The 121,896-nt window shown below is 36.4% G+C and overlaps 1 protein-coding gene across 1 annotated transcript; it reads right to left on the bottom strand.

The window, feature by feature from the left end:
- Positions 1 to 4,500: 4,500 nt before the first annotated feature.
- On the bottom strand, positions 4,501 to 119,479 carry EPC2 (enhancer of polycomb homolog 2). The gene is made up of 14 exons (XM_080798733.1): positions 119,041 to 119,479; positions 73,454 to 73,613; positions 41,835 to 41,980; positions 36,032 to 36,238; positions 28,576 to 28,724; positions 27,485 to 27,617; positions 25,109 to 25,300; positions 21,428 to 21,517; positions 19,747 to 19,892; positions 19,294 to 19,637; positions 9,768 to 9,904; positions 8,028 to 8,187; positions 6,762 to 7,095; positions 4,501 to 5,767 (listed from the first exon to the last, which is right to left on the bottom strand). Exons 1-14 carry the CDS (start codon positions 119,191 to 119,193, stop codon positions 5,695 to 5,697), a joined length of 2,424 nt encoding a protein of 807 aa, XP_080654859.1. The 5' UTR covers positions 119,194 to 119,479; the 3' UTR covers positions 4,501 to 5,694.
- Positions 119,480 to 121,896: the final 2,417 nt, after the last annotated feature.

Raw genomic sequence — 121,896 nt, 5'->3', positions numbered from 1 at the left:
ATCCAAGTTACTGAGGTGGGGGAAGGCAGGGAGAGAGCAATCAGTGGGCCAGGGCTAATCCAATTACACCAGTGGGACAGGTATGCCTGCGGGTGGCCCTGTAATTCCCCTCTCCTAGTATTTCTGTGTAATTCCCTCCTCCTGAGTGTGAGCAAGGCCTATGACTTGCTTCTAACAGAGCAGAGCAAGTGAAAGAATTATACAAATGTGATTAAGATCCTTAATCAGTTGACTAAGTTAAAGCAGATCAGGCTGCATGAGCCTGAGCTAATCAGACGAGCCTGTCAAGAAGGTCTAGTCTTCTCTGAAGCAGGGACTTCACACAGCACTCTTCCATTGCTATCTTCCAAGAAGCAAATCGCTATGAGTTCTATAGCCACAAGGAGGTGAATTCTGTCTACAACCTTAGGGAGCTTAGAAGCGGATTCTTCCCTACTTGAGCTTCCAGATGTGAACAAAGAGCAGTTCCACCTTCATTTTAGCTTGCTCCTAACTCACATATAATATATGGTTTGTAGTAGTTTATTCCTCAGCAGATCACATAGATGCCATGTTGAAAGCTGAGATCCTGCATCTTGGTTAACCCTGCTCTGGGCTCATGTGGCCCCTGGCCAAAAGCTACTTGTGGCAGTGAGAACAGCACAGGAGACAGGCATCAGTAAAACAGAAACTGTGTGTGCATGCCATGACCTCCAGTGCCTCTGGCACTGAGCAGAGGAAGAACACATTGTTCTTCTATGCACCAATGGTTAAAGGTTTTCAACATTAGCAAAAAGAAAATGTGATTGTTGTAGAATATGCTGTTGACTAAATCAATAGTTTGTATACTGAAGGTGGAATAATTTTCTTTTTGTGATTGGAATCAACCTCTTTTGTTCTAGCAATAAAGGTAATTGCAGAATCGTAGGCTTTCCTGAGGATAATGTTCACTCTGAGGAAGGGTCAATGTTCAGAGATATTTTGTCACCTTGACTTGCAATAGTATTTTAATCAGTTAGCCAGTCCAGTAGGGTTTTTTTTTTCAAATACACAATGATACTACAAGGGAGAGTTCATGAACATAACATCTGAAGTACGCAAATACTTAAGTACATACAGAACTCTTAATCTTAGTATGACACAGAAGACCTCATTTAGAGAAAGCCCAAGCCTAAAATTTGGTACCAAGTCAGTCATTGCTGGAGAAATATGTGGCTTAGTGTTAACCTCCTTCTTCTCTGTTTCAATTTCAAGCTTTGCAGTAAGCCACAGCTAAAAAGTTCAAAGCCCATTTGAAATTAAACGTTTCCCCTTCAGATAATGGGAATGGAAAAGGCATGGTAGGAAGGTATATAAAGTCTGATTTGTTAACTGATTCTTTTGAATACTGCTGCTAAATTAATGGATAGTGAAAGTAACAGGGACGGTGATTTTTCTGGAAAGTAAGGGAACCACCTGGGGAAGTGGGAGATTTGATCCCTGTAGTATCAGAGGTGGTGGAGATGTTACAGATAACCTAATTCTATCCATTCATCTCCTGATCCAAGTTCAGAGATATGAAGATATTAAAATCACCTGCCAATTAAATGGTAGAGAAAGGATTAAAACCATGCTCATTAAATTCTGTTCTGATAAATTCCGATATTCTACTGTACTGTGTTCTGTCTTATTTTCTTTACTGAAAACTTGTTTTCTTCATGGTCTCGTTTTCTTCACTGACACCTCTGAAAAACAATAGATTCCTTGTGACTTTTGGAGACCCGTAGTCACTGAAACTAGCTAGAATTATTGGTTCCACACAAACTCAGCTGCTTTACCTTTTGGAATACAATTGTCCATATGCTAGTCTGCCTTGATGACATTAATGACTTAAAAAAAGCAGCTCTGGAGTAACTGTATGCTCAGCCTTAGCTCCCACATCATTTAGCTCCTTGGGGAGAAAACAATGGGACATGGGCCATACTTAGTCCTTCACCAAGTCCGTTAGTGGCCTCCTTTCTGGAATTTTGGGAACTTGCTTGTCTTAAAGATTTTTGTTTATTTTACAGAGAGAGAGATCACAAGTAGGCAGAGAGGCAGGCAGAGAGAGAGGGGGAAGCAGGCTCCCTGCTGAGCAGGAAGCCCAATTCGGGGCTCAATCCCAGGACCCTGAGATCATGACCTGAGCCAAAGGCAGAGGCTTAACCCACTGAGCTACCCAGGCGTCCCAGGAACTTGCTCATCTTTCAGATGAGGAAACCAAGGTCCAAAAGAGGCTAAAATTCAGCCAAGTCCTTGCCCAGATCTAGCTCCCAAGGCCCTGTGCTGATTGAGAGCTGTAAGCACTTACTGGCTAAGTCTGGCTGACGGAGGATAAACGGATTTGGGGTTGCTTGGTGGATGGCTAGAAGCCAAAGTTGGATCTAATGCACTCAGTCTTGGAAACACAAAACAGAACATTGATTGCCTGGTGGTGTAAGAGTGGGGGAGGCTGTTTTCTAAATAAGGTTGAGGCTCTCCGTACGGTAAGTACTTCCTTGAAGAGAACGTCTTCCACTTTAAAGATGGGAAGCAGTAGTTGGAAGTGTGGTGACTACCTAAATTTAATTTCTGGCCCAGTAACTTACCAGCTATGTGACATAGGGCAAGTCATTTGATTTCTCCAAGCTTCACTTCCCTGATCTGTAAAATGGGGATATTCCTGGTACTTACATAATTGTTAGAACAAAATGAAAAAAAATCACTAAGAGAAAACTACATGCTCCACGATGTTAGACATGAGTATATTCCAATTAATAATGAAAAAAACCTCTTGTCTTACATAATAGTAAATTTCTTGAAATACACTTAACTTTTTGAAATTTAATAGTTTGCCAAGTTAGTTAAGGAATGAGACATTTCTGTCAGAAGTATATTATTGATCAAAAAAATCTTCAAAATATAACATTACATTCGAATATAGCAGTATATACTAGGGGTAAGTCTCTAAAATGTTAATCTTCCTTACTGTTCTTCTTCCCACAGAAAAACCAACCTTGGTAATAAACACTAAACACTAAGCGCAGGTGGAAATACTGTACCTATTTTTAAAAAAGAATATGTGTGTGTGATGTATGTAATTTTGTAAATGTGTCCTCCAGATATTATTTTTCCTTTGTTCTTTTGCCAAAAAAAAGGTATGTAAAACATCCTCAAATATACTTACAGCCACATCATAGTAACTGGTCATAATGATTACCTTGTAAGTTTATATAAATATTTCTATCTATATCAAATTATAAGATACCCCAGGACATGAGAGTCATCCTTTTGTTTAAAAACAAAAAGCCCAAAAAACCCAACCAACCAACCTATTGATCCCAGCAAAAACAAAAAACCCACTCTCCAAGGTCTCTAGAAGGTTACTGAACCACAAGTACCAATACTAGTTTCCTCAGAAAACCAAGGTATGGTGGTATTGCCCAGTGGAGGGCCAGTGCAAAGACAAACAGTTCTTTAATAAGGTGAAAGTAAGTATTTTTTCACTTAAAAGTTTTTGAAAAGAACTGGAAAAATGTGTGTGCAAGTAACTGAAATGCCATCTGTGAAACAGTTACAACCACCAAAATAAGGAAGGCTTATTTTTCTATTTTACTTCAAAAGGAACAAATAAATTGGTCACCAGTCTTTGATAAGTTCTGGATTTGCCACATTTCCAGAAACTGTACAAATGGATAGTTCTTTTGTTTTACTTCAATTATTTATAACATGTATATCACATAAGGCAAATTCACTTCATGCTTTACTTAGTAAAATGGAAAAAAAAGCTTTCTCCAAAATTGGCACTAAAGTTGTTAAGTTCTTAATAGCAAGGAGATACATCCAACTAAAAGCAGAATGAACACAGTCATAATACAAATCAAATCAAAATTATTTCCTTTATAGCATCAGCAATGAGTAACTCCAGAGGTAGTATGGCAGAAACGAGCATGGATCCTATCAGGTCACAACCAATGAAGAAATTAAATTTATTTTTTTCTGTGGTTTTGACCATAAATTGCTTTACACATTTAGGACCTGAATAAAAACCACTCTCAGCAGAAATCTTGGCCCATTAATTCAACTGACATATCAATTTACAACTTTCAGGACTGCAGATATAAAAAATGTAAAGTATAAAATTATGTAAGTTTGAAATGGTTTTAATCATATTCATTAAAAATATTTACATTTCCCAGTACTTACTTGACAAAACCCCCTTGCAATATAATTCTACTCTAAACTTTTATTTATAAAATGAGGCTCATTTATGAGAGTTCAATGAATGTTATACTGCAAATTGCTTACATTCCGTAAAATATTTTAAGAACTTTTCATATCAAAGGTAGTTTATATTGGATTATCTGAAACCCAATAGTGCCCACAGATGAGCTTCTTATAATTCTTTTCATTAATGCTTGGAAAGCACTGTGAAAATGAAAAGTGCTGTTAAGTGCTATCATCTCCCTTAAGTTTTCACTTATATTGTGTGCACATTGTGAAATAAACACATATGCAGCATGTCCATGTTTTGATATGTATTTTTATTTCCCTGCAGTTTTCACTTATCAAGAACAAGTAACAGGGAAAGTTGTCTGAACTAGTGCATAAACAAACATTCTGAAACACCACTACACGTATCTAATTTACAAGAACCGTATAAAAAAAGTCACTAAAACACTACACTATGAAGGTGTCCAACGCTTACAGTCAGACTTTTTCCAACCCGTTACTTGCCTTGTAGCCACAGGAAAACTCTCCAAAATTGAAAAGACAATCTTGCCACAACCCTCCCCCCCTCCCAACACCTGGGATGGCTCGATATCTAGACTTCCAATAATTATTGCAATGATATGATGCAATACATACCTGGTAAAATATCCTTTATGTGGTGTGTTACAGTTTTAAAGCCAGTTAAAATATGCAGTCTTCAGATAAAATGTAATCCTTGAAAAATTTTCTTATCTGCACAGTTTAAATGTGCTAGATGCATAATTTTTCCTAGTCCATTTTTCCTGTGTAATTATTTTTTATAAACTGGTATTATAAATAGAAATATACATTCAAAATATATGGAAAAGTGAGTTACTACATTAAATTTGCATGTATCGATCCATCCCTTTCCCCTGCACAGTAATAGAAAATACTATTTTGCCTTGAACTTCATATTTGACAGTGAAATGCCACTAGTATTTACCAAAAAGTCCATCTAGTCAAATTGTGAAACAAAATGAACCAAGTGAAAACTTTACAGTTCCTTTAGAAAAAAATTACAAGAATTTCATTTCCTAGCTATGAATCTTTAACTTTTTAGACACAAAGTTGGATTTATTTTTACAAGATACAAAATGTAAACATGGCAAAATAAATAGTTAAAACAAGTGATGCAGGATCCCATTTCATGCTCATGATCCCATTAAAGAATTATTTTTTAAAATCCATTCAGTTGCAAATTCAAGTGCAAAAGCATGATGATGAATATCTACTATTCAAGTAACAGAAATAATATTGATGATACAAATAAACTATTTTACAAGGTAGTGATTTTCCCAATTTTACAAAATATACATCATATATCGATTTAATATCCGATATATTGTAGTCCATTTAGGTCCATTGTTACACTCTGTGATCCACAGAGTGTGTCGCCTTTTGCATTCAGCTGGAATATGAATGACTGCACACCATCAGCACAGGTCAAAAGCCACATGTTTTAGGTTATGTCACTTCCATAGCTACTGTTGTCTCTGCTATTCCATTTAAGCCCAATCTTTCAGGTTCATGGTTCTCTCTAAAAAAAGGCCAAGAGTAAAATAAACATTAGTGCTCTCTAGAATATATTAGCAGCATTTACAGACACTTTTTATGTAACTACAACTGAACACATACTTCACAAGAGTATTTCCCATTTTTATCATTTCTATACAGGAATGAGGGCCAAGTTTTTTTTCAGCTAAGAAATCCTATTAATTTGTAATTACTTGATTTTAACTGTTTACTTAGGAAACACAGTAATTTAACATAGTATTTTAGTAGAAGCCAATGACAAACTACTCATGAAATGTAACACAGGACCATCCAAGTTTTTTACAATAGATGAAGCATATAATGCTCAAAAAGAATAATCATTAGAAGCACAGTATTACTTACTTTACATTATACTTTGATTTTATAGGTTTAAGGTCATGTAGTTATTAATTCATGCACCTCAACTGTTTTGATGCACTGTTCTCATGTATTAGTATCAGAGAGAAATATAAAAACATATCCTGAAATATATTATCACAGATTTAGCTAATCTCAGAATATTCTCAATTTTATTATATAGAAAGAATAACTTACTTTCCCTTTGTGTGTAATACTGAAGGGAACACAAATGTTGATTTGAAAATAAAAGCTCTTACATGGAAGTAATAACAACTCCTCTAACCTTCCCAACTGTCTATGCTACAAAAATGTAACTGAAGACTGAAGCTTCTAAAATATTTTTTGATGTATTTCTTGGGGGTTTATTGTTTTTAATTAGATGTGTTTTTCCCCCTTGTTTTTAATACTTTTATATGACAGTCATTTAAGCATCCTACTAGTGACCTCAAACAAAAGAATCTAAGTCAAAGAACTCGACACTAAGCAGATCTCAGTATCTGTTTAAAAAGCAAGTCAATCAATAAACATCTATTGCTTGGGCAGTTAAAAAAAAAAAGTCTTTTTCCTCCTACAGGATAGCCAGCAGAGAAGGATAGACAGTACTGGAAACACACACACACACACACACACACACACACCTTGCTATGCTGCTAATGGCACTGCTAGGAGTAACCTTTGGCACTCTGTCCATACTGGCAGCAACTGTGGCAAGTTTTAAGGCTGTTGGCGATGGTGCTGAAGTCCGTGTATTGATATGCACATTGACTGGAGAAACAACACTGACATTATTGAGGTGCACTGCATTTGTCAGGCAGGAATTGTTCATGGGAAGTGTTTGAGGACTGCTTGTGCACAATGCTGGGATTAAGTGGTTTGTAGTGGTGTGGCCAACTGTCCTTACAAGTTGTACAGCGGAAATCCCTGGGCTGGATGATAAAGCCATATTGGTGGAGTATAATGTTTTAGAGGTTCCTGAAGGAGGAAAAGAAAATCATTCAATTTGTATCATGAGACATTAAACTCTCAAAAAATCAGGAGTTTAATAAAAAGTACAAACATCAATATTCTAATTAAATACCATATTAATTTTCCACATAATAACCTCTTCAAAGAGAGCTCCTAATCACAACATACTTACCTGTTACAACCCCAAAGACAGATCTTTCTACTGGCCGGCATAAAAGGATTTTACGAAGTATTCTGTTGCATCCCTATTTGGAAAATAGGAAATAGCGGGCCAGAGAGGTCCTCTCTGGAGGTTGAGAGCACATGGAGATGATAGTTGAACTGCATCAGAATTTATACATGCAAGAAGAAATCAGTAAGGAAGGGGCAATGGGTATATCTAAAAGCAAGTGGAAAAGCCTAGGGTCTGAGTAGTAGTTGAAGGCTGATAAGAACAGCAAGTCTTTGAGGACTCAAGGGGTACTAAGAAGCAGACAAGGATCCAGGGTATTACTGTATTTCAAGAAGAGGAGACAGAGAAAGCAGTTTGATGGGCTGGTAGGATGGTAAACCCAGTTTCAAACTTACTGAGAGATCACCGTGGATTGTATTTTGCCTTTTTATCACTGCATGGATTAATTCCATGGTGATGGTCAGCAATTAGCTCAATATGTTTCCTCACATATGAGGGAACTGATAGTACATGGATAAAACTAGGCAGGGTGGAAAAGTTACACAGAAGGTATCTAGTGGGTGCAGGAGGAAACAGGGAGCAGGTGCTATGTGAATTCTAGAAAATATTCGGCTATTCCACCACACATATCCAAAGAAATTCTGAAGAGTCCTGACTGACTTCTTGTACAATGCTTTCACCTTGCATTTAAATAATAAAAACCATATCTCAAACCAGTGAGTTACAACTTTGAGCTAATAAGTACTACACGAAACCACAGGCTTACCTGAAGGCTGGACAACACCGTTTATGTTGTTGTGGCCAGTGTTCTGTTCCTTGGCTACCTCACCACGACTTGGAACAGGTGCACTGACCACTGCGGATGCAGCAAAGTGGGCGCTGGCTGAGTCAAGTGTTTTAGACATACAGTCAGAGGTGCTTGAGCCCTGTAAGATCAACAAAATTACACTTTCAATTTTTCAGATGTGATTAAGAAATGGGTGAATCAAAAGACAGCTGCCTTTTTCATCTTGAAGTGTTTAGATTAAGAGATCTAGGACTCCAGACTATTTTTGGCATATGAAGCAGGGAAATGACTAAAAACTGAGAAGCAACTATTCTGGAGACAGAACTAGGGAATTAAAAACCTCAAACCTTTAATACTCTATTAATTTTTCCAGTGGAATTTTTCCAAATTCCTTTAAAAATACTCGATAATCAGATACTATGGACAAAATGAAATCATAGGAACTAACCATTACTTTTATCACAATGTAAAAACATACATGGTCTAACCCTGCAGGAGGCTAGTTACCCAAGAGATTCAGAAAAAGCAAAGTTTAATGGCTATTACTCTTGATTCTGTATGATACTGGTTGGCTGTTAGTAACAGTCAATAGCTCTAGAATAGTGGCCAGTCCCAAATCCAACTGGATGCTAGAGGAATGCTGAGGGGTCCTGATGTCACTGACATTTTCATGTTGTTGGATTCAGGATTTGCAAGGTTAGCGTATCTAGTGATCCCGAGGCTGCACTGAACTTCCATCAGCAGATGCTGACCTGAGAGCTCACAGAATACAACAAAGACTAAGCTCATCTCAGTTATTCCTTCAGAATTACTTTTGGAATTATGAAGCAACAGAACTTAAGGCCTAAAATGCTAGATGTCTTTCTTTCAGATGGCTCAAATTTGAAACACACTTTTCAATTACAGCTTTATTTTTAGTGGCTTAAACAATAGAACCTTATTCTCATACAGTTCTGGAGGCCACAAATTCAAAATAAGTCTTACAGGGCTTATATCAAGGTGCTTGCAGGGTGACTTTCTTCTGGCAATTACAATTTCATAAGTTATTTTTATTCTTATCTCTACCGTATTCATTTAATCATGCCTACGGAAAACAACTTCACCTGGCGACAATTTTTTTCTTCAGGGGAATGTGATTCAAAGAGACAAGGCGCTATGTTGTTTAGATTTACTGTACAATTCAAGAGAATTCTCTCTCAGCACACTGGGCACATCCAAATGGCACTTAAACACACAGTTTAGGAAGGGGGTAGAAAAGTTATATTCGTGGGGGAAAAAATATAGGGCGCTTAGGTGGCTCAGTCGGGTTAAGTGTCTGTCTTTGGCTCAGGTCATGAACCTAGGGTCCTGGGATCAAGTCCTACATTGTGCTCCTTGCTTGGCGGGGGGGTCTGCTTTTCCCTCTTCCTCTGCCCCTCCCCCAAACTCATGCTCTCTAATATATAAAAAAAAGAAAAAAGAAGTTTTGGGGGCTGTAGGGGTGGTGATGATAGTTCTAACAGTATATAATTTCTTCTACAAATTCTCAATAACGCTTTAAAACAAAGTAGCTTCTTTCCTAAATTCCAAATACCATATTTGATTCTAGTACTTCCCTCATTAAATAGAAAACTATCAAGGTTATCCTCTGTGAACTGACTAAAATTGAACAAAATTATGTAATTATGAAAGGGGAGGAAAAAAAAAAGAAATACAACCATGATTGAAAGACAAGTTTACCTGTGCTTTTGGATGTGTCTGTTGCGAGGAATGCTGAGATTGCTGTTTCTGCTGAAGCTGAGCAAGCTGCTGCCTTTGCATTTGAACTAACTGCTGTTGATGTGTCTGAAACTGCTCTTCTGTGATACCCCCTGTTACTGGTAAAGGACATTCATTTCAGAAATAAGTATGTTTTAAAGTACTTTTAACAACACAAGCAGAATACAATATAAAATGATTGCACAAGATGAAAAGCAACTGCAAATCATACATCTGCAAAAACCCAATAAAAAGCAAAAGTGGTTTATGCTAACATCCACGATCTTCTAATGTCACATGCTAAAAAAGTTCCTATATGTATTTACTGTATAACATAGTTCTAACATGAAGAGTCTAACCATTTATTCAGACTCTGGGTCTTTGAGATCACGCTTAGTTCACTATATCTTGGTAACTATATTAATGAGAAAAACTTTGATTTATTAATGCAAACAATTACAATGACTAAGTGATGGCCTTAGTAAGAAAGCAGGACCATCTACAAGACTGTAAACGATCCTTATTGCTGGTTTCCATTTAGGGCATTTTCTCTGATTACAAATCAGAGTAGAGGACAAAGATGTTCATCTAGTATAATCATTAGTTTTAAGCCAATATAGATCTTTTGCTAAAGTAAGTCTTAAGTTAAACCTAAAATATAAAAATAAAAATCTTAAGATAAACCCAAATATAAATATGGGCTAGAAATCAGAGAATTATTCAGAAAATTAAAGGTAGAATGCATCCTCCGATATAATGCTATACAGTGTTATAAAAGTTAGATTTCAAGTAAAAATAAGACATCTAAGGGGTGCCTAGGTAGCTCAGTGGGTTAAAGCCTCTGCCTTTGGCTCAGGTCATGATCCCAGGGTCCTGGGATCGATCCCCACATTGGGCTCGCTGCTCAGAGAGAAGCCTGTTTCCCCCTCTCTCTGTCTCTGCCTGCCTCTCTGCCTATTTGCGATCTCTGTCATATAAATAAATAAGATCTTCAAAAAAAAAAAAAAAAGACACCTAAAACTTTCATTTACAAGATTAGCTAAGAAAAAGTTGTAATAGGCAACATTTTTCTACATTTTCATTCACTGGTTTTCAAGTAGATCACTCATGAACTGAGTTGAGGACACAAAGCTATTTCCAGAGAAGTTAGTACATTATCAAAATCAAGAAATTCTAAGTCCCATCAGAACACATCTACTACTAGAGTAATTTTCCTCTATTTTTCATTGCTTTCTTTCCTCTCTCCCAACTATTTCTTTGAATCAGCAAGTATTTACTATCCATGATGATGCAGACTGCTACATTAAGAGTTAGGTGAATACAGGGCAAAATAAACTACAAGTGTCCCTGTGATAAAGTCCTGTGGTGGTGTTGGAAAGAAAAGATACATAAAAAATACCAACTAAAATATCAACTAATGAGTCAACCTTTAAATGCAATTGAGCAATCAAATCAAAAGGACCTAAAGGGGTTTAGCTAGAAGACTACACCCTCAACCTAGGTTACTTAACTACCCCCCTACCCCCAAGTTTTCCATTTGGTACAATTACAAATGAGAAATTTTTAAAAATGTGATGGTATAATATATGTTATGAATAATAGTCTATTTTCTATGAAAAGGGAGTTAGGCCCCAGAGATGGACAAAGCATTAGACAGGATTTCATTTCTGTTCTGCAGTATTATCATTAAAATCTGTACTGGACTATGAAGGAAAACAGTTCTTAGATAGCAATTTTATTTTTAGAAGATTAAAAGACCTGGGGCTATGAAAGTGCTCACTGTAAAATTTTAATATTACCTGTGTTTTTGAAGTACACATTAGTTATCTTACTGAATTACCAACAAAATCAAATTTTTTCTTTGTCTGCACATGTTAAATTCACTGCAAGTGTTCTATTTTTAAATGAAAAAAGTATTTTTAATTCTAAATTTACAATCTTCAAAATCAAATGAAAATGTGAAGTATTCATGAATTTCCAGCTGTTTGAAAACCTTGGGAAAGAGATGAAAAATAGTTTATTAGATAAAAGGCAGAAAGGAAAAATCTTAAGTTAACCCCAAATAAATCTGTTTAAGTGTGCCAATTCAAATGAAATGGACTTGGAATCTGGTGTTAGCACGGTCTACTCCCTCAGCATCATGTTCACCTAGAGCTGAGTTTTTTTGTTGTGGTGAAAGATGGGAGGTTACAGTGATAATGTGAGGAACAAACCAAATTAAGTGAATATACTTTTAAGGCTATTTCAAAACAGAGAGAAAGGAGAACACTGAGAATCTTCTTCTCCAAAATCTTTTAATTCAGAAAATCATGACACAGAAATCTCACTAATTCAGAATAACCATGAACCTAAATTAGTACAAAGAACAAAAAGCACTTTTTAATTAAAATATATATATATATTACTTGGTTGGTAGTCTATGACTAGCAAAGTACTGCCAACTATAGGTGTTCTACTTGCTTTTTATGAACGGATGATCATTTACATATATATTAAAAAGGGGAAGACAGGATATGTCTACTTATTGCCCTTTTCTGTTGAGACCATAAATCTGCTCAGGAACACCATCCTTTTCCTCATAGAAAACTCATTAAAATTTCAACAAGACTCAATCCAAATTATTCAAATTAATGATCAGTGTTTCCTAACCTTTATAAACCTAGGCTAACTCTGATGCCAAAAATTTCATCCCTGATCCCACTACTGGTTGAGAATCACTGATATAAACTCAATTTAATTCTAAGATTATACTTTAAAAAATGACATTTTTTTCTCTTCTTCTCAAGCTTAGCATGTTACATTCATTTTTGACATCTCATTCTTTACTATCAAGTTTTGTGCTTGAAAACAAGCTGATGTTCCTCATTCAGAATCTTCTGGAGCATTGTTCAGTATTATTTCAGCTCTTTAGACAAAAAGAGCAATTACTAACTGTGGCACAGAATTGGAACACATACAAAAAACCCTTTCATTTTGTTAGGGTGAACGGAAAGTGGTAAAAAATGTATGATTTTAGGGGCGCCTGGGTGGCTCAGTGGGTTAAAGCCTCTGCCTTCGGCTCAGGTCACGATCCCAGGGTCCTGGGATCGAGCCCCGCATCGGGCTCTCTGTTCAGCGGGGAGCCTGCTTCCCTTCCTCTCTCTCTGCCTGCCTCTGCCTGTCAAATAAATAAATAAGGTCTTTAAAAAAAAAAAAAAAGAAATGTATGATTTTAATGGTACAGGCACCATACTGAATTTTCATTGTTACAGCTGACTTAATGGTAGGTAGACTTGGTAGGTGGTTTGACTGAAAGCACCATCTCTACTGATTATTCTTCCTTTCATAAGTTACTCAGATACTTTCACAGGAATTTTATTTTGTACACTGACTTGCAGTCATCAAAAGGCAAACATTAAAACACGCCGGAAAAGGTTGCAGTTATAGTGTGAAGAAATCTGTTTAGAAATGAGATAGATATTAAGGGGGACCAGCCTTGGGCGAGGGGAGGGGGTTGTAGCAGCAAAAAAGGGAACTGGGAATGAAAAACAACAAAAAACCTATCTGCTTCTATTGCTTAGGGCCAAGCCAAGTTCTTTCTACTAGTTGCTCGTAAGTTGCTAGCTTAAAACTGAAATTTATGCTGGTCATAAATCTAAGCTACCCCACCCGTACAAGTCCTGTCAGTTTAAAAGTAACCACAAATCTGTTTTGTGAAGGGAGCACTATTTCATTAATCTAGATAGATGGGAAGTGTCCTTTTATTGGAGTAAGAGGTTTTCCAAATCTCTACGGTTAATACATGCTGAAAGATAGGTATACATATTATAAAACTTTCTTCTTTATATATGCAAATAAATCATTCTATACACATCAGTGGTGTACTTGCATTTCTAAATATTTTGTGTATATAATCAATAGTCTGTTTTTCACTAAAGCCCCTAAGCTTTCTGGCTTTTTTTTTTTTTTTTAATTTTTGGTATCTGGCTCATTACTCATCTTAGATTTATCATTTGCTTTGCTCACTAGATGAATCTACGTAGTATTTTTTGTTAGAATATTTGTCACCATCGGGGCACCTGGGTGGCTCAGTGGATTAAGCCACTGCCTTCGGCTCAGGTCATGATCTCAGGGTCCTGGGATTGAGCCCCGCATCGGGGTCTCTGCTCAGCGGGGAGCCTGCTTCTCCCTTTCTCTCTCTGTCTGCCTCTGCCTACTTGTGATCTCTCTCTCTGTCAAATAAATAAATAAAAAATCTTAAAAAAAAAAAAAAAAGAATATTTGTCACCATCCTTGGAATGTTGATTTTGTTTTCAAAAGTCCTAGGCATTCTCATTTCATCTTTCACTTTTCAGGTATGCGGTTTCTGTATGGTGGTCTGCTAGGCTGACCCCTTATTAGCTTTCCCTCCAATATTCTGACAGTGATCCATCAAAAATATACTCAAGGTATCTTCACTATATTTTACACTGGTTTAATAATTCTAAAGTCCAAGATCACTGCTTCTTAAACTTGGGCCCACAGAAGTATTCTTATGTGGGAAGTCTTCTTGAGTATTTGCTAGCAGAAGAAAAATCTAATGGAAACACATTCTGGATCTTCTGGATGATCATCTCACAACAGAATATGAACATATGATTTTTGTGCTTGTGTGTACCTTTTTAAAATTATTTTTAATGCAGCATTTCTCTAAGTGGGCTAATTAAATGTGTATTCTTGGGAAGCTATGGATTTTTTTAAACACTAGCACAGACCAAGTTTTCATAGTTTAATGAAGAATATCTAATATGGTAGTAAAGGTTATCTAAAAGTCAAAATGAATATATTATTATGCAGTATTTCTTCATCTACAGGGTAGGTCTTTGTTACAAAAGTCTTAACATACGCTTTATTGAAGCAATGCTGACTATATGCACTTTTGTTTTAATAAGAGAGTTGCTCTCTCTTTTTTTTTTTTTTTTTTTTTAAAGATTTTATTTATTTATTTGACAGACAGAGATCACAAGTAGGCAGAGAGGCAGGCAGAGAGAGAGGGAGGAAGCAGGCTCCCTGCTGAGCAGAGAGCCCGATGTGGGGCTCGATCCCAGGACCCTGGGATCATGACCTGAGCCGAAGGCAGAGGCTTTAACCCACTGAGCCACCCAGGCGCCCCTGCACTTTTGTTTTAAAAGAGAGATCTGGGGCTGACGGGGGTGGGGAAGAGAGACAACCTATTTTAATCCTTGTAGTTCTTAGCAAAAGTGAAAGTTCACGTAAACCACCAGAGCTACTGCGAGGATAAATCTTTCAATCCTTCAAAGTTGACATTATTTGTCTAGGACTACACACATCTTTATAACGTAACTCTCACAGTTAAAGGCAAACTAATGAACAGACTGCAAAACTGTGGGGGTACAAAGGGTGAGGATGGGAGGTAGGGTCAGGGGTGAAGGGTGAGGGGATGAAGAATGAGGAACAAATCAAATGTAAGAATAAAGAAAATAAAGACCCATTTAAGGGGTGTCTGGTTGGCTCAGTTGGTAGAGTGTGTGATTCCTGATCTGAGGGTTATAGGTTTGAGTTCCACATTGGGTGTAGAGATTGCTTAAAAAATAAAATAAAATCTTTAAAGACCCATTTTAACTTCTGATACCCAACCTAAATAGTTACAACTGAAATTTTAGTATTATTTCCTTGAGCAGTCTAATAAAATCTTTTAATTCATGAAATCTGAATTTATTTCTCCCACCTCTGGAAGCAACCATAAGTCAAAAACGAAATCTTGTGAGTACCTTGGCTAGTTGTGAAAATGTAGTTTTACCTATTCAAAGACTTTCACACTTGCAAACATTTCATAGCAATTTAAGAATGAAAAAGAAACAGAAAAAAATTAAAAAAATCAAGAATTTCTCCTGGAAAACTGCCCATAATACTGATGTTCTTACAAATTGGTAATGTTAAGATATTTGCAGCTGTTCAAAGGCTACGAATATCTATTCAATATATGAAGACAAATGGGAGGAAAAAAATGCTCAAAACCAAGGTTAAATGTAAGTTAATCCAGCTCTTCAAGTCTGAAACAGCAAAGATTCATTCATTCATTCAAAAGTAGTCTCTACACCCAACATGGGGCTTGAACTCACAACCCTGAGATCAAGAGTCACGTTTTCTACCAACTGAAACTGCCAGGTGCCCCAGGCAAAACTACTTTAAGATGTGGAATACATTTTCTTAAGTTTTGGATTTAAGAACAATATCTCAAACGAATAGTTAAATACTGCAGTTTTAAATGACTAAAAACTTTATCTATTATATAAAGAATGTAATACTTGCCATGTGCTGTAAGCTCCTTGAAAGGATTATTGTCTTGTAAAACTACAACTCTTAAACACTTAACATAGTGCTTTGTATATTAACAATTCCAAATAATTATGTGTGAAATTAGTTTTCCTTGGTTACTCACTTGCCATGTTCAGCACAATCTATCTTTCCTTTCTGTCCTGCTATTCTGTGAGAAGACTTTTTCAACTAAGAAAACAGGTCTTTATTAATAGTTAATAAGACATGTGTCTTTGCTTTAAAATGAAGTCTTCAGTTTTAGTTCTTCTCATACTTAGGGCATACATTTCAATTTGTTTTAAGTCCTTTAAGTATGATATCACAAATAACAATCAGAATATATTTAGGACATAGGAAATATTAACTGGGTTATTAGCAAAATAAAATTCTTTGCCACTAACCTTCAAGTTTTTTTTAAGAACTAAAAAACTTGTGATATAAATATTACTGACAAGTGTATGAGATTTCTATTTCTGATTAAATTCTTTATTTGTTGCGATTTCCCACCCGTGAAACAGAAAATTCAGTTCTTGTCATTTGTCTAGCTCAGTGATACACTCTGTAAGGTAAAAATATGGTCCGGTGTTAGTCTTTTTACTCTTAAAGACAAACACCCTCTCATGACCAAGTCCACCAAGAATATGCAGAAGGCAACAGTATTAATAAAGGCCTAAAGATTAAAAGAATTAAAAGAAATAAAATAGACGAGTGTTCAATTCTTTCGTCTATGTCCATCAAACATAAAATTACCAACTTTCTAAAAACTCGTACATCCTTCTCTTTAAGTTGATAAAGAAATTCTATTAGTATTTACTGAACTGTAGTGGAATCCACTTAAATTACCTAACCAGAACTGAAAGGACTATATAATGAACAGAACTGGTACAAATGGATACTTAAAATTGTTACGGCTTTTCAATTGTTTAGAAAATGCTGTGCCATCATGCATTTATGTACCTGTGTCTAGTGTTTCGAAACAAATGTGTGTGTGTGTGTGTATATATACATATATATATGTATATATATATAAAACTTGTGGCCTCAATAACTAGAGGATCACAGCTAAGAAGGAAAACTTCAAACAAACTTCCTTTACTCTAGCAACAGAATTAAATATATACCTGAAAATTTCTATTTAAAAACTAATTCTAGTGGCGCCTGAGTGGCTCAGTAGGTTGAGCGACCTTTGGCTCAGGTCATGATCCCAGAGTCCTGGGATTGAGTACTACGCTGGGCTCCTTGTTCAGCAGGGAGCCTGCTTCCCTCTTTGCCTGCACTCCCGGATTGTGCTCTCTGTCAAGTAAGTAAATAAAATCTTTAACAAAACAAAACAAAACAAAAAAACAGAACACCAATTCTAATGCAGCTTAGTTTTTGCATAAGTCTTGAAATTTGTCAAGAAGGAAATGGTACTGTTGAGAATACTAAAAAATTAAGACAGAAAATATTATACAGACCAAAAAGACTATTTTTTTTAATGGTAGGGGAAAGGCAAAAATTAAAAAAATTTACTGTCTATGACGTTAACATCACATATTTGTCACTTAAGTTACCTGAAAGGTGCATGCGTGCCTAAGATACTTTAAATGCTTATATTATGCTGATGTATTATGACAGTGTGATAAAATTCTAGAGGCAATTATTATGGAATTATTTAAGTTACAGTAAGTTATATTCCGGATCTATATAGAGAGAGTAATGATGATACAGTAACATACACAACCTATGCATATTTTCTGGGAAAGAGTCAAGTCAAATCCTTCTGGAGTTTACTGGCAATGTACAATAGAAAGCTGCAAACATCTGGTCATACTCAAGTTGAGATGAAAAGTAAAATCTTTTTTTGGTATGGTACACATTGTTAGAGAAGAAACTCAATCTACTATCAAATCTAATTATAAATGCCTGTATTGAGATATTTTTAAACTCCACTTTTGGCAAAAATTATTTTGAGTAATTTTTGGTACAGGAATTCTGGTTCAGTTAAATAATTTGAACACTGTCATGGGGCTGGCGGAAAAAATAATCTGACCTAGTATTCGTCAACTTCCTATTACCTTTAGATTTCTAAGAAGCTTACCACCACAAATCATATTCGGTATTTATCTATTTCAGTTTCAAAACCTCATTAAACTTCACAGATCAATGAACCTTATATAATGGGATACCATTTTCCTTGCCTAAGTTTGCTTAGAGAAAAGTAACTAACTAATTTGGAGGAACAACATGTAAACCTCTAATCACTCAACAAATTCAATTTCCTATTATAATCTTTAAACAGATAAATGTCTAGGTCAAATTTAAAAATAAGCAGTCCAGTAACAGAAAAAGACTGAACATGACTGAGACCAAATTTAAAAACCAAAACGATTTAAAACCACTTTAAAGAGGCTTAACATAATTTCACATAGTAAAATGAACCATCCAGGAAGTAATTTAGAAATATGTATGTTTTCTGGAAAGAAAGGATATCATCAGTGTAAATCAAGTCACATCTAGTTTTGTCTCTGGATACCATGCACTGTTTGTATATATCATAAGGATATTAAAAATTATATCAACTTGTATAAATGAGATAAAGAAGAAAACAAATCAAAATTATGTTTTAGATTGTCTAGATATTATACATTATTTACAACATACATGTCATAAAAATATTAAATTAATTTGGGCACAGTGTTTGTTAAAGTAAAAAATGCTCTCAATCAGAGGTAAACTACCAAATAAAATTACAACTATTCATGGGGAGCTTCTTAAAAAAAATCATTTTTCAGAAACAAAGAATTCAGTGGTACTCCTAGGAGCAATGCCTACATTTGAGCAAAGCTAATATACATAAAAGGGAAACTTTCTTTAACAAGTGCACACTATGGCTATGAAAATCTGGTAGCAGCTTATAACCCTTTTGCCCATAGGGAACTTCTTATGCATCTGCCTATGCATTTACCATACCAGGCACACATGATCAAAATATAAGTCAGGGTTTTATAGGTTTTAGGACACTGTTTAAAATGTGAAGCACAGTAATAGAGTTTAGCTTCTTAGACTGGGAAAAAACTGTAGTAGGTTAAGGTAAAAAATTCCTTTCTTCAGTGGGATTATGAAAATAAACCTTCAAAATTTACCCTGAGCACTTGGCACTTATTTAGTGGATAATGAAAATTAAGGAGAAAAAAAGAGCAGGATACATTTTAACAAAATGAGAGCTTACCTGATATGCCATTCTTGCTGGTGTTCAATAAAGCTACAGATGCTGCAGAAACTCTTTTATTGTTCACAGTCTGCCCTGATTTTCTTGAGGTACATTCTTCACTATCACTGTCCTGTAAATTTAGTAGCCTTGGCTGGAAACACTGTAGTCGACATGATCTGATATTGCTTAGTATTTCAGAAAGGGACAGTCTATTTTCACAATGTTTACTGGAAGCATTGGTCCGAGTGAAATTAGAAGAAAAGTCTATAGTTTGGGAAGAGCTTGAAAAACCATTCAGCATTTCAGGGTCTATCTGTTTCAGGACTGGGTCATGTTCTGTGGATATTCGGTCCATAATGACCCTGAAAGACAATACAAAACCAAATATTATCTGGAAGAACTTAATAACATTTTCTCTATATCTTCCCTTCCAGCTTACAAACAAAAACCAGGCCAAAACAAATAGTTTACCTTCCACCTCTGCCAATTCGCCTCCTTGCAAATCCTATACATCTTCTTGGGACTGTGAGTGTTGTAAGGCAATGCCTGTATCTCAACTTATCCAAATCTGCCAATTCTGAATTTTCAAATGAGTGGTTAGCTTGGTCCAAACGAGGCTGAAAAGAAAAAAAAAATTAAAACTCACGAAGTAACTCTGAAATGAAGAGAAATCAAATCATGCTAAAAATAAAGTACAGCATTAGCAGATCAATTAAAATTTAGTTATGAAACTGTAAAATTAGGGCTTAAATGATATTAACAAGATAAAATTTTATAAAACTGATGAAAAGTTCACTCACCAAAATGACTCAAATTGAATTTAATATTTTAGGGTAGAATATATTTTAGAAGAAATATGTCTTTAAAGAAAAATATGCTTTTAATATCTATGTAGAAAAATAGAGATCGGGGGCAGCTGGGTGGCTCAGTGGATTAAGTCTCTGCCTTCCACTCAGGTCATGATCTCAGGGTCCCCACAGTGGGCTCTCTGCTCAGCAGGGAGCCTGCTTCCCCCCTACCTCTCTCTCTGCCTGCCTCTCTGCCTACTTGGGATCTTTGTCCATCAAATAAATAAAATCTTTAAAAAAAAAAAGTAGAGATAGTAAAGTTTGTAATTCATAGGCTTCCTATTGAGAGAAGTCAGAAGGAAAATTTTTTTGAACCAAAAATTGTACTTTAAGCATGTATGGGTCAGGCTGACACTTCTTTATTTTTCTGGGCCTTAACATTTCTCTACCTTTTAATAATAATTTTCTCGCTCTCTCATTAGTGTAACTTGCAAATAACTTTCTACCTCTTCTACACTAAACACACACACGCACACACTCTGAAAGGCTGGAAGTGTAGATGTTACCATAAATGAAGCAAGACAAATGGGCTCTGCAAGTCATATCTGAAAGCTATCCATGTAACTCTATAATTAGCTATACCTTATCTGTAAACCTGAGCATTTGGGAGTGAGGGTCATTCCTGACATAATGCTGTACCAAAACTTGACTTACTAGCACAAAGCAATTTCTAAGTGTGTCAAAATGTTTGAATATAATTATTATATAAGATATTGCTATGAGGAAAGTCTAAAAACGATTCTTTTATGTTTGATCTTTACTTGGTATATATGCACAAGATGGACTTGCCTAAAATAAATTTTAATAAGCAGCAACAATCAAAATTTTGGGTCATCTGCGTGGCTCAGTTGGTTAAATGGCCAACTCTTGATTTTGGCTCAGGTCACGATCTTAGGGTCATGGGATCGAGGCCCTCATCGGGCTCCGTGCTGAGCAGGGAGTCTGCTTCAGGATTCTCTCTCCCTTTGCCCCTCCCTGACTGCCCGCAGGGGCACACACACACTTTTTCTTTCAAATAAATAAATAAATCTTAAAACGAAGCTACAATTAAAGCCCAAAAGTAAAACTAAATCTCTAAAATTTGGAATTTTAAATTATTAATTTCCAAGTAAAGGATTCTGCTATTTTTAATATCTTCTGAAAGGACTCAGTACCTCTGAGCATCTTTTACTGGTATGTGTATAGGGGACAGTAAATAAAAAATGCTGATGGACTTCCTGTTTTCACATTAAGACTAAATTACCTTGACAAGAGTTACCTATTAATTCCAGTCCACAAAAACACTATAAAAACAAAGTTCTTACAGCATAATACTGGCATCCTGCTCGCCTCCTGAAAGCACAGGGACCATCAGGATCATTTTCTTCTTCAGGTTCTGATACTGGGGATGGTACCTAGAAAAAAGAGGCATGATACATTCCATTTAGGAATTCAAAAGCCAACAACAGATCAATCTTTGTAATGGTCTAAAATCAGAATCTGACCACAAACATTGAATCACTCCTGTAGTTCATACAGCAGGCAGTAAATTCTCCCAAATAAAGACTAGCACAGATTTTCTATGGTTAAACATGATTACTTGGGATGGATTAGCTCTTGCAGGAAAGTCAGCACGGTATTGGGTAATTGCTTCTGAACATGTAAGTACCTAAGAATTAGTAGTTTTTAACATATTCCATTTATATTTTTTAAATAATATGCGGCCATACATACTTTATTTTTGACAGTTATGCTTCACCCACAGGTAGATGTATTTTTATGCAGTAACTTTCTCTCTCTGTAATAAAGCCAAAAACTAGGAAGCAAAAAATGGCTTATGAATAGTGCTCCCCTCAAAGACACTACAGGTCATATATTTTTTCTCAAAGGGAATTCCTTATTTCCCTACTCATTAAAAAAAAAAATCACTTCTTAAAAAAGTTTTTATTTGAATTCCAGTTAGTTAACATATAGTGTAATATTAGTGTCACGCACACAGTTTAGTAAAATCACTTTTTAAACTTGGCAGATCAGAAGCAGAAAATTAGAAGAGGAAAGGAGACTTCCCTCTTGCAGACTAGCTGCAGAGAGAAGTGATAAGCCCACAACCTGACAGCAAAAGAAAAAATAAAGACTTCCAAAAAGCTGTCATATAATTAAAAGGTATTCTGCCTAGAACCTTGTGATCTTAGATTAAATATCCCTATATAATGTGAGTGGACCCCTGGGGCAACACTGATCCATTAGAACAAACTTTATAAATGTCATAAAAATGGATTAAATGATATACAAATATACTCTGATACAGCAGAGAAATAATATGGTTTAGATAAACTTCTACCCATGATGGTTAAAATAAAAAAAAAAAAAGTTTTGGTACTTAAGTTTCAGCAGTCTCGTAATTTCACTTTGGAGTACATCTCTTTTTCTGACAACGCTGGCTCAACCATATTTACTTGCAAATTTTGAACCTCACAAATCCCTCTCTTCCTATTTTGAGAGGAAAAATGTGTCTCCACATTATTTCCAAACTGTGGTAATTACCACTGAGCAGGGTCATCCAGGGGAGAAAGGCATTTGTTTGAGGTTCCAATATACCTCCACCAACCCTAAGGGGGAGACATAGAAACAGTAAGCTGGGGCTGATTCTTCTTCACAGGGGAAAAAGCCCCAAACCTGAAATTTGAAAGGAAATTTCAAATATGAATTTTATATTTTGGCTTCCTTTGCAGATCATCTACCTCTTCTAAACTACACACAGAGAAGGGTTACAAAGTCTTAAAAATTCTTTGCATAAAGCATACCACCCCTTTGTCCCGACCACCATCCCCCAGGACTGGATTCCAGAATTTGGTCTGAGACATAGGAAGAGAGAGTTGCTATTTGGAGAATCAGAAGTGTGACTAAGAAAAGATAGGATTTTTAATTCTGCTCTGCTGCAAATCAGTTGGGTAAGTCTTAAGCTAAAATGTTTGTTCTCTTAAGGCTCCCTATTCCTTTCTTCCTTGTTTACTGGGCAAAGAAGAAAACATATGATTATTTTAATGATCTTTTTAGAAATAAAATCCTGGCTTTATAAGAGCTACATCCTAAATAGCTGCTCACTGAATGATGTCCAATTATGTAGGTAAATACTTACTTTTTAGTAACAAGAGGATATCATTATAAAAATTAATGAGGGTTTTTAAAGATCTAGTAAAAGGACAGAGAGGAACCTAAAAGTTGCAAAATATAATCGAAATTTTGAAATTTTCATGTGGGTCTGAGGGCTGGGTACGATATGAATAAACACAAGAATTCAGAACAGAAACAAAGGTCCCTTAAATGCATGAGGAATGTACGATTAGCATGTGAGTGTGCCCTACCATTAACGTGATGGACTTATTACAGCAAGAAAGGAAAAGTTTCTAGAGGTCATAATATCACATGTGTCATTTTTAAAGGGCTGGGTGTCTAAAGCAAAACTATGTAAGCTCTTCTGAGTACTACCAACATAAGGCTATTACTGATATATAATAAACCATGTCATATTCTTATTTAAAATTCTTTAATAATGTACCAGTATATTTAATGTAGTAGAAGCCATTTGCCACCCGGCTACTACTCCAAGCATCCTTCTGTTCAAACTCTCTTCTCCTTTGCGTTTTATGCTTCAGTAATGTTTTCACTCATATGCTGTTCCCCCTCCCTAGAGCCCCTCCCTACTCTTTCCATATGGAAAACCACTATTTGTTAGGACATTACTTCCTCATTCCTTCAAAATGGCTATGTCCTATGGCTCTTCAAAGCACTGAGTCTAACTGGATGATCCTTTGACAAAAGTAACGAATTATTTCCTTAAGTGCTTTTCAAGAGTGTACTAAATTAAACATACCTTTGTGCATTTGTTACAATCCAGATAAATACTAAAATATTATCTATAAATTAGTGATAGAAGAATAAAAAAAATACATAATCTACTCAAAGGGGACATATTTTACACTTTCATGTAAACTCCAGATTTTAAATAGTTACAACCATAAACTGTTTTATAGACAATCTTGCTTCCAGACATATATGTAATGTTGGTTTAAAAGTTTTTTTCTTTTAGAGCAGTGAAGCAAAAGTGTTAAAATACAACAGTATGTATTTGTTATACAGCATTCTCTTTAGGTTGCCTATACCATATAGAAAAGAAAAAAGAAAAGGGTATTTATTGCTAGACAAGGTGCTAAACTATAAATATATGTTTATCTTTTAAAATTGATCTTTTAATATACAAAGGTCTTGTTTTAAAAATAGCACTTGTGAAAGTAAAATTAAGATTTTTAAAATATATAGCAAACACTTTGCTATAAACTGTTGCAATATAAACCAAAGAACTGTCTTCACAATTTACAACTTGAATCAGTTCTTCTTAATCTTTAAATTAAATGGTTATCGCCAAACAAAGCAGCAAAATTTACATTAGAAGTTATAAAATAAAATGCTGGTGGAATATAGTTTAAAAAAAAGGGAATTATTATTGGTGAACATTTACAATTATGTATTAACTATCTTAAAATATTGATAATCCATTTCTAACAGTTTTTTTTTTTTTTAAGATTTTGTTTATTTTTTTGACAGAGAGAGACACAGTGAGGGAGGGAACACAACAGAGGGAGTGGGACTCTGGGATCATGACTTGAGCCGAAGGCAGATGCTTAATGACTGAGCCACCCAAGGCGCCCCTCTAATAGTCTACTTTTAAATATAGGGGGAAAGAATAGTAATGTTCACTTTTATAAAAGGTAAAATTGAAAACCACCTAAATGCTCCATAGAGAATAAATTCTACCCAACTGATAGAAAATAATGGAAAGTAAATATCATTTCAGTGGCCACATAAATAATGTGGAAAATGTATATATGCTATATAACATTAGGTAAAGAAAAGAAAATCAAAACTAAGAGGTCAATCATGTTTTAAAATATAGCAATATAAAAGACTAAAAGGAAATGTCTTTAAAATAGTTTTAAAACAAGCACCTGTGGAAATTCATCTTCATCTGAGCTGTGAAAGTCATATTGCTTAATATCACTCTTATTGATCACAGGCAATGTCTCAGGAGTGGGTTGCTGAGATGTTATCAAAGCCTCTGCTTTAGGCTTCTTTGGGTACTTCTTCTTTTGACGAACCACATCAGAAGCCTCTTCTTTCAAAGACAAATGATGAGGGTGCTGTTTACATGACGATTTTTCCCCCAAAAGGAAGAAATGAAAATCATTTTAGAAATCATGAAAAACTATACTGCTCTTTGAAAAACATACATTTTTACCCAGGAGGTGACTTTATTTACTGTTTTTAGTATGCAAAAATTATGTGGTCATAAATTGAAAAATGTTTTACTTTTTGCAAGTTGTAATTAAAAATCATAATGGTACTTAATTTGTTTTTTATATTGTTATTTATACTTAAACTAAGATGTTAGTGATTTTTAATAATTGCTCTATTATTATGCAAGCATTTAAAAGTACTTAAATTCAATTTTACTTAAATCCACTGTATTAATGATAATGAACTTTATTTTTCAAATAACTTGAATTAGATTATAAATTCATTAATTTATTTCTACACTTATTTCCAATCTACGGCTAGTAATTTTTTTGAGGAAAAATAAGTTTATTAACTAGAAAAAAACTTTTACTTTTTTAGAATGCATAATTACTGCCTTCACTGGACAATAATCAAACTGTTCTCAAGTACCCCAGAATTCTGTGACAGCACTTGAGAGGCTATCTGGCAAGAAACTGACTGATGGGGTAGGTTTCCAGCCCCCCTTGCTCTCCACTCCTCAGCGGAGAAGTTCTGTTTCTATGCATTTTAACATAACAGTATTCTGTTTAATAAGTAGGGATTCACTACTTAAAAAGTTTGAAAATGATTATTCTAAGCACCAAAATACAAGCAATATGAAAGTGAAAAAATATTTAGGAAGTTCTACATTTTCCATGTAGTCCACATTTTTGTTAAAACTACTGCAGGGTCAAAAATGGTATACACAATGAAAGTGCTGCTTAAATAGCAAATTATTTAGTGATATAGCTAAGTCTCATACAATGGATATAGCTATGACATCAAAAAGAAAACTCCTACCTCTTAGAAACTGCCTATATTTTAAGGTAGGATGTGCAACCAAGCAAATACAGTTATCTCTGTATAATGAGGTAGAGGAACAATGGATGCAACCATATCTCTAACACTAGTAAACAGGGTGAGTGTTTATTCTCACAGATAATCTAAAATAGGAATCGATATATAATAAAAGCTGATTCTGTCAGTAATTTCAGGTTGAGATTTCATATTCTATGCCTATCAATCATATACCTGAAAAAAGCATTAGTTTATATAAAATGGATTTAAAGAAATAACTTAGAAAATTACATTTATTGCACTGGTAAATTTTTGGCTATAGAGGCAAGTGTGATTGAAAAAGAATCAGGTAGGTGGGCTAGATGCCTGTGATGAATAAGAAAGAACTTTGGTGTTTAAATTGACATCAGTTGAATAAAAGGAGGAGTATTCCTGCTCCACATTCTTCTTTGACCTTTAAGAATGAACCCATGAAAAATAAGAATTGTGTACATTTTTTAAAAGATGAATTTTCCACAAACACCCTATGTCGCTTTTTAAATCCTGCTACATAAAGCTCTATCTAAATAAATACTCAGTCAATACTTTTTTCTTATTTAAAACTAAACTCCTTAAAGTTTTATTAATTTTTATTATTTCTCAATTGAATACTTTAATTAATGTACCACATGAATCCTGAATAAATAAAATTCCTCAAAGTCTAAGAGACTAAAATAATCATGGAGTCTAGATCTTTCTATTAGGAAGAAAACAGGATTTGGATGTTATAGGACTTCTTCAAATCACTCCAACTAGATAGCAGTTGATAAATGCTGGTTCTGGAAGTGACGATGAAAATAAGAGTAACTTTCGATAGTCTCAAGGAAGAAAGCGTTAATCTTAAGATTTTGATGCCTGCCACTCCAACACAGGATTTGTTAAGGCTAGTGATAAAAAGTAGACTTTCATTTACCCATATTCTGTAGGGAAGCTGATGGCATAGTGAAAAGCACACGGTTTTTTGTTGTTAGACCTGGACCTAAACCTTGAATCAGCCCCTTTTCAGCTATACGACCTAGAAGTCATACTGGGTTAAAATCTGTGTCAAAGGCTGCTGTAAGGATTAATGAGTTAATCTGTATGTAAAAATTCCTAGCAAGTGCTTGGCAAATAGTAAAAACAACGCATGTTAATTATGTTTTTCCTTAACCAAAGTATACTAAGACAACTGATGAAACCAGTAATTGTCTGATCAATATTACCATATGGGCTTCTCCCCAGAGGATATTCACCTTAGTTTTACATTCTTGGACTTTGTGATGATTTCCATTATGAAGAGTTGCTGGAGTGGCATATAACTCTTTGTCTGATCTATTGATTTTCACTTCATTAAGGATTTCACCACCATAGTCTCCCAAATGGTATCTTGGAAAGGTAACAAAATATAAGAAAATGTTTTATAATTTAAAAATAAAAACAATGATATTGCAATGAACTGGAACACAACTAATCAAATAAAATCAACAATTAATCAGATTATTCTTAAAAGAGAAAACTTACAGGAATAAAGCAGCTCATATTTGGGATTTAGCAAAAACCAACCAACCAAAAAAACCCAAAGAATCTCTGAAGGAACACAAAGACAAATTTCTCACATATTTAATATTTTCAAACACTGGGAAATGATGTTTAGAATGCTTACCTCAGGAATCACATAAAACGGTTAGGTTTAATATAGTTTATTTAACTATATAGGAAAATGACTATTATACTAGAGACACATTTTTTTTTAAAGATTTATTCATTCTAAAGATAGAGTGCATGCAGGAAGGGGGAGCACAGAGGCAAAAGCAGAGAGAGAATCTCCAGCAGACTCCCTGTTGAACATGGAGTCCTCTGCTGAGTGGGGCTTGATCCCAGGACCCTGAGATTATGACCTGAGCTGAAATTAAGAGCTGGATGCCTGAGCCACCCAGGTGCTCCATGGAGAACACATTGTTAAAATGCACTGAAACAAAAAATGCTTACTACCTAGTCAGAAAATAAAATCATCTAAACATTCATTTCCCTCAAATTTTAAAGGAAACAAATAAAAAGAAAGGTCAAAATGACCTCCAGGTTCTTTTCTAAATAAAATTCAATGAATTAAAAAAAAAATAAGTGTCTTAGAGGAGCTATACATATTACATACAAATTTGAAATCCAAACTGATAATCTAGTTTTTTAAAAAAAAGAGTAACACATGAATTCTTAAAAAAATGTAGAATTTGAGAATCTATTCCAATTGTTTTAAAGCAGAAACAAAACAAAACATACCATTTAGTTATATTTTACCCAACATCTGGCCAAAGCTGTGATTAGTATATAACAGTAGCAATGTTACCTTTTTTCCACAACTTCTAAGGTTAAGTGCAATAGTTCTCGTTTTGTTTTCTCTCTTCTCTTAATCATTTCCAAAATTGTTATGGCTCTACTAAACTCTCGTCTCAACTTCAACATCTTTTCATAAGAGGCTTCATCATTCTTACGATTCTATTGAAAATAAATTTTAGAAGAATAAACAATTAATCCAATTACCCACATTTCCATTTTCATTCAACAAAATCTTATGAGATCCAAATATGTTCCATAAAAGCAAAATGTTAAAAATGTTAAATGTAAAAAATCATCTTAAACAGCAACTACATAAGAGAACCTATCTATTTAACTCTGAAAATAGAAGTATAAGCAAATAGCTCTCAAATATTTAAAAAAAAAATGTTGCCCATTGTTGAAAAGATGGAATAACAGAAGGGATCATTTTAAGGGATCAAAATTTTAAGTCTGCCTGAAACAAAACCTAGTGTACCAGAAAATGTAGTCCATTCAAATTGATGCAAGGTATTTTCCAGTGACAGAGAGAAACAGTTCTGTCAAATCAAGGTTACCTAAAAATAGCCAAAATGGGTCCCAATCCATCCATCCAGCTCTGTAATTGTGGGCTGGAAGGTTCAATATACCACAATATAAACACTTGCCTTGACAAGCAAAACCACTCAGAAACTCACAATATAAAACTGAAAGTCGGATATAAAGCATCTCAAGGAATGTAATTATTATGTTTCAAAGTAATTAACACCTCTCATTGCAGGGCAAAAACCAAGTGAAAACTCTGAATTTTGGAGTATTGTTAAGAAGTTCCTACTTCTTAAGAAGATTTAATTAACAACTCAGAGTGAAAGTCCTGCTTAGTAATTAGACAAGTCTCAGCTGTAATTAGCAGCATCTATCTGCCTATGAAAGTTATGGTTAATATATTTTGTTTAATCAAATAACCACAGAATATTTATATTAGGCATGGAACTATTTGCTTAAAAACAGACCTTATTCTATGTATCTTATTATTCTATGTATCTTATTCTATGTATCTGGACAGACTGCACTTACACAATCTTTCCACCCTTGAGTTAATAACTCAATATGACATTATGACCCAGCAATTGCACTACTAGGTATTTACCCAGGGGATACAAAAATAGTGATCTGAAGGGGCACATGTAACCTCAATGTTTGTAAGAGCACTATCCACAATAGACAAAATATGGAAAAAGCCCACATGTCTGTAGACTGATGAATGATAAAGGATGTGTGTGTGTGTGTGCATGTGTGTGTCTCTCTTTCTATATATACATATATAAAATGAAATATTACTCAGCCATAAAAAAGAATGAAATCTTGCCACTTGCAATGGCATGGATGGAACTAGAGTGTATTATGCTAAGTGAAATTAGTCAGTGAGATAAAGATAAATACCCTATGATTTCACTCATACGTTGAACCGAAGAAACAAAATAGATGAACATGGGGGAAGGGAAGGAAAAATAAAATAACAGAGAAGGAGTCAAACCATAAGAGACTCTTAACTACAGAGAACAAACTGAGGGTTCCTGGAAGGAAGGTGGGTGGGATACGGGATAACTGGGTGATGGGGATTAAGGAGGGCACTTGATGTAATGACCACTGGGTGTTATATATAAGCGATGAATCACTAAATTCTACCCCTGAAACTAATACTACACTATATGTTAACTAACTAGAATTTAAATAAAACCTTGAAAGAAAAAAACCCCCAACATATTAAAGAGATGACTACTAGGGACACAAACTCTGCAGGAGTAAAAGCTGTTGTCACTTCATCAAGCAAAGATCACAAATATTTAGTGTGCTTGCTAAGAGCAAAGCAGATATGGAATATATTCTGGAAGAAAGAATTTATAAATACCTGTTATGACAATTTGAACAGTTTAAGAAATCAGGATTTATGAGCATATCCTAATGATTTGATGTGAAAAATTACTTGTAAATACTAACCAAATCTTTTGTATTGCTCCTCTCTTCTATTGTCAAGATCAAGTATGTTAAGAGTGGTTAAAAAAGAATGCAATATGACATTACAATGAACCTGAAGCCAGGTTTCATACTAGAGGATTATAAAGGAGAAAATAAAACTTGAGAAAGACTCAAAGTTTTACTCTCTTTTATGTGTTTCTTGTATTTGAAAATTAATCATTACCTATAAATCATAACTTAAACTAAGTCCTATTAAGGTACTACCTACTTGTATTTTAAAATGCTATGTTAATAAGTCAGTCTTTTACCTTATCAAAAGGAAATTGATCTTCTCCCCTCCTTCTAGTACTATGTAAGAAAAGGCAAAATCTAAAGTACAGTTTTGAGCAAAAATTTTTGGCAAGCAGGCAGCAATAATACCTTCCAACTGAAATAAAATTTACATGACCAAGAGCAAATATTAAAGTGTCCCCCTGTATAGAGTACTGCACAGGTCCCCTACCCTCGAAAGGCTTAAAGTCTAATAATAATGAGACACACAGATTCAAAAATGAATAATAATACAAGGCCACATCCCACCTGAACAATATTCAAAAGTGTACAAGAACCTTTTAAGATTACCCTCCTCTTCACTAAGTGTTCCTTGTGGCCTACATGCTTCTGCCCTGTCTTAACCAGTCATTTCCCACTCTCTTTAGATCCAAATAACTACCCTTTCTAATTTTTCCTTTCTCTAGCCCTGTCTTTTCTTTCTTTTATTTTGAAATGATTTCAGATTTACAGTTACAAAACAGTATCAAGAATTTCTATATATCTTCATCCAGATTGCCTAAATGTTATTATTTTAATTTGCTTTATCTCTATGTATATATGTATGCATATTATTTAATCTATACTATTATGGACTAAACGTTTGCGTCCCCTGAAAATTCATGTTGAAACTCCAAGCCCTAAATGTGATGTTATTCAGAGGAAGGGCTTTTGGGAGGTGATTAGGTCATGAGGGGCGAGTCCTCACAAATGGATTTGTATGCTTATAAAAGAGATCCCAGAAAGCTTTCTTCCCCTTCCACCACGTGAAGACCCAGCAAGATGACTTCTGAACCAGGAGGTAGGCCCTCACCACACACTGAATCTGCTGGTACCTGTATCTCAGACCTCCTAGCCTCTAGGCCTATGACAAAGAAATATTTGTTGTTTAAAAAACTCAGTCTCTGGGGGCGCCTGGGTGACTCAGTGGGTTAAAGCCTCTGCCTTAGGCTCAGGTCATGATCCCAGGGTCCTGGGATCGAGCCCCACGGCGGGCTCTCTGCTCAGCAGGGAGCCTGCTTCCCTTCCTCTCCCTCTGCCTGTCTCTCTGCCTACTTGTGATCTCTGTCTTTCAAATAAATACATAAAATCTTTAAAAAAAAAAACAAAAAAAACCCCCTCAGTCTCTGGTATTTTTGTTACAATAGCCTAAATGGACTAAGACATACACACACACACACACACATATATGTATATATGTACATAAACACGTACATAAATATGTAAAATTAGTAGTCATATTTAAAAAAATTTTTGAGACTAGTTGAATATATACTGCCCTTTCATCCCTAAGCACTTTAATATAGACTTTACAGAAACAGTGATACTCTTATATAACCAATACTAGTTTCAAAATCAGGAAATTAACATTGACTTTATTCATATTTCACTAATTATCCCACTAATGTCCTTTTTGACAACAAATATAATTGTTAAATACATTTTTAATATGTCTACATAATTGTTGCTGTGAAGGACATTAGCGGGACAACTTTTATTATTAAATTCACTCATAACATCAAATTTTTTCTTGGTCTAGGATTTGATTCAGGATTACAAATGTACTAGCTGTCATGTCACTTTAATTTCCTATGATTTGTAATAGTTCTTTTTACAGTGATCATGACCTTGACATTTTTAAAAAAGATTTATTTATTTATGTGGGGGGGAGGAGTTTTAAGCAGACTCCACACTGAGTGTAGAGCCTGACGCAAGGCTCCATCCTACGACCCTAAGATCACAATCTGAGCTGAAACCTAGAGGTGGCTGCTTAACTGACCATGCCATCCAGGCACCCCATGATCTTGACATTTTTAAAGAATAGAAGCCACTCATTTTTGTAGGGATGTTCCTCAATATGGGTTTCTTTGATGTTTTTCCATAATTTAATTCAGGTTATATTTTCTTAATAGGATTATCACGTAAGTGGTATTGTATCCCTCTCCTATATCAGGAGTTAAATGATAGTTATTTGTCTCCTTACTGCTGATGGTTAACTTTGTTCACTTGATTAAGATGGTGTCTGTCAGCTTTCTTCAAATAACTGTTTTTTTTCTTTTTTAATTAAAAAGTATGCTGTACGACTATGTACCTTGTTTCTCATCAAATTTCCTCCCAATACTTTATTATTATTATTATTATTATTACTATCATGGTTGCCAAATGGCTATTTTCAAACTTCCTCATTCCACTGACACTCAAAGGTAAAATTCTACTGTTAAGGAAAAGTGTTCCCTTCTCTTTTATCAATCAATCCATCTACCAATCATCCATCCATCCATCCATTTATATCAGTATGAACTCATGGGTTACTTATACTCTATGGGTTATTCATTACTCTATTTATATTGACACTTAGAACTGTCCCACATCTGGTTACTAGAGTTCCCCTTCAAGCTGGCTCTTCAGGCTGTCTGAGATTGGTCCAACATTCCTTAATTTTCAATCAACAGTCTTACTTTCTGGCATAGCAGAATGTTCCAAGCTTATCCTTATACTTTCCTAGCCCTTGGCCAGGAAACACCATTTTCCTAAGAAAATGGAAAATGGTATTTAAAAATCATGATCTACGTAGTAGGCATGCTCACTGCTACTCAGCATCATTGCTTCTAGACCCTCTCAGCAAACAGAACTTAAGGAATAACACCTGTAATATGTATAGGTACATATACATGCACAGATCCACATCTATTTCTGACTCTCTCTCTGTAAAAACAGTGAGTTCATACTGACATTTTCTCCATGCTTTTAAGATGGCCCTAACTCTGTTTTCAAATCCACTCATTTTCTTTATTCATCCTCACAATGGTCTCTGCTCTGGACTGACTCTTTTCTCCCTGTTCCCAGTTACATATTATAGTTGTGACCTACTGCCAAATCTCTAGAAGTGGTTCTCAAACTGCTGCACTTTTTCACTTTTAAATTGTTGCACTTTAGAATTAACTACAGATCTTTTTATAACCAACGATAATTCACAGGAGACTGTCATATGCAGCCAGACTGAGAACAACTACTCTGAGTTTCCTTTCCTGTCTATCTTGTTTATTCTGGGCCACACAGAGGGAGGAGAGAAAGTGCAGTTGTTAACAGTTGTATCTATGGGGTTAAACATTTTAAACACACATGCTGATTCAAGACTTTCCAATCAGTGCTTTCAGACATGCTGGTGCCTTAAGACTGTCTCATTTAAGAATGTCCTTAAGTACTTAAGCACTCGCAAATTAAATATTAGTTTAGTGAATTAAAATTAAATTCTAAACTGCCAAGAAAATATTTCAGAAGTCCTTTATCTTAGAACCTTTATATCTAGCTATATACACATTTTCAATTTTGTGGAAACAGAAAAGAAAGGAGAGAACCATTGTTAGCTGTATTCATTTTTGTATATCCCATGCTTGCCCAGCTCTGGAACACTTGGGGGTATCTACTATTGACTGCTTTCCCAACTTTCTCATTTTGAAACACATAAGTATTTCTAAGCAGTATTAGTGTGCATGAAGGGGTCTTGGTCCCACAACTGAAAACAGAGAGGAATAAAAAGACTACCAAAAAAGAAAATGGACCACTCTGCAGAGGAAGGTCAAAGTAACAGATAAAAGAAAGGATAGAAATCAGTGTCAGGAAAAAGTGGTAGTAGTTATTCACAATGGTGAAGCACCTAAACATATGAACCCAGTCTAGCAATTCTCAATATACACTGGTTAGAAAACAATGATTTAACCTATTTAAGAATTAAACAGATTTAAATATTTAGAATATTCTTTACATGTCAATAAATACTGCTAATTTTAAGTACCCACTCACTGAAAGAAGTCCAATGATACTCTTCCTTCAAAACACATTGCTAAAAGTCTATGTTTTGCAACACAGCTGAATCAATTACATTGCTTTTAAAGATTCTGCTTATTTATCTAAGAGAGAAAGCATGAGCAGGAGGAGGGACAGGGGCAGAGGGAAAAGCAGACTCCCTGCTGAGCAGGGAGATATAGGGGTTGATCCCAAGACCAGAGGAGCATGACCTGAGCTAAGGGCAGATGCTTAACCGACTGAGTCATCCAGGTGCCCCAATTACATTTTTTTAAAAAAGCAAATGGTAGTTCAGATTTTTCAATGGTTCAGATAAACCTCTCCTTCCTCATGTTCAATTGTCTATATTTATAAACTTATCTCATGTTAGTCTTTTCTAAGCAAGATGTTAAATCTTCATAAAGTATCTCAGATTTCCTTAGCTAAGAACTAAAATGCCAAATTGAAAACTTAGCCTGGGTTAGGGTATGTCATCTACACTTGGGAAATCCAAGAAAGACTTACAGAAAATGGTTGTTAACCAGTAGGAGAATTTCTCCTAAAATACACTATTCCTGGCAGCTGTTACGCTTCACAGCTGTTATATTAACAACTGACAATGACAAGCTTTTAATGTTAGGAGAAACAGGAATCCACAGAAAATGCTTTGCCTCCAAATCACAATTACTCATGGCTTTTACATTTATGTGTTCCAATTTTTTGTGGGTTAGAGAATGTATTACAATGTATGGTGTTTACTGTTAATTATGAGAAATGGAAGACAGTGAATACCCCCTCTGAAGAACAGATTCCTCTATACCATATCATTCCACAACATGAGACCTTTTTCTCTCAAAATTCCAGCTCATACTGCTTCTGAAAGGCAGACGGGGACATTCATCAATGTGAAATTTGCCACAATGGACAACTCAGAAAAGAAGAAAAACGTTCCACTGTTACTTTTGACTATTGGCAGAACAGGCTTGAAAATGAACTTTCCCTACTTCTCATGACCCCATAGTAGGTAGAGCCAGTAAAGTCCATTTTTATTTGCAAGAATTAGAATGTGGTTTCAAAGGAGATATAAGTTCTTAAGCTGCCTAAGAGGATATGTATAGAATGTAAGAACTCAAATTTCTGAGGTACATAAAGATATATAATTCCTTTTACTACTTCAATTTCAAGTCTGAAACGGTATGAACAGACCTATAAAGGGCATGGGTATTAGATATTATACCAACAGAAGATGACCGATGGAAGCTACTGAAGAGCAGGATTTCTAACATTAAGTTTAACAATGTCATTAGCTCCCCTGTATGTTCAAGGTATTCAAAATATTCAAAGTTATTAGCAGAAAAAAAATTGGTCTTAAGTACTATTAAGGCACACTCAATTAAATCTGATTTGCACATTACCTTTCGAGTTTGCATTTTCTCTGTTCTCCTCCGAAAGGCAACATAAGGGTCATTGTTGGTAGAGCCGTCTCTTTTCTCTTGTTTTATCTGAGGAATGAGGGAAGGCCCCCTGCAGTTTTTACGTTTTCTTACCCAGTAGTCATACACAGCTTTAATAAGGTAATCATCTTCATTTAGCAGCAGTTTTGCTTCCTGAAGTGTTACAAGCTAAATGAAAAATACAAATTGTCATCAACCATAAGGTTTGAAAAAGAGAAATCAAAGTTAAGCTATATATACCTATAGAAAAAAATGTCATCAGTCTAACAATTATGATCAGACATCATGATGGCAGAAAACACAATTCAATTTTGAAATTTTATAAAGGATTTATTAGTAAAAAGATTTGTCTAAAAATTGTATTTTGCTCTGAGAGATACTAAGTACCACAACTTAAAATATTTAAGAAGCCTAAATGAACAACAGCTGAGAAGATTTATGCCTCAGTTAAGTCTGTTGTTATGTCTGGAACAGTGATCCTAGGATGGTTCCTCTAGGAACTGTCACACTGGTATTTCAGGGATCCACTTCTTTATCAATGCAGTCCATATAAAGTTGACGTATCTCAAACTAAGGTTTGGAAAAATTTGCTTGGTCATATCTATTTCCTTACTGCTGGTTAAGATAAAATAGATTGATCAGCTTTAGCAGAATGGATTATGGGTTAATCATATCCATCTACAGTGAACTCTAGAAAAAGATAATGGGAGCTTTAAGACTCCAGTTTTAAGACTGGAAAACCTCAGTGAAGGGCATCCCAATCTTTTTACTTTTATCATTTTGGAGATGAAGATTTGTTTTTAAAACAAATTGAGATATCTCCTAAAAAATGTTTTCCTAAAACTTGGAAATGAAGGGGGAAATTTTCTTTCTGAAACTGTAAGATCAATATAGGAACTGATCGATGGTTATTATGAAGTCAACTGAAGATAGCATGACCCACCAAATAAATCTGATTTCTCATACTGGTATAATTTCATGGAATAAACGCAATGGTCATTGGACTTCCAGTCCTATCATGGTGATTACCAGGGCTAATTAGTTGGTTTCTTATTATAATTTGGCTGCCAAGACTGGCCACAGGAAGAGAATATACTGACAATGACAACTCAAGTATTCTAGTCCATGTAATGATTACATTTAGTGCAATAAAATTTTATGTGGCCCCAGTTTGGCTTAATCAATATCTCAGTGAAGTCATATTAAATTCATCTGAATGGCTGAGTAACTTGGGTCTTTAAAGTGGTGGGTCAGAGCCTGGAACAAGATATCAAACCGAAAGAACTAATACTTCCAAACATCAACTTTAAATGGGCACCTTTGTTAGCTGAAGTTCTCTGGAATAGTTCAAGGTCTATACGGTGCCAGTGGTAGAGTAAGAACCAAGCTTTCTGGATCTAATAAAATTCGACCTCATGCTTACAGCATCGTAACATCACTGGAAGCTTTTGTGTGCCCTGGGAACCAAGGGAAACAATGCTGTGACATCTTCAACTGTTTGGTCATTTTGCTTCTGATAAAATGTAACCTTCACTAATGATATCAAGAGCATACTTTAACTTTAGAGTGGGGAGGAGGATAAGTTTCTTCCTACCAAGCCATAGAGCAGTAGTGAGATTCTTACGTAATACTATCAGGATAACACTGCTTCCTATTCTCCCTGCAGGAGATGTAAGGGGATTAAAACACTGCCTCAGATTTCCTTCTCCGGTGCTTTTTGCTCCTTCTACAAAGGTTCTTCTGCCTGGTTGATAAGTACCCTCTTTATATCTCAGATAATAAGAATTCAATACACTGTTTACAATTAAACATCTTGACATTTCTTTCCAATGTTAACCATATTTCTCAGTTTACTGATGTTTTTATGTTGCTATACAGTAAATTTATTATTTTACTGAGTAACTGAGTTTTAATCATTCTGTTAAAATTATCTTTAGCTATTCTAAGGCAATTAGTATCACTTGTATCATTATCACCATGCTGATAGCATCAATTTGAGTGGGTAAGAACTAGTTGTAGATAAAGTAGTCCCAAATTATTAGGACACAATAAAAAATCCACAAAATCAGAATCCTACTACTTTTCTATCTTAAGAAAAAAATTCTGCCATTCAGCACTTTCTCTACTAGAAAGCAGTGGAAACCAGTATTTACTTGACAAAAAGGTCAGTGATAAAATTTACTATTTCCAAGATACCTCTGAGTTGTTTGATTTACTTACTTTGGGGGCTTGGAGATGAGATAAAAATTATTCCACTAGCTGGACTTTTCTTCTAGATTGCCACTAGCTTCATGAGGACAAGGATCACTTAGTTTGTTTACATACAGATTCATGGTTCAGCAATTTCAAGAAATACATTTATAATACATAAATGAATAAACTATATATAAAAAAGTAATGTTTTAAAAATATAGTCAGTAAAGCAATAAACAATAATCAACTACTATCAGTCTATCATTGTGTTACATAGGTTGTGGGGAAATTAGGGAAAAAATTTCAAGATAAAACTACTATCAACAGAAACTCAGAATATGACAATCAAGGCAAGACAAATATAATTTAAACAATGAGAGAACAATGTCAGAACTTTAGAACTCAATATTAGTGCATTAAGATACAGGACAGAACCACAAAATACTCCACCTGGGAGTGCTTGAGTTGGTAGCTTAAGAGACAAGTAAAATTTCTGAGGACAGATATTGAAGAAAAGAGCACCAAGAGGTAGAAGAGGAGGAGATGAAGAAAGAAGAAAAGATTCGAGAAATGTGGAGGTCAACAGCATCCACTACTATGGGGATATTTAGTAGGATCCGGGCTGAAATGAATGGATGATAATGAGAAGGCCATTGGTGACCTGGGTGCAATCAGTACACTGAAATGCACCGGAGTAGAGAAAAATGTTAAACAGCATGTCTAACCTTTTTAAAATGTAACTGACAGGAAAAAAAAAAAAAAAAGAGAGAGACAAAGGGTGGTAATTTATAGAGAAAGATGGGGTCAAATGAAAGGGTTCTCTTGGAAAAAGGGACCCTTGGCATATTTTTGGGCAAAGAGAGAATGAAGAAATGAGAGAAGAGATAATTAAAGATGAAATATGCAAGGAATATACTGGTGCACGAGGAAGAGTTAAAATTAAAATTTAGGGACTGAAGGAAAAGGGATAAAAAACACATCATTGTGAATTTTGGGAGTCACTATAGTTAACTCTCTTAAGAAAAAAAAAATAAATCAGAAAAGTAAACTTGAGAGGTCTGTGGACTACCTAGGTGGAGATGCCAGTAGGAAGCACAAAAAGAGAAAAATGTCCTGGAGTTTGAGAAGGAGGTCAAGTGTAAGGATATACGTATTATTACCCTCACAAAAATCCTTGCTAAGGGGATATTAACCCCAAACACACAGGATAAGACAACCAAGGACAGAATTTCGACAAACTCTGATGTTTGCAGAAATTAATGAAAGGACTCAGTAAAAGATAATTACGAGGAACGATCACAGAAAATAATTTAAAAAATCAGAAAAGAATAAAGTATATTCAAAAGACCAAAGGTGATGAGTTCAAAGAAATAAGGAGAGCTCAATTAAAATAAATGAATGGGGACTATATAATGACAGCATTTGGCTGTGATCAGTCTGATCAGTCTGTTTTTATGTCTTCTCTATCAACCTAATAAATACTGTTTTAACCACAAACTTGATTTCTTGCTTTGAGATCTGCTACTATGTCAGCTGCAAAAAAGGAAAAATAAAGAAACCCAGGAATCTATAGTTCAGGCACTTAGAATGACAACAGTCTTTGGTATCTTTAATCCTTAGTCCTAATAACAGGACCATTATCTTGTCCCCAAAATGAACCTCCACCTTTGTCTACACTGCTGAAAGCAGGTGCTATCATGCTGAGCCTACCCGGCTTTAGGGTTTAAAGCCTGTCACTGAGCAAAGAGAAGTAAAATAGGTATTTTACTGATTATACATAGATCGTTAATTGTATTGTTCACAAATGCTTTTTGTTTATCCTGTCCCCACTTAGATAATAAGCTCCCCAAGGGCAGAACTTCCGTCATCTCTCTTGTTCACCCAAGTACTAAATAATTATTACTTACAGAAAAGAAATAAAGCAAATTACAGAACAGAGAGCTGAAGGCTTCACCACCAGTAATTTCTGAGCAATCATGGAAAATAACAGAAATACCAAAATAAAGACTAAACTTAGGACTGCTAGAAAAGTTTGCATATTAAGAAGAAAAAAATCATACCTAATGCCTGTGATCAAAATCTCAGGAAAACTGCACTAATAAGAATATTTTTGATACTCAATCTGATAATTAAAACAAATTTGCAATAAAAAAGACAATCTCTCAAAAGCCAAGTTGAATTTTACAAAATTCAGTTTTCAATGTACTTCTTTTGATTGCACATCAAATATTACTTTCGACCCAAATGGGGGAAAAAGATTAGTAGAAAGGCTAAATATGTAGCAAAGTCCTCTCACAATAGAAAAGTTTTCTAAAATGTTCTGAAGAGCTGGTAATGCTTCAAGGATTTAAAGGACTTAACTTGGGAGGTAAAGGAAAATAATGAATTTGTAATGGGTAAACTAGTGAAAAGTGTTTAACAGTCTACTGTAAAACATTTATTTATTTCTGTAACTTACTACATTAATAACAATATATTAATACACCACACAGGTACACAAAGAAGTTATTTTAAAAAGTAGTTTATTTTTAAATCCAATTACAATATCTATACATGTACATTAACAGTAAATTAGCGAAAGAACATATAAATCACCAATAATTCTATCACCTAAATAGAATCATTACTGGTATTTTGTTGGGCTTTCTTCATCTTTTATTTCAATAAAGAACATCTTTTATTTCAATAAAGAACATATAAATCACCAATAATTCTATCACCTAAATAGAATCATTACTGGTATTTTGTTGGGCTTTCTTCATCTTTTATTCAATGCACACATATAAATGTAAATGCTTTAAATGAATCTCAGAGATTTGTACTTAAACAATTCTGTATCCTTTTTTTGAACTCTAACATTATATAATGAGCAATTTCCACTGATATTCAAAATGGTTTTTAATGGCGGTGTGATATTCCACCCTACAGACAACTTAAGTTATTGTGAACATCCTTGTTCAAAAATCTTTGACATTTTTGCTAATTTTTTTGAGAATGATTCCTAGAGGCAGGATTACTAAACCAAAAGGTACAAACATTTTAAGGTTCCTGACATATGTTGTCTAATTGCTTTCCAAAAAGACCATACCATTTTCAGTTCTCTATATCATATTTAGATAGTCCACTAAAGAAAATCATCTCCTTGTGAAAATTTTTTTTGTTCACTTAAAAATTTTAAATAATATGTAAGTAAAATTAAAAATACATCTAAAATGATAATGAGTACCTTAATAAATGTGAGCAACTAAGAAGGATTTGGTATGAGTTATCTGCCTTAGAGATACAACCAAGCAAATTCAGCCTTTGAAAAGGATCAAGAAGATGCTGTATAGCATTGCAGCTAGTATTATTTTTATATCCAAACAAGAAGAAAGGTCAGAATAGTACTCTTCATACTCCTATTCAAAGAAATTATGCTTAAGTATTCAGTTCAAGGAATACTGTATATAGAAATTCTAGGAAAATTCAAAAGGCAGTATAATACAAAACACTCAGGTCAAAAGAAAATGCAAAATAAAGTTGCTAACTGGGTTAATTTTAAGACAGGAGACATTTTTACAAGGTACAGTACCTGATTAGAACTGGCTTTTTCAAGTCTGTCAATCATAATTTCAAATTGCAAAGGCTTAATTTCCATCTTTCTGTTAAGTCTATTTAATAAGGTCTCATCTTCTGAATCCATATCATAATCTGGTTGCTCGTTGTCTAGATTAAAGGCTAGAAAAGAAAAGAAAAGAAAAATTCTTCAAACTGAGGAGAAATTATGGAGTTGTATAGTGTTTATATTTGACCACAGAATACTTCCAAATTACAATGCACTGACCAAAGAGTTGCTCATGAGTTGACATCTAAAAACTGGTTCCAGAGCACACGGGAAACTAATGTAACATACACTCTGCACCAACTATTATGTAAAAAAAAAATAATAATAAATTTAAATTGGTTTCAGAGACTAAAAGCACAGTGGAAGAAAAAATCTTAATTCATATGTGACTTAAAGTATAATAGAATAGTAAAAGCAATAACTAAGATTAATTTATTTTAAAAATATAGAATCACAACAACTACTAAATGGGAAAAAGTATTTGCAAATGACATATCTGATAAAGGGTTAGTATTCAAAAGATATAAAGAACTTATACAACTCAACACCAAAAAAACAAATAATCCAACTAAAAAACAGGCAGCAGGGTGCCTGGGTGGCTCAATGGGTTAAAGCCTCTGCCTTCGGCTCAGGTCAGGATCCCAGCGTCCTGGGATCGAGTCTCACATCAGGCTCTCTGCTCAGCAGGGAGCCTGCTTCTCCGTCTCTCTCTATCTGCCTCTCTGCCTACTTGTGATCTCTGTCAAATAAATAAATAAAATCTTAAAAAAAAAACAGGCAGAAGATATGAATAGACATTTTTTAAAAGGCAAACAGACACATGAAAAGATGCTCAACATCACGCATCACCTCGCAAATGCAAGTCAAAACTATAAAGATATCATTTCACACCTGTCAGAATGGCTAAAATCAAAAACTCAAACAATAAGTGCTGGCGAGGATGTGGGAAAAAAGGGACCATCTTGCACTTGGTGGGAATGCAAACTGCTGCAGCCACTGTGGAAAACAGTATGGAGGTTTCTTAAAAAGTTAAAAACAGAACCACCCTATACTACTATCCACTACTGGGTATCTATACAAAAAATAAAAAAACACTAATTCATAGGGATATATGCACACCTATGTTATTGCGGCATTATTTAAAACAGCCAAACTATGGAAGCAGCCCAAGTATTCATCAATAGATGAATGGATAAAGAAAATACGGTACACATACAATGGAATATTATTCAGTCATAAAAAGAAATCTTGTCATTTGTAATTACATGCATGGAGCTAGAGAGTAAAATGCTAAGTGCAATAAACCAGTCAAAGAAAGACAAATACCATACGACTTTATGCATACATAGAATTTAAGAAAGAAAACAAATGAAAAAAGAAAAGAGAAAGACAAACCAGAAACCAGACTCTTAACTATAGAGAACAGATTACCAGAGGGGCAATAGGGGGAAGGAGGGGAAGATGTGTAATAGGTGAAGGGGATTAATTGTACACTTACTCTGATGAAAAGTGAGCAATGTACCCAATTGCTGAATCACTGAATTATGCACCTGAAACTAATATAATGCTATATATTAACTAAACTGGAATTAAAACAAAAAAAAATACTTTTCACTAATAGAAAAAAATAAAGCATCACAAATTATATGCCCAAATAGTAGTAATTATTAAAAAAAAAAAAAAAAAGAAAAGAAAAGGGACTCCTGGGTGGCTCAGTGGGTTAAAGCCTCTGCCTTCAGCTCGGGTCATGATCCCAGGGTTTTGGGATGGAGCCCTGCATCAGGCTCTCTGCTCAGCAGGGAGCCCACTTCCCCCTCTCTCTCTGCCTGCCTCTCTGCCTACTTGTGATCTCTGTCTGACTTGTGGTCTCTGTCTGTGAAAAAAAAAATAAATAAAATCTTAAAAAAAAAAAAGGATGATATGGATTTGTCAACATGGTAGTTTGGTAACGTAATGAGAAGCTACAGAAGAAAATTAAATCTAAATAGAAAAAAGGGCACCTGGCTGGTTCAGTCAGAAAAGTATGAGACTCTTGATCTTAGGGTCATGAGTTCTAGCCCCATGCTCGTATAGAGATTACTTAAACCAAATCTTAAAAAAAAAAAAAAAAAAAAGAAAAGAAAAGAAAGAAAGAAAAAAGAATCTAGAAATAAACTCAAGTACAAAGAATGGAATGGCATTTCAAAACACTGAGGATAAAGTAGATTATTAAAAAAGGGTCCTACTTACTAGTTATCTTTAAAAAACTTAACCTTAACTTTAAACTTTAACTTTAAAAACTTCTACCTTATTCCTAATACCAATAAATGATATATTTAACAAAATTTCATAGTAAAAAATAAAAAAAAATGCTAGAAGAAAATGCAAGGGGAAAATGTATGGGTGGGTACAAGCTCAGAAGCCATAAAACTGATTAAATACATGGAAACACAAAAACAAGATATGCTTCACTTATCAAATAGACTAAAATCTAAAACTTGGTGATATACTATTTTGGAGTGAATAGGGGACTGAAGAGGAAATTAAAGCTATTTTTTTGTTCAATTAAAAACACACACTCTTGGACTTGTCAATTCTATTTCTAGGAATTTATCCTCTACACACACATAGAGAAAAAGATAAAATATACAAGAGTGTAAGATGTGACACTGCAAGAAGTAAAAAATATAAAACAAGCAATGTATGTGGGAACAGAAAAACATATGATGATTTGTACATACATGCAGTAGATGGAAGCCCTAAAAATGAATGACAACAATGTATGTATACTAATATGGGAGGAAACCAATCTTAACAGGCAAAAAAAGCTAAGGTACAGAATAGTGTACATGTGCGCTTACACATATTTTAAAAATATAGAGTATGTATGTATACATAGATACATACTCTTATAAATGCACAGCGTTTTTTAAAGGATTTATAAATTTATTTGAGAGAGAGAGCAAGCATGAATGGTAGAGGCAGAGAGAGAGAATCTCAGGCAGATTCCATGCTGAGTGCAGAATTTGAAGCAGTGCTTGATCTCACAATCCTGGAGGTCAGGACCCCAGTGGGAAGCAGGAATCTGATGCTCAACCAACTGGACCACCCATATGTGCCCAGAATATATTTTTTTAAAGATATTATTTATTTATTGGACACAGAGAGAGAGAAAGCACAAGCAGGGGAGAGGGGAAGAGGGAGAAGGAGAAGCAGGCTCCCCACAGAGCAGGGAGCCTGATGTGCAGCTTGATCCCAGGACCCTGCGATCACGACCTGAGCTGAAGGCGGATGCTTAACCAACTTAGCCACCCAGGCACCCCAGAATGTATTTTTTATATACTAAACAAAAATATGTTTTTAAAAGGGTAAGGAGAACACACACATACACACATATGCTCTCTTATAATCACACAGAGTATTTTTGGAAGGATACACAAGCAAGTAGTAATAGCTTTCCACTTCTGGGAGGGAGATTGTGTAGGTAGGGAAGTGCGTGTAACCTGCTGTTTGAATATACAAGGCATTTACAAGGTGACTGGTTATAGCTTAGAGAATTTATAAAACAGAGGTGGTCTAAAATTAGCTGATAAAGCACATATTACTTCTTGCTAAAGGTACCTTTCTAAGTCCCTTATATTACCTTTCACTTGGATATATTCATATTCAAGTATCCAACAGGCATAGCTATGCAGTGGAATGAAAATACAAAGAACCCAGAAGAAGATATAATGCAAGAAAACTTCCCAGAGCCAAAAAATGAAAAGTTTTCAGATTAAAAAGGTTTACTGCTTATGGCAGTGTTATCAACAAAAGCTAAACTATGGAAAGAGCCCAAATGCCCACTGACTGATGAATAGATAAAGATGATGTATATGTAACACATATATGTGTATATATATGCACACATATATGTGCACAATGAAATACTACTCAGCCATCAAAAAGAATGGTATCTTGCCATTTGTAATGACATGGAAAGAGCTAGAGTGTATTACACCAAGCAAAATAAGTCAATCAGAAAAAGAAAAATACCATATGATTTCACTCATGTGGAATTTAAAAAACAAAACTGATGAATATACGGGAGAGTGAAAAAAAGGGAGAGAGAGGGAAACATATCATGAAAGCCTCATAACTATAAGAACAAACTGATGGGGCACCTGGGTGGCTCAGTTGGTTAAGTGACTGCCTTTGATCCCAGGGTCTTGGGACTGAGTCCTGAATGGGGCTCTCTGCTCAGTGGTGAGTCTGCTTCCCTCTGACCACCCCCCATGCTTTCTCTCTTTCTCTCTCATAAACAGAATCTTTAAAAAAAAAAAAAAAAAGGGAACAAACCGAGTGCTGATGGAGGGAGGTGAGTGGAGGATGGGATAGATGGGTGATGGGTATTAAGGAGGGCACTTGTTATGATAAGCACTGGGTATTATAAGTAAATGATGAACCGAATTCTACTCCTGAAACCAATACTGAACTGTAGGTCAACTAACTAGAATATAAGCTAAAAAAAAAGGGGGGTGGGGGCGCCTGGGTGGCTCAGCGGGTTAAGCCTCTGCCTTTTGTTCCAATCATGATCTCGGGGTCCTGGGATGGAGCCCCACATTGGGTCCTCTGCTCAAAGTGGAGCCTGCTTCCCCCTCTCTCTCTGCCTGCCTCTCTGCCTGCTTGTGATCTCTCTGTCAAAAAGTAAAAATCTAAAAAGAAAAATGGGTTTACTGATCATGGTTCAAAATGAGTGGTATGCAATTAAATGTGGCACAATGATGGGCTAGTTACTGCCCATTACTTATTATGAATATAAATATTATTACTACATAATATTATGCCTATTATATGCTATGTGTTAAGGGGAAATAAAGGATCCCCACATTTCCACTCAAATCTTCAGCAGGGAAAAGTACAGGAGGAATACTTTCAGCTTCTCTCCATCCCTTCACTCTCTCCTCAGCTAAGAAAGGAGTGACTTAAACTGAATGGTGAACTTTGGATGCATAGTATCTTATGGTTTTTCCTTCTTTTGAAGATGTGCATGCTAATCAGCCCTCTACTACGTGGCAAGCATGGAGGCTGATTCTGCCCTTGTTTGGGGGAGACCTGCTTTGTCCCAAACCAGTGCCCAGCCAGTGGTGGGGTAAGCTTCCCTAATTCAGGAGTTAAGTATGAGAAACTCCACTGGGGTCACATATCTGTGTCTTGTCTTCCCACACCATTTTTATTAGTAACAAAACTGAAATTTTATGTGTCTATGTCTGTTTCTCAATTAGTTCCAAAACAGAAAAGAAAAAAGGATGTTACATTTTGCCCTCCTAAGCAAAATTTACAGGCTACAGTCAACACTGTAGGCTATACTCAATAATTTATTTTACAAGTCGTTATGCTTTCTTTGACTTCAGAACATTCTACCTTCTATACTTTAGTCTCCATCAGACGGTACCTAAGATTATACATACTCTATGCTCAGAATTTATTCTATTCACCCTATTCTCACTGGTTATTTACATAAGTAGTATGCACTAGCACATGTGGCGTAAGCACTCTCTAACACAATGAATGTAAGCCAAATGAGAGGGTTTTAAATTCCAGGCTTTGTAAAAACAAAGTAAAACAAACATGGATCATTTCCCTACCTTAATTCTGTGAATTCAGAACTCTTCACATAGACCTATCATTGTAATTATAGATGTTAATCAGTGTATCTACCTGTGAACCCTCCTATGCCATGTTTGATACCATGTAACATTTCATTCCACAGGCAACCATACCACAGATGAGTAACTGACCCTTGAACGCCTAACCATAGGTAATCAGTGACCTATGAAATAGAACAAGGTTTAAAGCATACCTGGGTCAGATTTCCTCTAACTGAAGTGTGAACATGAAGACTGCTTCTGATTAAATAGGGCAGAATGAACACATAAATATGTGTCTTGAAATTCCAAAATAAAAGCAGAATAATTTTTTTTTTTTTTCAAATGGCATTTACAGAGGTGATGAGAATGAGCAGGTAACAATTATCAAATTTTGAGACTTAAAAAGTACAAGCTTAGCAGACAGGAGAACACTGACACATAAAACAGTCTGGCTGGGGAAGGGAGGTGGAAGGAACACAACTAGAAGCAGGAAAACTCCCCCTATCCATCTAAAGACTTATGGAGAGCTGAAATCAACCATTACTCTCTGAAAGAGCAGGTCGGGCCCTTCTGAAAATAGGAAGATTAGTTAAAAATCTTTATATGGGTAATTAGATCTTTTCCTCCTCCAGTGTAGCTAAGCAGCTACTTTTCCTCCCAAATGGCAGAGACTAATGGCTTAATCTGCAAAGGCTGATTCAGAGAGTCTGTGGATTCTGGAGCACCAGGCATACTGAGGGAAAGTACAAGGCTCCATACCAAAGAAGAAATATTAAGCAAAAGTCTACATGTTGAATAGTGAATTCTCCTAGCACTCCTATCCACTGCCATCTCACCCTGCCATCCCTACCCCCCAACTGAGCTAATAAAAACAAAAACAGTGTCAGCCACCCAGGAAAAAGCCTTAAGAATTCTTTTATGGAAAAACTGATTACTCCCCTAAAAAACAGCATCCGATAAATGATCTCACTCAAATATAAATGGACAGTCAAGTAATGCAGAAATTTGAGCAGCAAAGCATAAAAAAAAAAAAAAAAAAGGAACTCAGGAAACAAAGACAATGCAAGAGAAAGAAGAAGAAGAAAAAAAGAATCCTCACAGAGATATTACTGCATCCATGAAACAAGAACAGAAACAGGATACTATATAAAAGGAACACTTAGAGAACAGAAAATTTAAAGCTATAATAGCAAAAAATAAATAACATCAGATTTCTCAACACTGGATGTTAGAAGACCACACCAGTGTTCAAAATTCCTAAGGTTGACCATTTCCAACCCAATATAAAACCCTCTCTACCCAGCCAAACTATCAATCAAGTATGAGGCTACAATAAAAATATCAGACATGCAAGAACCCCCCAAACTGCACCTTTCCACACATCCTGTCTTAGAAAGCCACTGGAAGGTATACTCCATTAGGATGGAGTAAATCTAAAAGTAAAGTATGGAATCCAGGAAAGAGGGAAGTGAACCCGAGAGAAGCAAAGAAATTGCCAAGATGACAGATGATAGATAACCATGTGGCAAGCCTAAGAGCAAGCAGTCTAGAATAAAAGAGCAAAATTAATGGTTCCTGGAAAAAATGTCCATGGAAGGAATAAAACTGACAGATTATTCAACTGCTTGAACATTTAAAAGAGTCATACTTCCATAAGAGAATGTGCATTGAATTAATGAAAGGCACAAAGAAAAAGAAATAGGAACAAAGATAACTTGTCTCCTTTGAAAATAAAAACCTAACCAAGAAAGGAAATGTAATCATTAAATACTTGTTTCATCTGTTAATATTTGCAGAATAATACTGTATATACGGAATACTGATTTAACAATGTAACTGCAGCCAAAAAATGGGACAGGGAAAGTGTGATAAGTAGAGAAGAGAAGTGAGAGAATTTTAAATAGAAGAGAGAATGTACTAAAAAAACTTTTAAAGATAGTTACATAAGCCCACTATTTAGAAATATAAAGGTAAATAACCAAAGAAACAAGTAAAGGATTTGAAGGTAACTATCTCTCAGAATGGAGAAAAGACTGCCCTTATAAGGAGGAAAATTTTTCAACTAATCCTAATGATAAGTGTATTAATCTGACAAAAATATGTAATTAAAAACACTTAAAAACCCAAGCCCCCCAAAACCAAACAAACACAGTAAAAGTGTTAACGATGGGAGCAAAGAGGTCGAAAGGTACCATTTACAACATGGGCCACAAAAGACCAAAGCTGTGAGGAAAAAGGAATGGGAAGGAAACGAGTAAAAGAACTCCAGTTCTAGTTTACAAGCATTAAGAATCCTTACCCTAATTCCCCCTTTTTTGCTTCAGTTGTATGAATAATCATAACCAACCTTACAGTTAAAAGTGCCCATTTAATACACTTTAACCCTTTGTAAAAAAATGTTTCCATGAAGGTCAATACACAGTTTATTTCAAGGTTTTAAGTTTTTTTTTTTTTTTAACTATTTTATTTATTTATTTGACAGAGTGAGATCACAAGTAGGCAGAGAAAGAGAGGAGGAAGCAGGCTCCCTGCCGAGCAGAGAGCCCGATGCGGGGCTCGATCCCAGGACCACTGAGATCATGACCTGAGCCGAAGGCAGAGGCTTAACCCACTGAGCCACCCAGGCGCCCCTCAAGGTTTTAAGTTTTAAGCAGAACTTTATTTTTCCTTTGTGTATAGCCCTAAACATTTCCAGTTAGTTTTCACTCGTTTGTTTAACAAAACCCTAATTCAGCTGTTGCTTTTAAGTACTGTGAATTACAATGACACATAACAATGATTACCACCGATAGAATTCCTATTACCTCTAAATGAAGGCTTCTGATACATTTTCTTTAATGTTCACAACGCTGGGAAAGGTATGGTATTTGTACCTTCATTGCAAAATGAAATTAAGATTTCAGAGGTGTTTTAATTAGTTTGTACCTTGTCACACAGAATTTGAACGCAAGTGTGTTGAATTCATGTGCATACTGTATGTTTCCCCTTTACTACAATCTGCCTAAAAGGAGGGCATTTATATACTCTCCTAGTCTGTGGGTTGTTCTTATGATTCTTTTGTTGTATAGAAATCTTAAATTTTAGGGGCACCTGGGTGGCTCAGTGAGTTGAGCATCTGCCTTTGGCTCGGGTGGTGATCCTGGGGTCCTAGGATTGAACCCCATGTCTCTGGGCTCTCTGCTCAGCAGGGAGCCTACTTCTCCCTTGCCCCCTCCCCCCATCTCAAATAAACAAAAAACAAAAAAAGAAATTTTAAATTTTAATTCACTACAATTTATCCATTTCCCTTTATGGTTTCTGTGTTTTGTCTTAAGAATCCTGTATCTTTAGGTCATAAAGTTATCCTCACTTTTTTCCCCCCCCAAAATGCTAACATTTTGTTTTCCATATTTATTCCCTATTTTTATTTTTTTATATGGATAACCACTGTCCCAGCACTACTTATCAAATATTTTCATCCTTTATCCACTGATTTGTAATGCCTCTTTGATCATAAATCAAATTTGCATATATGTGTGGGTGGGTATGTTTCTTAACCTTTTTACCTTCCACGAGTCTACTTATTAGTCATTGAGTAAAAGATTAATATTCCAAATGACAAAATTTTAAGAAAGCATTAACTATCAGGAGTAAAGAAAGAATCAAATTGGGACAAGGGAAGCAGATGTGGGATAGTAGCAACTAGACTTCTTTGAAAATCGCTTTATAGATATGACTTTTAGAACCAATTTTACGTAGTACGAAACAAAATAAAATCTTGGAACAAAATCCCTAAGAATAAAATTAAATGGAACAAATAAAGCCAACTGTCGTTTGGGTTCTGTTACAAGTATCTTTACAATACAGTGAAGTTACATTTCTAGTGGGAAATACTCTTAAGACCAAAAGCAAAAATGAAGCAACCAACAAACCAAAAAACTTCAAACTACTTTCGATAATTATATTGTTGGTGCACACACTGGCATTACTATTCTGAGACTATTGTGGTGTAAAGTGGGATAAAACATGGTAATTATGCAGACATCCTTAGATGTGAAAGAAAGCTGTAAGTGTGTAAAATTAAAGTGTGTAAGACTATGCCTGTAGTCTTGAATTAAAAGAAATATTAGTATAAACTCGAAGTGTATTTTATGTTTCAAATTTAAAATACCTATTTCCTTGTGAGGACCATTAAAATGTTTGAAAAGACAATGGCCAACCCGGCCAACCCAGTAGCAATGAATACCCCTAAGGCCTAGATTTCCCACTAAAAAGAACATAGTCTTCCTGGAGATAGGGATTCTTTCAGATCTGAGCCAGGAAATACAAAGGTGAGCCTATGACATCTTAGTTTTCTTGCCTTCTGGTATGGTACAGCCATGTCAAAAGGATTTAAAAAGCTAACCTGAATGTTTTTTCTACTGGCCAAAAATAGATGAATATGAGTATCAATAAAGATAATACAATGAGTTGAATCATAATAAAAATATGTTTAAGTCCATGATACATGATGATTCTAAAAACAATAAACATCCTCACTGTCACTTCTGGAATAAACCAAGCTGCATCAGGAAGTATAGAATTTTTGGTTCTCTCACTCCTTTCATCTTTTTTTGAGGATATAGAGACTCTCCCACCCCAGCTCCCAGCACATGCATAGGGTTGTCCATGCAATGGAGGCACATAAGCTGGAGGCTCAGTGAGGGATTAAGGGTGGTGAGTGGTGCCCCATCAGTCCCTGGACTTTGGTGTGAAGTGACTCCTTCCCAGGGCGGGGGAAGGAGATGGCAATACAGAAGGAACAATGTGGGGAGGAGACCTGAAATGTGATTTTTCTTCATTGTTTGAGCCTCTTGGTGACAAGCAAAGGCTGGCCAACAGTCTAACTCAGGCCTTTCCTCATACCTGCAAGTGATATGGACAAGTTGTTCTGCTGTGGAAGCCCATGCCAGGCCAGGGAACTGCTTCATCCCAGAATATTTATGAGCACAGGGCCTATGCCAGAGACTTTTCCCTAAGTGACTCCGACTGTGGAGGGAGATGCTCATTTTGGTGCCTCTGCAGACCAAGAAGAATATAGTCTATTTTTGTTTTTCTTTTTTTTCTCCATATCATATGATTTTATTTATGTGAAAGGTTCAAAAAAGACAGAAAGATCAGTGTTTGGATAGGGCTGGGGGTGGGACAAGAAAGTGACTTGTAAAGTAATGGGCATGTAAAGTAAGTAAATGGGCATGAGGTTTCCTTTTAGGGTGATGGAAATTAAATTACAACAGGAGGCAGGAGTGAAGGGGAACCCAGGAATCAGGATGTGATGAGTCAGGTTAGCAAGAGGGTAAGGAACTTTGGTCTGGGTTCTAAGGGAAAGGATGAAGAGAGGACACAGTTTTCAGTTTGACCAAAACACAGTAGAATAGCATCATCAGAAAAGTTCTCACAAGTGAGTGTGCTCTGCCCTTTCTACACTAAACCTAGACACTAGGTTTCACTACATTTATACGCTTTGTCATTTTGTGAACTCAAATCAATTCACAAAAGACCTGTGCCCACTTTAAAGGGGAGCATCTATTAGAGATCTGGGCCAGTGAGTTTTTGTGTTTATGTTTCTTTCTTTTTCTTTTAACACCTTTGTCAGGATATCATCTATATACCATAAAATTCACATATTTAAGTGACCGTTCAACATATTTATAAAGGATTTAGTGTTATTATATCACTATCACATATCAGCCTGATTGTAATGTCTCTCCCTCTGTGATGTTGTCACCCATTAATGATCATTGCCTTGATCCATCAATTCCTTGGGGGCTGCAAAATGGTGATATGCTATCATTCCTTCTTGTTCTGCATTAGCTGGAATACTTCTACAAAGAGAAACATCCCCTCTTCAACTACTTAGAGATCCTGAGACACGGTTCACAGAAAAAGGCGAGATAAATGCTCAAGTCTCAATTACATTAAGAAAATGCTGTGGGTTTTTTTTTTTTTGTTAAAAGATTTTATTTATTTATTTGTCAGAGAGATACAGAGAGTACAGGCAGCCAGAGTGGCAGGCAAGGCAGAGGGAGAAGCAAGCTCCCCGCAAAGCAAGGAAACCCATATGGGACTCGATCCCAGGACAATGGGATCATGACCTGAGCCGAAGGCAGCCGCTTAACCAACTGGGCCACCCAGGCATCCCAAGAAAATGCTGTTTTTAAGGAGTGGTAGGAGAAAGATACTGTGCTGCTTATGTTTAGAAATTCCCAGATGAGGGGTGCCTGGGTGGTTCAGTTGGTTAAGCAACTGCCTTCAGATGAGGTCATGATCCCAGGGTTCTTCTCCTTCTCCCTCTGCTGCTCCCCCTGCTTGTGCTCTGTGTCAAGTAAGTACATAAAATCTTAAAAAAAAAAAGAAAAGAAAAGTAAAACTTGAAGACAAGGTCATTTAAAAAAAAATTCCCAGATGACATGACATTGCATTAGCTATATAAAATCATGGGGTGGGGAGAAATGGTGTAGAGGAACAACATTACAATGTTGAGTGATGAGTTCATGATAGTTCATTGTACTACTCTTTTCTACTTTTGGGTATGTTGGAAACTTCTTCATAATAAAAGCTTTTTAAAAGGTAAGTATCTAAAATATATAAAGAATCTCTAAAAAAATCAGTTAATGACCCAGAGAAAAATGGACCCAAAGACATGAAGAGGTAATTCATGTACTAAATGCTTAACATCACTGTAACTGGGGAAAGGTAAATTTAAATCAGTAAATACCATTTCATATCCAACAGATTGCGAGAAATTATAGAGTTTAGCAATAATACGTGTTGGTAAAAATATGAAAAAACAAGAATTCATGTATTACTGGTGAAAATATAAAATAGTAGAACCAGTTTGGAGGGCAATTCTGCAATATCTAACAAAGTCACACATGCACATTCTTTAAGACCCAGCAATTCCACTTTGTAGGTCTATATCCCACAGATGTACTCATAAATATGGACAAGACATGTGTAAGGGGCCATTCATTGCTGCATTTCATAAGAGCAAAAAATTAGAAAAAAACTAAACGTCCACCAACAGAACAGATAAAGTGATATATTTACACAAAATTATATTTATAAAATGAAAACTTATGGTGACATGAAACATTCATAAGCAACTTTATTCAAAATAGCCAAAAACTGGAAACAACCCAAATGATGTTGAATAGAAGGGTTAAACAAACTGAGAAACATCCATACCATGGAATTATAATTAGCGAAAAAGAGGATCAAACTAATGAGACATGCAACAACTTGGATAAATCTCAAGGAAATTACTCTGAGTGAAAAAAAGTTAAGTATTATAGATTCCATTTATATAATGTTCTTGAAATGACAAAATTACAGAGATGGAAAACAGATTGGTGGTAGTAAAGCAAGGCCAAGAAACATACCTATTTCATGAGATTCTTAGTTAGGACTAGATGAAATAATTTGTGCATATCATAGACCCCAGTACAAAAGAATAGTGTTCCATATTGGTAGGCTGCTATTATTACTCAATTCCACTCCATCTGTAGATAGATCAAGACTATCCAATAATTTAGCAAAATGGAATTAAAGTACAACTTTATGGGTAGGTCTTTTTAGTGCCCTTAATAATCAGAATATACAGAAATCATGGGTTTTAAATACTTTAAAGAAGTCTCAACTACGAATAACTGAAAACTGTAATAGTCTATTGCCAAAAAGTACTTTTTTCTATTTCTTTGAAGGGTAAGACCTCCTGTTTAATAGTCACTACTTCTATTTCTCTGGGTTATTTTCTTACGACTACAATTTGTACACAATATGCTTTTGATTTATAAAACTTAAAGTCACAAATGCTTTGACAGAATCTGAAGAAACTTTTCAAATTAACTCGTAATTTAACCATGTAACCAGTCATGATTATACTTGGGACTTTTTTTTTTTTTAAATTCTGTGAATACACACATGTGAAATTCTAACTTAAAGCAAAGAAGAAATAATAAAATACCCAGGGATGGGGGCTGCTTAAATGACTGACAGTAATGTCACAAAGGATTTATTCTCCTATCAGTTTTACCTTTGGGGGGGTGGAGTGGATTTAGGCACGTTACCAGTGGATTTTAATTAGTATTTTAGTTAAGGCAGTCTAAATCAGGGGATGGCAATTATGACCTATGATTTATATCTGGCCAGCAGCTTGTTTTTGGTAAGGCTGTGAATGTGTGAAAAGATTCTCACCTTTTTTTTGGGGGGGGGGGGTGTTGTGGGCAGCAAAGCGAAGTTTACTAAGCAACAGGAAAGTTAACTGGATGGAATACGAACCTCCCAAAGAGGGAGGGGACCCAAGAGGATTACTTAATTCTTACATTTTTATAAAGAAATTTTAAAAAATTTTTAAAGAGAAGAAGGAAGAAGTAAAATATGTGGTAGAGACATATGTGACACCCAAACCCCAAAACATTTACTTACTATCCAGCCCTTTACAAAAAAAACAAACTTGCTTACCAAGGTCTAGCTTAGTAAAGAAAAATGTATTGTTTCTGAAACACTGGAGTATACACATAACATAACATACACATAAAATACACATAACATAAAGATAAGCAAAGATTTATTAGGGAAGTAGTTTTCAAAATTTTACTCTTTCAAGTAGTTTCTTCTCTCCTGGGTATCTCTCGGGCTCATGACCCATTAACAGAGAGAACAATCAATAATGATAAGTTATCAGGAGAAACTCTCTGAAATGCTCTTAGGAATGTGAACAGCAAAAAAGCTGTCATTTAAAAAATGAAATCATCCTTAAGGATGTCTAAGCCCCGAAAAGTTGAGATTTGAATTTGGCCAGAAACTTCTTTCTGGGGCGGTGAAGTCACCTGCTTCTTTTTATGAACTTAGGAAAGTCAGCAAGAGCTATTCACTAATATTCAGAATGGGCCACTATAATTTGATTTATTAACATTATGAAAAGTATAGGCATTTCTGTTAAAACACATAATTCCTTTAAAAATCCCTTATATGTAAAATTATACACTAAAAATGACAGGCTTCCAAAAAAATCTATGTAACTTAATCAGAGACCATACAGACTGTAATACAGACTGTAACTGTTCCATTAGACAGTATACATGCCATTCAGAGTGGCTGGCTACTATCTCTAAGGGATACTAAAAATGTACAAAAATAACAAAATGGAATTGCCAGCTTGTGGGTGTGGAGAAAACACAGACTGTAATGGACTTCTGTATTGGGGATACAAGGAAATGCAACCTGCGACTAGCTAAGAGCTACGCAAGGCTGGGATGTACCTCTCTTGGAAAAATGAAGCCTAGGCAGAGGCACTCATTTTTAATTTTCTTAATATGGAGTTGAAAGGGCCCTTGCATGTGGAACGCGAAGCTAAAGCCTTTGTGCCTCCCTATTGAAGATTTTTAAATTTATTTTCTCACTATTCCAGTCCTCTTTGGCAAGGAAAAATTAAAAAAGAATCCAGACAACTTCCATGTAGTACTGACATCATTCCCGGCATGAGCAATCATTGCTGAGCTAACTGGTATTAAAGAAACATGCACAGCATAAGAGACTGTACAACAAAACTGTATTACTGAGGACAGAAGAAATAATTTTATCTAGATTACCTGTCCTGATTTTTCTTTTAAGATTCTGATACAGATTCTCTATGCCATAGCTCTTTTTGTAAAAAATTTTATGAATCTTACCAATCAATAAAGAGAGAAATGTACATGAAAGCCTTCCACAAGCACTCATCTACATAATTTAGACATCTGTGTTACTATTCATGTCCAATTTGCACCCAAAGGGGATTTTTTTTTTGAGGTAGGGGTTATAAAACAAAGTTTGAATTTATTTTTTAATATGGTAAAAATACACATAACATAAATTTATGTTATATTGGCTCAACAAAGCTATCTGGATTAAAGGAACATGGTATCCTACCATATTTGGGTATGTTTGTTAAGAAAATATCCCTAATACAAAGGTTTGCCAAGGAAGCTCTACACATAGGTCACCTACATACGTATCCTCACTTTTAAAACTTGCAGAGGGACAGGATAGCAGTTTACAAGCAGTGGGGCTTTGCATTTCTTCTTTCTACCCGGCATACAGTAATGAGCATCTTTCAAAACAATGGGCAAACTAAGGTCATCTGGGCAGTCTACAATGCATTTAGTAATGAAATGGTGTGCACCAAGACCCAAGAGAAACTGCACTGTGCTCATCACCAGCACATAATACTGAGGAATGGCATGATCTTCACTTGCACTGTCACTGAACCATAACCTAACGTTGCTTATCTTCTGGAGAGTAATCAAAGAAAATAAATTCAAGAGGCTATAAATATTAAAGGCGGTGAGGATGGAGGCTATTCTTTCAGAGTCCTTTCCTTACAAGCTGATTTTTCTCTGAATTGAATATGCATTTTTGAGGGTCAATAATCTCCTAGGTACTAACAACAGAAAAGAAGAATATGGATGCCCAGATTAAGTGCCTCATGAGTCTTAATTTTTTTAAATCTGTGTGGAACCTGTCAAGTTGTAAACTAGACTAAACAGAGATATGCTGGGAGATCCAGACTCCAATTACCTCTACCCAAATTATAAAGTAGTTACTCTTTTCTAGTAAACAGAGAAGTAAAAGTCTTAAAAATTAACAGTTCCTAGAACTGAACCCAGAACAGAACCCAGCTGTTCAATTAATCACATAATTCTTTTTCTTCATTTTGGTGGAAAAACACCAGCTGTGGGGGAAAATTATATAACTAAATATGGCTACTCAAGCAATATTTTAATAAAGTAAACATCTCACCGTCATAAAGTAAAATCTGGATAGTTTTCATCTTTAGAAAGTTTTTTCTCATTCGTGAAATCTATTTTGAATTTTCTCCCTCTTTCAACTCTTCCTTTCTCCTCTTCCCTGTCACCATTCTCTCTAATACATTACTGCTGGAGCCGTATTAAAAAACAATACAAAACAAAAAAGTAAGTTGAAGATCAGACATAGCAGTTATTTACATGTTAATATAAGTTTTTAAAAGTTTCGTAATTTAAAGCTGAAAACACCTTATCTTACAGATCAGAACACTGTGAGAGGTTAAGAACCTTGGTGAGTTGAGCACAGATTTTAGGGTTTTGATTCATACAGCTAAAAATTTACCCCTTTACACCACACAGACACTATTGAGCCCTTCTGATCCTAACAGCAGTAACGAAAAAATTCTTTGAATTTCAAAGGGAGCAAAAATATATAGGTAAATCAAAAGACTGTTTATGTTCCACTTTGGACTTATATGTTTAAGTTTATAAATCACATTTAATGAGCAAAGGCAATGCACACACACACAGAAAACCCCAAGCTATTGTGAACCAAACGTATTAGGAATTTAAAGATTTCTAAAAAAAAACAAAGTTAAAAATTAAAAAGAACTCTAATAGAGTTTTTAACTTAAAGGTATTTCAAGACAAGAACATTTCCAACATTTAGCTATGAATTATCAATGGTAATTTTTTTTTTAATGTAAGAAGAAGCAAACGTCATCTGTATAAACTAAGCCCTTACTGTCATGTATCTTTAAGTTTCCCAACTGTTTAACTTCTGGAAACTATCTGCTAATATCCAATCCTTTTAATTTAATAAGACTGAGGAACAAGTACACCTTGTTTGTAAAGGCTCTTCTTTCAAAGTGTTAACAACAGGATTTTCTAAGAATGCCATTTACTTACAAACTCACTGGTGTTATCTCTTCTTCTAACTCTGCGTTTCCTTTCTTGTACAACTTTCCAAAATTATGTTTATTAACCCAATGAATCCAAAAACAACCAATATTGACTGTACCTCAAGTATACACGTATGATAGAATAGATACTATTAGAACAGATATCAATATAATAGATATCTTCTAAATAATAATAGATATGAACGCCATACGGCATACATAAAGTAGACGTGAGGGCATCCCAGACAGAGAGAGGAGCAAGAATACAGACACGGAGTGTGTTTAACTCTAAGAAATATAAATTATCAATAATGAGTCTGGATAGACTTCAACCAGCAGATAAGGATTCAGAACTATAAAGCCCTGGAAGTTGTATGCACATATATAAAGTGTGTATTATTATTATTATTATTTTTTAAACAGACTCAAATAGTTTTACAAGTCTTATATCAGCAATGCTGTTGTATATCTAAATCTCAGTTAAATGGGAGCCAGTATACATTAAAGTGAACTCTGACTAGGTAGACCTATGAACTAGGAAGCAATTCAAATAAAACATCTTCCTAGAATCCCATATATACTTCCTAATCCTAAGGAAGTCCAGGGATCTGTCAAGGGCTCAGAAGTCTCTCCTTTACATAAGTATCATCAAAGCGTTTAAACCAGTGTTTCTCAAACTTTTGCATTCACCAGAATCTTCTGGATGGCTTCTTAAAACACAGAATACTAAGCTTGACCACCAGTTTTTGACCCAGTAGATCCAGAGAAGGGCTTGCTAATTTGCATTTTTAACAAGTTCAATGATAAACAATATTTTGAAAACCTCTAATCTAAACCTAAATCTTTGCTCTTAAATATCATAAACTTTACTTATGCCTAATTTGAAATATGCTAAATTTTTCCAATTTGTAAATTTTTCGGGTCCTCAGGCTTCAAATAAATTTCAAAGGGAGCCGAGGACCACTTCCATCATCTAAAGCATCTCCGCCTCTGCTTGGAGCTCTCCAAGGTTCTGACAGCCTCCAAGCCTAGCAGTTCTCAATTGTGTACCTAGAGATCACAGATGCAGATATAACTAGGACTCTCTCTCTCTCTTTTTATTTTTACTTTTAAAAGATTTTATTTATTTATTTATTTGACACAGAGAGAAAGAGATCACAAGTAGGCAGAGAGGCAGGCAGAGAGAGAGGAGGAAACAGGCTCCCCACTGAGCAGGGAGCCCGAGACAGGGCTCGATCCCAGGACCCTGAGATCATGACCTGAGCCGAAGGCAGAGGCTTAACCCACTGAGCCACCCAGGCGTCCCTTTCTCTCTCTTTTAAAAAGATTTGTTTTACATAGAGAGAGAGAAGAGAGCACGTGCACAAGATTGGGGAGGACAGGCAGAGTGAGAAGAAGAGAAAGAGAAGCAGACTCCCTGCTAAGCACAGAGCCCAATGCAGTGGCTCAAACTTAGGACCTGGAGATCATGACCTGAGCTGAAACCAAGAGTCAGAAGCCCAACAGACTGAGCCACCCAGGTGCCACTAGCCAGGACTCTTGCCTTCCATATGCCAAGATTTCCTATAATTATAAAGCTTGGCCAGACTTTACTTATATTCCCTACCCATATACAAAAAAAGTAAAGTGCAGAAGAGTCCAGGACCACTTCTACAAGATCACATACTGATCCAAGTCTTTCTACTAAAACAAACAAACAAACAAACAAAAAACAAAACCCTCCAGGTTTATACTGTAATAAGGATTATTAAACAAACAAACAAGCAAAAAGGATTATTTTTAGTCTTTTGGCTAACTAGCCAACTAACTACATCCCTCTTCCACTCTGAAGAATTCACATTTTATGTAAATGACAAGTATTACTGGCCAAAATTAGTAGCAAGGATGACAACTATGGGAACCTCAAAAACATGAGAATGGATAAGTGGATTCTTTGAATCCTTCAGGGAGAGATTTGTATCATTAGGGAGGGGCTATAGCCTAACAATATTAGATAGGACCTAAAGGATGTAACAGTGATGTTAAAAAAAAATAATAAAATCAAGTGTATAAAGATAATCATCCTTTTATTCAACCTCTAATTATGTTTTTTTCTTAGTTTTCTCTCTTCTCCTCCATCAGATTCTTCCTCCCTTGTTTTCTAACAGTAACTGGGCAAAGGACGGTAACAATTCAAGAGATAAAAATGTTAATGGCTCCTAAGTGAGTAAAAAAATGACTTAACCTCATTCATAATAAGAATTCCAATTTAAAAACTATACTAAGAGAAATTAAAGTCTGGGTTTTGGTAAATAATGATGTGCCAATATTGGTTTCTTAGGTTTGACACAGAAAAGTGTAATGTAATTATTAGAGAAAACTGAAACCTGACAAGAGGTATAAAGAAATACTCCACTATCTTTCCAACTTTTCTATAAATCTAAAATTTTTCCAAAATGAAAGTTTTATTTAAAAGAATAATATGATGAAGTCCATTATCTCTCACCTACCAGACTGGAAAAATTTAAAAATTCAAAAGTAGTTTTTCATCAGGCTGTGAGGAACTAAGCACTATCATACCTTGTTAGTGTAAGTGCAAAATGGTGCAACTCCTATAGACAGCAATTTGGCAATTTCTGTAAGAAACATAGAGTTTTACCTTTATGAAATTCTGTATATTCACAGTTATTCACTTAAACCCTATCTGTAATAACAAAGGACTGGAAACAATCCAAGTTCCCTTCTATAGGAAACTGGTTAACAATCTGGCACATCCAAACACAAAGGACTATTATGCACCAGTAAAAAAGAAATGAGAACACATTTTACATGCTAATACAGGATAATTTCCAGACTATACTCCTACCCCCCACAAAAGGCAAAGTGCCAGAAAGTACATATAGTATACTAGCTTCTGTGTAAAAGGGGGTATAAAAATATAAATTCCTATGTGTTTGAATTCGCACAACAAAACCCTAAAAGAACACATACCCTAATAAAAGTGGTTTCTTATAAGGAGAGGGTAACTGAAGGCTATTTTTCATATACTTTTTTATTCTGAAATCATCTGAATGCATTATCTACTAGAAATAAAATTATATTAATTTGTAAAAAGAATTTTGTGTCTTAAAAAAATTCTGGGTCAGTGATCTCTATGTACCACCTGAGATTCTTCTCTACCGTCTGTTCAGACTGCATATCTTTCTCATTTACTTTCAATGAATCATTCAATAAATACAGAATGAGGGCAAAAGCCTCACTTAGACATCTGGGTACAGGCAGTATCTGAGTTTAACCAATACAAACTAATTCTACAATTTCATATTACATGTGCAAAAATATATGTTATTAGTATTTTATAGTATAAAATAATAAGTCACAAAATGGAATGGCTAGGTGGCTCAGTTGGTTAAGCATCTGATTTGGGCTGTCATGATCTCAGGGTCCTGAGATCAACCCTGCATCGGGCTCCCTGCAGGGCGTTTGCTTGTCCCTCTCCCTCTGGACCTCCCCTGACCCCTGCTCATGTGCATGTTCTCCTTCTCAAATAAATAAAATCTTTGAAAAGAATATATCTCCACGGCCCACTAAAAAGCAGCATGAGAAATTAAATAGCAGTATTTTTACAATAATTTTAATATTAGCAAAGCACTGAATGCAGTAGGAAATAAACTCAGTACAGTTATCAGAAAGTTCTGAAATAGGAATTTTAATAGTCCTAAAAAATTCCAAACATATAAAACATAAATTGGAGGGCAACGAATAATTTCCTTTACTAGAAAGACCCTTTACTAGAAAGACTCTTTACTGAAGACTTCACCAAATGTTCTTTTCAAAAACCAGCCCTACTAGAGATAGATTTCACTTAAAAACATACACTTCAGATTTCAAAACATATTAGAAAACTAATAATCTAATCAGCATACAGGCATGAAGATAGATATACAGACCAAAGGGAGCAGAGAGACACAAAATAAACCCTATGCAGATGATCAAAAAGGGTGCCACGAGAAAGGATAGTCTCTTCAACAAATGGTGCTGGGAAAACTGGAAATTCATATGCAAAAAAAAATTAAGATGAAAACAGGAAAGCCTTCACGATGCTAGGTTTAGCTATGACTTCTTGCAGATGATACCAAAAGCAGGAGCAACAAAAGCAAGAATAGACAAATGGGACTGCATCAAACTTAAAAACTTCTGTACAGCAAAAGAAACAACCAACAGTGAAAATGCAACCAATGGAATGGGAGAAAATACTTGTAAACCATATATCTGATAAGGAGTTAAAACCCAGAATACATCAAGAACTCCTAAACTCAAGAACAAAAACCCAATTTAAAAAAATTGCAAAGGACCTGAAGAGACCTTTTCCTGAAGAAGATATATAAATAGCCAACATGCATATGAAAAGATGTTCAACATCACTAGTCACCAGGGAATTACAAACCAAAACCATAATGAGATACCACCTCACCATCATTAGGATGGCCACTAAACTGCCCACCCCCATCACACTTATTGGTGTGAATGTGGAGAAACTGGAACTTTATACATTGTTGGTAAGATAACAAAACAGTGCAGCTGCTGTGTAAAATGCGGGGGGGGGGGGGTCTTCAAAAATTGAAAATACAATTACTAAGTGACCCAGCAATCACTCTTCCAGGTATATACCCAAAAAAAGGGAAAACAGCATCTCAAAGTGATATGTAAAGACCTATGTTCACTGCAATATTATTTACAACAGCCAAGAGGCAGAAGCAAACTAAATGTCCATCAACAGATGAATGGATAAGCAAAGGTTGATACATACATACAATGGGATGTCACTCAGTTTTAAAAAAGAATGAAATCCTGTCATATGATACAACACTGATGAACCTGAAGGACGTTATGTCAAGTGAAATAAGCCAGTCACAAAAAGACAAATACACACATGTCCACTTAGATGAGGTAACTAAAGTAGTCAAAGTCACAGAAACGAAAACGGTGTTGCCAGGGGTTGAGGGGAGGGTGTAACAGGGAGTTGTTCAATGGGTATACTTTCAGTAAGGCAAAATGAAAAGCTTCTAAAGATTTGTTGTACAACGATGTGCACATAGTTAACAATACTGCCACACAGACTTACAAATTAATAGAAAATATTTGTTATTTTATCACAATAAAAGAACAACAATAACAGCACCCCATTTTAACTTGAATTGAGCCATAAGGAAACAGGTAAACCCAAACTGAGAAACATTCTACAAAATAAGCCACCTGTACTCAAAAATGTCAGTGGTATGAGCACAAAAAGCCTTAGGAATAGCTTGAAGAAACATGACGACTGAATGCAGTGCCCCATCTGAAGTAAATTAAGTTTTATGTAAAAAACCACTAGCTTTTGAAAAAATTAATAAACTATTACTCTTTGTAAAGCCTAAAATCCTGTTTCTTCTTGAAGTGCACATTATATTTTACTAATGAAATTACTAATTCCCTAATATTTAAACACAGAAATTAATATTTTACTAATAACAAAACCACAAATAATCTGGGTCTAAAACTCCTTGCTAATCAAAGTATAAACAGGGGCGCATGGGTGGCTCAGCTGGGTAAGAGGTTAAGCATCTGCCTTCGGTTCAGGTCACAAAATGGGCTTTCTGAGATCCTCCATAGGGGGTCTGCTTTCCCTCTCCCTCTGTCTCCTCCCCCTTGCTCATGCTCTGTTTGTACTGCTCTCTCAAATAAATAAAATCTTAAAAAAATATAAAGTGTAAACAAAAAACTTCAGTACTGGCTTGCTTCCTTAAGGGCTCCTGCTGACTACTAAGAACACAAAACAAATTCCTTGTAATATTAAACAGCTCTGAAAATTATTGAAGCTAGATAATGACTTAGAAATATGCTTATTAGTAGTAAGTAAAAAAGCAAAGCCACAAACACGTATATACACAGATACACACATAATAAAACACAAATCTGGAAAAAAGGGAAGAAGACTTTGTCTCCGTTGCTTATATCTGCAACATGGGATTCTTCTTCTTTTTTTTAAAACGATCTCCACACCCACCATGGGGCTCAAAGTCACTTACCCGAGATCAAGAGTCACACGCTCTACTGACTGAGCCAGCCAGGTGTCCTGGGATTATTATTCTTTTCTGCAATTAACATTTTATTTTTTATTTTAGAAAGTAAACCTCAACTTACCAAACCCTCACTCTATTTCCTTAGTTTCTATCAGAGAAACAAAGGAGATTCTTCTTTAAAAAAAAAAAAAAAAAAAAAAAAAAAAAGATTTATTTCAAGAGAGGGGTGGGTGCCTGGGTGGCTCAGTCAGTTAAGCATCTATCTGCCTTTGGCTGGAGTCATGAACTTGGGGTCCTAGGATGAAGCCCTGGGTGAGGCTCCCTGCTTAGTGGGGAGTCTGCTTCTCCTTCACCCTCTGCCCCTCTCTCCGCTCATGCTCTCTCTCTCTCACTCACACTCTCTCTCAAATAAATAAAATCTTAAAGGAAAAAAAAAATTCTTTCAGACAGAGAGGATGCAAGCATGAGTGGGGATAGGGCAGACGGCAAAGGAGAGAATCCCAAGCAGACTCCCTGCTGAGTGGTGAGGCCAAATATGGGGCTTAATCCCATGACCTGAACCTAAACCAAGAATGGATGCTTAACCTACTAGTCACCCAGGTGCCCCAAAAAGAGATTCTTAAGCCAGGGATGAGAAGCAAGTATTTTTGAACAAGGTCCAATTTAGGGTGAAAAGGGAGGCTTTATTTAACCTCCATGAAGGTGGGGGGGATGGGGTTCTTATACTCCTACAACTCTTAATTATTTTATCAACTAGTGAAGAATGTGGGAAAAATTATTTTAACCACTAAAATATTATCTTAGATTATTTAAAAAGTAACATCATCATGGAGGCTGTTTTTACTCTTTCATCTTTTATGTTACTTCTATTTTCCATTCTAGCCTCTTCTGAACAACCATGAAAAGTACTAGTAACTCCATTTTTTTTTCTTAAACAGATAGAAAAAAAAAAAGCCTGCATGACCCAGGTCCTATGAAGTTTAATTCATTCCACCTAAAGCAAACTTCATTGTTTGCCCACCACAGCATTTAGTTGAAGGTTAAAATCAGTAAATGCCACGTAGCCCTTTCCCAACTTGGACCTCCCTCCATGAAAATTGCAGGACTGTCTTCAGAGCTCCTCACTACCCAAAGCAAAACTGTAAAATGTGCTTTTATTACTTGTTTATAATACTCTCACGGTTCCCTTTTCTTCAAGCTTTTCTGTCTTCCTGGCATCTCCTTCATCCCCATTCTCAGTGTTCTTCCATTCATCAATCAACCCTGCCAGGCCAAACCAGAGGAAGTGTCATAACAGGTGTTTGCATCTGCCTTTCACATTCAGGATTTCCTTTTTTATCAGCAGACAACCTAGCTTCTATCCTGCAATTTAACCACCACACACACACAAAACAAATGAAAAAAGGAATCCTTTACTCCCACTGTTTATTCTATCATCAACCATATTTGAATTGATATTTATTTGTTTAATATGTATCAGTATTTGCATCTTAGAATGATGAGCCATGGCTGAAAAACAGTGTACCAGAGTTAACCAGACATGCTCTAGTGCCAGAGGGCCTGGTTCAAATTCTGACTCTTTCACTTGCTAGCTGCACTACTTTGGGCTCTTTATGCAGTATTTCTTTAAAAGGGGGGTAAAAACACTAGCTGCCTTATAAGGTTCCTTTAAGGCATAACTGACTTAATATATGTAAAACACTAACAGGACCTGGGCATGGCAATCAGTAAATGCTATTTTACTATGCCCTTTACCCATAACTGTGGAAAGAAAAGTTTAGTCTTCTATTAAAATTGTTAGGAAAAAGCATATTAACAAAATATTCTTATAGTTAGGCAGCCCATTAAGTTGTATTATGAGGGTAAGATGGGAAGGAAATTTAGTCTTTTTTTTTTTTTTAAGATTTTATTTATTTGACAGAGAGAGACACAGAGAGAGAGGGAACACAGCAGAGCGAGTGGCAGAGGGAGAAGCAAGCTCCCCGCAGAGCAGGGAGCCCAATGCAGGGCTAGGTCCCAGTACCCTGGGATCGTGACCTGAGCCAAAGGCAGACGCCTAACCACTGAGCCATCCAGGTGCCCCGGAAATTTAGTCTTTTATGGTAGATAGGGAGACATAAAAAAAGCTAAAGGTGCCATCACTCAGGGCAGTGTGGTGTCACTGAAGAATCTTCCATGGAGATGCTAGTTGCTAGGTGAATATTCTGAAAGCCTATTTCTGGTAACTCCTATTAACAAAATCAGGTATGCTGGGTTACATCACAGTATCTTCTTTGTGTGGCCCTGCAGGAGAGTTCTAAACACTTCAGTGCTGGGAAACATGCACTGAAATATGCACCTTAAAACCAATCTTCACTTTTTTGCTTCTGTCTATTAATTACATCATGCCGAAAATATGCACTATTATGCATCAGACTTACCTCTTACTGTAGTTTGTTTTCTCTTGAATTTCTTTAGCCATGGTCTTTAATTTGTGATGCTGTATTTTACTCAGTCACCCCAATTTTTAAATTTTTTACTAGTGGGCATAAATAAATGCATAAAGACCCCAAAGGGACTCTCTTTGTACTATGATTTCTTTTTCATTTCTCTAGCCAGACCATGAAATGATTATTTTGCTTTTTCCCAGAACATCTGGCATTACTTTAATACTTTCTGAGATTTGGGTTTCCTCCTTTCTGTATTAGTAGCCACCCAGGTACTGCTCTACCGTTTCAGCCTTTACACCCACACTCATAGCTTTACCTGAGAATAGGAGGCTCAGTATAATTCTGAGAACAGAGATCCTTAGAGCCAGTTGATATGAATGTGGGTTGCCCTTAGGGTCTATCTAGCCTGGCTCACTATCCCTGTTACCATGCCTCCAAGTCACCCCAAAAGAGATTTTCTAGTTTGACCTGGAATGTGTTCTCCAAGTATCTGATACACTCTGATTCTGTACTCATAGCACTTTTTCTAATAATTTAAATGTGTGATTCATTTCATGAGATCTGTGCTCAATTTAACTGCTTAATACACACCTCCTAACATTTTTACAAAAAGTGATGTTCCTAGAATGCACCCTTTTCACCAAGGAGTTTTACTGTATAAACAAAGCAATACTCTTCATTTGGGATCTTTCCCCACTCTTACCAATCAAAATATGTTTGTCCCACTAGGATAAAGGGTCAATCATCACCATTTTTGTTAATGAGAACAGCAAAGGATATTGCAAGGATAATGAGACTGAAGTCAGATGTTAGGCCACCATCTATCTCACTCCTGCTGAAAACCTAGTAGGATATACAGGTCCACTTTACACTGAATAAGTGGAATTTTTCTTTTCCCAATGTTGACAAAGGTTAGTTTTATCCGACTGAGAAGCCATGTGTACTAAGTGCATAGTAATATAACACAAAGACTGGCGCTTTCCTAGGGGCTTTATTATCTTTGCTGCAGATACAAACAGCAGAAGTCAATCTCCTTTCAGTAAGTTCCTCTCCCTGCCTGGCAGATAACAGGGAGGTGCCACTTCCCACCTATCCGTCCTCCTGAACTCTCCTTTTTTTCAGCCAAGATGCAGGTGAGATGGTAGACTGATCTGTATTTGTAGGTATAATGCGGTGAGAAGAGGAAGAGACTCTTCCTTTCAAAACAAGATAACGAGTCCTATTTTCAAGAACCATTTAGCTGAATTCAAAACTAGACGCAAATTAGCTTCAGAACACTAGGAAACAATACCAAAACAATATCTCAAGTCCCTTCATGTTCTAAAATTCTGAGATACTTAATGTTAACTGTAAAATTTTACCATATTAAATAAAAGGGATAATGAAGGTCAAAATAAAGAACTTATTACAGTGTAAACAAAGTCATCTCCTCAAGGAGGAAAGTTTGGGTTCTGAATTTGATGAAGTTCTTTTTTCTTGTTGTTAAGATTTTATTTATTTATTTGACAGATAGAGATCACAAGTAGGCAGAGAGGCAGGCAGGCAGAGAGAGAGGAGGAAGCAGGCTCCCTGCCGAGCAGAGAGCCCGATGTGGGGCTCGATCCCAGGACCCTGAGGTCATGTCCTGAGCCGAAGGCAGAGGCTTTAAACCCACTGAGCCACCCAGGCACCCCTGAATTTCATGAAGTTCTTAAGTTCCAAAAGGAATGAAGGAATTTTAACATCTGGCGTAAAGCACCTAAAGTAAATCTGTTGTAAGTTTAAGTAAAATGGAGACAGTGTCTTATGGATGTGCCATCCAACTGACCAGTATGCAGCATTAGCCAAATGAGGAACAGTTTAGAGTATCCTAGGTCATCAGACTATATGGCTTTAAGATGCTTCCAACCTGGAAAGAATAATCCAGTGTGTTCTGATTAAAGAACTTCCTCAGACTACCAATACAGGTGACTATGGAGACCTAGTACTGAAAGAGAGAGGAAGGAACAATGTTCTACCATCCATACCAAGACCGGAATCATTCCACTCCCAGCTCCTTCTTGGTATACATGTGTTCTGTCCTAAAATGTCCTAAAATAACACTGTTGTAAATAACAGAGCTCACTTTTTATTTCCAACTTGGATCTACGCAGGTCCTCGATTTCACTGTATATGCCAGTAATTTCATTGTTGTATTTGGTTCTGTGTACAATTTTGAGCCCTACAAGATCCATGTCACAAAAATGCCATGGTATATATAATCTAATCATCCATTCAATCACTCATTTATTTATTCAGCAAATATTAAATTGCATACCTAACCACATGCTTGGTACTACTGGGCAGTGAAATTAAAAGGAAAAAAGTGTCCCTGTTCTCAATGACTGTTATAGCCTAGTGAAACAATACAGGGCAAACAAGCACAACTGAAGATGGTTAATCCCAAGATGAATGTGTGTTGCACATGACACAGAAGAGCTTGAGGTAAACAGTTTACTTAGAGAAGGCTGCTAAATATAATCCTGGAGAGGAGACACAGAGAACAAGTTATATTGTACCAAGTGGAGGACAGAAGTAAAGGGGTATGCGAAGGCATTGAGGTACGAGAAAATATGGCATAAGTCAGAGTGTAAGAAGGACATTATTTTGTAGCTGAAAGTGCAAAGGGTTAGAGAAACTGGAAAAAACATGTATTGAGCCTGCATTCTGGGATTGTATGGTGAATGAAGTGAAATTCTGCTGCTGAGAAGCTTACCATCTACAGAAAGAAACAGACCTTTACTTTCAACAGCTCATTTCAGTGAGGCTGGTGTCCTAGTGGAAGAACCCACAGGGAACTGTAGCTGGAGAGGCACAAAGAAAGGCCTTAAAATACAACACTAAAATTTTATCTGATAGACAACAGATTCTCTAAAAGGCTAAGAATCACATTAGTGGCAGCGTGGACCAATAAAGAAGCTTCTGCCAAAGCCCAGGCAAACAATGTGATGGACCTGAAGTAGGCCATCCTACTGTGGCAATTATACAATGTCTTCTTCTAGCCAGGCAAATGGGGATACTTTCAAATCTATCATGTAAAAAACAAAATGAAAAAAGCCAGAGCAGTATTTTCTGGAATTCCTTATACTTAAGGACTCAGAAAGAAGTTACGTCAAAAAATGTTTAAAAGCCCTTCCTTGAGAGGTGCCTGGCTGGCTCAGCTGGAAGAGCATGTGACTCTTGATCACAGGTTTGTAAGTTCAAGCCCCACATTGGGTACAGAGATTACGAAAAACAAATAAATGAACTTTAGGGGAAAAAAGGCCTTCCTTGAAAAAAAAAAAAATCTCAATGATAACACGAATTTAAATTTTAGTTCAGACAAGTTTAAGGCCAGTAATAGGCATAGAGGTAAGCAAACTGTGGAATATCAATTTGATAGAATTAACAGGCACTGAAAATGACAATCATAAACTACACTAAAAATCTAAGAAATTTAAAATATACAAAGAAAAAACAATAAAAATTTGTATGTGCAGGAGGCTACTATATATAGTATGTGAATACATATGTTGACAGACTAAAAGAAAAAAATGAAAGTTAAAATAATGTTCGATTATTTTTTTCCATCTCCTACAGTAACAGAATGAAATGAAATTTAAAAGCCAACCCAAGATTAATATTTATTGTATCTAACGGGCCTAACCTAGGTGGGCTACACCCAATTTCTTTGTTCTTGGTTTTTTAGGATGGTTTTTACATATGGCCTTAACGTCCAGCTACACTATTACTAAATAAAAAACAACAACAAACAAATACTTTGGCTTGAAAAATCCTTAAAATTCCTATTATGAACAGCTATCTCCCTTCCAATACAAAGGAAAATGCAAATTCAAATAAAGTAAAGGGGCCAAAGAATACAGAGGAAACAAATCACATAAATAATTTCTGCATATGTCTCTTGAATGCTTCAGAGTCAGGTCTCTGGAAAATGGTTCTGATACCTAAGAGCCTTTTTAAAAGGCATTTTTTAAAAATTTAGTCAACAAACATACTATTTATTGTGTATCTATAAACCATGCACTTTACTCTAAATATAAAAGGGAAAATAAAACACTGTCCCTGCCCCCAGGAGCTCATGGTTTAAAAGGAAAGAATGGTTACAAATAATTGCAATTAAGTAGAGTGAATCCTCTAACAGAAGTATGTACAAAGATACTGAAATGAGTAAAAAACAGAGGTCAATGAGAAAAGTCAGGGTAAGCTTCTTAGGGGAGTTAGGTACTAAATGAGTTACAGGAGGGGAAAGATGACTTGAATAGCACGTGTGAGGAAGTGTGAAACATGAAACAATCAGGGAAATGTGGGTAATTTTATGTTAGTTCCTATGGTAAAGAGAGTGAGGGGAAGAACAACAGGAAATGAGGTTAATGGAGTACAAAGGGGAAAAAAATCACAAAGGGTCTTGTATTCAAAGTAGAGAATTTGGCCATTACTCAATTCTGTCAAATATAAACTGCCGTAAGTTAAAAGGTGAACCATGAATTTATGTACTATAAGAAAAAAAAAAAAAAAAGCTTTCTGCTGGCATCTCTTAAGAAGTTTAATAGAATACTCCCGCACAAAGACAGACCAACAAGTGATAACAACTTCAGCTTAAGGTAAAGAAATAAACCAGTTATGCAGAATGGAACAGCAAGGAACTTCATTTCTCAACTTGCCCGTAGGTGAAAGGAGGCAGGAAAACTCTCTCCCTGAGAACTGAACTCTAGGCAGGTCTGTAGCCTGAACTAAAGCTACTACAAGTGTGGTCTAAACAAACAAAATAAACAGCAAAGACTTTAACATGGTCTCCTGTTGAAGTGTCCCTAGATGCCTGGCAGAAACAAATACAGATTTTCTTTAGATAAATTAGACCTGAATCCAGAACAACAGCAATTTAATATGCACTCTCATTTCAAAACTGATCAATAAAAAATTTGCATCTTAGAACTGATAGAAAACAGTAGATCTTACAGTCTTAAATCTGGAGAGGTTTCATAATTACCTGAGGAACTTTTTAAAAATACTTATTACCAGGTCACATACCTCAAATAGGTAGACCTAAAGCAGAGAGCCCTGGAATCTCTATTTTAACAAGCTACCCAAGGCTTTTTCTTACACAATCAGACATCAAAACATTAGCATTTGTTTGAACCATCCCCTAAAAACTCCTACTGTAGACAATAAAGAATAGTATGATTTTAAGCCAGAGAATAATTAGATCAGAGGGACACTTTAAGAAGGCCACTGTGGTGCCAGTAGACTTTGTGGAGAAGATAACAATAGAAGAGGGTAAGGGAAGGCGATGGAGGAGTAGTAAATAAACAATAAAATTTAGTGAAATAGTTTTAAAGCAAGAGATTGTGATTAACAATGGGGAGAAAAATAAGAGAGTATCAAGGAGGCAGAAATAGAATTTTATAAAAATCAGATGAAGGTAGAGGGGTATAATTTAATGCTAAAAACTTTCTGAAGATTTGCCCCTAATCAGCATTACAGCCACTAGGCCTTTACGATAAATCTGAGTACACTAATCCAACTTTTAGATGTAAAGTAATAAGGTGTAAGTGCTACACAAAATTCTGTACTAAATATCAAATGTTCCAAATGCAACTAACACTCAAAATGATTTCCAAGTTCAGATGTTAAGCACAGAGAGAGTTTATCCTTAATGTTTTACATTTCTATGAATTAATGTATACACACTGAAAAATTAAAATCTCTTTGGGCATAAAAGAATTTTTACTGGCTGATAAATTTAAATTACAAACAGAAAACAATGAATCAACAAACTTACGCTGAATATGAATGAACTGTTTTGGCTGTTTAAACTCTCCTTTGTACAAGCGATTGTAATAGTTGACGTTGCTCTCTGCCTCAGGAACTGGAATGACCATGCTCTCTTTTTTTTCTCTAAACACTTGCTGTGCTGAAATAGCTCGCTGTAAGTGATGTTCCTGGAAAATGTAAAGTAGGCAACATAAGTTGTTTTAATAATGTTAATTCAACGCATAATTCACTTAAAATTTTTTTTGTTTAGTAACTTCAAGGCGACTTAAGAATTAATTATAAATAGTTTCTTTGCCATAGAACTATAGAAAGCACTACCATTGATAACACTTGTGCTCATCCTGGTATCATCTTAGATGTTCGTAATTTTATTAAGCAGAATTTTCTTTAAAGATTATACACATATTCACAAACTAGAATTTAACATCTCAATTAAAAGAAAATTGATTCCTTGTTTGCTAAATTAACAGAGGTGTGTGTCACCAATACCAGCATATAGGAAAATATGCAAATGACAATGTCACAGGTTTTCATTATCTCTGCAAGTACACACCTGAAACTTCAAAAGTACGAAAGATGAATAACTCAAAAAAGAAAAAATTACGTTCAACAGACATATTTCTATCACAGCAAGAAATATATATATATGTTTTTTAAAGATTTTATTTATTTATTTGACAGAGAGATACATGGTGAGAGAGGGAACACAGGTTGGAGAGTAGGAGAGGGAGAGGGAGAAGCAGGCTTCCTGCTGAGCAGGGAGCCTGATGCTGGGCTTGATCCCAGGACCCGGAGATGATGACCTGAGCCCAAGGGAGATAAGCTTAACAACTGAGCCACGGAGGCGCCCCAGCAAGAAATATTTTTGAACTAAGGTTAAACAAAAGTTCCCATAAAATACATCCTGAGTCTAGTAACTTTCCATTCTCTTCACCACTTAATACCTACTTTCTCCCTTGGCCCACAGGGGACCATGCTCAACAAAGTAGTTTTACTTTGTAGAAGGCAAATTAGGTCACATCACTCCGCAATAGATCCCCTTCATACTCAGATTAAAGATTAAAATTATCACGGACTAATAAGGCCTTATTTCTCTCTGACCTTATCTTCTACCTCTCCCTACCCGTCCTTTATTGTAGCCACACTGCCTTTCCTCCAGGTTCTTAAACATCCAAAAGGATTGCTTTTGAAATTCCTTCAAGTCTCATCAGAGAGAGGCCTTCTGTGGTTTCTTTATCTAGAAGAGTACTGGCTAAGAATTTATCAGATCATCCTTTCAATACATTTCAGAGCACCCAGTAGACACCAGATACTAAGAGTGAATGACAGACTCTGCTATTAAGAAACTTAGGTAGTAGAAGAGAGATACCAAAGCGTACTATCAGGTTTGGGCTTGACAGACTTGTCTCTTCTCACTGTCTAAGGAGGACAGAGAAAGATACCCAAAGAAAGTAAAATCTAAACTAAAACTTTCAACATCAGGGCACCTGGGCAGCTCAGCCGGTTGAGCGTCCTAATCTCAGGGTACTGGGACCTAGTCCCACATCAGGCGCTCTGTTCGGCAGCAAGTCTGCTTCTCCTTTTCTTCTGTGTCCCCTCTCCTTCTATGATCACTTTTGCTTTCTCTCAAATAAATAAAAAAAAATCTTTAAAACTTTCGGGATTGATAGAGATTTAGATGTAGCAAGGCAAAGACCAAAAAAGAAAAAAAGAATCCAGGCAGGGGCGCCTGGGTGGCTCAGTGGGTTAAGGCCTCTGCCTTCGGCTCAGGTCATGATCCCAGCGTCCTGGGATCGAGCCCCGCATCGGGCTCTCTGCTCAACAGGGAGCCTGCTTCCTCCCTTCTCTCTCTGCCTGCCTCTCTGCCTACTTGTGATCTCTCTGTCAAATAAATAAATAAAATCTTTAAAAAAAAAAAAAAAAAAAAAAAAAAAAGAATCCAGGCAGAGAAAACAGAATGTCCAAAACAGAGAAAAGCTCAGAGACATTCAAAAACGGCAAGCAACTGAGATAAAAGACAGGTGGGTGGGTGCTAGCTTATATTTGAATTTTTCTACTTTCAATACCAGGAGAAATGTTTTTCTTCACAGGATAGGGCCCCAAGTTGGAGCACTAAATACACTTCCTCATATAAATATTACTATCATTAGTAAGAGTCTTCAGTAAAAAACTTTTGAGTTAACTAAAAAATTGTGAGAGGATCAAACACACCCACAACAGCATCAAGAAATTAGGAAAGCCAGGTTCTGAAAGAGCAATTTCTAGCATTATTTAAGCTTATACTTTCCTATTACTTTGCTGACATTTCACCTCTCATGGTCAAATAAAGTGATGCAATATGAAAAGTCACCTTTTATTTTTATAATGTTTTACAATTCTTAAAGTACAACCACAATCTCAAGCTTATTAACTCCTCAAAATTTGGGGACAAGTATAGATATTATACTACATCATATATGAGACTCAAGAAACAAATGATTTGCTCTTAGTTATGGTATAAATACATGAGAAAATTTCAGGACTTTGATTTGAGTTTTTTTGGACTATTCCATCTTTACTAGAATGGGCTGTTAAACACACAAAAGAAGAAACCCGGGGGCCCCTGTATGGCTCCGTCAGTTAAGCATCTGCCTTCAGCCCAGGTTATAAACCTGGGGTCCGGGGACCCAGCCCCACATCAGGCTCCCTGCTCAGCAGGGAGTCTGCCTTCCTTCTTCCTCTGCCCCCCTCCCTCCACTTGTGCTCTCTCTCTCAAATAAAAAAATAAAATCTTTTAAAAATAAAATAAAAATAAAATAAATAAAAAACCATGTTCTTGTAATGCTAATAATCTAGAAACATGGGTGGCAAGAGGAAACTGAGCTAACTGGTAGTACATTTTTGATGTGAAGAGATTCTTTTGCTATATAATGGACTTTCTCCTAAGTACAAAACATTTTTAGGTATTAACCAATTACTGAAATACATCTTTAATAGATGAAGATTTAATATTATTTTAATTTTACATGTGAGGAAATTTAAAAATAGATCATAGATGACTCTCTTCTTGTTAACACAGCTGGCAGATGACAGAGCTGTAGCCAGAAATTAAGGAGACAGATCATGACACACTCCCCCATTTTAATTTACAGACCAAATTTAGCTCTAAAAATAAATTCTCAGCTATCATTTCCTTTCCCATATTATCAGACAGCCTCTCAACCTAAAAACTCAGAAAAAACCAACAATGATACAGTTTCTAGAGGACTGAGCTTCATACAATAACCACAGCCAGGGACAAACATGCAAACATGGAAACAGGTACCAGAGTTTTCATTTGTCTGTATTGGGGCAAAGACTGGCAGGAATAATGGTGATTCCTTGTTACATGCTGCACTGTATGTTGGTGAGGTTACTTGGTTATTAAAAGTGCTACCTGCTTTCTCTTCCATTAAGGAAGTATTCTTTTAGACTCTTAATCTCACAAAACAAACTGGGGGTTGCTGGGAGGTGGGGGAGTAGGGACAGGATGGCTGGGTTATGGACATTGGGGAGGGTATGTGCTATGGTGAGTGCTGTGAAATGTGTAAGCCTGATGATTCACAGACCTATACCCCTGGGGCAAAAAATACATTATATGGTAATAAAAATAATTTTTAAAAAACAGGTATTCTTTTGACCTACCAACTCCACTTAGGAAATTCAACAAAGGCAACATACAAAGGGGCAACAACGATTAAAAAAAATGCTTATCAGGCACTGTTTATAACACCAAAAAAAACCCCATAAAGTCTAAATGGCAACAGGAATTAGTTATATAAAATTATGTTATATACATAAAATGGAACTCTTAGGTAGTAGTAAAAACCAACATAATGCAGACCTTTACTAACCTGAAAAGATGTTAGGATACTTTTTTGAGGTAAGAGACAGGTGGGTGGGTGCTAGTTTAGATGTACAAATATAACTTGCATAAATATAATGTATATTATAACATGCTATAATATAAATAACATGTACAAATATGAATGAGTATGTGTGCAGAAAAAATAGACTAAAAGAATACAGAACAGAATACACTACAAAATATTTTTTATGTGGGCCTTATATTCTTCTGTGCATCTGCTCTCTCATATTTTCCAAATATTCTGTAATAAGTCTGTATTACTTTCCTAAGTTTAAAAAGTGCTATAAGTTTTGAATCTTAAATGAAGGGACTCACCACCAAAATACATGAAGTCACTTCTTATGACTTAGACTTCTGAAATATCCTTTTGAACCTTACTGTATTATACCTAAACATTTTTGTGTTTTCCTAGATAATTATATTCTCTGTGCCTTCTGTTTTTCCTAGTAGTATATGATAAACTGTTAAAAGCAAACTAAAAGGAACTAAATAACTCATCACTTTTAGTCATATATAATAGGTACCAATCACTATCCTACAAAATGCAGGGCAGAATTTTTGGGGGGGCTGGGGGGAGGAGTAAATTAAGGCACTATGGCCACATTGGTAGAAATCAGCAGTGCTGAAACCTGAATCCTTGTTTATATGTCTCTTTTCCATCTTGCCAACCTCATGCCCCAACTTGTTGGGTATCAGAATCCTTTAATTCAGAGAGGCTGCATAAGGGGGGGAAAAAATCAAAGATTCTTCATTGGTATTTAAAAAATTCACACGTAAAATCCCCAATTAAAGATAGCAGGCTAAATGCCTACATTTATCTACTTCACCAATTACAATAGTAAATTTACCAATAAAGGACCAAGTAACTTATAAAGCCACAATAACAAAGAGAATGAGAGATGAGCCATCAGCCCTAAACAGAGTGTAGCAAAAATCTGGGAGATCAAAATCAAAAGATGGTTTTGAATCCCTGCAGAGGGAAAAGATAAAAACTGAACCCATCTGTCCTATAGAAAACAAGATAATGGGATTTTGAAACACTAGTTAGAAACAGCTAAAATGAGACAAGCACTTCTTTGCCTATTCCTCAAAGTAGATCATTCTACACAGACAGAAGAGGGCACCATGGAATAAATAATACTGTGAACCACCCTTAACCTACGGGAGTAAAGAAAACCTAGAAGTCTACTGTTATTACTAAAATTTTTAAAAAGATCCAACCTGTAATGATACATTCTCTCCACTCTGGAGAGGGGAGCAGAAAAAACACGTCAAGAAAAATGTACCAAACAAACTTAATAAATATCTTTGAATCAAACTCAAAAACTAAGATCAGAGGAGGATTCGAAAGACTCAGGAAAAAAATGAAAACAGCTGACTAACTCAGGAAAAAAAGAAAAAAAAATTATCTCGAGATGAAGACTGAAGTTACTAGTAGCCAAGTGCAAAATACACTCTAACAAGAAAAGTGTTACATAAAGGTTGTCAAATGACCAAAAGAATGAGATAAAGTAAAATGAATAAGTAAGACAGTAAGATGTAAAACAAAGAAGGAATGACACTGATATAATTGGAGTCCCTGAAGAAGAAAAACAATGCAAAAGAATATTCAAAATAAGAATCCCCCGAAATGTCTGTAAATAATAGATCTGAATCTACATGTCAAAAAAAAGCTCACAAGGGAACAGGATGACATACAAGAACCCTCACCACCACAGGCACAATGTGACAATGCTCGGTACAGTCAGGAGAAGACACTCTGCTCATAGATTCTCTCTTGGGAAGAAAAGAGAAAAGTAGAATGCACATCCAACATTCCAGCTTTTTGGGAAACTGCCCAAGGGACTAACTTCTGACTCAGCTAACTCAAGAGCACGGACTGAAAGAGACAGCATTCTTTGGATTCCTGGGAACTGTAGAGAACAAGAGAGCACTCAGAGTATTGTTGATGCACCAAAGAAATTATAGTAGTGCACAGAGACACCAGAGGGAGCAAAAGATAACAAACTCCTGAAAATCTAGCAATACTCTGTAACCAGGAAATTATGTGCACATGCCCAGAGAAGATGCATCTCCAGAAAAGGTTTGAGGGGCTTCCAGATTCTCTGCCTGGGCTGACTGGAAAAGGTCTTCCCAGTATGAAGCCAATTCGTAAAAGACTGGGAGAGGTGACTGTTTTTGAATAATGCATAAATTAGGGGCACCTAACTGGTTCAGTTGGAAGAGTGACTCTTGATCTCGGGAGTCGTAGGTTTGAACCTCACCCTGGATACAGAGATTACTTAAAAAAAAAAAAAAAAAAAAAAAGAAAGAAAGAAAGAAAAAGGAAAAGGAAAAAAAAATAAACAAACTTAGAAAAAAAATTTTTTTTAAAGATTTTATTCATTTATTTGACAGACGGAGATTACAAGTAGGCAGAGAGGCAGGCAGAGAGGAGGAAGCAGACTCCCTGCTCAGCAGAGAGCCCGATTCAGGGCTCGATCCCAGGACCCTGTGATCATGACCTGAGCTGAAGGCAGAGGCTTTAACCCACTGAGCCAAACAGGTGCCCCTTAAAAAATTTTTTTAAGTTAAAAAACAAAATGCACAGGCTTGGGTGGCTCAGTTGATTAAGTGTCTCCCTTTGGCTCAGGCCATGATTCTGGTGTCCTGGGATCTCCTCCCACTGCCTGCTTTTCTCCCTCTGCTCTTCCCCCTCCCTCATGCTCACTGTCTCTCACTTTTCTCTCTCTTAAAATAAATAAAACCTTAAAAAGAAAAATAAAAAAAAATAAAATGCACAAATTACAGTAAAAAGAACAAGGTGCACCAAGAAATAGGAAATACACTCAAAGAAACAAAATAAACCTACCAAAAAGACCCCAAAGAAATGGAGATGTGTGAATTATTTGACAACAAAGTTTAAAATAATTATCTTAATAAAGTTCAACATGCTACAAAACCCCCCACAAACAGGCAGTTATATGAAATCAGGGGAACTGATGCATGAACAAAATGAGACTAGCAATGAAGACATAAGAAATATCAAAAAGAACCAAACAAATTCTGGAGCTGAAGATTACAGTAACCAAATTGAAAAACCCACTAGAGGGATTCAACAGCATACTTCATTAAGCAGAGGAAATAATTAGTGAACTCAAAAAGAAATCATTTGAAATTATTTAGTCAGAGGAACAAAAAGGGGGTAAAGAAATGAAGAAAGCCTAAGAGATTTATATGACACTGCTGGCAGACCAATATAAACATTATGGAAGCCCCAAAAGGAGAAAAGAGAAAGGAGCAGAGAACTTGTTTGAAAAACAATGGCTGAAAATCAAATCAGAGGAAAGAAATCCAAATCAAAAATGCTGAAATAACATCAACAAAGATGAACTCAAAGTCCACACTAAGACACATTGTAATCAAACTGCCAAAAGTCAAAGACAAAGACAGAATCTTGAAAGCAGCAAGGGAAAAGCAAATCATCATGTACAAAGGAATACCAATAAAATTATCAACAATTTCTCATCAGAAATATTACATGCCAGAAAGGAATGGGCTCATAAAGTCAAAGCACTGGAAGAAAAAACTGCCAATCAAGATATTACATCTGGAAAAACTGTCCTTCAAAAATGACAAAGGACAAATAATGACCTATCCATATAAACAAAAAATGAGGGAATTTATATCTACTAACCCTGACTGTAAGAATTGCTAAAAGGAGTCATTTCAAGTTAAAACAAAAAGACACTTAACAACACAAAAACATAAAACTCTGGTAAAGGTATATATATAGACAAATACAGAATCTTGAATACTATAATGGTGGTGCATAAGTCATTTCTGATTCTGGTATAAAACTTAAACGACAAAAGCGTAAGAGTAAGAATTAAGGGTGCCTGGGGGGCTCAGCTGGCTGAGACGCTGGCTGCCTTTGGCTTAGGTCATGATCCTGGAGTCCCAGGATGGGCTCCCTGCTCAGTGGGGAGTCTGCTTCTCCCTCTGACCCCCCCCCCTTTCGTGCTCTCTCTCTCACTCTTCCTCAAATAAAATCTTAAAAAAAAAAGTATTAAATAAAAAAATGTTAATGACACAAAATGTAGAAAGACTGAACTTGTGACAATAGCATAAAACAAGAGATATAAACAATTTGAACTTTTCTACACAAATGAGTTCATCAGTTAAAAAAAAAAACAAAAAACTGTTATACTGTGTTTTCATTTGTCTCAGTATTTTCCAAATCCCGCTGTGACTTCTTTCTTGATCCACTGATTTGTTCAGAAGTGTGTTGTTCAGTTTCCACATATTTGTGACTTTTTCAGTTTTCCTTTGCTGTTATTTCTAGTTTTATTCCATTGTGGTTGGAAAATATACTTGGTATGATTTCATACTTCTTAAATTTGATAGAAGTTGTTTTGTGGCCTAATGTGATCTATCCTGGAGAATGTTCTGTGTATACTTGAGAAAAACAGGTATTCTGCTGTTATTGTGTGGAGTGTTCTGTGTATGTCAAGCTCTTACCAAATAATTGATTTAGCGAGACCAGTACTACCCTGATAGCAGGATCAGACAAATACTATAAGAGGGAGGAGCGGGGAGTGGGTGAAAATAGTCAAAAGGTACAAACTTCCAGTTACAATTTTAATAAGTTGTGGGGATGTAATGTACAGCATGGTGGCTATAGTTAAAATTACTATACTGTATACTCCAAAAATGTTCACGGACCATAATAGTAACAGAATTACCATAGGATCTGGCAATCCCACTTTTATGTGTACATCCAAAAGAACTGAAAACAGGATTTAGAAGAGGTATTTGCATATCCATGTTCACTGCAGTGTTATTCATAATAGCCAGTGGTGGAAGGAATCCAAATGTTTACTGACAGATGAAGGGCTAAACAAAATGTGGTATATACATATAATGGAGCATTAACCTTAAAAGGAAGGCAATTCTAATACATGCTATCACATGGATGAACTCTGAGAGCATTATGCTAAGTGAAATAAGTCAGTCCTGGTCACAAAAAAGACAAATCCTATATAATTTCACTTATATGTTACATAAAGTAGTCAAATTCTTTCTTTTTTTTTTTCTTCAAGATTTTGCTTTTAAGTAATCTCTACAACCAACGTGGGGCTTGAACTCACAACCCTGAGATCAAGAGTCACCTCTTCTACCAACTGAGCCAACCAGGCATACCTAAAGTAGTCAAATTCTTAAAAATTGCAAGTATAATGGTGGTTGCTAGGGACTAGGAGAGGAGGAAAAAAGAAGTCATTTGCTCAATGGTTATAGTTGCAATTTTCCAAGATGAAAAAGTGCTACATACCTGTTAACACTGCATACAGTTAACACTACTGTATTACAAATTTAAAAACAGTTCAGGTGGCAAATTTTAGATTCTGAGTTCTTTACTACGACAATTAACAAAAAGCTTATTAAGTATTTGGCAAAAGTAATCCAAAACAACAACCAATTTTGACAAATTTCTGAATAAAACTATTTCAAAAATATTGTTTCCAAATAAACAATAATAGTAAAATAACAGTACTAATTATTATAAATACATTATTAAAGTAAAAAAAAAAGACTAAAATCAGACTAAAATCAAAATAGTACAAAATATCAATGAAGCAACATTTTGAGAAACCTCAATGAATTTGAAAAGTATGAACCAACGATTTTACATTCAGCTAAGCTCTTCTTCAAGTAGCCAGGCTACAGAAGGAACTCAGGGAATTTTATAAAGGACTTTTGACAAATCTACTAGAATAGCACTATTCAACAGAAATATAATGCAAGGGGAGCCTGGGTGGCTCAGTGGGTTAAGCCTCTGCCTTTGGCTTGGGTCATGATCTCAGGGTCCTGGGATCGAGCCCCACATCGGGCTCTCTGTTCTGCAGGAATCCTGCTTCCTCCTCTCTCTCTGCCTGCCTTTCCGCCTACTTGTGATCTCTGTCAAATAAATAAATAAAATATTTTTTTAAAAAAAGAAATATAAGGCAAGCCACACATGTCAGCCATATATTTAAATTTTCTAGCAGCCACACTTAAAAAAGAAGAGGTGAAATTAGTTTTAATAATACATTTTATTTAAGCCAATGTACACATCTATCTACAATGTTATCATTTCAATACACAATCAATTAAAAAACCTATGGAGATACTATGCATTTTTTTCTCCCATAACAAGTCTACAAAAACTGGTGTGTATTTTACCTGAATGGAACAACTAAACTCAGACTAGCCATATTTCAAGAGCGCAAAAGCCACAAGTTACTACTGGCTATGTATTGGAGAGTATAGTCCATCTTCACCTTGGTTTCATCCAACCAAGTGATAACTTATAAACTCTAGTAAAATTTTACATACACACATGGACACTCTTCATCCACCCAAGAGATAACTGGTAAACTTTTAGTTTAATAGTAAAATTTTACTTATACACATACACAAATCTCTCAAAGATGAGAAAAGGACGAAAGGCTAATGTACAAACATCTGCATGCAAAGTGAAAATAAAGCATCTAAAAACGGGAGAAGAAAAAAAATACAAACTTTTTCAAATACAAAATACAATCTTTTTAAATAAGAGCAAATAGACAGGGGCGCCTGGGTGCCTCAGTCGTTTAAGTGGCCAACTCTTGATTTCAGCTCAGGCCGTGATCTCGTGGTCCTGGGACTGAACTGTTTGGACTCTACACTCAGCAAGGAGTTTGCTTGAGGATTCTCTCCGTTTCCCTCTGCCCCTCACCCCATTTGCATGCTCTCTCTAAAATAAATAAATCTTTTTTAAAAAGAGCAAAAAAAAAGTTATTTTAAAACAAGCAAAAAAAAATTATTAAATACTATAAAAGAGTTGAGACCAAATACATTCAATCATATCAATAAATAGCAATGGACTTATCTATAAAAATGTAAAAATTTTCAACTTGTCTCATATAACCCAAGACTCAACTATATGCCATGTACAATAAACACACCACACACACACACACAAATGTGGTTCAGAAAAAGAAAATTAAAGGAATAAATGAAGTTTATCAGGTAATGGAAGATGGTAAGAAAGATGAGCAGATCCTAACTATCAGACAAGTAAAGTTCAAGTCAAAAAGCATTAAGCATGCCCCAATAAACAACATTCACAATAAAGGCTTTTACTATCTGCAGATCATTCATGAATGTCTGTATCTTTAAGTTTTGGTTATCCTATACATATTTAGGAATATCTATCCAACAAAAACCACAGCAACCTTTTTATAAAGCAAAAGCTACAGTATATGGAAGGACTGATAAAGACACACTAATAGTATTAACTAACTTTAACACACCACTCTCACTCAGCATAAGGTAAGTAGACAAAGAACAAGCAAGGACCTACTCACGGACCTAATTTAGTAAGGCAGACCTTGTAGCTATATATAAAACTTTACACCCAACGCTCCTTCTTCTCAAATACACAAGCAACTTTGATAAACATGATCATTTATTACAAAGAATATGGTATTATGAATGGCGGAGAATGGAGAAAGAGACAATTCTCTGAGCATCATCTCTTTTGTATGGTTCTGAATTTTAAAATCACGTTAATGTTTAACATGCTCTAAAAGTAATTAAAATCAACAAGGATGTGGGGAGAAACCAAAATAGTACACAAGGAGAAACAATAAACACCTCACTTACTATAAATGAATATTCATATATCCACAGTGAAGAGAACAGAAAACAAAGAAATTTTAAGTTCCTTTGGAAAATAATAATTTGAAGTTCATGTGTAAAACTTAAATAACATATCCTTCAAAGAACTGTGATGATACAGTAGTTCACAGCACACTCTAAGAGATAAAAGTTTGTTTTTATTAAAACATATCACAGAGGTACAATATTCAAAATAGTGGAATTTTAAGAACAGGATAAAAAATATTTAGGAATGTTGACAATTAAAACCCTTTTTTCAACACCCATTCATAACACAAAATTCCCTGAAAGAAATTTCCCCAAGCCGATAAAGAGCAGGCACCCGTAGAAAACCTATACCTAACAATCATACTTAGGGTCAAAGACTGAATACTTTCCTCCTGAGATGAAATTCAAGCCAAAGAAGTCTGTTACCACTTCTAGCCCACCTTTCACCTAAGATTATAGTCAGTATAATGAGGGAAGAAAAACAAAAACAGGCATGCAGACTGGGAAAGAAGACATAAAATTAATTTGTACATGATAATTTGTACATCATATGCTCATGTAGGGAAAAAATCCTAGGGAATTTCAACAGAGCTCCTAGAACTTAAGTGAACTTAACAAAGTCACAAGTCAGTATTAAACACTCAATTGTATTTCCATATATTGGCAACTAAAAAATGAAAATAAAAAGCAGTATCATTTACAACAGCATCAAAACTATTAAATACTTAAGAGACAAGCTTAACAAGTCATGTGTGAAACTAACATAGCAATGTAAATGGAAATATAACACCTTAATGGATTGGAAGGTTCAATACTTTTCCAAAAAAAATTTACTTGGATAAATTTCCCTCCAAATTTTCTAAATTTCTAATAAGTTCCAATCAAAACTCCAAGTGTTTTTTTAAAAAACAGAAATGGGGGCGCCTGGGTGGCTCAGTGGGTTAAAGCCTCTGCCTTCGGCTCAGGTCATGATCCCAGCGTCCTGGGATCGAGCCCTGCATCGGGCTCTCTGCTCAGCGGGGAGCCTGCTTCCTCCTCTCTCTGCCTGCCTCTCTGCCTACCTATGATCTCTGTCTGTCAAATAAATAAATAAAATCTTTAAAAAAATTAAAAAAAAAAACAGAAATGGACAAGTTAATTAAAAAATTCATACAGAAAGGCAAAAGAAAAATAGCCAAAATAACCTTGAAAAAGTAAATCTGAAGGACATATACAATCTGATTACAAACTAAATCATAAATCATAAAGCTAAATTATTCAACAGTGTCACTAGCATAAGATCATGTAAAACCACAGAAAACAACCATACAAAAGTCTACAAATAGGCCCACATACATAAAGATAATGAATTTTAGGAGCCAATTAATGAGGGAATTGAATGAGGGCAAGGATAGTCTTTCCCACAAATGGTCTGAACAGAGTGTGGAAAAAAATAAGGCTATGCTTTACCTCATACTTTTCATAAAAACTAACTCAAAACAGACCACAGGCCTAAATATAAAGCCTAAACTTAAAAGAATCCCTAAGAAAATATAGGAGAAAAATTTTAGTGACCCTGAGTTTGGCAAAGATTTCTGAGGTCACAAAATGCACAGATTATAAATTAAAGAACTGATAAACAGGGCTTCCTGAAAATTAAAAAAATTATGCTATTCAAAACATACTTTAGAAAATGAAAAGACATGCCAGACTGAAAAAATATTCATAATACATATGTGAGGACCTTCTATGAAGAATAAAGAACTCCTTATCCCAATAATAATAAACCAACCCAATTTTAAAAAACAAAATGAGTCAAAGATTTAAAAAGGCACTTCACAGAAGAAAATATAGTAATGACCAACAAGCACTTGAAAAGATGCTCAACAACTTTTTATGAGGAAAAATGCAAAATGAATCCACAGACGTTTTGACTACACACTCACAAAATGACTAAATTAAGAAACTGACACCACCAACTGTTGGTGGGAGTGTCAAATGATATCACCTCTTTGCAAAACTATTGGGCAGTTTCTTACAAAGTAAATACATGGCTATTATGGGGCACCTGGGTGGCTCAGTCAGTTTGGTTAAGCATCCAACTCTTGATTTTGGCTCAGGTCATGATCTCAGGATCTTAAGATGGAGCCCCAAGTTAGGTTCCCTGCTCAGCAGGGAGTCTGCTTGAGATTCTCTCTCCCTATGCCCCTCCCCGATGCATGCTCTCTGGCAAGCGCTTAAAAGAAATACATGTGTATCACATGACCCAGCAATCCCACTAAACATGTACCCCAGAAGTGAAATGCATGTTGACAGACAACTTGCACATGGATGTTAACTGTTATTCTACTTACAATAGCCAAAAACTGGAAACAATACAAATATACCATCAACAAGTAAACAGACAAAGTGGACAGATTCATTCATTGGAATGAAAAAAATTAAGAGGGGTCAAACTGATGATATGCATAACAATGATATACCTCAGAACTATACTGAGGAGAAAGGGGAACCCTCTACACTGCTGGTGGGAATGCAAACTGGTACAACCACTCCAAAAAACAGAAATGTTTAAAAACAGAGCTCCCCACCACCCTGCAACTGCACTACAAGGGATTTAACTAAAAGATACAAACATAGTAATCCGAAAGGGCACCGGCAAACCAATGTTTATAGCAGAAATGTCCACAATAGCCAAATTATGCAAAGAGCCCTTATGTGCATCAACAGATGAATGGATAAAGAAGATGTGGTGTATGTTTATACACACACACACACACACACACACACAGGAATATTAGCCATCAAAAAAATGAAAACTTACCATTTGCAACAACGTGGATGGAACTAGAAGATATTATGCTAATTGAACTAAGTCAATCAGAGAAAGACAATTATATGATTTCACTCATATGTGGAATTTGGGAAGTAAAACAGAAGAAATGGGGGAAAGGAGGGGAAAGTAGAATGGGACAAAATCAGAGAGGGAGATAAACCTCAAGAGACTCTTAACTGCAGGACGCAAACTGAGGGTTGCTGGAGGGGGGTGATGTGGGGGGATGTAGTAACTGGGTGATGGGCATTAAGGAGGGCATGAGATGTGATGAGCACTAGGTGTTGTGTGCACCTGATGAATCACTTAACTCTACCTCTGAAACTAAAAATATACTATATGTTAATTAACTGAATTTAAATAAAATAAAAAGTTTATTCCACTTTAGGGGAGGGGGCTGGAGGATGAGCAAACTAGGTGAAGGGGATACCAGTTATAAAATAAGTCAAAGAAATGAAAAGTACAGTGTGAAGAATATGATAATATTGTAATAACATTGTTTGGTGACTACACTTACCATGATGCACATTGAGTAATGTATGGGACTGAGGAATCACTATGTTGTACACCTGTGACTAATGTAACACTGTGTGTCAAAGCTACTTCAGTAATAAAAATTATTTTTAAAGTCCCCCAAAAAAGTATACTGAGAAATAACCAGACGCCAAGTGACTACGAACTATCATGGTTCCCTTTATATGACATGTGAGAACAGAGAAAACTAATACATAGTGATCAAAATCAGATCATTAGTTGACTGAAACGGGGGTGGAGGATAGGACTGCAAAAGGGTTAAAGGGGATTTTTGTGGGGAATGAAAATGTTCTTATTGTTTGGAATGGTGGTCACACAGGTATATTTGTTTATTAAAACACAGAACCACACACAAAATAAATGATTTATATTGTATATAAATCACACTTCCATAGAGATGATTTTTAAAATGAAGAAAAGGGACACCTGGCTACCTTAGTTGGTAGAACATACCACCCTTGCTCTCCGGGTCATGAGTTCAAGCCCCACACTGGGCACAAAGCCCACTTAAAATTTTAAAAAAAAGAAGAAAAAATAACAAGATAAAACAAACATTAATGTAAACAATACATGCTGGCAAGACAATATTTACAATGCTCGTGAAATTGTGATGAGTATAACAGACACTTTCAAGAATGAGTGCTAGTGAATGTGTTAAAGTATAAATTGGTATAATCTGGAAAACAGTTTGGTAAGAGGGTCCTTTTTTTAAGGTAAGTTTTATTAAAAAAATTTTTTTAAAGATTTTAATTTATTTGACAGAGAGAGAGACAGAGACAGAAAGAGAGGAAACACAAGCAGGGGGAGTGGGAGAGGGAGAGGCAGGCGTCCCCCCAAGCAGGGACCCCAACACAGGGCTCGATCCCAGGACCCTGGGATCATGACCTGAGGTGAAGGCAGACGCCCATGACTGAGCCACCCAGGCACCCTGGTAAGATGTTTCCAAGCTTTAAATCCACTGCCAAGTAAGACTTCTTGAAAAATAATGACATCTGATAATATTTATGTATTAAGTAGAAAAAGCAGGAAACAAAATCACTTACTGAAGATAATCTCAAATACGGGAAGGAAAACAGAATGTGAAGATGACAGCATGAATAAATGTAGAGTTAAAAAAAAAAAGCCAGTAAGAAATGTGCCAAAGTATTAACTAGTGAAATTATAGGTGGTCTCTATTTTCCCCTCTACATTTTCTACAATTTACTCAAATAGTACATATTACAAAAAGCAACCAGCCAATCTTTAAAACTACTAATCTGGTATCTCTTCCATAACCAAAAAAAAAAAAAAGAGAGAGAGAGAGGAAGACAAAATAAAAAAGACTCTAGATAAGTCCTTGTCCTATCCTAATTAGACCTGCCTCTCTTCTAGTACTAACTTTCTAAATCTAATTCTCAGTCCTGGCAGCATATTAAAATCACCTGGAGAGGCCAAGTATGGACTATATGGGAGAGAAAATAGTTAAAAGGATACAGCAGCTGACTTCCACTCCAACACAGATGACATACATACAGTGAAATATTATTTAGCCATAAAAAGAACAAAGTACTACAACTTTGCATGAACTTTGCATGAACTTTTAAAACATTATAAAGTGGAAGTCGTCAGATACAAAAGGCCACATGTTGTATGACTCCATTAACAGGAAATATCCAGATATAGGCAAATCCACAGAGAAAGAGGGGCACCTGGGTGCCTCAGCCATTAAGCATCTGCCTTCAGCTCAGGTCATGGTCCCAGGGTCCTGGGACTGAACCCCGTGTCAGGGTACCTGCTCAGTGGGAAGCCTGATTCTCCTTCTCCCACTCCCGCCCCCCGCTTCTGTTTCCTCTCTTGCTGTCTCTCTGTCAAATAAATAAACAAAATCTTAAAAAAAAAAAAAATCATCCAGAGAAAGAAAGTGTATTAGTGGTTGCTGGGGAGTGGAAGGGGTCATGGAATGGAAGGTGACTAATGGGTATAGGATTTCTTTTTAGGGTAATGGAAGTGTTCTGGTACAAGATAGTTATGATGTACACCACTGATTATAGTAAAAACCACTGCACACTTTAATATGGTGAATTGCATTACATGAATTTTATTACCAAAAAAATTGTAGGGGCACCTGGGTAGCTCAGCTGGGTTAAGTGTCTGGCCTTTCACTCAGGTCATGATCTCAGGGTCCTGGGATCGAGCCCTGCATCGAGCTCCCTGCTCAGCGAGGAGCCTACTTCTCCCTCTCCCTCTGCTGCTCCCCCAGTTGTGCACACGCACGCACACTCTCTCTCAAATAAATAAGAAAACTCTTTTAAAAAAATTACAAAGAAAAAAAGGTGAAGTAACAGGAAATGAATTCATCCTCCTACCAATAGCAACAAAAAAAATCTAATGAGGTGAAACAATGGTTTTCCAGACACTGGACAACAGGCAATGAAGGACAATGATACTTAAGAGAAGTAAAACAAAACAAACAGTCCTACAATTGCCTCAGCTTACTACCCTGGAAAAGCTTCTATGCCTTGGAGCAGGAAAGTGAACTAAGACAAAGCCAAAAGACTTCATGAGTTGAAGATACAGAAACAATAGTCTAAGAAGATGAAGGCACCTAAGGTTCATAAACAGAGTACCAAAAAGGAAGGCACTGTAGAGAGAGTCCAGGAGATCTGCAGAGAGTTCTCGGCAGTATTCAGCATAGTACTCACCAGCACAGGTTTGTGAATAAACTATAAGGCATTGGAGAAAGAACTATCCCAAAGGACTAGAAGGAAAAGTCCCTGTCAGGGCCAAGAGGAGCACCTGTTCCCACAAACTAGGCTGGGGAAAAAAAAAAGACATGCTACACAGAGGAACAAAGGATGACATTGAATTTCATCAGCAAGTGGGAGTGCCTGGGTGGCTCAACCTGTTAAGCATCTGGCTTTGGCTCACATCATGACCTTGGGGACCCAGAATGGCACACCATGTTGGGCTTGAGTCTGCTTCTCCCTCTTCCTCCTTGTGTCACACTCTCTCTCTCAAATAAATAAAATCTTAGGGGGGGGAAAAAAAAAGTGCAATTGAGAAGACTGGAGCACCATTGTTTAAATACTGGAAGAAAAAACTGTCAAGCTAAAATTCTGTATCCAGGAAAAATATTTTCAAAAACAAAGGTGACATTAGAGATCTGTTATACAAATGCCCATACAGTTAATAATACTATAATTTACATTTATAAATTATTAAAAGGATGTTTGTTATGTGCCTTACCACACACAAAAATGGGGAAATAACATTTTTAGACTTGCAAAAGCTGAGGTATTCGTCATCAGCAAACCCACACTACAAGAAATGTTAACAGTAATCCTCTGGGAAGAAGGAAAATGATACCTGATGGAAGTCTGGATATGAAATAAACTGATGGGAAGGAGTAATAATAATTATGAAGATAAATACCTACCTCTTTCTCTTATCATTTAAAAGTACTTGAAAAATAACTGGCTATTTAAATAAAAATAAGAAAGTGTTACAGGGTTTACTATAAGCGTAAAATGTATGGAAACAACAGCATAAGGTTCAGGCAGGGAGAAATGGAAATACACTATCATAAGGTTCTTACACTATAGGTAAGTGGTATCACTTAAAGACAGACAGTGATAAGCTATACAGCTAGTCCACGAGTTATGACAATCCAAGTGTGCAATTTTTTTCACTTTACGATGGTTTGAAAATGATATGCGCTCAGTAGAAACCATACTTCAAAAATTGAGTCGTTATCTTTTCCTGGGTTAGCAACATGTGGTACAATGCCCTCTTGTGATGCTGAGCAGTAGTAGTAAGCTGCAGCTCCTAGTCCACCACACAATCATGAGGGTAAACAACCCATACACTTGCAACTATTCTGTAACCGTACAACAATTCTGTTGTTCATTTTCAGTACAGTATTCAATAAATTACATGAAATATTCAAAACTTTACTATAAAAGACTTTCTGCTAGATGACTGCCTAATTCTAGGCTAATATAAGTGTTCTGAGTACATTTAAAGTAGGTTAGGATAAGCCATGATGTTCAGTAGGTTAGGTGCATTAAGTACACTTTGACTTATAACATATTCAACTTACAATGAGTTTGGGGGATATAACCTCATTGTAAGTCAAGAATGATCTGTATACTATAAACCCCTAAACAGAATTTCTCAACCTTGGAACTACTGACATTCTGGGCAAGGCAAGCCTTTTTGTGGGAGGTCTTGTGTACTGGAAGATGCTTAGTAGCATCCCTGACTTCTACCCATGAGATGATGGTAACATCCCCACCTCCAAAGCATGAAAATAAAAAATGTTTCCAGGCGTTATCAAGTGTCCTCTGGGAAATAAGTCAGACCTCTCTGACGACCATTTCCCATATCAATCACTTAAAGTAAAGCAAAAAGAAAAAAAAATTATAGCAAGTAAGCCAAAAACAGATAAAGTGGAATCATAAAAAAATAATCCAAAAGAAGGCAGAGAGAAAAACAAACAAACAAACAAACAAACAAGAGAAGAAACAGAAAATAGTGCTTGCTTCAGCAGTACACATACTAAAATTGGAATAATACAGAGATGATTAGCATGGCCCCTGCACAAGGATGACACACAAATCCATGAAGTGTTCAGTATTTTTTAGGGGGCCTGACTTCCTCAGTCAGGACAGCATGCAACTCTTGATCTAGGGATTGTAGTTTAAGCTGCACACTGGGCACAGAACCTACTAAAAAAGACAGGAGGGAAAGAAGTAGGGAGGAAGGGGAAATGGTAAGATGACAGAATGAAACCTAACCAGATCAAAAATCATATTAAATCTCAGTGAACTAGGAATTGAGGGGAACGTCCTCAATTTGACAAAGACTATCTACAAAACTTCTATAGCTAACATCATAGTTAATGGTGGGAAACCTGAAGCTTTCCCACTAGGATAAGTTACAAAGCAAGAATGTCCCCTCATCACTCTGTTTCAACATCATACTGAAAAGTTCTGGCTAGTGAAATAAGAAAAGGAAATAAAAGGCATACAGATAGGGAAAGAAGAAATAAAACTATCTTTACAGATATTATGATCATCTATGTAGAAAATCTGAAGGAAATGACAAAAAAAGTAGTTTATTTCATTATGCTTAAACAGATCAATCGGTCAAAAGGACTTAACAACCCTACTCATTTATGTACCCAATAACAAAACTTCCAAGATACATGAAACAAAAATCGGTGTAACTTCAAGGGTAAAGAGACAAACCCACAATTACAGAGGTTTTAATACCATATTCTCAATGAGGGAGACAAACCATAAGATACTCTTAATCTCAGGAAACAAACTGAGGGCTGCTGCGGGGCACAGGGATAGGGTGGCTGGGTTATGGACAATGGGGAGGGTATGTGCTATGGTGAGTGCTGTGAACTGATGATTCACAGATCTGTACCCATGAAGTAAATAATACATTATATGTTAATAAATAAATACGTCTTAAAAACACACACACACACACACACACACACACACAAACACACACAACTAAACAGAAAATCAGCAGACACTGCATACTGTAACACTACCAGGTAACTTAACCTGACTTTTACAAAATGCTCCACCCAACAAAGGTAGCATACACCTTCTTTCCATGTTCACAGGAATCATTTACAAAGAACATATTCTGAAAAGCATATTAAGAATTCAAACCATATGTTCTCAGACCACAATGGAATGAAGTTAGAAATTTAGAATGGGGGGGGGGGAGAAAAAGAAATTCATAACAGAAAGATCCCTGTGAAAACACTGAATACGTGGAAACTAAAAAACGCATTTCTAAATAACCACAGGGTCGAAGAAAAAATCAAATAGAAACTAGAAAGTATCTTAAAGTGAATGAAAATTTAAACAAAAAGTCACAAAATACTGCTAAAACAGCACTTATGAAGAAATGTATTGCACTCAATACCTGTATTAAAATAAAGGTCTCAAATCAATGACCTTAGCTTCCACCCTCAGAAACTAGCAAAAGAGCAATTTAAATCCAAGTAAGCAGAAGAAAGGAAATGATCAAGATCAAAGTGAAAATCAATGAAACTGAAACAAAATCAACAGGAAAAAAAAATCAGTGAAACCAAACATAAAATCAATAGAATTGATAAGTTTCTAGCCAGACTGATGAGGAAAAGAGGGAAGACACAAATGACCAATGTCAGGCACAAGAGAGGAGACATCACCTTAGAGTATTACAAACTTATCAATAAACCTGTCATTTAAGTGAAAAGGACAAATTCCTTGAAAGAAACAAATTTTACCAAAGCTCACTCCGCAAGAAATAGGTAACCTGAATGACCCTAATACAGAAACTGAACTATAGTCAAAAACCCTTCATACAAAGAAAACTCCAGGGACAGATGGCTTCATTAGTGAATTCTACAAAATATTTGAGGAGGAAATAATACAAACTCTAAACAAATTTTTCCATAATACTGAAGTGGAAGGAATACTTCCCAGCTCATCTATGAAGCCAGTATTAACCTGATACTAAAACCAGAAAAAGACATTATAGGAGAAGAAAACTACAGACAAATACCCCTTGTAAACAGATATAATCTTCCTAAATAAAAATTTAGCAAACAGAATTCAACAACACATTAAAAGAATAAAACATAACCAAATGCGGTTTATCCCAGGAATGCAACCTTGGTTTCAAAATCGATATAATTCATTGCATTAATTTTTTTAAAATGCCATGATCATTTCTATAGACAGAAAAATCACTTACAAAATCCAACACCCTTTCTAAAAATTCTCAGAAAACTAAAAATATAGAAGAGAATTTCTTCAATTTGATAAAGGGGATCTATCCAAAACAAAAATCACATCATACTTAAGTGAAATACTGAATGCTTCTCTCTTAAAATTAGGAAGATAGGGATATCTGCTCTCAACATGCTACACATCCATTCCTCTACTATTCTAAATATTGCCTTTGTAAGTAAAGTTATATGTATTTCATTAAGTCTGCCTCCCAAAGAAATACATTAGCTTTAGCTAAAAAAAAAAAAACAAACCCAAAAAACCAACCCCCCCACAATGAAGTCACATTACTAACGTTCTGCCTTTTTCTGTAAAACTGAACTTAAAGACATTTATCAACTAAACGGATAAGTGCCCATTTGCAATAAATTCCTTTTAGAATTTAATAACATGGTAAAGATTCTTCTCTTCTGAAAAACATCTGTGTTAAATTTTCAATGAATAAGAACTGAATCACCCACAGCTTCTCTATCTTAATAGCCTGTAGGGATATGAAGAAAAAAGGGGGTGAGAGGACGTTAATGACTAGAGTAACTAATATCTTAAGGCAAAATGTAAAAGTGAAAGCAATATTATTGTATAGAAACATTTTATCATACCCATTATAATTCTAAAATACCTGACTTACAAATCAACTTTTGGAAAACAACTCAATTAGAAGTTATATAACACTAATTAGTTCCACTTCACAAAGTAACAAATGTTTAATCTTTTGTTATCTAATTGTTGGTTTTATGAAACCTTGTTTTGAATTGAGAATTTCCTAATGTTGATTAAGACCATGACCTTCAACATCAACACTAATTTAGGAAGGTGACAGTAACATCAGTAGCTAGCTTGCTCTTAAATATCCAAGCAACAACAGAAATTAGTAGAGAAAATTCAAAACAATAAGCAAAATGAATCATGACACACAGCTTTAAAAACATTATTTGATATTCAGTTAATTTATCTACTGACTAACAAAGTCATCTCTGACATTATTTTGCATTTCTTAAATACTGAGAGAGAGAACTCTTACGTAAAATTTCAAGACACCTATATGTGAAAACCAAGAATCACTGGCTATACAAAGTAAAAACAAGAACATTAAAAAAAAAAAAAAAAAAGCTAGCAAATGGAATCACTCATCCAAGAAATTACACAAAAAGGAGTATCTCTCACCCAGCAAAAAAACAACAAACAAACAAACAAACAAAAACAACCCTGTGCCAGGCTACAGAGCTCTATACTTGAAAAATGCTTGGGAAGCAGTTCCTCTGGAAACTACCAAATTTGAAATGGGCAACAGATGAACACTTTACTGCCATAAGCAAAAATCAGTATAATGAAAGCAATCACTGGGGTGGGGGTGGGGCACAGAATACTCTGCATTTATCAATATCATCTATCAGACTTTTAAAATCATCCAGCATCTGATGATTCTGAGAAGTTCACAGAAACGTATCAAAACCCTCGGGTGTTACAGAAAGGAGGAAAAAGAAAGGTTGAGTACCACTGCTCTAAACCAGGGCTTCTCAAATTCTAAGGTACATCTAACCACCTAGCACTCTTTCTAAAATGCACATTCTTGATTCAAGAGGTGTAGGATAGGACTTGAAATTCAGGAATTTTATCAAACTCCCAGGTAATGCTATATTCACAAACCGAACTTTGAGTAACAAGGTTTTCAACTACGCATTTCACAAAAGGTACCTTTATGGCATAATTACTTTATGGCAAAATTACTCTGGAAAATAGTTTAACAGCTTTTTAGAAAAGTTAAACAGTTTTAATATACCCACCATACAATCGAGCCATTTCATCCCCAGGTATTTACCCAAAACAAATGAAAACAGATGTATAAAAATGCTCATAGCAGCTTTATTTGTAATAGCCAAAACCAATCAACAGATGAGTGAATAAACTGGTATATCTGTAAAATGGACTACTCTTGCAATATAAAGACATGCATTATTGATACCTGGTACAGTATGTATGAATCTCAGTTATGCTGAGTGAAAGAAACCAAAGAAGAATATATGCTTTATGAACCCATTTATATAAAAAGTCTAGAAGCAGCAAACCACTAATCTACAGTGACAGCAGATCAGTGACTGCCTGCAGAAGGACAGGGGGCTTATAAAGGAGCATGAGGAAACAACTTTTGGAGCTGACAAATATGTTCGTTAACCATGACTGTAGTAATAACGTTTTTACAGGTGTATACATACAAACATCAACAAATTGTACAAGCTAAAAGTACATGCAGTTTACTCAACAATATGCCTCAATAAATCTATTTTATTTTTTAAAAGATTTTGTTTATTCACTTAAGAGAGAGAGAGCACGCACACACTGGCACAGAGAGGGAGAAGCAGACCACCCCCCAGCCGAAAAGGGCCTGATGCGAGGCTTGATCCCGGGACCCTGAGATCATGATCTGAGCTGAAGGCAGATACTCAACCAACTGAGCCATCCAGCCACCCCAATAAATCTATTTTAGAAGCTATCTTTCAGATAAAAACTTCTGGTTAAACAAAATAATGTCACTATAGATAACTATATAAATTCTAAGTTTTGAAACTCCCTGTAATACTATGATAACAAGAAATATATAGTCAGTCTTTGTCCCCATTCCTGGCACAGAGCTCCTAAAACTCTTGGAATTTCCTAAGTGGTAAGTGTGTCTTGATATTCCTAACAAATCCCTTTCAAACACATCTGAGTTTATGTTATGAGGTCACTTTTGGAAAGCACCTAAGGATGGAGGTGGTTGCCAGGAGAACCAATCATGTGATTTAGAGGGTTGGAACTTTCAGTCCCACCCCCTAATCTCTGGGGAGAGGAGAAGGACTACAGATTGCAGATCAATCACCAATGGCTAATGATCTATCAATCATGTGTATGTAATGAAGACTCCATAAAAAATCCCAAAGGACTGGATTCAGAGAGCTTACAGGCTGATGGATACATGGAAGTGCTTGGAGAGGGGCATGCTTCAAGAGGGTATAGACACTCCGAGCCAATTTCTCTTACCCTACCCTATGCATTTCCTTCTACCTGACTGTTCCTGCTTTTTATCCTTTTATAGTAAACCAGTAACGATCAAGTAAAATGTGTCTGAGTTCTGTGAGCGAGTTTAGCAAATTAACTGAACCCAAAGAGGTGGTAATTTGTTACTCCAATCTATAACCAGTTGGTCAGATGCACCTGTGACAATCTGGACTTGTGATTGGCATCTGAAGGTGGGGGAGGGGAGCAGTATTAAAGAACTGAGCTCTTGTGGGATCTGATACTATCTCCAGATTCATCTCAATTGGATATATTCAACTGTATGCCTGTACTAAAAATAAGAGCTTCCCCCTTGGGGTGGGGTGGGCAGTGGCAGTGGAAGGGACTCAGAGAGCCCTTCAGGATCTTTCTTAACTCCAAATAACCACTGAAAACATGTCCTATAGAGTAGGTAAGAAAGCCAGTGGTGATCCAGTAATAGAATACAACGTAAGAAATCTTACTCTGTTCAGTAAAACCTGGAATTTTGCTAAACTATAAATGTGGTATTGGCAAAATACAAAATTACAATTAGACACCTTCTGATCAATCAGTCTCACTCCCACCAGTGTCCACTCTCTCAACTACCATTCTCTCCCCAGGAGTGTGTTGCCATCCACCAAACTGATAAATGATCTCCCCTTCCCCCAAAGACAGTCAACTGAATCACGCTAGATACTTTATCTGAATTAGCCCAATCATATTCCATTTTCATTTTCCAATCATATTTCATTTTCCAGGAAAGTTAGAAATGACAGTGAATCACTATTCTCAGCCAGAGCTGGTTCTTAAACAGATATAAATTTATAAGTTATGGAGTGGCCACCTTGGGCCAACAAGAAGTCAAAGCCTGATAAATTCTTTTACAGAGAAAAATGTAGTAAGACTAAACATATTTTTAAGGAAATTAATATTTCATTATAAATGGGGTTCATTCCACAAATGCTGGTTTGGTTCAATATTATAGTTCATCAATAATGAAAAGATCTGAAGGGAAAATTTCCATAAATTCCAAGAAAGCACTTAAAAATATTCAAGACTCATTCATGATAGAAACACTGAAGATTTTACATATATTTTTATTAATCACATATATTATTATATTCTATTGTAAATGCCTACTGTGCTTTTTTTTTTTTTTAAGATTTTATTTATTTATTTGACAGAGAAAGAGACAGCCAGAGAGGGAACACAAGCAGGGGCAGTGGGAGAGGGAGAAGCAGGCTTCCCGCTGAGCAGGGAGCCTGATGTGGGGCTCAATCCCAGGACCCTGGGATCATGACCTGTGCCAAAGGCAGACACTTAACAACTTAGCCACTCAAGCGCCCCTGTGTTTTCTTTCTTTAATTTTTATTTATTTATTTTGAGAGAGAGAGAGAGACGGAGGGAAAAAGCACAGGAGGGGGGGGAAGGACTGTGTGCAGAGGGAGAGACAGAATCTTAAGCAGGCTCCACGCCCAGCATCAAGCCCAACACAGGTCAGAGATCATGACCTGAGCTGAAACCAAGAGTCAGATGCTCATCCAATTGAGCCAACCAGGCGCCTCCCTATTTTGTTTTCTCCATCTGTAAATCAGTCTAGGAGAATCTACATCTTATTTAATGGAGAAACACTACAGGCAGTCACACTGAAGTAAGAAACAAAACAAAGATGCACATTATCTTCACTATTCAACGTGGAATGGAAATTTTAAATAAGGGAAGGCAATTAGAAGCAAACTACTTGGAAAAGCAGAGGTAAATTACCTCTGTAAGCAAACGATATGGTATCTGTATAATAACTCAAGAGAATCAATGCAAAAATAAGAACAATCAGGTAACTTAAAGTAGGATATAAAGTTAACATATAAAAATAGTTTTTTGAAATACAAACAATAACAAGCTATAAAGTATAATGGGAAAAAAAGGTGACATTTACAATAGTAACCAAGTGATAAAATTATCCTAGAAATAAGCTTAACCAAAAACAAGCTTAACCAAAAACAAAGCAAACGGAAGAAAAATGCTCCTGAAAAATAAATATAAGCAGACTTCAACAAATGAAGAGACAAACTATGTTCTTGAATAAGAAGTCAACATCACAAAGATGTCAATTTTCTATAAGCTAATTTATAAATGTACGGTAAATGCCAATAAAAACTCCAATATTTTCTTCCTCGAGCTAGGCAATATATATAAAGTTCATATGGAAAAATAAACAAGCAACAATAGTAAGGAAAACTCTGAAAAAGGAAAGCAGTAAAAATGGGAGAAGTAACTATCCTCACCATAAACTTTTAAAATTTATAAATATATAATGATAAAACAATGTAAGGATTAGAACAGTAAATCTTCAAAAAATTTTAAAAATAAAACAGTAAATCTTCAATGAAACAAAACAGAAAATTAAAAAAATAAATCCAAATGCCTAAGGAATTTCAAAGATGATGAAAGTGGCTACTCAAACCAGGAAGAAAATGTTTTTTTAAAAATGCTGTTTGGACAACTGGACATCCATTTAGATGAGGGAAAAAAAAAAAAAAGGACCTAGATACAGAGCCATGTGAACCAGAACAGATTACACAAGTTTTACAAGAAAACAAGGTAATAACCTGAGAGAGGAGGCAAAACACCTCAATTTCTTTTTTTTTTTTTTTTTTTTTTTGATAGACAGAGATTACAAGTAGGCAGAGAGGCAGGCAGAGAGAGAGAGGGAGAAGCAGGCTTCCCGCTGAGCAGAGAGCCCGATGCGGGGCTTGATCCCAGGATGCTGGGATCACGACCTGAGCCGAAGGCAGAGGCCTTAACCCACTGAGCCACCCAGGCACCCCTAAAACACCTCAATTTCAATTAAAAAAAATTGAAGCATTTTTTTTATTAACAACTAATAACTCTGGCTACATAACAACCAATATTCATCAAAAGGGAACTGATTAATTACCATAAACAGATACAATGAAACACAACCCAGATATAGTGTCAATAAATTAAAATCAATGCCTATCTCACCAGCATTTTTTAAACAACTGTATTTACGCTTTAAATTCCCTTGTTTTGGGGAATCACTATTCCTTCCTTCCAAACTCTCTTTACACTAATGATTAAAATGCAAACCGCAATTCTCTTATACCATCCAACTCTCAGCCTACACTGTGTAGAGCTAATCCAGTAATGGCCAAGATGATTCAGGCTGGACCAGTCTTTCCACAGATTTTTCAATCTGAAAGGGACAGGTTAAAAACCAAATGTTTCTCTCTTTCTCTCTCTCTCTCTCACACACACACACACACTCCCCTATATATATATATATATATATATATATATATATATATATATATATAAAAATATCCAAGTACAGAAGGGGAAAAGGAAGAAAGTACATCCACCTAAGGGTCAACCACGGATATCTCAGAATGGCAGAACTGGAAGAAATCTGTATTTCCCTCTTTATAAATTTTTGGTATATTCTGAATTTTTTACAAATCAGCATATAGAGGACCATTATAATGAAAAGGTTTGTATTTTCAAAAACATAAAACAAGGTGGATGTTTTGGGGTTTTACTTTTCTAATCTACAGAGACACTAGCTACCTTAAGATATGTTCAAATGGCTAAGCACATCTCCAATGATCATTCTGTACTGCTTTACCACTCAACAGAATGAATACCTTCCTGTGCCACTGTTCTAAATACAAACCGACAGTAATAAAGGCAAACAATATCTAAATATTAATTCTGTGCTTAAAATAATTTTTCTTATATTCAATATACTTACATTCCCCAGTGACATGCTCCCATGTAAAAATTCTGCATTTCACAACAATGTAAATTCAGTATAAAGCTTTTTAAATGCCTTAGAATTCTCAGAAAATTTAGAACTTTGTGATTCAAGTGCAATGAGGATTAATAATGAGAGAAATAATGTGTATTCTCTCCTAAAACATAATTCTTAACCTCCTTCAGGTCATTTACTTCATTAATAATCTGATGACGAGGGGAATAATCAAGAGACATATATATGTAACTGTGGTTAAAAAAGAAAAAAAAATCAGTAAATTCACATACCCCATTAAGTCTATCTCGATACCAGAGACTTCAATTAAGAATCCCTGATATAAAATTAAGACTTAATTGAAATCCCCTAATCCACAAAGCATCCAAATTGTCTTGTCATAAATCTGCTGAAAATATATAACTAGAAATCACATTTCCAGTTGCACTGGCTTTGTAACTAGCCTAGTCTCCACTCCGCTGCCTTTGCTGCGGCTGCTCCTGATGCCGCCACCACCACCAACTTCTGCACCCATGCGATGCCCTCCACAATCCACCCATCAGTGAGATTTTACAAATACAAACCCAATGATGTACCCTCCAAAACCACAGCTCCCTATTATCAAGATTAAACCTATATTCTCTAAATGAAGGAAATTACATATACATAGTTTATTATCACTTGCTACCTATCACTGCATAACTAGTAAATAATATATAACATATGTTGCTGAACCAGAACATTGTTTTTCACACAGTGTTTTGAATTTCTAGTGAGTCATAAAATCAGTAAGTAGCTCATTGAACAAAATAGAAATGAAGGGGGGAAACATATGTATAGCCAATCCTTATTACTCTCAAATTCTGTGTTTGCAAATTCACCTCACAAAAATCTGTGACCCCCAAATCACTATGTGCAGTACTTTCCACAGTCATTCAAAGAATGTACAGAGCTACATTTGAGTCGCCCCAGTCATCTGTTCCCAGCTGGAGGTCAAACAAGGTGACACTCTTTGTTTCAGCTCTCACAGTGTAAACAAGTGTACTTCTAACGTCCTTTTTAGTGCCACTTTTTCGCATTTTTGTGGTTTTTTTGTTGATGTCATTGTTTATAGGCTCCCCAAGTGTAGTGCTGAAGTGCTGTCTAGTGTTCCTAAGCACAAGAAGGCTGTGATGCACCTTACAGAGAAAATATGTGTGGCTTTTTTGTTTTTAAGATTTTTTAAAAAATTTATTTATTTGACAGACAGAGATCACAAGTAGGCAGAGAGGCAGGCAGAGAGAGAGGGGGAAGCAGGCTCCCTGCCAAGCAGAGACCCCGATGTGGGGCTTGATTCCAGGACCCTGGGATCATGACCTGAGCCGAAGGCAGAGGCTTTAACCCATTGAGCCACCCAGGCGCCCCAAGAAAATATGCGTGTTAAGACAAGCTTCATTCAGGCACAAGTTAGAGTGCTGCTGGCTGTTGAGTTCAATGCCTAGAATCAACAATATACATTAAATAAAGTATCTTTAAAACAGAAACATACATAAAACAAGATTATGAATTTATTTGGTTGATAAAAATATTGTGACCAGAGGTTCACAGGATTCCAGCCCTGTATCTCCTTTAGGAGCAATGGTTCAGTATTCCCTAATTCACTGTTCATGGCAACTTTACAGAATGTAACTATGGGGGGAAAAAGTCAACTGTTCATTTGTGTGGGTGTGTGCTGTGTCAAGCTGAGCTTTATTTCAGTTATACATATACACAATGAATCAATTTTAAAAAGTTTAAAAGCTCAAGAATTAATTAGAGCAGAGAGAAATACCTCTGACAGGAGTGGTAAAATGGCAAGGTAGACAGGCCGGGGACATGGGCACACATACTAACCCCTTTTTCTATCTAGAATCAAAATCACCCATCAATTGTGATTCCGTTGCTAAATCTGGGGTAAGGTCTACACATCTACTTTATAAAAGCATCCCAGATTATTCTATGTGGTCAAGATGAGAACTGCTATTCTCCCTCCAAATTGGTAGTTTTCAAAGGCTGGTCACTGGACAGGCATCATGAGGAACATGCTAAAAAATACAGATTCTCAGGCCCCATTCCAGACCCACTATAAACTACGATTATCAGAATGGAGCCCAGTGATCAGTGGTTTTTTTTTTTTTTTTTAATTTATTTATTTGACAGAGAGAGAGAGAGATCACAAGTAGGGAGAGAGGCAGGCAGAGAGAGAGAGAGAGGAAGCAGGCTCCCCGCCGAGCAGAGAGCCCCATGCGGGACTCGATCTCGGGACCCTGAGATCATGACCTGAGCCGAAGGCAGAGGCTTAACCCACTGAGCCACCCAGGCGCCCCCAGTGATCGGTGTTTTTAACAAGCCCTCCAGGTGATTCTGATGCATGACAAAGTTTGAGAATCACTGACCTAAATCTTTTGTTACTTCTTTAGGAGGTATTCTGAAAGCCCTGATGAACTAACTCTAGGTTGGCTGAGCTGATATATCAAACAAAGCTGAAAAAGAACTACTACTGACTGAAGCGCCGATAATGTATAGGAAATCATCTAAGTACTTTATGAAAAGTGTCTTCTGTGCTTTAAACCAAAATAAATAAAATCTGCACATTACTAGTATAATAATGAAGCAGCACTATTTCTTTAGGTCATCCTCCATATCACAAAATTTCTTTTCCAGAGCTCTTTAAACAGGAATTGCTTTTTTTTTTTTTTTTAAAAGAGAGTGGGGATAGGGAAGGGAAGATGGAAAGAGAGAATCTTGAGCTGAGCATCAGCATGGAGCCTTGTTGGGGCAGTCCATCTCACAACCCTGAGGTCATGACCTTAGCCAAAACCAGGAGTCAGATGCTCAACCAAATGGAGCCACGCAGGCACAGCTCTTAACAAGTTTGCCTACCCTAAAAGGTGACTCTACACTAGATCACAATTCCTCAACCCTCTAACAACTCTGTGGGGCATCACACGCTGTCCAACATGAAAAGTAATGACAAGCACCTAAAAAACCTCATGGCTTCCTGGCATATGAAATAACTTCAAAACTAATTTGTAAAAAATAATTCAGTAGTATCTTATACTCAATTAGCTGTTGTATGAACTCAAATATACTCTTGTTCAAATCATGTCCCTTGTGACACAAATTTCCAGAATATCATTTCTATCTTCTACCTAACACATTAAACCTTATAGAGTCATCCATGTACAACTCTTTTCTATGGGACTATAAACTGCCTGAAGGCAGGTACATCTTATCCCTTTCTGTAATCTGAAGTACACAGCAGGTGTTGTTTATTCCACCAGCAAATATTTACTGAATAACTACTATATGTCATTCACTGTACCAGATGATAGATACAAAAGTACAGACATGGCCCATCTATTCATGGATATATATGCTGGATGAATAAGCACGCACTTCAGTGAAAGTTTTAGAGAGTACAATCTGTATGAAAGATCCAGCTTACCAACATGATAACCAGAAATAAACCGCTTTCTTCAAAACAGTAGACTACTGTTGCTCTTCTGACCAAAACTTCTATTTAAGGCCATAAACAACTCACAGAGAAAATACACTGACAAGCCACTTAGTCAATAGTTAATCTGACTTTAAAATATTCACCTTGTATATAAGAAAATAAACAGAAGTCCTATGCATAACACAAGGCTTACAGACAGCCAAACTGCCACATGGGGATAAAAGATTAAGGATTCATATCCAAACTTTAAAATGATTCAACCAGAAAGCTACAATTTGCCAATTCCCAATTCCTCAGAGATTTTAAAGGAAAAATATTTAAAATCAAAATTACTTGACTTTATGATGCTAGATTAAGAAACTAACTCTAAGATCACATATTATAAAATACAGGAAATATTTGCCTTCATGTAGTAAAAAGCATTTGTTCACAAGTTTTTTAGGATAAACATACACGATACTAACAATAGATGCCTCTGCAGAGTGTCTGGGGATTGTGGGGAAGGAAGGACAACTTACTTTTCATGTATCAATTTGTGCTATTAAGTCTTTATATTTAAATCATGTGGGTCTATTATTTCTCAATGTAAAAAAACCTAGCAAATGCCTTAAACATGAAGGTGACATATTGTTTATAGTAGCATCTCCTTTATTTATTTATTTTTAAAAGATTTTATTTATTTATTTGACAGAGATCACAAGTAGGCAGAGAGAGAGGAGGAAGCAGGCTCCCTGCTGAGCAGAGAGCCCGATGATGATGCGATGATGATGTGATGATGCGGGGCTCGATCCCAAGACCCTGAGATCATGACCTGAGCTGAAGGCAGAGGCTTAACCCTCTGAGGCACCCAGGCACCCTGCATCTCCTTTATAATAATGGAAATAAAATCTTTAGCCTGACTATATATTTTTGGGACAAAGATGACACAGGAACAGGACTGCCACTTGGGCCAAAGAAAATCTTGAGGTGTTCTGAACCTCAAGTCACAGACCCCCAAAAAAGAATTGAGGGGTCCATAAACTTGGGTGAGAAAATAATCATTTCTCTAATTCCACTAACTTCTACCAAATTTAACATTTCCTTCAATTACTAATGTCAGAAAAAGGCAAAATAGTAGTTACTGGTAACATCAGGACTAGCAACACAACAGAAATCATAGATCATTTCATTATATTAACAGTGGTTGCACTTGTTGAAATATTATTTATACTTATCACTACTTCAAAATTAATTAGACTCAACTCTAGATCCTGTCAGTATGTTAATAAGGCATGTAAATCACAAATTGTTTTAATATTTTGATAACCTTCAATACAACTGGTTTATATGATTTTATCTTATGCATTTAAAACATCATTCTGATTCAGGCCCTCTGCCCATTTTTTTTTATTCTTTCTGGAACTGAGCTGTATAAGTTCTTTATATATTTTGGATACTAACCCTCTACTGGATATGTCATTTGGACTTATCTTCTCCCATTCAGTACATTGTCTTGTCATTTTGCTGATGATCTCCTGAGCTGTACAAAAGCTTTTCATTTGGGTGTAGTCTCGATAGTTTATTTTTGCTTCTGTTTCCCTTGCCTCAGGAGACATATGTAGAAAATTGTTTCTATCACCCATGTCAGGGACATTATTACTGCTTATGTTTTCTTCTGGGAGTTTTAAGTCTCACATTTAGGTCTTCAATATATTCTGAGTTTATTTTTGTATATGGTACAAGGAAATGCTCCAGTTTTCCCACTGTACATTCTTGCCTCCTTTGTCGTAGATTAGTTGACCATACAAGCACAGGTTTACTTCTGGGGTTTCTATTCCTTTGATCTATGTATCTATTTTTATATCTGTACCATACTGTTTCAATTACTACAGTTTTGTAGTATTATATCTTGAAGGCTGGGATTATGATGCCTCCACCTTTGTTCTTCTTTCTCAAGACTTCTTTAGCTATTCAAGGTTTTTCTGGTTCCATACAAATGTTAGCATTATTTGTTCTAATTCTGTGAAAAACGCTATTGGTATTTTGATAGAGACTGCATTAAATCTGCACATGGCTTTGGGTAGTGTTAACTTTTTTTTTTTTTTTTAAGTTGGCTCCACTCCTGGTGTGGAGCCCAACACAAGGCTTGAACTCATGACCCTGAGATCAAGTGACCCTGAGATCAAGACCTGAATGAGCTGAGATCAAGGGTCAGATGCTTAACCAACTGAGCCACCCAGACACCTCAGTCGTACAAAACATTCTAACAACATTAGTTCTTCCAACCCATCAGCATAGAATATCTTTTCCTTGTTTGTGTCACCTTTAATTTCTCTCATTATTGTTTTATAGTTCTCAGAGTACAGGTCTTTCACCTCCTTGGTTAAGTTTATTCCTAGGTATCTTATTCTTTTTGGCACAACAGACATTTTTCCAAATACATACAAATGGCCAAAGACACATGAAAAGATGTTCAACATCATTATTCATCAGGGAAACGCCAGTCAAAACCACAATGAGATATTACCTTACACCCATCAGAATGGCTACAATCAAAAAGACAAGAAATAACAAGTGCCGGTGAGAGTACAGAGAGAAAGGAACCCCTGTGCACTGTTGGTGGGAATGTTAATTGGGGCAGTCACTGTGGAAAACGGTAGCAAAAAAATAAAGTAGAACTACCATATGATTCAGTAATTCCCCTCCTGGGTATTTACACAAAGAAAACAAAACCACTAATTTAAAAAAATACAGGCACCTCCATGTTTACTGCAGCTTTATTTACAAGCCAATACCCAAGATACTGAAGCAACCCAAGTGTCCAAAAGTAGATAAACAGAGCTCGGCAGGAAGGCTTCCTCCCTCTTGCACTCCTCCTCCTTGTGTTCCTCTCATTGTGTCTCTCTCTGTCAAATGAATAAATAAAATCTTAAAAAAAAAAAGGGGATCTTGCCATTTTTGCAACATCCTGGGTAGACTTAGAAAGTATAATGCTAAGTGAAATAAGTTAGACACAAATACTATCTGATTTCACTCATGTGGAATTTGAGAAACAAAACAAATGAACAAAGAAAAAAAGGGACAATCAAAACAAAACAAACAAAAAACCCAGACTCCTAAATACAGAGAACAAACTGATGGTTGCAGCAGGGAGGGGAAAGGTAGAAAGGGAAATAAAGGGGATTAAGAGTACACTTATCTTGATGAGCACAGAGGAATGTATACAATTGCTGAACCACTATATTGTATACCTGAAACTAATGTAACAATGTATGTTACTTAAAAAAAAAAAAATCATTTCTAGCAGTTTTACCAGACTGCAAAGTCCAAGTCACAAAAGGTTAAGTAAGGAGCCTTAGAAAATGGTTCTTAAATCAGATGCAACAGTACCCATTTGGAAATTGAAGGAGAAATTTTGGGGGGTTATGCCAATTGGAATGCTACCAGAAATTAGCAGGCAGGGTATCAATAAACTTCCTGCTATGCCTGTGACAGTCTCATACATCCAACAAATTGCCAAAAACTTGTCAGTCAAGAAACACCTCAAGGATCAAACAAATGGCAAGATTACCCTTCTCAGTACCATGCTTTCCAAAGTTTCCAAACTTAAATGTTTATCCCGGAGTGCACTGGTTTATTAGAACATCTCTCTTCATTTAATTCTCTAGTGTATACCACCCACTGAACAGATTTCTATCACTAAAATTGACTTTCCCCCATGACCAACTAAATAATCCAAGAAAAAAAAAATCACTTCTAAAAACAAATACAATATTTATCAATTATTCAGGAATCAAGTATTACTCTGAGGATTAGCTTAGCTAAAGAGTCAATTTTCTTTGTTGCTAATTTTCAAAGTCTTTAATTTTTTTAAAATCATTTTGACTGTTAAATGCTGTCAGAAACAGAGATAGAAGGAGGAAAATGTACATATCAATTTGCTAAAGTTTGACAACTATAAAAATATATGTAATTGAGGAAAAAAATATGAAACTATACCTCAAAATAATATATGGAAATACTCTGTACCTTTTACTTTTCCATATTCCTTCACATTATCCTGTACAACTGAAAACTGTTATTAATAATAAAAAAAATAGCAGTTGCCTGTATAAGACACTGACTTAAGTCTATTAAAAAAGTTAATCTTTCAGATTATCTTTTGAGATACTCCTCATTAAACAGATGAAGCAAAGTGGCTCAATGAGATGAAGTAATTTATCCTGCCCAGAGGGAAAGTGGCAGAGGCCATGACTGGAACCTAAGCCACAATTCTAAAGTACTAACTTCATCAAATTAGCACTACAAGTAAGAGCTGCTTGTGGACTCCCCAACCAATAGCCTCATATCCTTTGTCTACACTCCTCTCCAAAAAAAGGAAGTGAGAAAGCTGGAAGTAAAGATATGAGTGAGAGAGTTAGCAGAGAGCCTGACTCTTCCAATCTGCATTCTTCTGACTGCACAGTGACACTAGTGGGCAAGAAAAAAGAAACCAAAAAGCATATATAAGGAAGTGGTGCTAAGGAGAATCTGTAAGTGGCATCATCTTCCTCCACTTATTAATCCCACAAAGAACAGTGCTGCATGATAGACTAGACAAACCCAAAGTTTTGTTTCACTGAAGTGTAGAGAAGGCAAAATATAAAGAGGGATCAATTTTAAGATAAAATCAAATAATCATGACGGACCTACTGTTATCTACATTGGTCTCCTTCCTGGCTTATTCCTATCATCCTTTCCTCCTCATGCTGCCCCTACACATCCATTACTGTTTTTCTACCTCAACTTTACTTGTAATGAAATGAAGATGTAGAGCTGTATGTTTAATAATACAATCAAATTCAATCCCAGTGTCCAGTATATTGTCAATGCCTGTATTATAAACTTTCTATTACCTAAGTGTCTGGATAGGTATCAGCCTATGGTGAGTAAAATGAAGACAGTATACCTTCCTTAAGGTATCTGGTCTAATTGGGAAAATAAGGGTCTATCTTCTCACTCTCTCATGCATATATCCATATCCATCCATCCACACACAAATGCACACAACCCTCAAGTGAGAGTCATGAGATACCAGAAAATTAAAATAAACTTAAATGGTATTGGCTTAAAAGTATGCCAAAATTCAGAACATTTACAGCAATGAGTAAGATTAGTAAAGACAGTGAAAGAAAAATTCATGAAAGCAAAGGAACTTATCACACCCAAAACATACAGAGTGGACTTCTCCACTGATCTCTAGGAAAAATCAGTATCAAATAGTACAAAAATGTAACTGAACCTCTCAAAAAAAAAAAAAAAAAAAAAAGGACTCTAAACCAAATTAACAGCATTGCAGTAAGTAACTTTTTAAAGAGTTAAAGCTTACCTACTAGTAGCTTCCTTAATATTCTGGACAATATGCCTAGTAGGTAGAAATGTGGATTCACAGACGCAAGTAATTTTTAGACCCAAAGGCACTTTAAAGGTCACTCAATCCAATTCTATTTCACAAATGAGGAAACTAAGGGACAGGAAGGTTAAATAGTATCTTTGAGGTCACACAAAATGCATCCCTTACTACTCTGAAAATTAGTACGAAAGGTATGCTTTCTTTAAAAAGATTCTGGAGACTTCTTTTATAGTCCTTAATTTAAATTTCCTTTAAAATTTGCAATACGCATCTTACCATTTTATTATAAAATAGGCAAAATATTGTTACCTCATTAAAACACTTTACAAACTTAAGGTTTATAAAAACACCCTAAATGTGCAAATTCACCTTGGGTCAAACCATGGATTAAAACAATTTAACGATTTAACTTCACAACTTTTGGTAATTCTGTTACATACACACATTAGTAAGTCTCTAAAGGGCAGCTACCTAGCTAAAGCCTCATTCTCAAGGGTAGCCCTTAACAGCACATAAGTACTAATCATGATCCCTGTCCCCCGTCAGACTGTCAGACTTACATGTACATAGACACCTGAAGCAAGCCAAACCAATAATGTCCTTTAACACTAGGACCTGGGATTTGGAAATGAAAAAAATGTAACAGTGATGAGAATAATAGCTAATATTTACTGACTGCTTATTGAATGCCACAAATTGTCCCAAGTGCACCACAATTCATCTTCTCAACAACCCTATGTGATTTTATAGATCAAGTTAACCTGCCAGGGGACTCAAAACCATTTCTGTTCTGGCTCCAGAACATATACACTTAACTACTACCTCTCAACTACTACCTCTTACCTACTACCTTAACTATACTACCTCTCAAAAGATTGGGCATTGTTAGTTCAGTGATGTTAATGTCACTTGCTGCTAAGGGCCCATAGCTTGACCTGGTTCCAGGCCTTCCCAAGCCCTGACTGTCCAAAAGCCTTCTTTGGAATCTTTGAGACAACATCCAGGAATGAAAGAAACCAGATTTGGTTTTTTGTTTCTGTTACTTCAAACTAACCTAATGATCCCACCTGTTAAATATTTTTAGGCCTCATTTTTAGAGAAATGATACTGATGAAACCTAAATTCATACCACAAATAAATCATTCCTTTACATTTTTTTTAAAGAGAAATGTGTTTACAAAAGGCATTCACTTCAAAGATTCTTTTATATCATTCCCTGAGGCAAAGCCTTTTTTTTTAAAAAGATTTATTTATTCCTCAGAGAGAGAGGAAGGGTGGGGGAGAGAGAGAGAGCAGGAGCACACCACATGCACACAAGCAGGGGGAGCATCAGGAAGAGGGAAAAGCAGGCTCCCTGCTGAGCAAGGAGCCCCAGATCATGACCTAGGGTTGAAGCAGATGCTTAACCGACCGAGCCACCCAAGTGCCTGAGGCAAAAACTTTCAATGACTCTTCCATGTTACAGAATAATAAGTGAGAGATCAGTGGAAATGTAATAAGCCTTAGGTATCACCTAGTTCTCTTTTTATAGATGAAGCAATACAATAGTAAAGATCAGAGCCCTAGAGTCAATCACTCATAGGGTTTGAGTTCAAATACTGTTTTGCTATGTTCTAACTCAGGCAGGGGTGACCTTGGGCAAGACACTTAAATCTCCAAAGCCTCAGTTTCTTTTGGAAAAGAGACAATATACTACTACACACCCTGTTGTTATATGAGTTCTAAATCATCTACTGAGTTTAACAAAGTACCTGGCACATACTCAACACACACTCAATAAATGGTAACTGTGATGGTAGTGATGAATGACCTGATGCTCAGAGAAGGCAGGGAACTTTCCCAGATCATCTGGCTACTAAGAACAGAAACAAAACTAGAAACAGACTTCACACTTGCAAATCAATGCTCTTTTTTCTATACCATCCTATAATTTCCTGCGTCTAACGTTCGAAACTATCTACAATGTGGTATAATTCTACCCTTTTTTCAACCTTGTCACCACCCTAACTTTTATTCATTCATTTGCCAAATATTTATTGAGCGTTTTCTTTGTTCTGAACAGTTTCTAGTGTTGAAGATATAGCATAGAACAAAAGAAGAGGAAGAAAAATAAAAGCCACCTGCATATCCAAAAAAATGGGGAGAAAGAGCTAAGAGAATGACCAGCTCAGAAATGACAAAGGGCTCCCCTCCTGAAGTTTCTATCAGCAGGGGATAACGGATTGAAAAGAACAGATAAAATACACATAACATGGAAGAACCTTCCTTTAGTCTACTTAACATCTCCAGAAAAAAAAAATTTTTTTAAAGACTTATTTATCTGAGAAAGAAAAAGAGAGAAAGAGGATGTGCATGAGCATGCGGTGGGGAGGGGTAGAGAGAGAAGAGAAGCTTAAGCCAACTCTGCACAGAGCACAGAGCCCCACACAGGGCTTGATCTCAAAACCCTGAGATCGCAACGTGAGCCTAAACTAAGATCCTAAATCAAGAGACAGACGTTTAACCAACTGTGCCACCCCGGCACCCCAACATCCATAGAAATTGCTTTAAACATTCCTTCACTCAAGTATTTGTTTCAACACACACTGTACAACCAAACCTGAAAGCCCAAGTTTTTAAATCTCTCTCCGACACCTCTATACATTCCAATAACAATTTTCTCTCTTAACTATACTGACATTTAGCTTTTTCTAATGCTCTTTGTCAGGTCAACTTAACCTGGTAGTTGATGCTAACTTTCCAGATATGTTTTTGACTTCAATGACTCATTTAAGTTCTCTGAAGTCAAGATCTGTATTCTTTTCATTTTAATCCTAATCCTAAAACTCCAGCGCACAGCCTTACAAATACTTTTAGACATATTTACCTCTTTAAAATAGTTCACTAATGTCTAGGACATCTGGGTGGCTCAGTTGGTTAAGCCACAGCCTTCAGCTCAGGCCATGATCCCACGGTCCTGGGATCAAGTCCCAAATCGAGCTCCTTGCTCCACAGGGAGCCTTCTCTCTGCCTCTGCCTGCTTGTGCGGGGTGTGTCTGTCTGTCTGTCTGTCTCTCTCTCTCTCTCTGACAAATAAATAAATAAATAAAGTCTTTAAAAAAAAAAAAACCAAACCTTCACAAATGTCATATTTAAGTAACACCTGGCACTCAGATGATACCTGGTAAGTATTTGCTTTTGTTGAAAGAGTAAATGTTAAATGTTTTTACAAGATCAATTTACAAAATTGTATTTTATATCCTCTCTAGAACCCTATCATGACCTATGAAATGTATCAGTGCCAAAAGTAACTTTGAAATGTGAGAAAGACTGAATATATTCCTACTCTATCATTGAAAATATCCCTTAAAATATTAAGAGAATACCGAAATTAGACAACTAAAACATAAAAGGAGAAAAAGTAATTCAAATCAGTCATGGTCTTTTTCTTTAAAAATAAGTAGAATCACCTGCTTCATGTAGAGTTTGGTTCAAGGTACATGTTACTACAAAAAGATATCTTACATAAACCTACATACACCTGTTAAGAATAATTAACACAAAACAAAAATTAATATTGCAGCCATACCTTATGCATCAAAAAATTCTGTATTTAAAAGAGCCTCTCACTCAAGAGAAGGAAAAAAAAAAAAGGCTTGGCATTTATGTATGTTATACCAAAGTAAGAAACCAAAAAGAATTCCTCTAAGAATAATTTACCAAATTCTGCTAATGAATTTTATACACACACACACACACACACACACAATGCTTCACAAAAACATAGATCTTCGTACAGAAAAGAAAAATTAAAGGCTCATTCAACATTTAACCAACATTTAGCAAGCATATATTATGTGTCAGACAGAGTTCTGGGGAACAAAATACGCAAAAATCCTTGCCCTTACAAAGATTACATTCTAGTAGGAGAAAATCTAAATAATAAAACAGGATAGTTTCCCACAAACTTCTTATATGCTTAAGATAACATAAACATTCAGATAAACACAATGGTGCCAGGACAGGGAAGCAAAGATAACAAACTTCTAAGAAAAAAAAAGAAACAGAAAATCTGAAAAGCCCAAAGCAAAAATCAGACACAGTTAAGTGACCAAAAACTACACTTAATAATTTAATATTCCAATCAAACTTTCAAAGTTTCCAGTCATCTTTCAAAGTTCCCAAAATTATAAAAAGTAAAACATTATTTACAAAAACTGTAATGAACTTGGTAACAGTTCAGAAGCTAATCTGTGGTTCTGTAAGAAGTCAATATGAAGCTTAGTGGTTATAAGAATGGTTTCTGTTGTATTTTTTTTAATATTTTATTTATTTATTTGGCAGACAGAGGTCACAAGTAGGCAGAGAGGCAGGCAGAGACAGAGGAGGAAGCAGGCTCCCTGCTGAGCAGAGAGCCCGATGCGGGGCTCGATTCCAGGACCCTGAGATCATGACCTGAGCTGAAGGCAGAGGCTTAACCCACTGAGCCACCCAGGTGCCCCTGGTTTTTGTTGTATTAAAGGCAAGGGCATTCACTCGCTCTGCCAGTTACTAACAGCGAGACCCTCAGTTTCTTCATCCATAAAATAAAAACAATAATACTCCCCAGAACTGTTACAAGGATTAAATGAAAACCAAAAACAGGAAGCAATTAAAATGTCCAGATGGATGGATGAATATATTATATCAACTCACTAGAATACTATTCAGTAAAAAGGAATGGACTGATACATGTAACAAGGATGAATCTTTAGTGCAGCATGCTGAGCAAAAGAAGCCTAACACAAGAGAATACGAAATCCATTTAAATGAAATTCTAGAAAAGATAATACTTATCTACAGGGAGAGAAAGCAAATCAGCAGTTGCTTTGAACTACTAGTGGAGAGGGACTGACTTGCAAAGAAGCAGAAGGGAACTTCTTGGGTGTTTGAAATGTTGTTTTATCTTGATTGTGGTGGCATTTCCTCAGGTGTACACATCTGTCTAAACTCACCAAACTCTATGCTTTAAATGAACACACTTTACTGTAAGTAAATTCTACCTCAAAAAAGTTGATTTTTAAAAAGGATTAAATGAAATAATAGTATGTAAAGTTCTTAACGTTATGTGAGACACTAGAAATATTCAAAAAATGGTATTATAAAAAAATATCAACTACCACTATACAACACTCAGGGGAGGCGGCAGAATCACCGATCACCTGATCTCTCTGGCTAAGTTCTAAATAAACATATGTTTACAGTATCTGACCTAAACCAAGTGCTATGAGGAGCACGATCAAGTTTAGGAGGGCAGACCTTAGGCAAATGACAAACTAAGGAAAGGGAAGAGAAGATTGCTGCATGTCCAAAAGAAAATGAAGAGCTAAGAGAATGACAGAATGCTATCAGTGCCAAACAACACCTAAATTATCTCATTTAAGGGGCGCCTGGGTGGCTCAGTGGGTTAAAGCCTCTGCCTTCTGCTCAGGTCACGATCCCAGGGTCCTGGGATCGAGCCCCGCATGGGGCTTTCTGCTCAGCAGGGAGCCTGCTTCCCTTCCTCTCCCTCTGCCTGCCTCTCTGCCTACTTATGATCTCTGTCCGTCAAATAAATAAATAAAATCTTAAAAAAAAAATTACCTCATTTAAGTATCATCAAAATGTAACTCAAAATTGAGTCAATGACTATATAAACAAAGTCTAAGAACAATCCGATAGATATAGTCCTTAATTTTACTGGCCGGGGCGGGGGAAGCGGGAATAGAAAGAGAAGTAAAATCCATGAAGGTGGTTCAAGTGCAGTCAAAGGATTTTGTCAACCAAACAGCAAGGAAGTCATACTGTGGACAATTTAGAAATGCAAAAGGCAACAATTATAAATCCACAAGCCAAAGCTTTTTGTTTTTGGTTTTTTACAAGCCTACATGATTAAAAGAAATACTTATGAAAATAATTAGAACATGCTGATAATGGAAGCTGAATTGAAATACAATTCAACTGAAACACAAAACATTTATGAAATTTATATTTTACTGCTGCTTAGAACTGTTGATCATGGAAGAACATTTTTTTGAAGAACAAATAATTCTGCTGAATAACAGAAATCCTGTAAATAAGACCAGAAGAACTGAACTGGCTGTCACTCATGAAAGCACAAGTCTTTTGACTTACATGTCAACTTAAAAGATGAAAAGAAAAAAACTAACACCCTAACTGGACATTCTGGGAAGGGAAAGACTTTAGACTATCAATCTTAACTGTCAGAGTTTGTTTAGTTTTGTTTTGATTTTAAGTACCTCCACTTGGAACACTGAAGAGGTAGAAAGGACAGGACAAAGAGTCAGAAGTCCTGGGTTTCAACTCTAGTTCCACCAGAAGTTGGATTTCTTCTTCCCTAAAATTGGGCAGCTGAAGCAGCATACTGAAAATTGTCCAATATAATCTAATTTCCAATCTCTAGATGGGAAACCACAACTTCTGAAAAAGTTAATAGGGAAAGGGTTAAACATTTATTTTTTAATACATCATTAAAAGAATAACTAAACTGCAGTTTTCTTCCTCAATTCAGATAAAATACCAAGATATATGTGGCAAACTAAGGACCTAAAGCAGTAAATATATTGCTGATCACTGTTCACAAAAAGCAGCTTATCTTCCGGGGGCTAACTGTTCATTCTAGAACAAGTTTCCTGATTTCAGTTCTTCCCAAACCAAAATAACGGGATCCAAGGAATTACATTCTTTACTGATGCTTCAAGACTCATGAGCTACCTCTCCTTTTTTATCAAAACCCATAAAATAATAAGTTTAACTTTGTGGAATCCAAAGTTGTGTTTTTTAAAGTTTAATTCAATTAATTCTCCTACATACTATAACTTTAATTATCATTCATATAGAAAACTGAGCTAAGGTAGAAATAAACTTTATTTTAAGAATAAAAAGAATGTTCTCATGTGACTTAGATCTAAATCTACTGCAAACATTGGGTTTTCTTTTGCTTGGGGGGGTTTCATCTTATTATTTGAAAAGCTGAATATCGAATGTTCAACCTGATACTATTGCCATATTCATTTTCTACTCAAAGTGCAAGACTTTCAAGTAACCAAAGACCAAAGAGAAATGTGATTAAATCACAGCAGAAAGTAGTAATAACAGGGTAATATAATGAGGTCAGAACTGGAGCAGCCAATCAAAGGCATAAAAGCATTTCCTGCAATATTAATAGTCAAAAGAGAAAACCAATCACAGAAACCTCGAGCCTTCTTCTGACAGTCACAGAAGGAAGAGAACCAATCCACGCACATCCAGGGTTGACAATAAGGCGGGACCGCAGGTTCATTGAAGAAATTCTTGAGGGTGCAGTTACTATGAACTTCGCACGCAAGTAACACCACTCCAGAGTCATAAACACAGTCAAGCCAGATAAAATTCATCCGTATGCAAAATCCCGTCAGGGAGAAAAGCACAATTTTTGCAGAAAGCAATGTATTATCAAAAAACGTAACTGTCAATTTAGATGCATTAAATCCTCAACTTCTAGAAGACCCTCCTCTTCGATGACAATTCTCGGGGACACGGCGCGGGGACCGGGAAGCGCCAGCAGCTCCTTGCGGAACATCCCTATTTGCTCTCTAACGCTGCGCGCCGAGCCGGCGCTTTCCTGGCCAGGCCGGCAGCGCCGTCCCTCTCGCGGCCGGGGAACTAGCCGGTCAACGGCTCTCTACCGCTACACCCCACTGGGTAGTCGCGGCCCCCGCCCTCCCCCGCTGCAGTGCTGCACCGCCTCATCCCGCCGCACCATCGCCGGCTCGAGAGCGAGGGTTACCTTGCTAGAAGGAAGATGATTGTTTTGAACGCGTTTTACTTTCCATAAGTCATATTAAAAAGAACCCAATGCAAAACTAAATTTGAAAGTGGGGGGGGGAAATCCTTCCTATCCAAAGGATCCCTCGCCCATTAATTAACCCAGCACCGGAGAAAGATTGGGGGGAAGGGAAGAGGTAAACAGAGGCCGTACGCCAAGTGCGGCCAGAACATCCCCTGCGCCATTCCCGGCCGCCGCTTACGGCAAGGCCCCCTTACGGCAGCGTAAGCGGCGCTGCGAGCTAATCACAACACTGGGACGCAACAACATGGCGGCCGCGGGCGGGCGCTGCGCCGGCCGAGAGGGTTTACGCTACTCCGCCGGCGTAGGGTCCCATGCATTGGAGCGGCAGAGGCGCCCTCCAGCGAGCGTAAAGCGCTCTGTGAATGGCGAGGCCCGACTGACAAAGGGGAGGGGGGAGGAGGGAAGGGGGGGTAATAAACACTCGAGTCCCTACCGATTCCTCCTCCTTCTCCATCCCGGTGGGCATCTGGGGCACGGCCCGGTTGATGGAGACGCAGTCGTTGAGATCAGGCATGTCCTTGCCGCGGTAGATAGGCAGCGGTTTGGCGGCGTCCAGCGCCCGCGCTCGGAAGGAGAGTTTACTCATTGTCTCCCCGCCTTACAGGAACAGCCCGGGCGGCGGCGGCGGGGCGGGCGGGGAGGGGGGGAGGACTCCCGCCGCCTCCTCCACCTCCTTCCTCAGTGCAGCGCGGCCGGCCCGCTCCTCCTCCTCCTCCTCACTGCCCCCGGCCACAGCATGGGCGCCCACCCCGCCCGAAAACAGCCCCCCGCCGCCCGCGGCCGCTTCCACACACTAGATCCGCCGCTCGCCCGCCCGATCCGCTCCCTGCGCCATGGCCAACATGGCGGACATTACCACAGCGGCGGCGAGCGATCCCGGCAGCCCGCGCGAGAGCGCGCCCCCGCCGCGGGGACGCGCCTCGCCCTCTCCCTCCCTTCCTCCCTCCTTCCTCTCCGTTCCCCTCCCTAGCCTGCCCACCCACTCTCTCCGCGGCGCGGCCGGCCCGCGGGAGCGTGCTCAGCCTCGGGCAGCTCAGGGGAGAGGGGGCGGCGGCGGCCCTGGGCTTGCCGGCCGCGTCTAGCCCTGTGGCAGGTGCCAGGTGCGCAAGTTAACGCGCCCCTGAGCGTGCGCCTCTGCCTCCGCGGCCCCGACCCGCCGCTCGCTGGGTGCCCCGAAGGAAATTGCTGGGCAAGACACGGCCGCGCGGAGCAGCGCGTGTCTGCAGAAGTCCGTGAGCGGGAAAGGAAGATGTCAGCCAGGGCACAACAGCCACCACCGCGCCTGTACTTAGAAAGCGCTATCTCCACGGTGCCCCGAAAGCCGGCTAATTCGCATCCTCCAATTCGCACATCCCTGGGAGGTGCGAAGGGTCCGTTCCGTCTGCCCACTCAGAGCGGCGCAGATCTGCTGGTCCGCCCGCCCCGAAAACGGTCATGCAGCCCCGGCCCTCTACCCTGCATCCTCTTCAGTACCTGGCCCAAAGAACTCTTCGCGGTAATGCATCTTCACTCATCGTCGCCCTCGCCGGGAAGATGCGAATGGCAGCAGTGAGGGTTAATGTTTGAGGCTGCCACATGCAACAAGTGCCCTTGAACCTGTCACCCAAACTTCTTAGAGTTATTTAATGGGTGGTAGATAGTTCTCAGATTTCAAAAACCGAGTTCTTAAGAGTTAAACTTATAAAAGTAAACCAAGGCAGCACACATTTCCAAAGTGGCAAGTGTGTGTAAAACATTGGGTATTGTGGAAGAGGCAAAGAGGTTTGAAGTTCCTGCCCTCATAGAGCTTTCATGTTAATGGGATGACAGGATGGTTGGAGAGATGAGTAACAATAAGAGTCATAAATAGTTGAAGAACTGGGCAACAGGAAAGATAAATGATGGGGGGAAAATTAAAAAGTGTTAATACTCAGGGCACCTGGGTGGCTCAGTCCGTTGAGTATGGGACTCTTGATTTCTGCTGAGATCATGGTCTGAGGGCGGTGACATCGAGCCCCATCTTGGCCTGCCCAACACCTCCCACTGCTGGAGTCTGCTTCGGATTCTCTTTCTCCCTCTCCCTGTCCCCCACCCTGCTTGCACACACGCACTCTCTCTCTCTTTTTAAAAAAAAAGCGTAAATACTTTACACAGTAGATGACACATGGCAGTAGAACATGGTTAGTTACAAAATGAGTTGTACAAGCAATAATTGCTGTAAGACATCAGAGAAGAGAGACATTACCTTAGCTTGAACTGGTTAGAGAAAGTTCTAAAGAAGAGGGGAAATTAAGTAGACTCAAATTTAGAAAGTGTCAAGACTATTGTTGACATCAACTTTGGTTAGCCAAGAGTTTCTTCTTTAGTCTTTAAGCATTACAGCTTTTGTACAAAATCCCTAGGAAAAATGTAACACATATTATCGTTTTCTAATAATTGATAAATATTCTGTTTGGCTCAGAGAAAAGTAGGTGATTGCCTGAATTCCAGAGTGAAAGAATTGGTATCTACAGTCATTTTTATTTGGCATCAAAACTTTGTCTCTTCCTCCATTACCTCTCCCTCATCTCCTTATTTCCCTCTCCCTTTTTCCGCCCTTCTTTTCTCCCCACCTTCCACTTTGCAGGCAATATGGTGGGTATGGACTTCATGACACTGTCTAAACAGTCTTATACGTTTGATCCAGCAAGACCTCAAGCACTGTTTAGCAAGGCTTAAGTGTTTCCCATCCACTTTGTTGTTGGAAATAACGGAGGTGCTGTGACTCACTTGTAAGCAATACCTCTCTCAAGCTTATGGTCATGTCCTTCTCTGAATACTCCCCTCTGGCACAGTTCTAGTTCTCTGCAAAGAACAAGATCTTGTCGGTAGGGGGTCAACACTGTATTAAAGCCTGAAAGGGGGCAGAGGGAGTCATCCAGAGCTTTTCTCTGCATTCTCAAGTTCAAAAAGGGTAACTGTTTTTTCAATATATTTCTTGTTACTCTCTTTCAAGAAAGGAAATATTGAGTATCTATAATAGACCACACACTTCAGTAGTACTTTATGTATATTATCTCACTTAATTGCATTCCACTTAATTCTCATGATAACCCTGTGAAGAATTTTATAGTTTTACTAATAAGGAAACAGGCTCAGACAGCCAGTTTGCTGAGTCTCAACACTAATAATTCACAAACTGGTTCAAAAGCCAGGTCTAGCCTGATTCCGAAACTCTTGTTTTCTCATCAGTGCCACACTGCTGTCCAAGCTCATTCAACATTCTAAAGTTGCTCTTCCAGATTACTGTGACCTTTTAACCAGTGGCTAA

This window comes from Martes martes (genome assembly GCF_963455335.1).
Source record: "Martes martes genome assembly, chromosome: 3".
Taxonomy (NCBI): Eukaryota; Metazoa; Chordata; class Mammalia; order Carnivora; family Mustelidae; genus Martes; species Martes martes.
This window is presented reverse-complemented; position numbering and strand designations above follow the sequence as displayed.

Bases quoted from the DNA above. Each gene is read 5' to 3' on its own strand.
- EPC2 (XM_080798733.1), bottom strand. From the start codon at position 119,193: ATGAGTAAACTCTCCTTCCGAGCGCGGGCGCTGGACGCCGCCAAACCG. The intron at 21,518-25,108 runs GTGCTTGTTTTA...TCTTTTTTCTAG, and splicing joins ATGAAGATGAATTTCCACAG to GTACCATCCCCAGTATCAGA. The intron at 9,905-19,293 runs GTAAGCTCTCAT...GTCCTTTACCAG, and splicing joins CAGCAAGAATGGCATATCAG to TAACAGGGGGTATCACAGAA.